The following is a 135,927-nucleotide window of genomic DNA, read 5'->3' as shown; positions in this document are numbered from 1 at the left end:
CCTCCTGGATAAGGCACCTCAGGAATGATGTTATCAGAAATTCTGTATCCACATTCTTTTCTTTTTTTTTTTTTTGTCATTTTGGTTTTGACTTGGATGGTGTTGGTATAGCTTTTGCCCAACTTTCCCCTGGTAGTTGTTGGATGCACTCAATTCTACAAATGTAATTTTATAAATTAGTTGCCCTCCTAATGGCCTCCTGGCTGTACATTCTTCCCGACCTTCATAATCCCTCAGCATCGTGAAAGCACAGAGGGACGTTGAGCAGAGCTCTGTGCTGGCGCCACCGCACTCTGTAGCCTGTAAGAGAGCAGCAAAGAGGAATGCGTTGCTCAGGTATAGACGGGGGTGGGTGCATAGAGACTTCCACTGTGGCACGGCCCTTCATGTCCAGGGTAGGCATGAAGCAATGGACTATTCCAGATTGTGCATAGGAAACCACACTGCACTCTTAGAGGGATTTTTGCTCTAAAGACAACTAATTCAAAATAAGGCGCTTTCTACCTGAAAGAACGGCATGAACTGAGAAAAGTTATATAGAGAAATCTCTGTGTACTACAGTCAGGTTGCACATATTCTGAGATTTATGTATTCTTATTTAGTTCAGTTCCTTATTTATTGACCACTTACTGTGTACAGTATTGTATTAGATTCTTTTAGGATTACAGTTGACCCTTGATCAATTTCGGGGGTTGGCACACTGACCATACACAGTAGAAAATCCAGGTATAACTCTGACTCCCCCAAACTTAACGACTAACAGCCTGCTGTTGACCAGCAACAGTTAACAACATGTATTTTGTACATTATATGTATTATATACTGTATTCTCACAATAAAGTAAGCTAGAGAAAAGGAAACGTTTGTAAGAAAATCATAAGGAAGAGAAGATACATCTATGGTACTGTTCTATATTTATCTATACAGTAAGTTTACACTGCCTGTTTACAAGATGAATCATCTGTCTGAAATGGAAGCAACCCCAGCTGCAGACCTGTCTCTGTTACATATCAAGCAAATCAAGTTTTTCTTGTAATGTCAAATGTCATGACTTTTCTGTGTTTCTTGGGAGCACTTCCAGCATCACTAGTGCCACTTCATATGGATCCCATGGTGTTACTCAAGGTTTACAGTATTGCACGAAACAGGACGAAAAATACATGCGAACAGGGAGAAGGCACCTTTTACTGTGATGCGCAATTCACCGGGGATGAACTGCTCATGCCGGGATGTTGAGTATCACAGAACGTTTTAAGTGGATACTCGCAACACCTGAGCTCATTGCAACAGCAACAGGAGGAGGCTATGAAATTATTACAGTAGTGTGGTATGCACTACGGTTAAATTTATGCAGTTACAATTTAATACTGCATCTTGATGGTTGTATACACTTCTCTCAACTGAGAATAGCACCATATATGATCTGTGTTTGTGTACATAAGTTTTACTAAATTTTAACTTTTGCAATAGTTTTGTTATATTTTATGGAAGTAAATAATAAAATAGACTAGGTATCTACATATATTTTATGCATTCATGACATACTTAACTCTTTCTATTTTTTTTATATTTCTAGCTACATGGTTTGTCTTGGAGTTTTTTCAAATTGTTGCAAAACTCCAAAACATTTTCTAACACATTTATTGAAAAAAATCTGTGTGTAACAGTTCAGATGTGCATTGTTCAATGATCAACTATATGTCTAAAAAGTGCAAATCAGTCTCTAACCTTCCCCAGCCTCTCTATGCTAAAGGAACTACGGGAAACTTTCGCACGCAAGATGTGTGGAGATTCTGCTGCTGCACTTGTAGCAGGCATAAGAACATTCAAATAGGCCGGGCGCGGTGGCTCATGCCTGTAATCCCAGCACTTTGGGAGGCCCAGGCAGGTGGATCACGAGGTCAGGAGTTCGAGACCAGCCCGGCCAGCATGGCGAAACCCCATCTCTACTAAAAATACAAAAAATTAGCCGGGCACGGTGGCATGCTCCTGTAGTCCCAGATACTGGGGAGGCTGAGGCAGGAGAATTGCTTGAACCCAGCAGGCGGAGGTTGCAGTGAGCTGAGATCGCGCCATTGCACCCCAGCCTGGGCAAGAGAGCAAGACTCTGTCTCAAAAAAAAAAAAAAAGAACATTCAAATAAGATTGAAGACAAATTGAATTTCCTCAGCTCTGCCCAGCATAAGGCCTGCAATCAAGATCCACTCAGGTCCTCTTATGAAGGAATAAACGTCTCTTCCAGCATGAAAATGGTAAATTCCTTGCAAGTATTTACAAAGAAAGTTATAAACACCAGGAAACGTCAACCTCACCAGGAGGTGAGGTAGAGTTCACCCTTCTGTTTCACCTGAAGTGGAAACTGCAGCCAAGTCACAACTTCCTAGGTGATGCACGTCCATGCAAGCTGGACTGTATTGCTGGCCTGACATTTGCACCTGCCAGCTCTTCGCCACCCCCTTTCCACCTTCCTCCAGCCCAGGCTCTGCTGCCTGGGAACTGCCATTCTAGGATAGCTTATTTCATCAACATGAACATCTCTGCATAGCCCTAAGAGGACAGTATCATTTCCAAATGGAAATAGCAAGAACTTAACTAATCCGCTAAGGACTCATATAAAGCATCCCTCTGTCGTGGTAAGAGTCCTCAGCAAGTTTATTTGTGCCCTCGATGCCAATGTGCAGATTGTTTTTACTGCTATTTTAGTGCATTAGGGCATATCAGCGAGGACACTTGTAGTAATTAACCTGGAGGTGGCTCTTCTTTCTTTAGTTGCCCTTTTCCACATGTTAGCCTTTGTTCGTCAGTCCCCGGGACCGTGCAATGAGGTGCTTATCAGCCCTCACGTCCCGTAAAGAGATAGCAGGCTATCTCTCAGTTAGCACAGTGGTTAAAATGTAATCCACTAGGGTACATTTTCTTTTCCTTTCTTTCTTTTTGGAAACAGAGGCTGGCTCTGTCACCCAGGCTAGAGTGCGGTGGTGCAAACACAGCTCACTATAGCCTTAACCTCCTGGATTCAAGCGATTCTCCCACCTCGGACTCCAGAGTAGCTGGGACCACAGGTGCACGCCACCACGCCCAGCTATTTTTTTTTTTTTTATTTTCTGTAGAGATGGGGTTTTGCTGTGTTACCCAGGCTGGTCTTGAACTCCTGGGCTCATGGGATCCTCCTATCTCAGTCTCCAGAGGTGCTGGGATTACAAATACGAGGCACTTTGCCTGGCACTGGGGGACACTTTCTAAGTGAGACCTAACTCATTTGGGGCTCAGTGAGGTGATATTTTCTTAATTGAGTTGTGCTTGAAAAAAATCTAGGTCTCTATTCATCTTTGAAAAAAAAATAATTTTCATTGGCTGTCTCCTCATCATTAAAAAGCATGGCTGTGTTACATGCTTAAGACAAATATTAGCAGAGAAGAAGACAGTCAGTCCCAGATAACTTAGCAGCCTGCACTGAGGCGGCACCAGGACTCCCCAGAGGAGAGACGAGGGTCCTTCTGCTCTGAGGTCCAGGCTCACCATGGACAAAACAGAGATGCACCAAATCATCCTTCCCATCTCTCACATTCATTGTTCTCTAAGCTCATTCAGAAAAAAAAAAATCTTGTCTCACAGTATGTCAGGGAGATAAGTCATGTAGAAAAACATTAAAATATTTTCAGGAAAGCAAATGAGTGCACAAAAAACCTGGTGAAATCTGAGCAAGGTCTGCAGACTAGTTTTTGATATTGTGCCAATGGCAACCTTCCAGTTGTAATCATGAACTATAGTTATGTAAGATACTGCCTGAGGGAGGCGGGGCCGTAGGCACAAGGACCTCTCAGTACTGTATTTGTAACTCGTTGTGTTTATACTTATTTCAAAACAAAAATTATATGTATATATTTATATGTATGTATACATGTTATGTTTGCATATACATGTGCCTATATTTGGATACATGTGTCTATTTTAGGAGGACCTATGATAATGTAACTGCTTTCATACTAGTTAACAGAATTCCCAAAGTTCAGGGAAAGTCTAAAGTTATAGAGTTCCTAACTCAGGGTGCAGAACTCAGACTTTGGCTTATTCTCGTGAGCTCTTGGGATGAGTGGGTGGGACAGAGAGGCTTCTGCACCACCATGCTCCCTCCCTGGCTGGAGACCAGATGGTTAAGGACTGATGGGTGCCAGAGAGCAGCAGCCCCCCATGTGGGTCCAGAACCCAGAGGCTGGAGTAGTTCATGCCTGCTCCTGCCTCCCAGGTATTCGAGGGAAACCCACCATCTCCACACACCAGCAAAACACCAGCAAAACAGAGGCCCCAAGTAATGACTTCTCCTTTCTCATCTCATCCTGCCACCTGACCAGCTCCTGGGCTCCTCAATCCAAAGTTGGGGAAGAGAGAAGGGAAGGTCAGTGGAAACCACTTTTGCTATAAACGCTCATCCTTCAGATGTTCTTTCAGTGGGTACAATGCTTAGTGCTGTGCTAGGTGCTGGGGAATCAAGAGTAAATAAGAGGCCATCTTTGCCCTCAGGGAGTCTTTGGTCTAATGGGGTTGGGGCAATGCAGGTCTGTAAACTGGAATTGTAAAAGTGAAGTGGCCCAGGTCCCATTTGTTGTAGTGGTGCACAGACAGACAGTCTTGAGAGGTGAGGAGACATTTCCCAGAGAAAGTGACATCCAAGTTGAGACTTAGAAGACAGCTGGAAGGATGAGAAAGGAGAATAATTCTGTGGAGTCCTAATTAGGCAAAAGGAATCAGGCTGGTGAAACTGAGGAAAAAAGAAAGAGAAAGCAGATAAGCCATAAGTTTGCCTTTCTTCATGGTCCAGGACCATAGCCCTCCTGCACAAATAACTCACAATCTTCCTGTGCCCAGCTATCACCAGGCCCTCAGCTGATAGAAAAATGCAGGTTATCCCACTGCAACCTTGGCGTTATCAGTACTGCACAAAGCCCTCTTCAGCATGCAGTACAAGCAACAGCCTATAAAACCCCCAGCAAGCCTTTGTCTCTTGGCATTCAGTTCCTCTCTTGCTGGCCTGCCTGTTGCTGCCTTGCAACATATTTTCATACTTTCTTTAATAAATCTTCCTTTATTTATCTACAACTGTCTTGGTAAATTCTTCTTACTGCCCATGGAATACTGGCCTCAGATGGTTGCTTCACCTGCTACACATTCTTTAAGCAGAAGAAATATATGTGCAGGGTCCCAGAGGCAGGAGGAGCAGGCAGATGAGAGGAATTTGGCTAACATGGGGAAATGGTCCAATTGTACAGGCTTCTCACTCTGTTTCAAGAAGTTTAGACTTCAGCCAAAGAAAGGCAGGGACTACTGTTACTGAAGGCTTTTAAAATCCAAGGGTGGCTTGATCCCTCTGATTGCAGCATAGTGAGGAGGTCATAGGAGGTGAGAGATGAGAGGGGGTGAAAGAAGGCAGTGGAGAAAGAGAAAAAAGAATGGATTGGGGGATGTTGAGAGAGTAGAATATTGAATGTGGGGAATGAAATCAAGGATGCTGCCTGAATTTCTGGCTTGGACATCTGGTGGATAGTGGATCATTCATTAAGAAGGAACACATAGGAAGGAATAAGATGAAATTGCCTGGGGACAATGTTATGTTTAGGAACTTGAGAAAACCCAAGTGGAAATTTCCAGAAGGGAGTTGAATATTCTGGTCTAGAACAGGAGTTGGCAAACTATAGCCCATGAAGCAGCCTTATTTTTATAAATCAAGTTTTATTGGAACGTGGCCACACCCATTCTTTTACTATTTTCTGTGGCTATATTTGCACTACCTTAGCAGAGTTGGGCAGACGTGACAGAGACAGTACAATGACCAGCAAGCTGATAAAATATTTGTTATTGTCGCTTTACAGAAAAAGTTTGCCAATTCCTGGTGTAGAGCCTAGGAAAGAGGTCTGAGTTGGAGATGTGGAATCAGCAGTTGTCAGCAGATAGGTGGGATTGAAGCAATGGGGGTGGACAAGCTTGCTCAGAGAGAGAAAAAGAAGCCCTAGGATAAAGCTCTCAACAGCACAAGGACCCAGAAGAAGAGAATTCTGTAGAGATGACAGAACAGTTAACCAGAGGGGAAAATTGACAGTGTGAGTCCAGAGAAGCCAGCGAAAGTGAAAATTGTAAAAAGGTGGGAGTGGTCATGGGTACCAAAGACTTGTGAGAAATCAAGTGAGATGTATCCTGTGTATGCCAGAAGGTAAGAGCAAATGAGGCCAACATAACCTTAATAACACCAATCTCAATGGCCCAGACTCCCAGCAAAGTCTACTCTGGCTACCGCTACCATTAAATATATGTCAAACTCAGTAAAATAGCAATTTTAATTAAACAAATTCCTGACCTATCTCTGTAATATTCCTTTCCCAACATTTTTGCCTGCGTATTCTTTGATTGCCTCTTCAATAATGTTGTAATATCATATTGTATGAGAGAATAGAATAATAAACTATTTTGGCTCTAGTATTTTATTATTGATAGATTTAAATTTTTCTTCTGGCTTCATAGCTCATGATCGATAACAGAAGATAAGTTTTCAGGATTCCTGGCGCACTTAGGAAAACCTTATCAAATTATTTTTATTTAGGAGCTGTAAAATTTGGAATAATTCCCAGACGGGATCAGCTAGACTCTTTTCTAGCTTTGTACATTTCTATTTTTCTTATTCAACCTTTATTTTAAGTTCAGGGATAAAAGTGCAGGGTTGTTACATAGGTAAACATGTGTCATGGGGGTTTGTTGTGCAGATTATTTCATCATCCAGGTATTAAACCTAGTACTCATTAGTTATTTTTCCTGATGCTCTCTCTCTTCCCATCCTCCAACCTCTGACAGGCCCCAGTGTGTGTTGCTCCCCTCGATGTGTCCATGTGTTCTGATCATTTAGCTCCCACTTATAAGTGAGAACATGCAATATTTTGGTTTTCTGTTCCTGTGTTAGTTTGCTAAGAATAATGGCCTCCAGCTCCATCCATGTTCCTGCAAATGCACATGTCATATGACACAATCGTGATGTAATCTATGGTCTTGCATATTTATGTTACACCACCAGGTAAGTCAGCACAAAGGTGGTTAAGACTATTCTGAAATCTGTTTTACATAGGGACAGCTAGCAATAACATATACAGAAATGACTCCATACCACATAAATAAATCCCATGGAACCCAAACTCAGTGACTCAACTCAATTCTTCTTTTGCTGGATCCTCAAAATGCCCACATCCACTCCACCACCACCCAACACGAGGGCAGAAAGAGATCAGAATTTTAGCCAATTACAGCTAAAATGTCTGCTTTTGACAAAAGCAAATGACCAAATGGATACATCGCCAGGGCCCCTCCAGAGCCTCAGAAAGGGCCTGTTGAAGTTGTCTTTTGCTATGGGATGAATCAAACCAAAACACAGTGGCTTAAAATAAAACGAATTATTTTATTTCTGAATTCTGAAGGTCTGCTGGCTTGGCCAGGTGATTCTCTTTCTTGTGGTCTCTTATGAGGTCAGTGGTGGCTAGGGCTGAAACCATCTCAAAGTCTTCCTCACTCACATCTCATGGGTGATCCCAGCTGTTGCTGGAACCTCATCTGGGACTATCGGCCAAAACACTCAGAGCTTCTCCATGTGTCTGGGCTTCCTAGAAGCCTGCAACTGGCTTCCAACAGAATCAGGCAGAAGTTATTTCTCCTTTACAGTCTAGCCTGGAAATACTCTAGCATCACCTGCGTGAGAGGCACAAGTCTCCCCAGATTCTAGGGAAGGACATATAGACCCCACCTTTCCATGGGAGGACTATTGGCCTCACCCTGTGAGAAGAGTACAGTGGCTGGAGTCTTGTGGCTGCCATCTTGGAAAATACAATCTGCCATGGGACTCATGCAAGGAAGGGGCCCTGTGCCTGAATGTTATTAGCTTCCCTGTGCATCGGTCTCTTTTTACGCATGTTCCAAATTCATCTCCTTCCAGAGCTTGCCAAAAGTATCCCGCTATAATCCTTCCCTCTCCCACGCTGACACAGGTCAAATCCTTGAACTCTGTTGCCCAAATAGCTTCAAGCACCTCTGCTTCCACTGAAGGTTGAGCCAGAGGTTATCTCCTCCCCCTCCACTAGTGGTGGCACGGACCCCCAATATCACCGTGTCTTTGTTAGGTAAAGGGACTTGTATATTTATGGCAGGTGGTACCTGGGGAATAAGCCCTGGCTGTCATTGCACGCAGAAAGTTAGGTTTCTGCTATTTTAGAGGATAGCCCCCCCCTTGTGTTCAGTCAGAGGTGTAACCACACACAGTTTTATGGGAATCAAAAGTGTTGCAACCTTTAATTGCCATAAACATGCAATCCTTCTTCCACAAAGTATGCTGAAAGATGTGCTTTTTGGTGCTGTGGTGGCAGGGTTAAAATGGAGTTTTGGCATTCGTCCCACTTTCTATCTCAAACAAGTAGTCCCTCCAACCTGACATCATGGTGTTGGGGGAGACCTCTAAGTGCTTGGCACAGCCAGCCATGTGGTACGGAGCCACTTCTGTGGCTGTACCACCATCTGACAGTAACCTCACCAGAGACCCCAAGGGAGAGAACTGCCTGGTCAAACCCAGCCAAACTCCTTTTTCCCTTAATGGAACATTGTCTCAGGAAGCCTGGTTGTTTCTAACAAATTGATCTTGGCCCAGAGCCATTGCAATTTGTACAAGACTTTATATCCCTGCACCTCAATAGTCATTAGAGTGCTGGTACCTCAGTACTTTTCTTCCAGGCAGACTGCTCTGGCCCACCAGGTGAATCAGGGTTGTGTTTAGATGGTTAGGAGACTCCTCCCAAGTTTAAAACAGTGTCCAAGCTCCAACTGTAAATCAACTGGGGAGACACCCCAACCCTAATCACCATCACTGTCAGAGCTCCAGTCCCCACTCTACCAAGATGTCCTTTTAGAAAGATAAGGACTAAAAAATGCTCACTGAGTTTGGTGATGAGAGTTAGTAGAGGGGTGGGAAGAGAAGTCACGCCATATGTCTCAGCCCATTTGTGCTGCTGTAACAAAGTGTCACAGTCCTTGATGGATTACCCAGATGACAGCCTGGGTAACCCACACAGGACAGAAATGTATCGCCTCACAGTTCTGAAGGCTTCAAAGCCCCCGATCAAGGTGCTTATTATTATTATTATTATTATTATTATTATTATTATTATTATTTTGAGACGGAGTCTTGCTCTGTCGCCCAGGCTGGAGTGCAGTGGCGCGATCTCTGCTTACTGCAAGCTCCACCTCCCAGGTTCACGCCATTCTCCTGCCTCAGCCTCCCGAGTAGCTGGGACTGCAGGCACCTGCCACCACACCCAGCTAATTTTTTGTATTTTTAGTAGAGACGGGGTTTCACCGCGTTAGCCAGGATGGTCTCAATCTCCTGACCTTGTGATCCACCCGCCTCGGCCTCCCAAAGTGCTGGGATTACAGGCGTGAGCCACCGCACCCGGCCAATTATTACAGTGTCCTCACATGGCAGAAGGCAGAGGGTAGGAGAGGATGAACATTGTGTCTTCACACAGCAGGACAGTGAAAGAGCCCGAACCCACTCCCACAAGCTCCCTTTAAAACAGCATTAATCAGCCTAAATTTCCAAAAGTCCCCATCTCCCAACACTGTTGCATGAGGGATTAAGTTTGCAACATATTGGGCCGAGGCATGGGCTCATGCCTGTAATCTTTGGGAGGCCAAAGCAGTGGATCCCTTGAGCTCAGGAATTTGAGACCAGCGCAGGCAACATGGGGAAACCCTGTCTCTACCAAAAATCAAAAATTAGCCAAGTGTGGTAGCACACACCTGTAGTCCCAGCTATTTGGGAGGCTGAGGTGGGAGGATCACCTGAGACCAGGAGGTCGAGGCTGCAGTGAGTCGAGATTGCACCACTGCAGTCCAGCCTGGGTGATAGAGTGAGACCCGGTCTCAAAAAAAAAAAAAAGAAAGTTTGTAAGACGTGATATTGAGGAATACATTCAGACCACAGCATCACAGCTGGAGAGTCAGTGGGAAACAAGATGGAAACAGCATATTAGGATAACTCTGAAGAAATGTGTCTGCGATGAAGCCAAGAGAGAAGGAGCTAGAGGCCCCAGGAGTGCTCACAGGAGAGCGGCCATAGGTGGCGAGAAGAGAGAAGAGGTTACCAAGGGTGAGTTCATGAGGAGAGCGGGGCTGTCACTCGAGGAAAGGTAGTCCCCGTGGGGAAAGGACAAAGGAGTTGGGCAGCGACAGGGGTCCGCTGTCTTCACAGCAGGAAACGGAAGGAGGTTCCCTCAGGGCTCTTTTACCTCCCGGAAGTACGAGGCGCCTCCATCTTCAGAGCAAGAAGGGTGCAAGGTGGGGCAGGAGACCTGAGGGAGTCAATGTTTTGCACAGAGTAAACGGGTGGGAACACAGGGCCCCTGCAGCCTCAAGAGGATCGGCTGTGGCCTGGTTTGCTCGTGTCGTCATCCGTCTTGGGCATCTTGTCCCCGGGGCCGGCCAGTTACTTGGCTTCCAGGCCCGTCATCCTGCGGGAAGCATCCCCAGCTTGGGGATGTTGGAGAGGCCCTGGCCCCACCTGGCTGGGGATGGAGTGTGTGAGCTGTCCTGGGCTGAACCTGGGTGTGGGGAAGAGAGGGGACTTAGAAAAGAGAGGGACAGTGAACTTGGTTTTGTGTGGCTGGCTGGAGTGACAATGACAAATGACTGTGTTTGAAATATTAAAATTTCCTTCTCTCATCAAGAATTCATTGTACCTGCCTGGCCCCTGAAGGTGACAGTTTGCAATCCCTGATGTTATGGGCTGAATGTTTGTGTCCCCCCAAAATTCATATGCTGAAGCCCTGATTCACGATGTGCTAGTATTTGGAGGCAGGGCCTTTGGAGGTGATGAGGGTTAGATCAGGTGATGAGGGTGTGGATGGGATTAGTGCCTGTATAGAAGAGGAAGACAGCAATCTACACACACACACCCACACACACACATACATACCCCGTTCCTTTCCCTCCTCGAGCAAGCTGAGGAGATGCCATGTCAGCATGTAGCAAGGAGTGGCGCTATCTAAAAGCAAGAAAAGAGATTTCATCAGACACTGCATTGGCCAACACCTTGATCTTGGACATCCAGCCTCCAAACACAAGAAATAAATGTCTGTGTCTAACACCCAACCCTACCACCTCACCTCCTGTGTGTGGTATTTTGTGATTTCAGCCCCAGCTGACTAAGGCACCTGGTTAAACCAGAATAAGCAGGTGAGGAGCACTGGGGAGGGGTGAGAGAGGAAACCATACTGGGCCAGATGACTGAGGAGACTGTTTTGCTAAATATTGTGCATTTTAACCCAAAGGCCATGGCAAGCCACTGAAGGCAGGGTGTGCCACAAACTTGGAGAGCCCTAAGCCCCTTGGAAAAGAAAAGAATACCATTTATGGAGAAAAGGAGGTCCCCCTTTTCAAAGGTCATTTGACCTTCACAAAAGCATTGGTCCTCTGGTTCTTAGTGTTAGAGCTCAGTAGGGGAAGGTGGTTCCCTGAATTTTTAAAAGCCCTCTTCTGAATCCAACAGTACATGAGTCCCTTAAGAGTGGCCAGAGAAGAAAGAATCCACTGGCCGGGCGCGGTGGCTCACGCCTGTAATCCCAGCACTTTGGGAGGCCAAGGCGGGCGGATCTTGAGGTCAGGAGATCAAGACCATCCTGGCTAACACAGTGAAACCCCGTCTCTACTAAAAATACAAAAAATTAGCTGGGCGTGGTGGCGGGCGCCTGTAGTCCCAGCTACTTGGGAGGCTGAGGCAAGAGAATGGCATGAACCCAGGAGGCGGAGCTTGCAGTGAGCAGAGATCGTGCCACTGCACTCCAGCCTGGGCGACAGAGCAAGACTCCGTCTCAAAAAAAAAAAAAGAGTTGGAAATGTTTGCCTCTGGAAAGAAGGAAACGCAGTAATTCTGTAAAAACAGAACTTTTTACTTTTTTTTTTTTTTTTTTTTGAGACAGAGCCTCCTTCTGTCACCCAGGCTGGAGTGCAGTGGTGCAATCTTGGCTCACTGCAACCTCTGCCTCTTGGGTTCAAGCAATTCCCGTGCCTCAGCCTCCCAAGTAGCTGGGATTACAGATATGGGCTACTATATCCAGCTAATTTTTTAAAATTTTTATTAGAGATGAAGTTTCACCATGTTGGCCAATCTGTTCTCAAGCTCCTGGATTCATATGATCCTCTTGCCTCGGCCTTCCAAATTGCCATGATTACAGGTGTGAGCCACCATCCCTGGACAGAACTTTTTGACTCTTTAAACTATGTGCATATATAAAGTTAATTTTAAAAAACTAACTAAAAGAATTTTAAAATGTTCCAAAACAGATTGGATGGGTAGACACTTCATCATGAGAGTAGTTGAGGGAGACTGGGTTAGAGATGAGGAAATTCCAGGGACTGGGGAAAAGTTAAAATGACAAAGTATTCACAATTGTTAACTGCAGGTTGTGGGAAAGTTGGTAAGTTGCTACAGTGTTTGTTCCCTCTGCAGGTTTGCATATATTTAACATTTCTTAAATTAGCATAATAATGAACCGTGTAATCAGCTGTAGAGTTGAGGGTGTGGAGCTCGCACAGGACAGCTGAGCTACTGGTTTAAAATAAATGACATTTAAAAAAATGGCTATTTGTAGAATTAACAGATATAAGACACCCTGATCAAGGGATGATAAGAAAGGCCTCCAGGGCTCTGTCTCAGCTCTCTTGGCAACACCTGGAGGACAGGGGCCTCTTCAAGGTCTCCCACTTTCAGGAGGTATTGATGAAGGATGTGGACAGATCTGAAGTTCTGGGCACTGTATGGTCTGAGAAGAGAAGCTCTGGGAATGCAGGAACTAAGTCCAGATGTAGGAGGGCTGTCATCCAGCAGAGGGGTAGGTGACAACTGGCCTAGCGAGTGACCCTTATCATGGCTACGTTTGTTGATCACTTTCTTTGTATGAGGTGCTGCTGTGATTGCATTAAATTTCCACTTACCTAAATCCAATGTTGTGCACTTGTGAATTTCTACTCTTGTAAGAAACACAACAGCGACAACCTCAAACCAGTAATCTAGTCAAAAGAGCAATTCCCAAGGCACGACATTCAGATTCATCAGCACTCACAGAGACTACAGTGATTGCTGATAATGCCAACTTAATACCTGGCCAACAGCATGGATCCTGACCTCCACTTTTCTTGTGTGTTTACAGAACCACAAAAAAGTGCAGTGTTTTCATTTTTGTTGCGTGTTTCACAGGTCTATATAATCCACTTTTAAAGTAAAAAACGGTCTTAGTGATGAACAATAAAAGTATAAATTCAATACACCATATACCTTTGTCATATGAATATATGTACACTTTTACATACCCTTGCATATGGATCATATGGATCAAATTACTAGATGAAATAGAATTTTAAAAAAATCAAATATTTTCTGGTTATCAAGCATATCAGCTACCTTTAAAATATTTTTATTGTATTTATATTAATTATTGAAGCTTAAACTTCAGAATAGTGGAGGATAAAAGTAAAATATAGCAAAAAGATTTCTCCTTAATTACTTCTTTAAATCAGAGAAAAGACATTTAAAGAGAAAATAGGAGTATCTTCCCCACTCCACATAACTTATGAAGTAAGCAGCTAATTGATCATATCATAAAGAGGCACCAAATAAAATCTGTGTGGCTCAAAATACTAGGAGCACTGCTTCTGTGAAATCAGTTAAAGTAAACGCCCATATTGGTCATCCATTGATACACATACTTATTTTCCTAAGTGAATTCTCCACAATTCTGAAAATCAGTGAAAAGATCATCTCATATTAGTTCCACACAAAACCAAGCATCGCATGTGACTGTCCATGTTTCAAGGCATACACATCCCGTTTCACCGGGATCAAAGTGCCCAGTGGGAAGCAACTTCTTGCCTTTTAAACCAGATTCAGTAAACAAAAATTACTTTGCGTAGCTGACACAGGGGCACTTCGATTGCATGAAAAAGTCAGTCTGTGGAAGGAAGCTTACAACGTCAAATTGACAAAGTGACAAAGTGCCAGCAGCCCTCGCTCACTCTCGGCGCCTCCTCGGCCTTGGCGTCCACTCTGGCCATGCTGGAGGAGCCCTTCAGCCCACCACTGCGCCGTGGGGGCCCCTCTCTGGGCTGGCCGAGGCCGAAGCCGGCTCCCTACGCTTGCGGGGAGGTGCGGAGGGAGAGGCGCGGGCGGGAGCCGGGGCTGCAGGCGGCGCTCGCGGGCCAGTGCGAGTTCCGGGTCTGCGCGGGCTCAGCGCGCCCCGCACTCGAAGCGGCCAGGAGGCGCCGCAGGCCCCGGGCAGTGAGGGGCTTAGCACCCGGGCCAGCAGCTGCGGAGGGTGCGCCGGTCGCCCAGCACTGCCGGCCCGCCCGCACCGCGCTCGAATTCTCGCTGGGCCTCAGCCGCCTCCCCGCGGGGCTAGGGCTCGGAACCTGAAGCCCGCCATGCCCGAGTCCCCCCTCCCCCCGCATCCCCTCCCCGTGCCCCGCCTCGTGCCGCTGTCGCATGTCCACTGCCGGAGGGCCTCGCACGGTCCGGAAGCATCAGTGTCCTCCCCGGAGGCCTGCGGCCCGCTGCGGCTCCCACCCTGGCGACCCTGGATTGCTCACCTCACTCTCAGCCTCACGCCCCACTTCTTCCACCCCAAATTTTGCGGCCTCAGAAGGACACGAACTATCTGCTGGCTGAAGTCGCTTGGGACAAAACCCGCCACAGACTTTTGGGAGCCGGGCACTCCCTCCCACGGGAAGCGAGGGCAAAATGTGGGGTCTGCTGCCCCCTGCCGGCCTGGCTGACGTTTGCTTCTGTTTCCACGCTGCCCAGCAATGTTCCAGGTGGAGCTTGTGGAAGGTAAGGCTGAGAATAAATGCTGTTTGCAAATTCCAGAAAAGAAAAAAAGAAAAAAAGTTGCTCTTCTCTTTAGCAATAGGTTTACCCCACCCAGCCAGAACTTCTGTAGGTTGTATTTAACTCTTAAGTGAGTCAGAGCTATTTCCTGCCGTCGCTGGCATTACCCTAGGCAGGGTAGTTTCAGGACAGTGTCTCTGAAAACTCCAGGCTCTTGGATGAAGCAACCTTTCCACATTATGTAGCATAATCTACCAGGTCTCCTATGATTTACCATTCATGCAAAAGGAGCAAGTTTCTGCAAAACAGGGCTTTCAAAGAGCCTTTTTCACGAGAAGAAAATGTTGGAAGAGCTGATTTGTAGCGTATTTGTTGTTTTTACAATCTAAAACTAATCGCATTAAAGGTAGTTATGGGTATGAAAAATAAATAATGAAAAGGATCAAAATAGGAAGGTTTCATTCAGTTTAACCCGGCCCATGCAGTGCACTTCAGGCCCTAGACTCTGGTTTGAACTCTGCGATTTCTATCATTCCTTGGCTTTGTTTGCTTCATTGCTTGGGCTTTCAGACTGATCAGAGTTCTGTGAATACAGTAGGTGTTCAATAAATCCTTAATCTGGGTACTACCATTGATGCCTGTGGCAGTGACTGCAGATTGGAGGGCTCCTGCAGCAACGAGGCATGGGGCTGGAGGGCCTGGCTCTGGCATCTAACCCTGCTCCATCTGCCACACTAGCTGTGTGACTCTGGGGGAAGTTATGAACCTCTGCTGAACTCTCTATGGGTAAAATGAGAGTGGCAGTAATAGCACCTCCCTCATAGGCTTGGAGTGAGGAGTAAATGAAATAACCTGTGTAAAGAACCCGGTATGGTGCCTTGTGTTGTGTAAACTACTCATTGGACAGGGGACTAGTATTCAGAACATATAGGAAACTCGAACATCTCAACAGCAAAAAACCAATCCAATTAAAAAATAAAGGGCAAATGATCTGAACAGACATTTCTTGAAAGAAGACATACAAATGGCCAACAAATGTCTGAAAATGTGCTCAACATCACTAATCAGGAAAATGCAAATCTGAACCACAACGAGCTATTATTGTCTCACCGCAGTTAGTATGGCTATCGTGAAAAAGACAAAAAATAAAAAATGCTGGTGAAGATGCAGAAAAAAAGGGAATTTTAAAAACAGTTGGTGGGAATTTAAACTAGTACAATTGCTCTGAAGAACAGTATGGAGGTTCCTCAAAAAAACTACAGATAGAAGTATCATATAATCCAGCAATCTCACTACTGGGCATTTATCCAAAGCAATGGAAATCATTATATCAAAGAAACCTCTGCAGCCCCAGGTTTACTGCAGCTCTGTTCACAATAACCAAGACTTCATTTTCTTTATCTATTCAACCTAGTTGTCTGACTACACATGAATGGATAAAGAAAATGTGGTATATACATACCATAAAATACTATTCAACCATTAAAAAAATGAGATCCTATCTTTTGCAGCAACATAAATGAAACTAAAGGAAGGTTTGTTATGTCAGCCAGGAACAGAAAGGTAAACAGTGAGTGTTCTCACTCAGTGTTACAGTAGGTAGCTAGTAAGGTATGAGCAGGGCAGAACAGTGCCTTCCCCTGCCACCGCCCCAAACACACACCTGGAGTGTTGTCAACCATTAGGTGATGGTCAGGCAGCTTTTAACTGTCTCTGTAAAGTAATGATTGGTCACAGCTGGCACCAGTGAAAAGCAGGCTCCCAATAGATAGAAAACACCTGAAACAGCTTCTGGATAAGATCTCAGGAGTTGGGCAAGTGGGGAGAAGGGATACAAGACCCCGGAAGCATGCCAACGTATAAAACCCAAGTCAAAAGGTCAAGGTGCACATTTGCCTTTCTTTTTTAAAATTTTTTTAAAAAAATTTTTATGCTTTAAGTTCTGGGATACATGTGCAGAACATGCAGATTTGTTACATAGGTATCCATGTGCCATGGTGGTTTGCTGCACCCATCAACTTGTCATCTACATTAGGTATTTCACCTAATACTATCCCTCCCCTAACTCCTCAACCCCTGACAGGCCCCAGTGTGTGATGTTCCCTTCCCCATGTCCATGTGTTCTCATTGTTCAACTCATGTTTATGAGTGAGAATATACAGTGTTTGTTTTTCTGTTCCCGTGTTAGTTGGCTGAGAATGATGGTTTACAGCTTCAGCCATGTCCCTGCAAAGGATGTGAACTCACCCTTTTTGTGACTGCATAGTGTTCCGTGGTGTATATGTGCCATGTTTTCTTTATCCAGTCTGTCATTTATGGGCATTTGAGTTGGTTCCAAGTATTTGCTATTGTGAACAGTGTCACAATAAACATACATGTGCATGTGTCATTATAGTAGAATGATTTATAATACTTTGGGTATATACCTAGTAATGGGATTGCTGAGTCAAATGGTATTTCTAGTTCTAGATCCTTGAGGAATTGCCACACTGTCTTCCACAGTGGTTGAACTAATGTATACTCCCACCAACAGTGTAAAAGCGTTCCTATTTCTCCACTTCCTCTTCAACATCTGTTGTTTCCTGACCTCCTAAGGATCACCATTCTAACTGGCGTGAGATGGTATCTCATTGTGATTTTCATTTGCATTTCTCTAATAACCAGTGATGATGGGCTTTTCTTCATATATGTATTGGCTGCATAAATGTCTTCTTTTGAGAAGTGTCTGTTCTTATCGCCCACTTTTTGATGGAGTTGTTTTTTTCTTGTAAATTTGTTTAAGTTCTTTGTAGATTCTGGATATTAGCCCTTTGTCAGATGAGTAGGTTGCAAAAATTTTCTCCCATTATGTAGGTTGCCTGTTCACTCTGATGATAGTTTCTTTTGCTGTGCAGAAGCTCTTTAGCTTAATTAGATCCCATTTGTCGATTTTGGCTTTTGTTGCTATTGCTTTTGGTGTTTTAGTCATGAAGTCTTCTCACATGCCTATGTCCTGAATCATATTGCCTAGGTTTTCTTCTAGGGTTTTTATGGTTTTAGGTTTTATATTTAAGTCTTTAATCCATCTTGAGTTAATTTTTGTATAAGGTGTAAGGAAGGGGTCCAGTTTCCGTTTTCTGCATATGGCTAGCTAGTTTTCCCAACACCATTTATTAAATAGGGAATCCTTTCTCCATTGCTTGTTTTTGGCAGGTTTGTCAAAGATCAGATGGTTGTAGATGTGTGGTGTTATTTCTGAGGGCTCTGTTCTATTTCATTGATCTATATATCTGTTTTGGTACCAGTACCATGCTGTTTTTGGTTACTGTAGCCTTGTAGTATAGTTTGAAGTTGGGTAGTATGATGCCTCCAGCTTTGTTTGTTTGTTTTTTTTTTTTGCTTAGGCTTGTCTTGGCTATATGGGATCTTTTTGGTTCCATATGAAATTCAAAGTAGTTTTTTTCTAATTATGTGAAGAAAATCAATGGTAGCTTGATGGGGTTAGCATTGAATCTATAAATTACTTTGGGGAGTATGGCCATTTTCATAATGATTCTTCCTGTCTATGAGCATGGAATTTTTTTCCATTTGTTTGTGTTCTCTCTTATTTCCTTGAGCAGTGGTTTGTAGTTCTTCTTGAAGAGGTCTTTAACATCCCTTTAAGTTGTATTCCTAGGTATTTTATTCTCTTTGTAGCAGTTGTGAATGGGAATTCACTCATGATTTAGCTCTTCGTCTATTATTGGTGTATAGGAATGCTTGTGATTTTTGCACATTGATTTTGTATCCTGAGACTTTGCTGAAGTTGCTTATCAGCTTAAGGAGATTTTGGGCTGAGATGATGGGGTTTTCTAAATATACAATCATGTCATCTGCAAACAGAGACAATTTGACTTCATCTTTTTCTATTTGATACCCTTTATTTCTTTCTCTTGCCTGATTGCCCTGGCCAGAATTTCCAATACTATGTTGAATAGGAGTGGTGAGAGAGGGCATCCTTGTCTTGTGCCAGTTTTCAAAGGGAATGCTTCCAGCTTTTGCCTATTCAGTATGATATTGGCTGTGGGTTTGTCATAAATAGCCCTTATTATTTTGAGGTACCTTCCATCAATACCTAGATTATTGAGAGTTTTTAGCATGAAGGGGTATTTAATTTTATTGAAGGCCTTTTCTACATCTATTGAGATAATCATGTGGTTTTTGTCATTGGTACTGTTTATGTGATGAATGACCCTTACTGATTTGTGTATGTTGAACCAGCCTTGCATCCTAGAGATGAAGCCGACTTGATCATGGTGGATAAGCTTTTTGATGTGCTACTGGATTCAGTTTGCCAATATTTTATTGCGGATTTTTGCATAGATGTTCATCAGGGATATTGGCCTGAAATTTTCTTTATGTTGTGTCTCTGCCAGGTTTTGGTATCAGAATGATGCTGGCCTCATAAAAGGAGTTAGGGAGGAGTCCCTCTTTTTCTATTGTTTGGAAGAATTTCAGGAGGAATGGTACCAGCTTCTCTTTGTACCTCCTGTATAATTCATCTGTGAATCCATCTGGTCCTGGACTTTTTTTGGTTACTATTAATTACTGCCTCAATTTCAGAACTTGTTATTCAAGTTCAGGGAATTCAACTTCTTCATGGTTTAGACTTGGGAGGGTGTATGTGTCTAGGAATTTATCTATTTCTTCTAGATTTTCTAGATTATTTGCATAGAGGTGTTTATAGTATTCCTTGATGGTAGTTTGTATTTCTGTAGGATCAGTGGTGATATCTCCTTTATCATTCTTTATTGTGTCTATTGGATTCTTTTCTTTTTTCTTTGTTAGTTTGGCTACCAGTCTGTCTATTTTGTTGATCTTTTCAAAAAAACAACTCCTGGATTCACTGATTTTTTTTCTTTTTTTTAATTATTATACTTTAGGTTTTAGGATACATGTGCACAATGTGCAGGTTTGTTATATATGTGTCCATGTGCCATGTTGTTTTTCTGCACCCATCAACTCGTCATTTAGCATTAGGTATATCTCCTAATGCTGTCCCTCCCCCCTCCCCCCACCCCACAACAGTCTCTGCAGTGTGATGTACCCCTTCCTGTGTCCATGAGTTTTCATTGTTCAATTCCCACCTATGAGTGAGAACATACGGTGTTTGGTTTTTTGTCCTTGCGATAGTTTACTGAGAATGATGTTTTCCAGTTTCATCCATGTCCCTACAAAGGACATGAACTCATCATTTTTTATGGCTGCATAGTATTCCATGGTGTATATGTGCCACATTTTCTTAATCTAGTCTATCGTTGTTGGACATTTGGGTTGGTTCCAACTCTTTGCTATTGTGAATAGTGCCGCAATAAACATACGTGTGCATGTGTCTTTATAGCAGCATGATTTATAGTCCTTTGGGTATATACCCAGTAATGGGATGGCTGAGTCAAATGGTATTTCTAGTTCTAGATCCCTGAGGAATCGCCACATTGACTTCCACAATGGTTGAACTAGTTTACAGTCCCACCAACAGTGTAAAAGTGTTCCTATTTCTCCACATCCTCTCCAGCACCTGTTGTTTCCTGACTTGTTAATGATGGCCATTCTAACTGGTGTGAGATGGTATCTCACTGTGGTTTTGATTTGCATTTCTCTGATGGCCAGTGATGATGAGCATTTTTTCATGTGTTTTTTGGCTGCATAAATGTCTTCTTCTGAGAAGTGTCTGTTCATGTCCTTCGCCCACTTTTTGATGGGGTTGTTTGTTTTTTTCTTGTAAATTTGTTGGAGTTCATTGTAGATTCTGGATATTAGCCCTTTGTCAGATGAGTAGGTTGCAAAAATTTTCTCTCATTGTGTAGGTTGCCTGTTCACTCTGATGGTAGTTTCTTTTGCTATGCAGAAGCTCTTTAGTTTAATTAGATCCCATTTGTCAATTTTGGCTTTTGTTGCCATTGCTTTTGGTGTTTTAGACATGAAGTCCTTGCCCACGCCTATGTCCTGAATGGTATTGCCTAGGTTTTCTTGTAGGATTTTAATGGTTTTAGGTCTAACATTTAAGTCTTTAATCCATCTTGAATTAATTTTTGTATAAGGTGTAAGGAAGGGATCCAGTTTCAGCTTTCTACATATGGCTAGCCAGTTTTCCCAGCACCATTTATTAAATAGGGAATCCTTTCCCCATTTCTTGTTTTTGTCAGCTTTGTCGAAGATCAGATAGTTGTAGATATGCGGCATCATTTCTGAGGGCTCTGTTCTGTTCCATTGATCTATGTCTCTGTTGTGGTACCAGTACCATGCTGTTTTGGTTACTGTAGCCTTGTAGTATAGTTTGAAGTCAGGTAGCATGATGCCTCCAGCTTTGTTCTTTTGGCTTAGGATTGACTTGGCGATGTGGGCTCTTTTTTGGTTCCATATGAACTTGAAAGTAGTTTTTTCCAATTCTGTGAAGAAAGTCATTGGTAGCTTGCTGGGGATGGCATTGAATCTGTAAATTACCTTGGGCAGTATGGCCATTTTCACGATATTGATTCTTCCAACCCATGAGCATGGAATGTTCTTCCATTTGTTTGTATCCTCTTTTATTTCATTGAGCAGTGGTTTGTAGTTCTCCTTGAAGAGGTCCTTCACATCCCTTGTAAGTTGGATTCCTAGGTATTTTATTCTCTTTGAAGCAATTGTGAATGGGAGTTCACTCATGATTTGGCTCTCTGTTTGTCTGTGATTGGTGTACAAGAATGCTTGTGATTTTTGTACATTGATTTTGTATCCTGAGACTTTGCTGAAGTTGCTAATCAGCTTAAGGAGATTTTGGGGTGAGACGACGGGGTTTTCTAGATATACAATCATGTCATCTGCAAACAGGGACAATTTGACTTCCTCTTTTCCTAATTGAATACCCTTTATTTCCTTCTCCTGCCTGATTGCCCTGGCCAGAACTTCCAGCACTATGTTGAATAGGAGTGGTGAGAGAGGGCATCCGGGTCTTGTGCCAGTTTTCAAAGGGAATGCTTCCAGTTTTTGCCCATTCAGTATGATATTGGCTGTGGGTTTGTCATAGATAGCTCTTATTATTTTGAGATACATCCCATGAATACCTAATTTATTGAGAGTTTTTAGCATGAAAGGTTGTTGAATTTTGTCAAAGGCCTTTTCTGCATCTATTGAGATAATCATGTGGTTTTTGTCTTTGGTTCTGTTTATATGCTGGATTACATTTATTGATTTGTGTATGTTGAACCAGCCTTGCATCCCAGAGATGAAGCCCACTTGATCATGGTGTATAAGCTTTTTGATGTGCTGCTGGATTCAGTTTGCCAGTATTTTATTGAGGATTTTTGCATCAATGTTCATCAAGGATATTGGTCTGAAATTCTCTTTTTTGGTTATGTCTCTGCCAGGCTTTGGTATCAGGACGATGCTGGCCTCATAAAATGTGTTAGGGAGGATTCCCTCTTTTTCTATCGATTGGAATAGTTTCAGAAGGAATGGTACCAGTTCCTCCTTGTACCTCTGGTGGAATTCGGCTGTGAATCCATCAGGTCCTGGACTCTTTTTGGTTGGTAAGCTATTGATTATTGCCACAATTTCAGAGCCTGTTATTGGTCTATTCAGAGATTCAACTTCTTCCTGCTTTAGTCTTGGGAGGGTGTATTTGTCGAGGAATTTATCCATTTCTTCTAGATTTTCTAGTTTATTTGCATAGAGGTGTTTGTAGTATTCTCTGATGGTAGATTGTATTTCTGTGGGATTGGTGGTGATACCCCCTTTTTCATTTTTTATTGCATCTATTTGATTCTTCTCTCTTTTCTTCTTTATTAGTCTTGCTAGCGGTCTATCAATTTTGTTGATCTTTTCAAAAAACCAGCTCCTGGATTCATTAATTTTTTGAAGGGTTTTTTGTGTCTCTATTTCCTTCAGTTCTGCTCTGATTTTAGTTATTTCTAGCCTTCTGCTAGCTTTTGAATGTGTTTGCTCTTGCTTTTCTGGTTGTTTTAATTGTGATGTTAGGGTGTCAATTTTGGATCTTTCCTGCTTTCTCTTGTGGGCATTTAGTGCTATAAATTTCCCTCTACACACTGCTTTGAATGTGTCCCAGAGATTCTGGTATGTTGTGTCTTTGTTCTCGTTGGTTTCAAAGAACATCTTTATTTCTGCCTTAATTTCATTATGTACCCAATAGTCATTCAGGAGCAGGTTGTTGAGTTTCCATGTAGTTGAGCGGTTTTGAGTGAGTTTCTTAATCCTGAGTTCTAGTTTGATTGCACTGTGGTCTGAGAGACAGTTTGTTATAATTTCTGTTCTTTTACATTTGCTGAGGAGAGCTTTACTTCCAACTATGTAGTCAATTTTGGAATAGGTGTGGTGTGGTGCTGAAAAAAGTGTATATTCTGTTGATTTGGGGTGGAGAGTTCTGTAGATGTCTATTAGGTCCACTTTGTGCAGAGCTGAGTTCAATTCCTGGATATCCTTGTTAACTTTATGTCTCGTTGATCTGTCTAATGTTGACAGTGGGGTGTTAAAATCTCCCATTATTATTGTGTGGGAGTTTAAGTCCCTTTGTAGGTCACTGAGGACTTGCTTTATGAATCTGGGTGCTCCTGTGTTGGGTGCATATATATTTAGGATAGTTAGCTCTTCTTGTTGAATTGATCCCTTTACCATTATGTAATGGCCTTCTTTGTCTCTTTTGATCTTTGTTGGTTTAAGGTCTATTTTATCAGAGACTAGGATTGCAACCCCTGCCTTTTTTTGTTTTCCATTTGCTTGATAGATCTTCCTCCATCCCTTTATTTTGAGCCTGTGTGTGTCTCTGCACGTGAGATAGGTTTCCCGAATACAGCACACTGATGGGTCCTGACTCAACATCATCATCACCATCGCCATCGCCACCACCATCATCATCATTACTACCACTACCACCATCACCATCACCACCACCACCATTCCACCACCATCACTAACATCATCACTCTCAACATCATCACCACCATCACCATCGCCACCACCACCATCATCATCATTACTACCACTACCACTACTGCCACCATCACCATCATCACCATTCCACCACCATCACCATTATCATCACTCTCAACATCATCGCCACCATCACCATCATCACCACCACCATCATTACTACCACTACAACCACCATCACCATCATTACTACCACTACCACCACCATCACCATCATTACTACCACTACCATCACCATCACCACCATTCCACCACCATCACCAATATCATCGCTCTCACCATCACCACCACCATCACCATCATCACCACCATCATCATTACTACCACTACCACTACTACCACCGTCACCATCACCGCCATTCCACCACCATTGCCATTATCATTACCACTACAACCATCATCACCACCACCATCATCACCATTATCACTACTACCACCATCACTGTTACCACTATCATCATAAATAAATGTCCCATAACCAGCATGTAACTGGACCTTGACCCCAGAGCCCACTCGCTGTGTCCTCGCTCCCACCCGCATCCACACATTTCTAACCACCATCCTGCACTGGCTCCCTGTCTCCTCTGGTCTCACCCACATGTCCACTGAGAAAGTGATTCTCAGAACACTAACTAGACCAGGAGGAGTCACACAACATAGCTCAGATCTGTTTATCAACTTTCTATATGTTGATGACATCAGATCAATGGGTGTTCTCAGCTTCTCAGAGGGAGGTCAAAATTCTCCCTCTGTCTCCTTCATGTTTGCAGACCTTTCTTGACTTGGATATTCCAAATGCAGAGTAGATGTTGAGGCCAAGGGGCTCTTCCGTGTCAGCCCCATCCGCAATCACTGGGCTGACCCTGTGGCCCTCTCCCCAGGGCCCAATCAGGGAGGGCTTCAATCCTCAAGGTCACCCGTGGCCCCTCTGCCCTCAGAGATGCCATCTCTACATTGGCCACTGGATGGCAGCACATACTCACAGGCTGCATCAATTTCCTGGCGACTAGTGGTGGGTTTACCTCCTTATCAGGATGTTTGCCTTGCTCTGAGAGCAGATCTGAGAGCAGTGATATCTAACTTAATTTTCAGCAAAATATGTTGAAAAGGGTGCTCCCTCACACATCTACACAGTCCAGGTCATGCACCCCCTGCCCGATGCTTGGTAGTCAGGAGGAGCTTCCTCCATGCAGCTCCTTCTTGCCTAGGGCTGAGCTGGGCTCTGGAGCCAGGCTCTGGGAAGAGCGTCTTCTACGCTGCTCATGTAAACTCCAGACTCAGTGTCAGTTTTCTGAACCTCAGACAGTGATCTAGGTGCAGTCCAATACTTCGGGGGAAGAAAGATAGAGTGCCTCAGCTTTTGCCTGTGTCATGCTCACAAAGCAAAATATTTTGAGAAATTCTAATCAAAGCTGGGCTTGCCAAATTGGAAAACGATTATTTGTGAGAGCACTGAGACATCCCTTGGCGTGTCCATCTGGAAAAACAGCATTCCCTCTGGAAATTGAGCAGATGTTCTGTTTCAATTTGGCAAAGGAAATAAAGCAGTTTTTCACAAAAGAAAAACTACAACTAGGAGAATTGTCCCTAGTTGTATTTCTTCTCCCTAATTGTCAAGGAAGTGTAAATCAGAAAATGAATCAGGACAATTTCCACCTACTATGTTAGCTAATCTTTTAAAAATTGAATACTCACAAGGGTGAGGCGAATTAATTGTTTCCAGTAACATTTTATACTGTCACACCCTTTTAGAAAATAATTTGGGAGTGTTACTGCGAGATAGAAATATGTCTGTATAATTATGGGAACTTAGACTTCAGAAAATAATAAGAAACAAGAATGAACTTTATGAACAAACATGTGGGAGATTGGAAGCAAGAGTGGGGCCGATGTGCACAGGGAGGAAGCATCTGGGCAGTGGCTCCGCAGACCCAGGCTCAAGTTGAGCTACACAACCTCCTTATGCCTCAGTTTCCTCAACTGTAGAACAGGAATGATAAAAGTGCCTGTTTCATAAGACTGTTGTGAGGATGAAGTGAGATACACCACATTAAGAGCTTGTGCCTGGAAAGGTTAATTCTTAGTAAATGATGACTATTCTTTTTTATTGCAATAAAATATACACAACATAGACTTACTATTTTAACTGTTTTGCAGGGTACCACTGAGTGGCATTCAGTACATTCACAATGGTGTGCAACCGTCACCATATTTTCAGAGCATTTTCCTCATCTCAAAAGGACACCTCATGCCCATTAAGCAGTCACTCCCCATTAAAATATTAATTATGAAGATTGTAGCGTTTTTAAAACTCATGATATACATTGATTGAAAAAATCAGTGTATAAATTGAGCATTATGATGTAAGTAGTAAAGAAGCATATAAAAAATCTGAAAAAGTATATAAAAAGAATAGCAATTGCAGGCCGGGCGCGGTGGCTCACGCTTGTAATCCCAGCACTTTGGGAGGCCGAGGTGGGCGGATCACAAGGTCAGGAGATCGAGACCACGGTGAAACCCCGTCTCTACTAAAAATACAAAAAAATTAGCCGGGCGTGGTGGCGGGCGCCTGTAGTCCCAGCTACTCGGAGAGGCTGAGGCAGGAGAATGGCGTGAACCTGGGAGGCGGAGCTTGCAGTGAGCCGAGATCGCGCCACTGCACTCCAGCCTGGGTGACAGAGCGAGACTCTGTCTCAAAAAAAAAAAAAAAAAAAAAAAAAAAAAAAAAAAAAAAAAAAAAAAAAGAATAGCAATTGCATTTCTCAGACTTTCTTTACATTGTAAAAATCATTTTCGTACTTTCAAAACAAAAGCAAAAAGTACACAAACAACAACCAACCGTAAAGCACCACGACAAAGCCCAGATTGTTAAATCCAGGTCTCAGGAACACAGAATCATATATGATGTTTACACTCTCCAGGGTCAGAGAGTCCAGTGGCATTGGGAGCTGCCTCATGTTCTGCAGCCTCACAGACGGACAGGAGGTCCAGCACCGCTGCTCTGTTCTTCTGGTTTTCCTCCTGAACATGTTTTGGGCGCAGCAACAATTTCTTTCATCTTTTTAAACACAGGTACCTTTGGGGCTGGCCTTCTCAAGGAAGCCTAGCTTCTTGTGATTGAGAATAAAGTGTGCAATCGCTATGAGTATCTGAATGGAAGAGTCAAATCCACCGAGCTCTGTGCTGGGCATTTGGCTGGAGGCATTGACAGTTGCAAGGTAAGAAAAGATCAAGAGACCAAAGTTAGTCTTGTGCTCTCCCTTCTCGGTCTCAGCCCCTTAGACTTGAGTCCCAAAGTGGCAAATTCTAGAAGGATTTGTCAACGTTAGACCCCAGTCTAAGTGTTGCTTAGAAACTCCCTAGATCTGTCCCTGAATGCGTATTCAGATAATCTAAGGGGATGTCTTGGAGCTTGAGTTCCAGATCGGTAGCAAGGGAGTTTTAAGTGCCGTAACTACCTCAGGCCACTCACCCTCCTGGGGTGTGCTGGTGGCCAGGGACTAAAGTGGTGACTTTTCCAGTAGGGAAGGAGGTAGAGGGTACAGGACAGAGACCAACTGCACACACTTTACAGAGATGCCCAGGCTAGCCCAGTCTAAAGGAAACACCAACATAGGAAGGGATGTGTAGAGGATTCACAAAAGATCTTTTTTACCCCCCGGAAAAACTAAGTGGTGTGGTTTTGCTGAATAGATTTTGCTAAGTACTTAAGCACTGCAGATGCTTGAGTAATATGCTCGTAAGTTCCTTTCTGATTTCAATTACTGGGAAAATGTACATATGGATAATAGATGGATACCATAATAAAAGGCTGGCAGCCTAACCCTCACGTGAATTTTTCCCTCCCTCTATTTACGGTGACAGTGGAGGGCCTCTGGTTTGCTTTGAGAAGGACAAATACATTTTACAAGGAATCACTTCTTGGGGTCTTGGCTGTGCACGCCCCAATAAGGCTGGTGTCTATGCTCGTGTTTCAAGGTTTGTTACTTGGATTGAGGGAGTGATGAGAAATAATTAATTGGACGGGAGACAGAGTGAAGCACTGACTCACCTAGAGGCTGGATGTGGGTAGGGATTTAGCGTGCTGGAAATAACTGACAGTAATCAAACAAAGACACTGTCCCCAGCTACCAGGGAAGCCAAACCTCGGCATTTTTTGTATTATTTTCTGACTGTTGGATTCTGTAATAAGGTGACATAGTTATGACATTTGTTAAAAATAAACCCTTTGAGTAAATTTTGGTTTTGGTCTTCAACATTTTCATGCTCTTTATTCATCCCACCAATTTTAAATGGGCAGACTGAGGAGGTTGTGCTGTTTTTGATAAGGAACAGTGCACAAAGGCCTGAGCAGGCTGCAAGGTCACAGAGGGCAGAGCCGAGAAGTCCTAGGAAGTTGTCCATGCATTTACCTCATCAGCTAACGAGGGCTTGACATGCATTTTTACTGTCTTTATTCCTATCACTGAGATGAATGTTTTCAAAGCTGCAACATGTATGGGGAGTCACGCGAACCGATTCTGTTACCGGGAATGAAATCTGTCACTGACTGCTTGACTTGAGCCCAGGGGACACGGAGCAGAGAGCCGTATATGATGGAGTGAACCAGTCCACGGACGTGTAACACAAGACCAGCTGAGAGTCTGAATGTTGTTCTGGGGCACATGTGAGTCTAGGATTGGTGCCAAGAGCATGTAAATGAACAACAAGCAAATACTGAAGGTGGACCACTTATTTCCCATTGCCAATTGCCTGCCCGGTTTTGAAACAGTCTGCAGTACACACGGTCACAGGAGAATGACCTGTGGGAGAGACACATGTTTAGAAGGAAGAGAAAGGACAAATGTACATTTTTATGGTTTAAAATTTTAATTGTTACCAAACAAAAATATCCACTCAAAATACAATTCAACAATGCAACAGTCATCTGACAGCAGAGAAATGCAGAGAAAAGCAAAACTGCAAGTGACTGTGAATAAAGGGTGAATGTAGTCTCAAATCCTCAAAGGGTTGTGTTTATTTCATCAACAAATAGATTATTCATATTCAATTCTGATGTGTTTTAAAGATTAAGATGCTCATTTTACAATTAGCGCACATGTGTATATTGTCACCTGTTCTTCTTACAAAAATGTTCTTCCTCATGGTTAATGTTTCCCTTTGGTACCAGTTTTGCCTGTTCACATGAAGTATTTCATTTTTAAAACTCAGCATAAAATATAGAGTGCATCTGAAAAGATATTGAATATAACATACAAAGCAGAACACACACGTTCCACATTTCAAAAGCCTCGATAACAAAAAAGAAAGATCAAATCCCTTATTAGTCTCTGTAAAGTCATTTATAAAGCTCCTACTGATCCTGTTAAGCATGGATATAATTGACCTTTCTTTTAAATTAAAATGTAAGCTTTTCCCCAAGACATGTCAAAGTGAATAGGAATTGTCCACGTTTTTCACTTTTGACCATGGGCACCATCGGAACTGAACTCACAAATATAAGAAAAATGTCCCTTCACTTTTAAAATCCTAAGACCCAGAAACCAGAATCCATGGGATTTGTTTAGTAAAGAAGGGAATCTGTGGCTTTAGGCGTCCACTAAAGGAGAGCCAAAAATGTCCCAAATAATCTCAGAACCACAGCATCATTTTGCAAATAACAGAGCCAAGTCCTCAGATTGCACAGCAGATTGGTTCTTATTGCTGGAACAGGGCCTAAACCGTGCCTGGAACCCCAGATGTTACAGAGGAGGTGGACGGGAGGGACTCCTGACCTGTTCACATTGCGAAGGTGTGCAGAAACCAAGGTGAGCAGAGGACATGAATGCTCACACCCTGTGGCCCAGGTGCCTGTGATTCAGCCTTCTCATTAACAGGATTCCCAAATCTCCATCCTCCATGCAATCTTCAGAATGGTCAGCTAGGGGCTTAGTTCCTTGACTGATCAGATTTGATGAACACATTTCTGTACAACTTTCTCAAATCCTTGGTCGGCACATCCCACATTCTTGATGGAGCTGTCATGAGAATCAGGTGGGGGGCTTCTCTTGTCTCTCTTTAGCCTAATGGGTCAGAGACCACAGGGAACACAAGAAAAACCCAGGAAGGGCTGTGCAGCACCTGACAGGTTCTTTGTTAAACTGGCTACATATTATGTGTTCCCAGAAACTTCAACAGCATTACAAATCCTAACTCATCCAACATTATATAAAAATACTCTGGATAGATTGAGGTCTTTATACAGTATTACAACAGCGCGGCATGATGTAGCTGAAATGCACACGTGCATCTCCGCAAGGCACAGCTTGCAAGGAGGATCAGCTCCTGGATAGCTCCTTCTTTCTGTCTTTGTCAGGGGCCTCAAAGGTGAGAGCTGGAAACTGGGGTTTTCTTATTCCTGCCACATTTACAGTAATGTGGACTGAAAAAACAAAGGAGAAAGTCTTTAGGAAAGATTATGGAACTAGTTAGAAGAGGGTGTTCTGTTATTATTTAATAGTATAGCTGGTTTTGATCAAATACATTCATGCGTAAACCCAACTCTAAGGTAACAACAATATCTGTCTCCAGGCTCATTTTTTATCTGTGTTCAGACCTTAGACAGGGGTGTTGAGGGAAGTCAGGGACCCTGAATGGAGGGATCAGCTGGAGGCACAGCAGAGGAACATAAATTGTGAAGATTTCATTTTGATATGGACATTTATCAGTTCCCAAAATTAATACTTTTATAATTTCTTATGCCTGTCTTCAATCTCTGAACATAAATTGTGAAGATTTTAATATGGACATTTATCAGTTCCCAAAATTAATACTTTTATAATTTCTTATGCTTCTCTTACTTTAATCTCTTAATCTTGTTACCTTTGTAAGCTGAGGATGTACGTCACCTCAGGACCACTACTGTGTTAACTGTACAAACTGATTATAAAACATGTGTGTTTGACCAATATGAAATCAGTGCACCTTGAAATAGAACAGAGTAACAGCGATTTTCAGGGAACAAGAGAAGACAACCATAAGGCCTGAATGCCTGTGGGGTCAGGCAGAATAGAGCCATATTTTTCTTCTTGCAGAGAGCCTATAAATGGACATGCAAGTAGGGAAGATATCGCTAAATTCTTTTCCTAGCAAGGAATAATAATAATTAAGACCCTGGGAAAGGAATGCGTTCCTGGGGGGAGGTCTATAAACGGCTGCTCTGGGAGAGTCTGCCTTATGCGGTTGAGATAAGGACTGAGATACGCCCTGGTCTCCTGCAGTACCCTCAGGCTTACTAGGATTGGGAAACCCCGCCCTGGTAAATTTGAGGTCAGACTGGTTCTCTGCTCTTAAACCCTGTTTTCTGTTGTTTAAGATGTTTATTAAGACAATACATGCACCACTGAACATATACCCTTTTCAGTCATTCTGCTTTTGCTCTTTGTCTTGTGATCTTTGTTTTTGCCCTTTGCCTTGTGATCTTTGTTCTCCTTTTTGCCCTTTGAAGCATGTGATCTTTGTACCTACTCCGTGTTCTTACACCCCCTCCCCTTTGAAACCCTTAATAAAAACTTGCTGGCTTTAAGGCTCAGGTGGGCATCACAGTCCTACTGATATGTGATGTTACCCACAGCGGCCCAGCTGTAAAATTCCTCTTTGTACTCTTTTTATTTCTCAGTTGGCCGACACTTATGGAAAATAGAAAGAACCTATGCTGAAATACTGGTGGCTGGTTCCTCCGATACAGGAGTTTGTTAGCATTATAGCATTTAAGTTCTTTATGAACTTCTACTGAATTAACATATATTTGGAAATGAGCTGTTAACATGAACAAAAACCAGCAGAAATGATAAAATAATCCAGTGTGATTTTTAAAAGGGAAATGCTAACAAGTTTTAGTAATTTAGCACTAAGTAATTTTTGTAGAGTAAATAATCATGGATCACAATCAATGTGCTTAATTTGTAGCACTGTAAACCATACTTCTACTAGATTTTTTTTCATGTATAGAGACTAGGTATAATAACCCAACTTTTCATTATGAAAAATTATAAACAGAAAAAAATTAGAATCTAGGTACCTTAAATTTTTGCTGGTATAATCCTGCATGTTTATATGTTTGTTGGGTATTGATTTTCCTTGCACACCATTTAGACAACCCCCTTCCACCCACATTCCCCAAGCTAAAAACAAACAAAAACAAAAACAGAAAAAACCTCTCCTAGCTGTTTATTTTTAATGTGACTGAAGTGGTAGAAGAGTCTTGATTTCAGAGGACTCCCTTTTCTTCCATTTTTTCCTGATGAGTTTGCAAATCTGACCCCTGATTGTTTTGGGGATAAAGAATGAAAGCATCACTCTCACTGTGTAAACAGACAGCAGTCAATGGTATAGAATCAAAGGGAAGAAAGCTGTTCCTCAGTATTTTTTATATATTAAAAATATTTAGAGCTCCATGTTCTTAATTCCTAGGTCATTATTAAGATTGCTTTTTAGTTGTTAAATTAGCTATTACATCATTTTTTAAAACTACACAAGCAACACAAGACTACGTGTTCTAATTTTTAAAGAAAATCAAACAGTACAGAAGTCCCTGGCAAGAAAGTGATGGTCCTCCCTTCCCTACCCCTCTTCCCAGCCCATTTGTGTCCGCAGAGGGCATATATTATTATTTTACATCTTGTACTATACATTCTCATATTCATATCTCCATCTTTTTAATGAAAAAATTTCAAACAATTAGAAAGAATTTGTGTAATGTGAATTTTCCTTGACATAACTCCTCACACTAATATTGGCTGGGTATTACTTTTACTTATACCCTATTTAAACACCCCCCTCCAAAACTCAATCTATCTTTATCTTCCTACTAATGTTTATTATCTATCTATCATCTATTATCTATTTATCTATCCACCTATCTATCCAGACATTACCTATCATCTATCTATCATCTATCTATCTATCTATCTATCTCTATCATCTATTATTTATCATTTATCTACTATCACTTATCTATGATTATCATCTATTGTATGTATCTATCTATCATCTATCTACCTATTATCTATCATCTACCTATTATCTATCATCTGTGTGTCATCTGTCTTCCTATCCAGCTGCAGAGAGAAACCACCTTTGGTTTTAGTTTTTTATAAATACTATAGCATGTTGTTCAGTGACATTTCACTTTGTAATCAGTCTTGAAAACCTGCCTATGCCATTCCATCTAGACAGACTTGATGCGTCCTCACTCTGTAGAGTAAGCCACACTGTTAATCCCCTGCTGCTGTACGTCCCAGCAATTTCCACTTTCCCATATCAGCAGTTCCTGCCTTTAGATCACTTCTGAGTCTTAGCACCTTACATGAAAATGCTTCTCTCTTCACAACCACATTAAAAAAAATAATGCATACTCTTATCTAGCTTTGGAGGGTTTTTTTTACGTTAACCTTTTGTATCTACTTTGAATTTTTTGCTTATGATATTAGATGAGGATTTATTCTTATTTTTTTCCCTGTGGATATTCAATTTTCTCAACATCATTCTTTCCCCAGTGGTTTTAAATGTTGCTTTTATTTAGGGTGCATTGAATTTTGTACAGTACCTGCCAAGTTTTTCTACATCATCCACTGTCTCTGGTAAGGCAATACCCTTGGTTTCAGGCAAAAGCATCACGAGGCCACCACAGATGGATGCTAGGATACCTATGGAATAGGTGAAAGGTGTTACCGCCCCAGGAAGACACAGCTGGGCCCTCTCCCATGGGCCTGGTCACTCTGAAGCCACCATGTTGCTCACTGGAGTAGCTCTCAACCGCAGCAACCTCTGCATCCCAGATCAATGCCCCAGCTCTCCCATACCACAGCTTCAGAGGTTCTTTCCCTTCCTCAAACCCTGAGTAGCACCACGGCCCCTGTATACCTGGCAGCCATGTATTCACTCACACATCTCACAGTGATTGATTTCCTTCTTAGGGTCCAACACCCAAGGCCTCCTCTCCTGCATCGCAGGGAAACAGAAGTGCTGAGGGGAATCCCCTCTGTGCCTGCTCACTGACACTGTCACTTACCTGCTCCTCTCCCTCCGATTCCTCCTGTCACCTTACAGTGGAAAACTTGTCCTGGTGTCTACTCCGGGACCAGCCTTCTCCTAGGCCTGTCTCTTTGGGCTCCTCACTGTAGGGATCAACCCTTCCTCCAGTATCTTCAACCTATTGGGAGAAGCTTTCAAACACATTCAGACCTTTCCTGTTTGACCAGCCTTCTCTCAATCTCACCTCATCCTTCCATTACCATCCTTTCTTTTTCTGCTCTTTAGAGCCAAACTTCTTGAAAAGCCACCCTCTCCTATTTTCTCCACTTCTTTGTAGCCTAGTGGTGTGCTAGTAACTGCCTAACAACTGGCTTTGGACAATCAAGCCCTGATTGGCAGCATCTGCCAATGTGCATGGTGTAAATGCTCCCACTGTGGGCCCTTCAGTCTACTGACACAACATCCCTGCCTGTGCCACTAGGAAGAGATGCAGGAGCCCCATCACTGGGGCTTCCACCATAAAGATGCAGCAGACACAATCTTGGGAACACAGGTAATACTGAAGATGTAGTAGCTGAATTAGAGACTGATGAGTGTTGGGTATTTATTGCCTCTGTTTCTCATATATTTCATATTCTTTACTTTTTGATGATATCTGTGCTTGATGACTAGCTTACAAAATTCTTGAAAATGTAGCTGATATGGTTTGGCTCTGTGTCTCCACCCAAATCTCATCTCGAATTGTAATCCCCACATGTTGAGGGAGGGACCTGGTGGGAGGTGACTGGATCGTGGGGGAAGTTCCCCCATGCTGTTCTCGTGATAGTGAGTGAGTTCCCATGAGATCTGATGGATTTATAAGTGGTAATTTTCCTTGCTCTTCTCTCACCTGCCACCATGTAGGACGTGCCTGCTTCCCCTTCCACCATGATTGTAAGTTTCCTGAGGCTTCCCCAGCCATGTGAAACTGTGAGTCAATTAAACCTCTTTTCTTTATAAATTACCCAGTCTTGGGCAGTTATTTATAGCAGTAGCAAATGAACTAATATGGTAGCAGTTGGCCCCGGTGAGTGGGAGGTGCCAGCACCAGTATAGCACCATGCTCCAGGTCCTGCCTCTGCCTGCCCTCCTCTGGACTCAGCCTATATACTCCCTGGCTCTGCTCGAGTCAGGTTCCTTCTGCCTCTTGCTGGCCACCAGATCCACGTGTACTACTTTCAGTCCTTAGGATGGACCTGGTCTTGTGCCCTCCTGCCTCGGGCTTCTCACTTGGTTTCCACTTCCTTGGCCACCTCCTCTCCTTCTGCCTAGGTCTGTCACTTTGCCACCCCTCAGGTCTCTGTCCTAGGCCTCTGCTTTCCTCTTGCGTTGTCCTGATTTTCTGGGGGGTCTAGGCCACTCCCTCAGCTTCAACCATTCTCTACTGCCAGGTGACTTCCAGCTCTTCATCCCGAGGCCACTCTTCCCTCCTGAGCTCAGCAGTCTTGAGCCTGCTGGTTTCTATTTCCACTTGAACTCTTCCAGGTGCCTCAAATTATGCACAGCTGACACAGAGCCCCATCACCCTGCAGACCCCCAGCCTTGCTGCTACAGTGCCTGTGCCACCTGCATTTCCCCAGGCACCTGGGCTTCTCAGCTCACCATGCCTTCTCCCTGTGCCCGTCAGTGATCCCATCTTGCCAAGCTGGTTTCTAAGATGTTTACTCAATCTGTCCACCCTCTCCATTCCCATTGCCATCACTTTATTAGAAGAAGCCACTGTGGTCTCCTGATTATGACATCCTTGAATTGTCAACCCCAACATGGTCCCTCCAAGCCACTTGCATATCTACCATCAGAAGGATGATGCTGGGGGGTCCTCCCAACCCACTTGCATATCTGTGTTTCTACAATGCAAGGCCAGCTCTGTCCACCTCAGGGTGAAACTGTCCAGTCACTTTCCACTGCTGAGTGTATAAAGAGCAAAGCCTTGGCATGTCCTTGAGGCCCTTCCAGATCCAGCCTCTGCCCTGCCCTGGCACTGCCTCTCTTCAGGCCCAGCTCACAACTGCACTCTATCCTCTAGCACCAGGTGCTTGAGGATGCAGCATCCTCTTGCTTTGAACTTTCCACTGCCTGGAGCACAGGCAGCCCCTCTCAGCCTAGACATTGCTTCCTTCCTCCCTGGCCTGCTCCCTTCCACTCAGGGGTCAAGGGTCCCTGTGACCCTTCTCATAGGAGCCTCTGCTTTCAGAGTCTCAGCATTTATCACATTCTGTTGTCACTGAGTTTTTAGAAATTCGGCTGTCTCCCCTCGCAGTCTCAGGCCCCGCCTGCCTGCCACTGGGCTGTGGGCTGCAGTCCTGAAGGTCATGTGTCCTGTCTCCTGGACTACTCTGTCTTTGCTGGACGGTGGCACTTTTTGCTTTTCCATGCTGACCACAGAATTAACACTCAGCTTGATGACCAAATCCCATACAATAATTTGAGGTGATCCTGTATTGAGGTCACTGGTATCAAGTGGTAGAAGCTGACTCTCTGTCCCTCACACTGTCAAAGGACTTTTGCATGAACCAGAAGGTCTATCCTCATGGGCTCAGTATTTTCATTCAAATTTCAACTGCTGAACAATAAATGAAAAACATTCTCTACCAGATGCAAGGAAGCAGAGGTAGAGAAAGGTTTGGGGGAGAAAGGGGCCAACCCATATCCTTTACTGCAGAGGAGGGCACAGGGGAAGTGTGTGAAACCCAGGCAGGACAGTTGGAGCAGCCCTGGAGAAGTGGGACACTGAATTCCCCAAGGTCTCTCCTAGACTGTGATTCTGTCCCTTCACAAGTCCTATGGAAGATGGAGGTAGGAGGAGGGGTGCGCTCGAGGGACCTGGAGGAGGTGATGGAATGTGTGCCCGGGGTACTGCATCCCCTACTCCCTCCGCATGGATTTTTAGCATCAAGCCAATGAAGATATGATATCAATAGAGAGAGAACACCAGAAATGCAGTTAGATATTAGGCTTATTTTTGTTATTTTTTATTATTTATTTATTTTAGAGATAGGTTCTTACTCTGTTGCCCAGGCTGGAGTGCAGTGGCGTGACCATAGCTCACTGCAGCCTTGATCCTCCTGCCTCAGCATCCTGAGTAGCTTGGACTACAGGCACCCATGGATCACCACGCCTAGCTAATTTCTTAATTTTCGTCGAGGCAGTCTTGCTATGTTGCCCAAGCTGGTCTTGAACTCCTAGGCCCAAGCAGTCCTCCCATTTTGGTCTTACAGGAGTGAGCCACTGCACCTGGCCCTCATTTTTAAACGTATTGAATATTTAATTTAGTCCCCTGAAAATTATTGGTTATGTTCTCCAATACCATAAGAGTTTCATAGCATTTAACTCAGAACCCAAAGAATGCTAATTGAACATTATTTATCACCACCCTTTAATATAAAGTAAATTAAAACCATTCATTATAACTGAATTGGCTCCTCAAAACTGAAATAGTTATTATAATAAGATGAAATGAATATCATAATTATCAATGAAATAGTTATTATAATAAGATAAATGACTATCATTATCATTATCATTATCAAACCTAATATTTATTATAGGTTTCTTTTAATACAAAGAATGTAGATGGAGGCTCTTAAGAACAGCAAATGAGTTCTTACCGAAGATGATCAGAGGTAGTTCTAGCCACACGGCTGCTAGCCGAAAGAGCAGAAACGGGGCTATGATTCCCCCAAAATCACACAGACCTGAACAGAGCGAAACTCCGAAGTTTCTGTTGAATGAAAAGTAATTTTAAGTGAAAACTATTTCAACAAGTGACTTCAAGATAATCAACATATTCAGACATATTAAAAAACCAAAGGAAGTGTGAAGATACTTTGCATTTTCTAACCTTGAAAACGACTACTCTTGTGAACTCTAAGCAAAACATTTCCATTCTGCACATTTCAGTGAGGCTAGTGAGGAAGTCTCCAGCGTGGGTGGAGGGCGCTATCCATCAACCCACTGCCCTGCCTGCTCTGGGTCACTTTGTGCCACTTTGGTTTCCTCATATGAGGGGGAAGTGTGCCCAGGGAATGCTTCCCCAGCAGAGGAGGTCGATTTGCACCAATCTGTGCACACTGTTTCATTTCGTCCTTCATAACCAGCTGCTCACCACTGCAATGCATGTAATGCAGTCAAAGAGAGGCCATAGTCTTGCAGCAGGTGATGCTGATGGATGCAGATGTAACCCACAGTCTAAGCAAGGGCACCTAGAGGTCTTCTGGTTCCAAGTCAAGTGCCTTTCCTCGAAACCGTAACAGTGTGTGAAGATATTAATATGAGAAATACTTCTATCACAAAATGCAGCAGGCAGCAATGCAGAAAGCAGTGATAACTGAAAGCATATCTTCTTTACTGGCTGGATCCAGCCCAGGCTAATATATCACTGAGCTAAGGAAACGATTTCATAGTTTTTAACTAAATCAACTTAAAACACTGGTCTACAGAGTTACTTAGGAGAAACTATAATGTTTGTTAGAATTACCGTAATGTTGTTGGGTACAATTCTGAATTTACCAAATAAACAATTTCAAAGGCCATGGTTATCCCTAGTCTTCCCAGGGTAGCCACTGTGGTCCTCAACCATGCTATTCCTGCAAACACAGAAAGTTCGAAAGGGAGGAGTTAGGGGTCTGATTTCATTAACATTTTACAGAACAACAAAAGGTATTTTCTTAGTGGCCCCCAGTCTGAAGTCTTTGCCAATTTTAAGCACAAATGATAGAACTTTCTAATAATGTAACCAAATTTCAACAACAATGAAACTAGATGATAGGTAATATTTTAGAGCGCTAGATGCCTTTCTGAGCAGGTTGGATTATAGGAAGTACAATTCAAGAACCGTTTGTTGAGCATGAGTAGCCACTACATTGGAACACTGTTCCAGGCAATGACCTCCTAGAGAGCTGGAGCACACTGGCGTTTTGTCCAGGAGGTAGTTTCCAGTCACACCTTTGAGCCACCACGTTCCCACAGCTGGTGCCCAGCTGTCCTTTCTGTGCATACCTTGCGGTGGTGACACAAGGAATAGCCATTCTCAGCACATCAGGGGAGCTCCTCACGTGAGCTGACCTTGGTTTCTAGAGTGGAGCAAGCTCTGAGGACCAGGATCTTTGGAAGGGGACATCTATTCTGTGTGTTACTACTAAGGCAATTGTCACTCATTGTCTTCTTCATCCCCCATTGTCCTACTTCCCTCAATAAACCATCCAGAAGGAGCCACATTCATCAATGCTAATTGGTTCATCCATTTTAAAATGAACTGTTTTAGGACTGCTTTGGTTATATGAAGAAATTTTCCTTTCCTCCCTACTAACCAGTGGGAAATGCCAAACATTCTATATTAAATATTTTATTTCTTTTATGTTTTAAGGGCAGAGGAGTTAACCATTTTTACTCTAAAAAGTCACTGCTCTAGCTTTCCTAGAAGTTGTGCAATTGATGTCATCCTTTCCTAGGGGATTTAGTATTGAGGACATATGTCTGCATGAACAAGACCATATCTACTCTCCAAAGCAAAACGAAGCAAGTCCAGTGTTCATGTGCCTTTCATTTTCCGTTTATACCCAACACATATGCTCATTTAGCACTAAATAGTCCTCCTGTTTTCTAAGGGAATTATTGAACCTTCCTGAATATATAATTTTTTAGTAGAAATAAATGAGGATGAAAGAAGAGAATCAAGCTCAGTAGACTTCCGTGTGTTCTCTCTAGAGAACAGCCAACTCAAAAAAAAAAAAAAAAAAAAAAAAAAGCTAAAATTCATTAAATAAAACAATTGCCCAGGAGCACAAGTGTAAGAAAAAGATGGCTCAAGAATCCAAGCCATTTCTGGGAGTCTGCAGTTTACATATTTTGACTGCAAACTGGCCAAAGACATCCTGGTGCACTTGATGTTTTTCCCACATGAGAACCCTTGTAGCTGTCACGTTAACGGTTACATCAGGCAGTGAGGAGGCCAGGGTTGCACTGATGTGCTGGGCCACTGTCTGCTCTGGAGCAGAAGGTTTGTCAACACGTGTTATTTAGGCTTTGCTTCTTTATGAAGGCCAAGAAAAGGGGGAGTGGAGACTAGGTAATGCATTCCACCCCATCTTTCAATGAGCATGTGGTACTGGGAGGGGAAAGTGGGAGCAGAGGTTCAGATTCCCTGGGTCCCAGCCCAGTGGGACCATCTCCTGCCACTCCCAGGCTGCAGTGAAGGCTGCCTGCTACCTAGGAAACAGCTTCACTATCCAGGTTGGGTTCCTCCATTGTAGGTTTCTTTTCACTAAATCAGGATTGCTCTAAAATTGAGTCCCACTGACAAATTCAAGGGCAATTTGGGTTTATAACTGAGGCAAGGTGTTTCATGGAAAAATCCAAACAAAAGCCAGAGACCAAATTAAAACACACACACACACTCCTACCATGATAAACATATGTGATTAACTCAGATAAATAGCCAGTCAATTCAGTAAAACATTCAGAAAACGCCAAGTTGCCCCATTTGTGGAGATGTGGTCTGTCCTGAACATTGACCTTAATCTGAAAGACTCCCAACTCTTTTCCAAGCAGTAGAGTCCAGTATCAAACTACATTGGAACAGAGATTTTGTTGAAATGTGTAACCAAAGAAAAGTTTCTAAGGCATTGCATGGTTCATTAACTAAAGAGTGAAAAGAAAACTATTAGGAAGTATGAATAAATATATACACACACAAAAATTCTTGATTCCAGTAATAAGCTAAATTCATTTTGAGGTGGCCATAGATGTCTTTTGGTAGCAATGACAAAAACCGCAGGGCAATTTAAAAATGAGTACTGAGACTAAAATTGTCTTCCACAGAGTCATATGAGAACAAAGAAAATGTTTTCTTCTGAATGTGGATTTGGTCAAGCTACTAGAGATTATTGGGAATAATACCTCAATTACTGAAGAAAGGATGCAGGACTTAAACAAAACTTTGTATGTTCTCTGAATGGATCATCTACTCTGAGTTCTGAAATAAAGTGTAGTGAGAAATTCTAGTAAAAATGTCTAAATTAAGATACATGAATTCACTTTTCAATTAAAGAAAAATAAAAGTGGAAGACAAGTTTTCCAGTTCAAGAAGATGACTTATCCAAACTGCTAGGTTTGTGGCCATCCTAAAGAAACTCAAATTAAAGATGGCAGACAGGTATGGATAAAGAAAGGTCTTTATTTTCCAGACATTAATGAGCGTTAAAAAAATTTGGGCTAGAAGCAGTGAGTCTGAGATGAGAATGCAGCCAGAAATACTATTTCTTCTTCCAGAATTCCATTCTTTAGACCATGAAAAGTTGGGTCGAGTGGAGGGAAAGCTGATTAAAGTGTTTGCTGTGAGACAATTTTAGAGCTGGTTTCTCCAAAAACTCATCTGTATTCTCCCCAGGGGCTGGCGACCTACTGCTGACGTCAGGAATGGCTGAGCAGAAAAGCCTTTCTCTTGCTAATTAACCAGTCGCTGGAATCAAATCCAATGGGTCTTTAAATTGGAAGGACTCAAGGGAGGATCCTCTGTTAATATTTGGAACTCAGTTTAGGGATTTGAAATGTATTCTTGCCAGTCAGTCATGACTGACATGACTATAAAAGCAGCCAAGTCTGCAGAAGGTAAAAATAAAATGTGTCTAGAATAAGAGCAATTCGTTTTCAGTCTTGCTGAGAACAATTCTAAAGCTTCAATCAGGAAATTATATCTATAAAATAAAACAGGTTAGACAAGGGAGAACAGTCTGTTCTTGGTGTTATATTTTCCAATACATGAAAGTATTCTCTACAAAATAGTTTTATGACTATCTGGCTAGTTACTTCTATCTTGATTTGGACACACAGCCTTGAATGCTTTCTGGGGTCATTCTGAATGCAACAGTCATTAAAGTTATCCCAATCAATCTAGGACCAGAGAAAATCTTCTAGAGTAAAGTATATATATATCATGAAATGAGGGGACACACTTAAGTCATGCATCTTTCTCTCTGCATTTCTAATTTCATATACAATGAATATTTCATTCATTCCTAGTCCACATATGATGAGAACAGAAGACTTCATCTCAGGGAGCTACAGTTTTATGTTATATTCAAAGTACCAAAGTAAAATAGAACAGTAAAGTCTCCAATGTTTGCGATTTTTCGCTCTTCTTAAATTATACAATTTTGAGGGCAGGAATTATGTCTATTTTGTGCACCTCTCCGTCCCCCTCCTAGTTCAGTGGCTGGCAATTAGTCAATAACAAATAGATATGTATTAAGAGATAGCTATTGTACAGATCGTCCAACTCTTAGAATATGTTAATTCCATGTAGTGGGTTGAACAGTGTCTCCCAAAATTCATGTCTACCTGGAACCTCAAGGCTGCCACATTTGGAAATAAGGTCTTTGCAGATGTAATTAGTCAAAGTGACACTGACACAAGCAGAGAAGAGAATGTCCTTTGAATATGGAGGCAGAGATAGGAGTGACGCCAAGGAGCTGCAGGGATTGCCAGAGAGAGGCATGAAGAGACCCTCCCCGAGAACCTCTGGACATAAGCACCCTTGGGTGCCTTGATTCTAGACTCCCAGCCTCCACACCCTTGAGAGCATAAATGTCTGTTTTTTCAAGCCGGTGAGTTTGTGGTACTTATTACAGCAGCCCTGGGAAGTGAATGCACTCAAGGAAAACAAGAGAAATGTAAATAGGTGGTTGCTGTTTATCATCAAACATTCCAACATGTCAGGGGACTTGTACATTATGTGTATATGTGTGTGTGTGTGTGTTCTGAATATTGGCATTCCTGTAATTTTATTCAAATAGGGGATACCTGATGTTTTAATAATTCATAAACCTTCATTTAATTAATAAACTCATCTGTAAATGTCTGACTATTCTGATTCCCACTATATTATCCATTTCTTGGCTGGTCCTCAGAGGATTCTCAAAGAAAGACAGCCTTTCTTGTGCAGACACAAAGGACGCCTGGAGAATCCAGCTTTCTCTGTAATCCCCACTTCGCCCCCTCTGGAAGAGGGAAAAGATGAACTTGCTCTACTTCACATATCCCCTGGGATGTGAAGCCCTCCTCTTCCCAGTCCCTGGTGTGCTCTAGGGTAAGGATCTTCTGGGTGCTGCTCACCACACGTCAGGAGACATGGCACCCTCTGCTTCCTTCTAGCCTGCACCCCATCTACCAGGCATGGAGCTCTGAAAAATTTAACTCTGCAACATCTCTGAAATGAAATGACTCTCTCTCATCTAGGTCTGACTGCCCCAATTGTAACTCCTGCTTTCAGCATCTCCCCCTGCTCATAGCCGTCTCTAAACTGTTGCAGTTATGCCAAGCTCACTCCTCCTCCACAAGCTCACAGGACCACCTGCAGGGCCGGTCATGCTGGTGACAGATCATTTCTCAGGCTCGTTGCCTGCATTCCAGTCACAGCAATGAACCCTCAGTTCCTGCATGCACAAAGGTGTTTCATACTTCTGGAAACTCTTCTCTAGTTTGGAAACATCCGTCCTCTCTCTCCCTGATATCTGGCACATTTGAGTCTTCATGCATGTTTAGTTCTCACTGCTGGGAAGCTTTTCTTGAATCTCCTTCTGGATTGATCACTCCTCCCCAATCTATTTTTTTATATTTCTAAATCTTGTAAATAATTTAATTAGTTTCTAAATCTTGCAAATAATTCATGACAATAAGAATCGTGACAGTATTAAAGTATCTGTATCCCTTAATAGATTGTGAATCATTTGAAGTCAAGAACTGCATTCTTCTTCTATGTTTAACCTCAGCATTTAGCATGGTGCCAGCAGCATGACAGAGGCTCAGGAAATAAGTTAAACAACATCAGAGATATCACAAAAGTAAGTCACATAAAGATGATTAACAGAAACCACATCACTATCAGCTAGATTGGGCACAATATCTATTTCATTCATAAATGATCCTAGCAATTGAGAGAAGAGAATCATCTACAGAACCTATCTCTTACTTCAAAATTTTTACGCTGATTAAGCAGAAAATGGAGTGACATCACGAAAGCTTGCCTGGTGCCAAGACTCTGATTCGACTGCACATTTCCTAAGAACAAATGGCTCCTTATACTTGATTGTGGATTTAGGTGTTTTCAAGTCCTTTGGCTGCCAAACAGATGTGGGGTAAGATTACCTTCTGGTAAGAATGCAGTGACAAGGCATGCCACCCCTGCCACTATATTGCTTGCCGCAAAGGGGAGGCGTCGTCCAAGGCGCTCAATGGTTAGTAAGATCAAGAGAGCTCCCGGCAGTTCCACCACGCCCGAGATGAAAAAGTCTATATAGAGGTTGCCTCCTATAATTCCCAGGCGCATGACAAGTCCTTGATACACCACTGCGCTTGTGAACCTGTAGCAACATTGAAAGACACCAGAGAACAAGTAAGAGATAACTTCAAGCTGATTTGAAGGAAGGGATGTGTTGTAAATTTAACGCAAGCTTTTAAATCCATCACAAGTCAAACTTACCAAGCAAACATAAGAATAAGTGTGCATTTCCTCATTTGGGGAGTTCTCACCAGATCTAAAAAGGATGGATTACTAACTTCCTCATCTGTAACAGTGATCTATATAAGAAAAGCAGATTTCAGTAGCAATAGACAGAAAAAAAAAAAAAAAAAAACACCTGCGTAGTATAGACTTGTCATTAACCAGAATCAAATGATCTTACTGAAGTGACTAGGGGCTTTCATAATATCTTAAAAGCTGACAATTAAAACACTTCTGCTCTGGCATTTAGAACACATCAAATTCTCAAAGATAGGACTGCTGCACTGAGAATCTGTTCTTAGGATAATTTCAGTACTTTATGTTAAACTGCTCTGTGTGTTCTAAAGTAGAATGCACATGCACATTTATTACACTGGGGGAAATGAGAATCAGGGTGGGTGAAGCAAGTGGGATCCAACCAGTTAAGGGTTTCTTTATAAACTAAATCCTCAAATCTGACTTTCACAAATAAAATATAGTAATGTTAAGAGCAAGCACCAAAGGTATTATTTTGCTTTTGTCCATTTATTGTAATCTAGCATCGTTTTGATCCAGAAAAATTCACCTCATCTCTAGCTGGCCATCCAAGAAGTTGGTCTTTTCAGTTCAATTCAACAAATACTGCTATTGGCCAACTACATACAAGACACTGAAAAAAGTGAAGCTGGAGAGGACACCCCCGATCCCCACACCCTGCCTCCAGTCTAACATGTGGACGCATCAGAGCATGATCCCCTGCAGTGACCACAGCTCCAGTTTCCTGTGCTTGTCAGTCTCTTACCTCTGCATGGAGGGCTCTCTGACCTCCTCAGTCCTGATTTTACCTCCGCTGGGAAGCCTTTCCCAGCCTCAGATAGAACTGATGGCTCCCAAATTCTGCCTCTACTCTCCGGACCTCTATCCTAGCGCCTGTACATAGCACTCCCCTGTGGGTCTGGAGCTCTTGGAAGGCAGGGAGTGCATTGTCACACCAAGCAAAGTGCCTGGTGTTCAACAACTGTTTGTGTAATGACTAAGTGCTGAAGCAAGAAGTCAAGTGCCCTGGTCGTATCTGCTCCTCAGTGTTGTCCTCGGTCTCTCTCCTCCTATTAAACAAAAATGCTGGCTACTAAGGACAAGACCCCTGCTGTCTATTTGTACAATTCCAAATTTGGCCCAGATTGAATGAAAATCTAGGCACATTTTCCCCAAAGCTTTGAGCCAAAGTCTCTCTACCAGTAATCACAGGAATTTGACTTAGAGCATATGCACACTGATAGTACCTTGTCAATCACAGATTCTAAACAGTAAATTCAATAGATCAACCAAAGCTTGATATATTATGCCTATCCTTGCTCCAAGGAAAGTCACACACACACAAAAGTAGACTGCAAAATGAATGCCTTTGGTCACTTTCTTTTCCAAAGTCTTCACAATGCTATATTTCTTCTATACCAAGACACATTGGTTTTCTACATTTTAATATCTCTTAATTGGAAGGTGTCCTATAACTGAGCTGATAAGAAAGAAATGTGTCCCAGTTTAAACAACATGGTTTCCTTTACTTAGTGGTACATAAAATGACTATGTGTCTTAAAATCAATAGTGTCTAGAGTCAACAAAACAATAGTTTCCATGACAATCGCTGTGGAAGACTGCTGATTGATTCCACCATCCATTCTTCCCTTCCCTCTCTTGAGAATACGTAGAATTTTAGTTGGGCATATGGCAGCCTAGTGAGAGTCATTTTTTCTATCCTCTTTTTCAACTGTGAGTTGCACTGTGATCAAGACCTCAGCAATGAGGTGGTTGCGGGGGTCATGTGTGTAAGTTCTAGGTCTCCGCATTTAAAAAGGTAATAACTTGCTGGAAAAAGATGCCGGTGAGCTTCAACCATACAACCTGTGTAGGCGATGGTGGAGATGCAAGATAAATGGAACTCATGGAGCAGAGCTGCCTCGCTAGAGCTGGGCTGCTCACCTCTGGGTGGGTGTGCTAGAGAGAAAGACACTTTTATCTTTTGCATCACTGTATTTTCGGGGCCTTGTTTCATTAGCAAGTTGACCTGGATCTTAACTAATATAATGTCTATTAAGATGACCCCTGAGCTAACCTTCTAAATTTGAAGACCCACATGAGGGATTTTTCTGTGTCTACCTTAAACTTTGCTGCTCAAAAAACAGGACAGGAATATCAAAAGTGAAAGATAACTTGATATATTACAAAAATATATTATGGTATAGTTTGTTGCCAAAATGTTTTCTATAATTCATTTCTATGTGTTAATACATTAAAATGGCTAGTGTTCATGGAGTGTGTGATATTGGATTCTGGACTAAGCACTTTATGTGGATTATTTTAAGTCTCATCAAAGCTCTATGAAGTTAGTACTTTTGTTAATCTTATTCTATAAATAAGGAAAACAAGGCTTAGGACTTTAAGGAGTGAATAGTAGACAGGTAAACCAGCCAGGAATTGAAACCAGGCAACTGATTGCTGAGCCCATGCTCCTGATCCCCACACGGCACTGCTGAATATATTTCATTCTGGAAACATTCTTGATAGTTAATGGTCACATCTAAATATTTTTAAAGAAAGACACTGTGCACTTGACCTAAAACTGAATCTTTAATTAAAACATTGTTCTATGAAAAAAATTTGACTAGCTAATTTAGATTTTAAAGATCTTTAAATTCAGGATTAAAACCACCCGTCCTGCGAGGACAATGTTTCTGCACGAAAGTATCACCACCAACTTGTTCCCATGAGTTTTTCCTTTTACTGAGGGCTTTTCCACAACTCAGACTTGGGGCTGCCGGGCAGTGTCAGTCTCAGACTCTTCTCTCTCCAGGGATTCCCTGACAGGGTCCCTTGTCTACATACCAACACCACTGTCCATTCAGCACACACAGGTGGCAATACTTTTTTCTTTGCTTTTCAAAAGAAATATTCACAGCAATTTATTACTAGCTCTCTTTTATTTCCTCTTCAGACTTCTGCTGAGAGCTATGACTTCTATCCACCAGCTATGAATCTGAACAAATTCACTCTCACTCAAGTTTCCAGTTCCAACATCCCAGAGTTGAAGGGAAATCCTACATCATGTATTTCAAGATCTCTGGTCAGTTCAGGTAGATAGTTTGACATTTTAAAAAAATTAAAAAAAATTTTTTTTGAGATAGGGCCTCTCTCTGTCACCTAGGCTGGAGTGTAGCGGTGTAATCATGACTCACTACAGCCTCAACCTCCCTGGCTCAAGCAATCCTCCCACCTCAGCCTCCTGAGTAGCTGGTACCACAGGTGCATGCCACAGCACCTGGCTTGTTATTATTATTATTAGTAGTAGCAGTAGTAGTAGTAGTAGTAGTAGTAGTAGAGACAGGGTCTTGCTGTGTTGCCCAGGCTGGTCTTGAACTCCTGGGCTTGAACAATCCTCCTGACTTGGCCTCCCAAAATGTTGGGATTACAGGCATTAGCCATCATGCCCAGCCTAATTTGACGTTTAAACACATTTGTAGATTTTTCAGTTGTTCATGATTCTTCACTGTCTTTAAGTGATAAAATAAAGGAGCATCTCTTGCTTTCATGTTAGCTCTGTAGATAATTGCCTTTCTCTGGCAGATCTCCAGTCACTCAGTGACCATAGAATTATGACATGTTAGATTTTGACAAGAAAATAAAGATCTTATGTATTAACCCAGAGGTTGGCGAACCTTTTCTGCAAAGAGCTATATATTAAATGTTTTTGGTTTTGTGAGCTCTAAGACCTCTGTTGGGACTACTTAACTTTACCATTGTAGTGTGGAAACAGTCATAGACAATACATAAATGGCTTCCAATAAAACTTTATTTACAAAAACAGGTTGCCTGCATGTCTGGCCTCCAAGCTGTAGTTTGCTGACCCCTGAATGAGAGGCTTAGTGCTGGAGCAACTTGTAGAGATACTACTATCATTCCTATTACAGAGAGAAAGAAGTTGAGGTGGAGGAAAGCTATGTACCTTACCCAAGGAGGACACACAGACATTAAGAAGATGAACCAGGAGGTTGATAGCAAAGTCTGTATTTTTAACCATTATGCTGTAATGTGTCTGCAGTATGTAGAACAAAATATTTATTTTTTTATAAGTATGCCGTATCATTTCATTAATTACTTTCTTTTCAGCTACAAATATTCTCTGAAAATTAAAAATTAAGCCTACATTGGGAGGCCAAGGCGGGCGGATCATGAGGTCAGGAGTTTGAGACCAGCCTGGCCAACATGGTGAAACCCCGTCTCTACTAAAAATACAAAAAATGCTGGGCTTGGTGGTGAGCATCTGTAATCCCAGCTACTTGGGAGGCTGAGGCAGGAGAATCGTTTGAACCTGGGAGTCAGAGTTGCAGTGAGCTGAGATTGTGCCATTGCATTCCGGCCTGGGTGTCAGGGGGAGACTCCGTCTCAAAAAAAAAAAAAAAAAAAAAAAAATTAAGCCTACATTATTTTCGTAACAAAAAAAAAGCTCACTTTTAAAGTCATGGACTTAAATTAGACACAGTGTACCCAAATGTTGACTTCCTTCTCTTTCCTAACAGAACTCCCACTACACTCTCCTGCACCATCAATTCATATGTCTATGGGAGTTGACTCTGCTTCTAGTTGTAGGGAGAGGCCTGATTAGTTTAGGGAAATCGTGTCCTCCATGTCAGTGACTGGGCACGTGACCCAATTTGAACCAATGAGAAATGGGCATACAACCCAATTCGGGCCAATGAGAAATGGACTTCTGGGAAAGTCCTTCATTGCTCTTAAGTCAGAAGTTCCTGAAGAAATCTCTTTTACTTCCTTCAAGGAATGAATGAGGAAACTGTGGGCTCAAATACATCTTAGCAGTCATCTTACACCGATAAGACAAGTCTTAAGATGAAGCTATCCTGTCAGCAGGATGGAGAGAGGGGAAGAAAATGATGGTTTAATGAGATTGTTGAGATCCTGGTCTGGCCAACCCTGAATGCTGCTGTTGCTAGAATTCCAGACACACGAGCCAGTGAATGTCCTTATTGTCCAAACCTATTTAAGTTGGTTTTCTGTTACTTGTTGCCAAAAGCAGAATTATCTGAAGAATCCAATCCAGAACAATGCTTTTGCTTTAATAACTGAATATTTTAGGCAATTTTTTTTAGCAAATAGTTAAAATAATTGCTTCTATACTCCAATCCACTCCATAAAAATAGCTGGTATAAGTATTAATTTCCAACTTTTAGGAGTTAAAACACAGTGGTAATGCGATCTCTGCTTTTCCAGACCACGAGTTTACTGCCTCATATATATCATCTACCAAAAAAAAAAAAATACGAGGTGTTGATAACGAATGAAGGGAGTCAGGATCATGAAACCAGTCTTCCCTGTCCAGTGAATGAAAGGATTAAGAGTACTTCCAAGCAAGTACATATTTTGCTACATTTAAGGACAAATCCAGCTGGTCTTTGATTTACTAACATCTCCACAGTGACGCAGATATTCTGAAAGATGACCCACTTTCTAGGCATCCAAAGGCCTTGAGAGACTTAAAACTGTATCTTGGATGGAATTCATCCAGGAAAATTTTGGCAACTCCTGTGCCGTGGCGGCCGCCACTATTATTCTTTTACAATAACTTCTAGCTCTATATCTGTGCTGATTTTCTGTTGCCAAAGGGTTACTAAATTTTGCCTGGTCTGAGTCAGACACACAAAAAAACAAAATGCTATACCAGGTTTAAAATTGTTTTTAAAAAATTGCTTTATTACCTCACATACCATTCACATGCACTTTATGATATTTACATGTAATTTATGTACAATAAACTTCAGCAATTCTAAGTGCACGCTTTGAAGACTTTTGACAAATATATAGTCTTATAACCACCACCACAACCGTGGTACAGACCCTTTCCATGATCCCCAAAAGTTTCCTTGTGTCTCAGTGAAGTCAGTCACCTCCCCCCACTCTGGGCTCTGGAAACCCAGATCTGCTTTGTGTCATGACAGTTTTGCTTTTTCTAGAATTTCATAGAAACAGAATCAACAATGTCTCACTTGGCGTCCCATTTTGTCATACCTTTTGTGCTGTCTAAATGGGGGATGCTGGTTTTGATTTGAAGCAAAGGGAGAAAAGGGTGATGTTCCGGGTAACACTATCTGTTCGGAGGCTTGTTGCCTAGTATCGACACTCTACTCATAGGAAAAGGTATCGCTCAAGGTTAAACTGCAGAGGTTAGTTTCCTTGTGTTTATTTAATGAGCTGAATTGCTATTTGCCCTATTCATCTCTTTGATTATCTTTTAATTCTGCCAAGACTGTGTTTTCCATCAACAATGATGTACTCCATATTAAAAGAACACTTTATTCGTCTTTCTTTGATTAATTCAGCTGTCTTTGCAATTCTTCCTGGTGAAACATTTCTTCAAGTTGACATCTTAATTTAAATTGCCAAAGAAGAGAAAGACATTATAAATAACCACCTGTTATAAATATGATGGTCAGAGTTCCCCATGTGGAGGACTGGTCTCAGGTCAAAAAAAAGACAGTCAGGGTCAGGCCAGACATGTGGTATTCTACTCAAAACATTTTTTTACTAGCATATTATTTAAACTCCTTGAGCCTTAGTTTTCTCATCAGTAGCAGGAGAATAATAATATTCAAATATATTATTTCAATATTATTATTAAATATTATTCATTTATCAAATCACACCTTATTAGTGTTTTGAAAATTCATGTAAATAACCCATCTATCTATATAGATACATAGATATGTGTACATATACACAGATACATACAAGTGTGTATATATATACATATATGCACCTATACACACACACACACACACCTGGCACACAATATGTCATAGTAACAGATGCTGTCAACATTAATCTTATGTTTTATAACATTTGAGAGTTACTTTACTTTCAGGTGATAATTCACCCAGCACTTTTTCCTTTAGTAATTAGTGGCTAATGCTGTGACATAAAGGGAGATGCTTTTAAAGGTCCTCAGATAAAGAGAATGGTTGCTCTGCCTTTTTTTTTAAGAAATGGATTTCTTTTTATGTTGAATTTTCTTAAGTATACCAGATGTATTTAATGTTGATTTGGAACTGTGGATCTACCAGGCTTAAGGCAGGGTAATTTTTCATGAATGTGCACACTGGCAAATACCACGTACGCAACCTTGCAACTCAAAGTATGACCCACAAGTCGGCAGCGTCGGTCTCTCCTGGGAGCCTGCTGAACAAGCCCTGCCCCAGATCTAGAGAGAGAATCTGCATTTTAACCACATCCCCAGGAGACTAGCATGAGAAGCACTAAGAGTGAAGGAACAGCAATCCCACCTCATCGGCTCACTCCCATTGTTTACTTCCACCTGGGGCTCTGGGTGCAGAAACGTGAGTCCTCCCAGGTTTAGGAGGGAGAAATACATTTACCAGCAGGGTTTACCATGGGCAGGGGGAAGGGGACGGTGTTAATAGCTGCTTGTCTAGCCTTGTGATTTCGTCTGGTTGTTCTCAATAGGAGACTTCTTCATCAGTTGCCATATTTCACAAGGAAAGGTGACACCGATAAGAAAAAAAACTTATTTGCTCTTGAGTATAATACTGTGATTTATTCGGTGAATGTGTCATCACTAGTTCCCTAAAGACTCTGCTCTCTAGAAACTTTTAATCTCTAAGAAGTTTGTGTGAATAAAATGTTATTTGAGGTCTTTGGGCTCACCGATTGGGGGAGCCAGAAACCACCTTCAAAAGTTAAAGTACCCATTGGTCTTACAGACAAGCATCAGGAACCAGAGGGCCTGGTGGGGCTGGGAGGAAGCTCGGCAGTGACAGCTGAGGTGCTCATGTCCTTCCATCCCACTGCCCAGTGGATAATGAGCTCAGTAGTCAGATGCGGACCAGCCCAGAATAGCCAGGAGTAAGCACGTCACATTACAGAGCTGTGGCCAGCTTCTGGGTGGAAATAGCACTACCTAGTACCCATAAAAGAGAATTTGCCAAATTACCTGTAGTACTTTGGCAATTTTTGAAAACCTCCTTATCCTTTAAAACAAGAGTAGATAAAATATTTACCATGCAAGAGCATATATGATGGAGAAATAGTTGTATTAAAATTATCACAAATGTTTGATGTTTTTTAAAGTAGTTAAAAATAAATCCCAGTCCTATGGACCAGTGCTGTCCAGTAAGAATATAATGTGAGCCACACAAGTACGTTTACATTTTCTAGTGGCCACATTAAAAAACATAAAGAGAAACGGGGAAATTAATTTATAAAACATTTCATTTAATCCAATATATCCAAAACATGATCATTTCAAGGTGTAACCAATATGAAATTATTCATGAGGCGTTCTATATGCTTTGCTTCCTATTAAATCTTTGAAATCCATTGTACAGTTTACTTGACAGCACATCTCAGTTCAGACTGGCCACATCTCAAGTGTTTGACTGCACATGAGGCTAGGAGCTACCGTGCTGCACCGAGCGAGTCTGGTCACCTGCAGCCCAGGTGGCTCTTTCATTGAGACACTGCATGGAGAAGATAGTTTATTCCATTAGTTTGGGTTGGCCTGAAAGAGTGCCCCAGTCCCCCACCTCCTAGATGACTGGGCATGCTGCCCAGAACAGCAAATGGGCCTCTATCTATGCAGTCCCAGGAGGGACCCAGAGGGCAGCCTCAGTATTGGCAAAGGTTAACGGATTGCAGCTGTGGGTCACATGTTGGAACATTTCTTCATTTCTTAAAAGCAAAGCTGAGAGTGTTTTATTTTTATTTTTTTGTTTGTGTGTGTGGGTGGGGGGGTGGGGAAGGGAGCCTGTTGACGTAAGAGGAGAAAGGAAAAAAGAAGAGAATGTACTCTCAGTTCTAAAACTCTGACTCTAAAGGCTCAGAAATTAAGGGAATATGCATCAAAACTTGCGTGGACTGAATCCAACATGTCATTGAAAGCTCCAGCAGCACCTATGCCAACAGTCATCACGGAAACAGAAAGGTTCTAAATATCACATTTTTGAAATGCCCAGTGCCTGAAACTATGGTAGCATGTATGGATACACAAAATTTTCAGTTCCATGAAGAGGCAAATTGAGTGTCTATAAGACACTGGTCAGCCAAAGTTGTTTTGAAGAGAGAGAAAAAGCAAGTTTGAGTGAATTCAAGCAAATCCTCTGCTTTATCACAGGTAAAAATCGAAACTACACACTCCTGCCCAGAACAATTCTTATCATCACTTCTTCTCAGTCTTCTGAATGCTTTGGGAATTATTTCAACAGGAACATGATCTTTAACATCATCATCAATAACATATGAGCTCATCAGACCACCTGTCCACTCGCCAGCTGAGGGAACTGTTCCAGCCGTTGGGTGTCGGCAGGATTCCAGGATCCCTGCAACCTTGTCCCACTAGATTCCTGGTAGGTGTCTCCTGCTGGGGCCTGGGCACATAAGGCCCTTCCTCCACTGTCTTGGGTTGGCAGTGCTTTCTGCACAGGTCAAGGACAGCCAGGGTGACATCAGCCCCAGTCACTGAGTGCTCAGGGCAAGGGTGACTGGGGCAAGTCCCGACTACATTCTCAAAGAGCCAGTAGCTGGGGCTTGATGCCGCCTATGTTCCTCCATCCCTTTTCTCAGGAAAATGGAGCCTTCCCTTGTTTGCTGCATTTTTCCTGCATGTTTTCTTGGCAAGCCGGCAGTGGGGGTCTCTGCCTTGCCCTCAACCTTCCCCATCAGCTCGGGTCACAAGCTTCTCCTCCATTGCTGCATGCTCAGGGTGCTTTGTCTTCATCCTGGCTCTGACCTGGTCCCTGCCTACTGGGAGAGTCCTGACTGCCCTTCGATTTCTTCTGTTTTCCATATGCTCCAGTGAAGGTACAAAGAATCTCACCAGTAACTAGAGATGTGCAAGTTAAAGCACTGAGGGGGCTGGAAAAATTAGGTAACTGGAGCATACTAAATCTAGATGTGGACAATAGGGACTCACAGGTCCCACTAGTGGGGTAGACACAGAAAGCAAGCTGGCGTTATTCAGGGTATGAAGCTTGCCTGCACACCAAGACCCAAGGGATCCGCTTCTAGGCCTTGAACTCCATGGAGAACCATACACAGGTCAGAAGAGGATATGTATGAAAACACCGAACACAATTATTGAAGGCAACCCAGGTGCCCATCATTAGGAAGATGGAGACCAGAGACACAGCAGGTGTGGCCTAATGAAAATCACACGACAGTTGGAAGCAATGCACTCACACATGAACAAGTTGGGTAGACATTTAAAACACATAGTTGAGTAAAAAAGTAAGAAATACAAGATCTGGAGTGGCACAATGCCATTTATATCACCTGAATACACACAGCACGCTCCACTTCATAAGAACACATTAATAGCAAACGTATAAATCAGACACATTAGAGTGGGAACCTACCGAGGGAAGAGTGGGGATAGAGGAGGAAGGGGAGGAGAAAATCAAGCAGGACATGAGACGAGTGTTGCACAGCCCAATGATGCCTGACCCATGCACAGAGTTCTAAGTAACCCAACTCTGCGCCCCTCAAAAAACAAGAACCAAAACCACAAGAACCAAAACTACTGTCATCTTGGAATTTCCTCCATTTTCAGTGCTTCCAAATTTGTCAAATAGCCAAATTTTGCCTTCCTTATGTAACTCAGAAAGCCTTTGGTTTCGTTTGAAAATGCTGAGACGTATTCCAGAGAAAGTCAGGTATAGCTGAAGAATTTGAAGATCAGTTTAGATGAACCTCAAAATAAAGATCACAATCATTTAATGAGTTTTGGAGTTTGTGGGTTGCTTACTTTTCTGGTTCTTGATTTGAAGAATATTTTCTGCATATGGTAACTCATTGTTCACTGGTAAGTCCTTTGTGCTGCTTAAGGCAGAACGTTTAGAGATAGATGAGATTCTCTTATGTACCAGCCATAAGCCAGTAGCACACACCATCTCTGGAATTCCAATCCTGAATGTTCTTGACAGTGAAGCATGTTATGTCTCATGGCTGGTCTCTGGGCCATGGTAATTAATCTGCATTAATATTATATTGTGTTCACTATTTATTCAAATTTGAACTGTCACTTGATTTATCATATTCCAACAAATATATAGACTAGTTTCCATAATTAATAGCTGTACTTACCCTACCTAGATTTCAGTGTGAACGTCTGTGTGTACATCAATCAAAATTAAAACACACTGTGGTGATTTCCAGACATATAAGACATGTCTTATATGCATGTTCTTCGACTTTGTGTTTAGTTGTATTGTGCATATCTATATGATGAAAGTAAGTATAGTTAAATAAATACCTGTTATTAGGAGGAAGAGATGGAAAACAGCCCAAAAAGAAAAAAGGAAAAAGGAAAGCAACTATAGAGGATTAGAGAAAATAGAAGGCATCTTGAATGCATCTGGGGAGACATTTTTGAAAGTGAACATTGCACAGACGTTATTTTAAAAATAGATGCCTTGAATACAGCGCCCAGTAACTATCTGCTGAATAAATGGAGGAACAAATGAAGATAAATGACTGCTGCATTGTGTATATCCATACACTTTCGTTTCTGGGACAACCTCATGTCAGTGACATTAAAATAGTTTTTCTAAACATGTGGTGATCCAATAAGAATTCTGTGATTCAGTTTTTAATGTGAAAAATTTTTCACTTCAATAACTTAATACTCAACTCGTTTAAATTTAGAAGTTGGCTATTTCTAGACAACAAAATGTACCAAGTTGTTTACAGAATTGTGGAAAGAAAGGGGATGGCAGCAAGCAACCCTACATGAAGTTGATACTATATTTCACTTAATTGACATCAAAAACCTGTCCCCTGCTAACTTGAGAGCAGCCTGTATCAATGCAGTGCATAAACTGTTATGAACTGCAGATGGAACACCTGAAATGTCTTTAGAAAAATGTGTCTAGATCAGATCTCAAAGAGACGTGTGTAAGCCTGGCGGAACACACATACTAATCAAAATATGTGTGTAAGTATTCAATCTCTATTTCACTCTGCGCCATAAAAATAATTGTGCTGAGTATTCCATAAGCCTTCCTCAGTCTTCCTAAAGATCTAAACTATTTGTGATGTGTTGGCTCTGAAATGTAAGCCGGAAAAGGCCAAGATTCATCTTTGAGAGATAGGCAATTGGGAACCTTGGTACTCAACCCATCCTAGTCACCTTTGAGAGACAGTAGGCAGTTGGGAGCCACAGCACTCAATCCACCCTACTTAACGTGTAGAATTTGTCCCTAAGGTCAGTGGAAGATAAAAATATAATGAACTCAAGTTATTTTATTGAATGAAAGAAATGAAGGGATCCTAGAAGTTGTTGTCATGAAGTTTATGTATGTCAAGACTCTCAGCAACAGGTAGAGACACGTTATTTGTGCTTACAGTGACTCATCCTTTTTGAGTATGAGGATGTCTGATTAATGTCAAAAAAATTTAAAGATTGCCCACATGACAGGAATTGTGCTCTTCACTTCTGTTCTTTGAGACCACATAATGACACAAATTTACTATGATTTAATAACACCTTTCAATTTATTATTGGGTATTAATTCTAACTGTATTTAATTTTATCTGAAGAAAGTACATTTTTTTTTATCCAAGATGTATTAATTCATTCAACAGACAAGGCTTGGTTGCTAATGGTTTGTGGACCTTTGCAATAACTCCATAGTCCCTAGGATCTGTGGCCCACTGGGACAGATTGTTTTGTCAACTCCGGGGCTGAGGTTACAGAGGCTAGGAGACAGGAATCTGTTAACAAGAATATCCAGGATTCCCCGTCTGCTTACCCTCCATGTTCATCACTAAAGAAGGTGACATATGTAGAAAGCTGAAACTGGATCCCTTCCTTACACGTTATACAAAAATGAATTCAAGATGGAATAAAGACTTAAATCTTAGACCTAAAACCATAAAAACCCTAGAAGAAAACCTAGGCAATACCATTCAGGACATAGGCATAGGCAAGGACTTCATGTCTAAAACACCAAAAGCAATGGCAACAAAAGCCAAAATTGACAAATGGGATCTAATTAAACTAAGGAGCTTCTGCACAGCAAAAGAAACCACCATCAGAGTGAATAGGCAACCTAAAGAATGGGAGAAAAGTTTTGCAATCTACTCATCTGACAAAGGGCTAATATCCAGAATCTACAAAGAACTCAAACAAATTTACAAGAAAAAAACAAACAACCCCATCTACAAGTGGGCAAATGATATGAACAGACACTTCTCAAAAGAAGACATTTATGCAGCCAACAGACACATGAAAAAATGCTCATCATCACTGGCCATCAGAGAAATGCAAATCAAAACCACAATGAGATACCATCTCACACCAGTTAGAATGGCCATCATTAAAAAGTCAGGAAACAACAGGTGCTGGAGAGGATGCAGAGAAATAGGAACACTTTCACACTGTTGGTGGGACTGTAAACTAGTTCAACCATTGTGGAAGACAGTGTGGCGATTCCTCAAGGATCTAGAACTAGAAATACCATTTGACCCAGCCATCCCATTACTGGGCATATACCCAAAGTATTATAAATCATACCGCTATAAAGGCACATGCACACGTATGTTTATTGCAGCACTATTCACAATAGCAAAGACTTGGAACCAACCCAAATGTCCAACAATGATAGACTGGATTAAGAAAATGTGGCACATATACACCATGGAATACTATGCAGCCGTAAAAAAGGATGAGTTCATGTCCTTTGTAGGGACATGGATGAAGCTGGAAACCATAATTCTCAGCAAACTATCACAAGAACAAAAAACCAAACACCATATGTTCTCACTCACGAGAACACTTGGACACAGGAAGGGGAACATCACACACCGGGGCCTGTTGTGGGGTGGGGGAAGGGGTGACGGAAAGCATTAGGAGATATACCTAATGTAAATGACGAGTTAATGGGTGCAGCACACCAACATGGCACATATAAACATATGTAACAAATCTGCATGTTGTGCACATGTACCCTAGAACTTAAAGTATAATAATAATAAAAAAAGAAGGTGACATAGTTTTGCTGTTACACAAAAGATTCCTGTAGCAGAAAAACATCCTTGGTTCTGGCTGTTTTCCCTAACATCATCTAAGTTCTTCTGCAAAGGATAAAAGGACTTCAGCAGCAATTGACACCTCCTTTATTCAGACACCTTACAAAGACTTTGTCTCAATCTGTTTGCCTTTCTGTATATGAAATTATATTTCCTTCCCTCAAATAACACCAAATTCAGAGAAAAAAGAAAACAGAGCAGGCCCATCTTATTTTTTCCAAACCAAGTAATCTAGCCATCTCTGCATTGCATGGGCCTCATGGTGTTTGTATGAGTGGGTGGGTCCCACCATCAGTCCCCACATGAAGAAGTGTTGCTATGCCAGCACAACCCAGGTGTTCATCCACCCATTTATGAGATGGATCTTAATTTTAATTCTTTCTAGGGAAAGCAGGATTGATTCCATGAAAATCCAGCACCTGATACCTTTTTTATCATCTTCCCGGATGGGACCTCAAGAGACTGAATGACAATGTGTTTTCTCACTTACTTACTTTTTAGTACAATTTCCTCCAGCTTCATCTACATCAAAGGGGCACATCTGTGTACGCCAACGTTCAATCTAGTGCTGGGGAATTTAAATGAATTTCATCTGCTCCTCGAGCCACATCTCTTTTCTTAGGATTATTTCATGAAGAAAGACAATTTTCCCGGTGGGTCAAAGGTCTGGCAAGCAGTACTGCCATGGCAACACAGCTCTGGGTTATGAAAACACCGGAACTCCTGCCAAGGTTGCTGGCTGCGCAGAGCTCTGGAAGTTGTACTCATTATTGTCTCCACGAAGGAGTGCGTTCACAGAGAGGAGTATTTTCTCATTTATCCACAGTTGAGAAGCACAATAATTTGGATTGCAGAAACTGGTTTTGCTGAAAACACAAGAATGGACCAAATGGCAAAGGAGCAAAATACATGAGGAAGCTGAGCCTCTTCCCTCACACTGATAGATGGAAGGATTCCAGAGAGGGTATCAGAAGGTCCTTCCCCAGCAGATGCTTGAAACAGAAAAAGGACAGACAAACTTGCTCCTGTTTTCTATTAGAGAGGGACACATAATTAAAATAATCAAATCAGATGCCTACACAACTCCTAAAAAAGAGAACAACCAATATTAACAGAATAAAACAAGCCTGTGTGGCCTGTGAGTTTTGCCTTGTGTTTTACTTTTGTTTGTGATACTGCCGGGGCTCAGGGTAGACAGGAAAGAAGTAAATGCTTCTCTGCCTACCAAGGGGTGCTGGAGTAGAAAGGTGAAGACTTTTGCTCCTAAAGAGCAAGGGGAAGCCCAGCCTTTGAGAAGGGAAAGGTGGAAGCCCATGCATTTAGATTCATAACTAATCACGGATAACTGAGCAGTTGCCAATGTCACTTTGCAAAGCTCGGAACTCCTGCGTCATAAGCCACATGGACCTGCCTGTGTGGTCTGCCAGGATCCTGGTAGCAGTGAGAGAAGAGTAAGTGAGAAAGGAAAGGGCTTTGGCTCTCCACCTAACCAAGCAATAGGACTTATTCCTCCACGTGGAGAGACTAGTTAGGGAAAAAAGGGCTTTGTGTTTTCCACGGGCTGGCCCTGCTGTCTGTGGCCTGGGGACTTCTCTGGGAAATGGGTTGGCAGCAGCCGTCTCTAGGAAGGGCAGGTCCAGCCATCAAGACAGCATCAGCATCTTGCTTTAAGGCCATGGATGTGTGGGGACAGGACAGAAACCTGCCTTCTGAGGATGAAGCAGGCAGGAATGAAGCAGGGCCAGAGCCACAGTAGAATGGGCAAGGGCTCAGGACCAGATGAAGAACCGGGGAAACACGAGGCTCTGAGGAGGAAGGGGTGCGGGAAGAAAGAGGAAGCCTGGCAGGCAACTAGACAGGCTCAGCAACCTGCCTGCAGTCCCGGGAACGGCTGGCAAGCAGATCCCAGGCCCATCCTCCAGCCAGGCGGGAATCCCATGTCTTCTCCTAGGCATCAGGGCCCATGGGATGGGCAGGGAGGACTTGTGATGCCTGCAAGTGTAGACCTCTGGAATCTTCCTCTGAGCATAACTGGGGAGATGAGGACTGACCCAGTCATGGAGGGACCAACTCTACCCAGTTTGCCTGAGACATTTTTTGGTGTTAGCTCTGAAACTCCCAACTCCCCAGCCCTGGGCAAACAAGGACAGTTGGCCACCCTGCTGGACACTGCCTGAGTCCCTCTGTCGTCCTGGGTTCTGTAAATACACTCACTCTTTAGTAATATGTCATCAGACACCAGAATTGATTGCAAGGACTAAACGCAGGAAGTTTATGGAACCATAATGCGGAATGCTTTCCTTTCCCAGTTCTGATGAATAGTTTTCAAGCCCTAACTTGTACAGCAGAGATAGTTAAGATTTTGATAAAGGCATGACCCAATTATTTATTTTCCCAGAGGAAATCTGGAAGATGAGTTTGAGTGAGTAGGGGGAAAAGCCCTGGCTCACCACGGTTCCTTGTGCAAAATGCTGCTCTCTGATGAGGCATCTCAGAAGTCTGCCTAGCCTGCTCCAAGGCTGCAATCTCATTCTTTAAAGCACCTTTAAATTGAATTTCCAATTCAATTAAAGCTGTAGGAGAACATCTTCCCCTCAATATCTTTCTGGGTTAAATGACAGCCCACTGACCTGAGCAATGCCAGGCTGAGTTTCCTTTTGGGGAAGGAAATGAGTGCTGGGCACCATGCTTGAGAAAGGAAGTTGGGGGTCTTGACATGCTGTGGATGGCACCGTTTACTGGTACAGTCTTTACGGCTATTTCATTGTAGCATGAACAGTTTTCTCATTTTATGCCATATAGTCTTGTTTTCAAAAAGTTAAAGACATGGAAAGTAAAGAAATCCATTTAAATACACACCATTTCTAGAACTCAGGCTATTTTTTAAAAATAGGAAGTGTTATTAAATTAATTATTGGCTACAAAGTTCCATTCTGTGTTGAGTATGTCCAGTGTCCTGACATATTTTTATGCATTCAAGCATATTCTAAGTTAAAGTGAGTGTGATGGCACACATACTACAGCTACCATTTTTATGAGTCATTTTAAAGATGAAGCCTTTGCTGGTAGAATTGGCACCATTCATCCTGTAAAGTGAGAGGAGGAAGACTTAGCCCTGTCAGGAGAAAACACTGAATGGGTTCCCAGTGACTTTCTCTCCAATAACTGTTTTTGAAACTTTCTTTGTTTTTGAGACTCACATCTTTCTCGTTCCAACACTGGACTGCCCTAGAGACCCCTCAGATACTCCCTGTGCCTAAACTATGATGTCTGGATCTTTTGAAATGAATTCCCCGAAGAGAGATTTCAAATCTGAAGTCTGAGATCACAACTAAACACAACAGTTAACAAAGACAGCACCCTAATTGAACTGAAATACCACCATCCCTGATGGGCTCCATGCAAGTTGGAATCATAGTGTGGTTCCTCTTTTGGAAGAACAAAAATTATGTTTATAAAAATCCCCCTTTGAAAGGAAATGTCAGAAACAGATATTCCCAAAGCTGGAAAGTCCCTTTCTGTAGCAATATTGGTTTTTGTGTGACTGCTCATTACATTATAGAAAAGATGGTAGCTATTAAGGTCTAGAAGTCTCCCTGACAACTAAGGTAATAAAAAAAAATCAGCAAGACACTTTCTAATGAGGTTTTAATCTTTTCTATTTTGGAAATATTTCGAACAATGGTATCATTTATATTGATGATGGGCCTAAAAGAATGCCTTTGGAATTGGAAAGCTCAAATTCCGTTCCTGATGTTACATAAACATACCACCAAAGGAACTGCCTTAAGTATGTTTATGTGTCAACATGTATTGATATAACATCTAATGTTTAATTTTAAAAGCAATATATTTGCTATAAACAATACATAAGTGTATCCAAAAAAGAAGGAAACTACAATCAAAGCTTATGGGTTTATTGAGCCAGTATAGGATAAAATATCACTAACAAATAAGGGCCTATTCAGTTCTGTAGTATCAGAGACTCCTTGTTAGCTAGAACTGTAGCCTACTATTCTCTATGAGTATATCCCATACAAAAACGGGAGGTATGGGCAGCTGGGGGCGGAGGAGAAGGATCTTTAGGATAAAGGCCTTTAAGATCCTGGGAGTCAAAAGGAAACCAAAACTGCTGCCACAGTTACTACCTGTGTAGCTGCATCATCCAGGTCAGTACAGTGACAGTGGCTGCTCACTCAGTGTTGACACAGTCGGCTATTATATTGGTCAAGGTTCTCTAGAGGGACAAAACTAATAGGATCTATGTATCTATGAAAGGGAGTTTATTAGGAGAACTGGCTCACACGGTCACAAGGTGAAGTCCCACGATAGGTTGTCTGCAAGCTGAGAAGGTAGGAAGCCACGAGTGGCTCAGTCTGAGTCCAAAAGCCTCAACAGTAGGGAAACCAACAGTGCAGCCTTCAGTATGTGGCCAAAGGCCTGAGAGCCCCTGGCAAACCACTCCTGTAAGTGCAAGAAGAACCTGGAGTCTGATGTCCAGGGGCAAGAAGCATCCAGCCCAGGAGAAAGATGAAAGCTGGAAGACTCAGCAAGACATCCTATCCCACCTTCTTCTGCCTGCTTTGTTCTAGCCACACTGGCAGCCAACCGGATGGTGCTTACCCACCTTGAGGGGAGGCTTCCTCTCCCAGTCCACTGACTCAAATGTTAATCTCCTCTGGCAACACCCTCCTAGACACGCCCAGAAACAATACTTTCCCAGCTATCCAGGCATCCTTCAATCCAGTCAAGTTGACATTTTACCATCAGAGCTATTGATAAATAATGCTGCATAAGAGCCATTGATCTTAGCAGCATAGAATAGTAAGCATTCATTTATCTCATGTGTTTGTGGGCTGGCTGGGGCCTGCTAGTGTAGGTTCGAGGAAGCTTTGCTAGGTCAGCTCCATTCTGAATGTCTCTCAGCCTCCTTTGGGGTCCATAGGTGAGCCTGGGAATTTTCTCTTCATGGTGATGGCTGAGGTGCAGAGATAAAGCCCAACCACACAAGCACATTTCAAGCTTCTATTGCATCACATCTAGCAACCTGCCATTGGCCAAAGCAGGTCTCATGGTCAACCCCAAAATCAAAGGGCAGGAAGTCCACTGCACCTATCATGAGGCCAAAGCAATATCATTGCCATGCCCAGCATTTATAGACCCAGGAAGTATTTTCATCCCTTGGAAATGAGGGAAAATGTGAATCTCTCCAAACAGTAATTTAATCTACCACAATCAGATACCTTCTGTGTCACCAAAAAATGTATTGAAGCCTACTCTGGCAATTGAACTAGTAATATGACCAATTTCATTAGTTAGCTTTGGCTGCAAGAATAGATACCCCCAAATCTCTCTAGTACATGCAGACACATTGAGCAGTAGTTTAATGGGGAAACAGCTTTTTCTTGGCCATGTCCCATACAGCAGCTGTAGGTCAGCTGCTGCAGCTTTGCTCCAGGCTGCAGCTCTCCTTCTGAGACCCACCCTGAAGGAACAGCACCGATTTGGGATCTGCTGTTCTTATGGCAGACAGAAGGAGCAAGAGGGCTGTCAGGAATTCATGATGTCTCTCAAAGGTTCTGCCCTGAATTGATACTCTGCCACTTCTGCTCCTTGGGCGCAATCAAGTCAGGTGTTCAAGCCTGACACTGGATGGGGAAATATATTGCCCACAGAGAGATACTGCTGTCAGTCATGTGGCAATGGGTGGGGATGGGATGTAAAATCCTCTTACAGAGAGGGAGTGAATAGTTGAGAGGATTAATACAATTTATCACAGATATTAGCAGTCCATGCTTACTTAGAAACAATCCCAGCTCTCCATTACTCACTAATAGACCAAGTCTACTACCACCAGAAGTGTGGGCACTCTGAAGTACTTGCTCATTCTTTTTTATTTTGACAAGCACATCCATTCAGCACCTGGGGCAATGGCCATATCCTCAGATAAGCATTGTTACTCCATCCATTATTCATGCTTGCACACAGTACTATTACTTGTCTATCATATGAGAATGAAAAGTTGAATTGAGTGGTTAGTGACCAGGTGTAAGGCAAGAAACAGGGCACTAAATTAGCAAGCAGGAATAATGTCAAACTAATACCAAAGAAAAATTTCACATTTACCGCACTGTAAAAGAACTGTGCATTATGAGCAAAACAGAGGGTGTGGCCAGAGCAGAAAGCAGTTCTCTTCCTTGATATGTTCTCTGGGGTCAGTGGATGATTGTGGATGCTCCTGAAGACATTGTGAGACACTGTCATGCTGTGGCTGTGCTTGTGCTGTCATTATTGTAGACTTACCCATAATTTGTTTTTTTTTTAAGTAAGCCTTAAAAATTATCACATGCAAATGCTGAAAGGCTGAGAACCACCAGACTAGGTGTCTAAGCGAATCCTCCTTCTGCATTGGGTAACTACCTACTGCTTAAAATTCTAGCCATCCACTGATTCTCTTTAATTTCTACCTAACCTCCTAGTTGCTCAAGCCACTTCGCTGTTTTGCATTGGTTTTTGATTTTGGGATTTTTCATTTTAGTGAATAACAGTTATACTGTTTGTATGTTCAGAGAGCCTGGACCCTGATCACCTGTATTTCTCCCTGCTAGTGCTAGCTATCTCTTCAACAAAGCCAGAGGCCAGCCAGAAACCTTGGCAAATGGAAGCCTAGGAACAAGTGAGACAGAGACAGAGTTTGCCTACCCATGAAATGAGTAACATCCGTGTGAACTGTAACTGAGATGATTTACAGGATAAACAACCCTCAAAATGCACCTGGTTCAATGTTGGATCAAATCTATCATACTATTTTCCTCTCATATTTTCCCTTCACTCACTAAAGCTCTGGGGATTGGTGTAATCTTAGTTTGTAGTGAATTTAGCTTATCTGTAATATGGAGCATCCTTGGGTAGATTTAAGCTAGGTCCTTAGCTTCTCCTAAATATACCTGATCCTCTGATGTCAGCAATGGAACAGGCTGGGGTTGGCAGGTGGTTCTTTTCACAAGAGAATAATGCTGACTTGCTGGGTCTCCTAGGGCTTCTTTGAATCCAACTACATTCTTTCAAACCCATTCTAACCTTCTCCACACCCTATAATGGGCACCCTGAGAATGAGGTGGGAATTGGAGAGGTCGTGAAGGATGAGATCATTTACACAGTGATAACTTCTTCCAAAAGTCAGAAGTTACTGAAGAGAGGTTCTGTGAAAAGTAAAAAGAGATTGCTGGGAACTTCAGTCATGTGTCTGAACATCCTGGAAACTGTATCCAGAGAGAGGGATGTGGGCTAATGTGAAAGTAACTGTGTAAACATACAGTTTCAAGGCGATCCTAACATAGACACGGACGGTATGTATTTGAATCACCAAAATACGGGTAATTTATACCGGTCATACTTGTCATTACACAAAACCTGTAATGGAATCCTGCTGTGATTTTTGGGGTTGGAGTTCAAATACAGTGCCTACCCTGCTGGCCAGTCCTTCTGTGTCATCACGAAGAGGTTTTCTGCTCAGGATGGTGCTTGTGGGGACATAAGGACCTTTGAGATGGAAAACTATGACGTGGCCCATAATGTGGCTGAATTCTGCTTTTAGCAAGGTGTTTTAAACTTAAATGTTAAATCCTTCTCTTGAAGATAACACTTTGCTTTTCTGCTTATGCTGTACAATTAAAAAGATTAAAGATGGGTAGGTTCGGTTTGAAGACATATGTTTCAAAAACCAAAGCTCCCTTGGAGAAATAGGTGATTCCATGTGTGAGACTGGAACTTACAAGATGAGACTGGAAAATCTCATCGTGCTAAAGATCAAGGAGGTATTCAGAAGCTACTAGAGGGTGGCAGACTCCGGATAAGCTGTGTCTGCCCAAAGATGGAGCAATTTGAGCATCCGAAAGGGTACTCACCAAAATAACTGCTAACATGGTTTGGCTGTGTCCCCACCCAAATCTCATCTTGAATTGTAATTCCCATAATCCCCATGTGTCATAGGAGGAACCCAGTGAGAGGTAATTGAATCATGGGGATGGTTACCCTCATGTTGTTCTCATGATAGTGAGTGAATTCTCATGAGATCTGATGGTTTTATAAGGGGCTTTTCCCCTTTGCTCGGCACTTCTCCTGTCTGCCGCCATATGAGGAAACACTTGTTTGCTTCCTTTTCTGCCATGATTGTAAGTTTCCTGAGGCCTCCCCAGCCCTGCAGAACTGTGAGTCAATTAAATCTCTTTCCTTTATAAATTACCCAGTCTTGCGCAGTTCTTTATAGCAATGTGAGAACAGACTAATGCAACTGCAAAGGATTGAAACATATAAACTATGTTTAAATAAACACACTCAACTCATTAATCACTTTGGGAGGATGTAGGGAGGCAATTTATTATTTGGAAAAGAAAAAATGATGCATATGTCTTATCTTTCCTATATGAGCTATATCTCAGGGTCACCAAGAGTTGATGGGAAAAATTGGTCTTTATTTAAGCACTGCAGCAATAAATGAAAAAGTAACGATAAGATGAGAATATTGTCATTTGGCAACCTCTGGTGAGTTAGTAAATCCAGGCAGTGATTATCAGTGGCAAGAAATGTTCCAGAAGAAGAGACAAGCAGCCACCAGGTATCTCTTAATGGAAATGTACTAAGCCACTTATGAAGTAGTCTTGCCAGAATATTAAACTTGAACTTGATTAAGCTCCAGATCTAACTACCAATTGACAGGGAATGTAAAAGACAGAGAAACGTGTTAAAGGATCCTATGGATAGATTCAACAAAATTTAGACTGTGGAAATTCTTCAGGAGAAAAACCCCAGGATTTTTTTTATTCCCAAAGTTGGAATGAAATGAAAAAGAGCAGGAACCTATGGATTAAATAAACCCAAAGAGATCAACAATTCACAATCCATAACTTCAGGAGAAGTCTAATGCACAAAGATGCTGTGAAACATTGTAGGACAATCAGGGAAGTGGAACACTGACTTGATATTAAGGAATTGTGGCTATTTTTCTTAGGACAATGACATTGATATTAGTTTTATATTTATATTTTACATACCACTGCCCCATCTTTGCTCCCACAAGAGGGATCAGTCCCCACAGGTGGATCAAAGGTGTGATTACTTGTATTGAATTTTAAGAACCACAGGAATAGTTCTTGCTCCTCCTTCGGCAGTGTCCTGATAGTGCACACATAGTTCCAGAGATATCTATGTGTTCCTACTTTAGAGGAAAATATTACAAGATGAAATGCTATGATGGCTGGATTGATTCCTACTCAGTTAATAGGGAAACTAGGCAGAGTATAGAAAAACTAAAATGGATCAGGAGTTGGTAACTGTTGGAGCTGAGGGATATGCATAGAGATTCATTAAACTATTTTTTGTATTTTTGAGTATGTTTGGAAATTTCCATATTAAAATTAAAATGACTTGGAAGCCACTGGATGCCACAGTTCATGATCTCTCATAAGCACAGCCATGTGGAACATTGAACTATTGCCTGTTGTCATGATCTCTACAGTGCTCATGAATAAAGCTGGGTCAGTAGGTCTGTGGGAGCAGTGCTAAACTGTACACTCATGGGATGTGTAACAGCAGCTGCTTCGGGGAATCAGACTCATCTCTCAGTGATACTCACTATCACACATGACATGCCTGGTTAATCCAACATTATATTTCACAAGTTACCAGCACACAGCTGTTTTTTCTATATTCCTTTCTATATCCCTTTCTAGATTCCTTTCTATATTCTTATCTTTCTATATTCCTTTCTATATTCTTATTTTTCTATATTCCTTTCTATATTCTTATTTTTCTATATTCCTTTCTAGATGCCTATTTTTCTAGAACACTTTATATATTCCTATTTTTATATATTCCTTTCTTTATTCCAATTTATTTTCTATAATCCTATTTTTCTATATTCCCTTCTATATTTTTTTCTATATTCTATATTCCTAAATATATTTCTATATTTAGACCTTTAAATCAAGATCTAAACCTTGATGTAGATCATATACATGCTTACCTCTGGACTATGTGTGCAATGTCTTCAGGATACTGCTGAGTAAAGAGCAGAGATTATTCACTGGATGATTAAAATTGAATACAAATTATCAGATCTTTGACCCGGCTATGAGGACTATAGACAATGGATGAGTGCAAGCTGGGAAACAGGGGTATATTATTTTTCCCTAAAACACACAGCTCAAATGTGCTCACTCAAAGAGTGACAAGGATGGACTTATCATAGTGGTTTGAAAAGATCATGCTTTATCTTTACCACACATTTTATGATCTGTAAACCTCAAGGTACATCATTAATGTACTCGCACCATTGCACCAGTGACAACTGTTCGGTTGAAACTTTGGAAGAGAGCCTACTGCTTGCCACTTAATATAAGAGAGAGGAAGAAGGCAGAAATCCAAATATACATGACCAAGCTTCAGGGGCTGGGGAGGGGAAAATACAACCAACAAAACCCAGTTCTTCTTTAGACAGAGTTTCACTCTTGTTGCTCAGGCTGGAGTGCAGTGGGGCAATCTCGTCTCATTGCAACCTCTGCCTCCTGGGTTCAAGTGATTCTCCTGCCTCAGCCTCCCAAGTAGCTGGAATTACAGGCGCTTGTCACCACACCCCGCTAATTTTTCTATTTTTTAGTAGAGACAGGGTTTCACCATGTTGACCAGACTGGTCTTGAACTCCTGACCTCAGGTGATCCACCCGCCTCGGCCTCCCAAAGTGCTGGGATTACAGGCGTGAGCCACCGCACGCAGCCCCAAAACCCAGTTCTTATCAGAACGTTCTTATCAGAAGGTTCCTGTGAAATAAACTGAATGCTATGAAAAAAACAATGTTGACAACCTAGTCTTAAATCAAGATTCATATCATCCAAAAATTCTTCTCCAACATTCCTTTTATAACAATCTTTCTGTTATTCTGTAGTCACTTAAGTCTTTGGAGCTAAAACATCATCATATTTTTCTTTATATGCTATTCTCTAATTATTTAAGAGTTGCTTTAAATATATGTTATATCCTCAAGTGCATATCAAATATTCCAAAGGGCAAAAGCTTTTAATTTTTGTCCCATTTCATTTTTTTAAAATCTTTTTTAGAGACAGCATCTTACTCTGTCTCCTAGGCTGGAGGGCAGTGGTGTGATCATGACTCACTGCAGTCTCAAACTGCTGGGCTCAAATGATCCTCCTGCTTCAGCCTCCTGAGTAGCTGAGACAACAGTTGTGTGCCACCATGCCCACCTAGTTTTTAAAACTTTCTATTTGTAGAGATGCGGTATTGCTATCTTGCCCAGGCTGGTCTAGAATTCTAGGCTTAAGCAATCCTCCCACCTCAGCCTCCCAAAGCAGTGGGATTATAGGAGTGAGCCATTACACCCGGCCCTCCCCCATTTCTTAGTACACTGACGAAGAGGCATCCAAAAAGCCTTCCTTGGAAGAAGGAAGGAACGGAGGAAGAAAAGAAGAAAGGGAGAAAGACCAGCATATGGGAGTTTAAAGACTGAAATATTACATTACTGCTCAAGCTCTGGTATGAATAAACAGATTTTTTCAGGGCCAAACTTAAAGCTTTAAATTAAAAGTCAAAAAAAGTTTTACAGTTTGTACAATCAAGATGAATGACTCAATATTATGGGGCTTACAGTAAGTAAAGTATAATAATTCAAGTAACTTGGTGCAATTATTAAAATATGCACTGAAATGATCAATTAACCTTGCCTATGATGCTAATAGAGCTTCATAATCATTTCTTCTTTAATATGTCCTATGATTTTTCCCAAGATTTTTTTTCAGTTAAGTCAAACTGAAAATGATTTCCCAGATGTTTGGTAGTGTGTGTCTGTGTATACATATATACATATATATATATATATATATGCATATTTTGTATATACATTTAAGAAGCAACATTAAGTACACAAGCGGCAACAAAATCAATTCACCTACTTTAGCAATATTTGTTACTCATACTAAAAGAAATTACCTCTGAGTAATTTGATGAGAGGTATTTCCCATTGCACTTCGCAATGCGTCTCAGGATCTGTAATGCTTTATCTCCTTTCTTCCGAGTAATCAGCCAACGGGGAGACTCGGGGACCACCCTGGCAAAGAAGGAGGCTGTTGTGAGTTATGTCTAGGAATTTCAAACTCTAAAATCTATTGCCTTGAGTTTTTCTATCAAAATGGATCTTGCAATTAGATATACATTTAGGAGTCAATAAGAGTTGATAATAGGTCCCTGAAACACAGATTATTTTTGCAAGGTTATAATGGATGGGTTAAAATGCCAGCTTGATAATTGGATCATTGCTCATCAAAATAATCAATATGACATTGCTCTTGCAAAACCAGGCTATCTTACAATATATTGATTCCATATATGAAAAGAATTGGGATTTAGTAAATATTAAGAAAAGCTTAGGAATCTGATTTATGTAAACTGACTTGCCCATATATTAAAATTAAATTAGAAGAATCATTAAAACATGTTCATTCCAATAAAAATCAAATGCTGGCTAGGCATGGTGGCTCACGCCTGTAATCCCAGCCTTTTGGGAGGCTGAGGCAGGTGGATCATTTTAGGTCAGGAGTTTGAGACCAGGTTGGCCAACATGGTAAGACTCTGTCTCTATTAAAAATACAAAAATTAGCTGGGTGTGGTGGTGCACGCCTATAATCCCAGCTACTTGGGAGGATGAGGCAGGAGAAGCACTTGAACCTGAGAGGCAGAGGTTGCAGTGAGCCGAGATCACGCCACTGCACTCCCGCCTGGGCAACAGAGTGAGACTCCATCTTAAAACAGACACAACAACAAAAATCAAATGCTTATCTGTTGCTTTTTGATAATGTAATTTTTTGATGCTCTTAACATCTCCGTATTCCTCAGAGAATTTCTGAGTAATATTCATTTGCTTTATAGAACACACAGAGAAACAAATAGACTTCATTGCATGTAATTTGCATGTTGAAATACTGGCAGATATGGTTTGTTGCCTTACAGTTTTCATGAAGCTATTTATTACAAAACAAAACATAATGCAGTACCCTACTTAGAATTTTGTGTTCTGGTATTTTATTAATTCATTTTTCTTCACAATTATTAATGAAATCATCAACAAATACTCTCTTTAAATCCTAAAATTCTCTAAAAATTCTCAAAGCATGTAGCCATTTTAGAGATGTTTGAAAATTTCCTTTATTGCTTTCATTTTCATGTCGGTTTGGAGTCTAATTTCTGCAGAATCAGTATAAATATGATGATAACCAAAACCACATTACCAGTAATAAAGGAGGAAGAGAAAGTTGGGCAGCGTGATGGCTAACTGGATTCCTTGCCAATTGGAGATGAAGTAGGCAATTCCAGGGAGAATTATGATTCCAAGGGTAAAGAACATTTGAATCACGATTCCCACAATCCTCCTTTGTTTCGAACCTACTATTTCTGTCACTAAAGGAAAACAAACACAAGAGGTCACAGAAACACAAGGTCAGCTCCAAAATAAACAAACAAATACAGAGATGTTACACCTGTTACATCCATCAGCATTGCTAGAACACACTAGCACTCAGATACGGAGGCTTCCACACTTGCAGAAAGGATGGAGGTGTCCTTCTTGATACTAAATGCTTTTCTCCCACTCTCACCTCTGCCACTTGTCACAGGCACTTGCCATGTTTCTCTTATGCACCCAGACCAGCACTCTTCTGGGTACAATAGGAAAATACGAAGAATATCTGTGTTGGTTTTAGGAAAGCTTCAGTGATGATTATTTTAAAAGGTAATTGTAATTATCAAAACATAAATATGTTAAGATGGCTACATTTTATCACTGTATCTCTAGAGATATGCACATTCTAATCTCGTTAGAAGATTCATTATAAGACTCTACAAAGACTTTTCGTTATCACAAGACAACTTCTATTAAATGATAATTCTCTCCACAGTGTTGTACTTTTCATTGACATGATATGCTCTAAAAATCACGTGGGAAATTTTATTGCTGAAATCTTTTCCTTTCCTGCCCCTTCCCACTAATTGGTTTCTTATATTCTGATTATCCTGGGATAAGCTACTTTATTGTTGCCCTCAGATCACAACTTTGAAGATTCACCTAGGCTAAGTCTCCTTAAAAATGCCTTGCCTTCCAACGTTACTCTTTCTGTTCCAGACAGCGACAACCAATCCCTCTAATCATCTTCTCTCCTTCTCCCACTCACAGAAAGATCTTCAAGGGTCTCCAAAATGCACACTGCTTGGAGATTGTATAGCAGTGACAGAGGAGAGTGGAAGTGCAAAGATCTGTAGCAATAATCTAAGATGAGAATTCACATTTTCCTCGTCAGAAATCCACCCCTACTCTTAAAGTAGGTGGCTGGTCCTGAGTTAGAAATGGAACCAAAAGGAGTAGCCAGGGCTTTCCCAAGGGATATGAGAAAAAAGTAAAGTGAACTTTTTCTTTCTTACATCACCAGAAGGTCAAACTTTCTGGCTATAGAAGATATCCAAGGGTCACAAATGAACTTCTCATTTTTAGAACATATTTCTCCCATAGTAAAAAGTTTCCCACTTGTACAGAAAGAGGAGAGTTGGCAACACAGGAAAGTAATCTCAAACTGTACCACATAACACAGTGCAGAGAAAATGCTTTAAAAATGCCTCAAGAAGCTACTGAGATTTTATAAAAATTAATTTCTTATGAAGCAAAGCTAGAAACCATATTATAACAGTATAGAAGTACTTAAAAGTAGTTTGCCCCAGTGTTTTATAATATTCTACATTTGGCTTCCAAAGTAAGGTGGTATTTTAGTTTCTAAAGCACTCAGAATCCTACCTCTGAGCTCTCCTACCTGCAGAAATAATTACTGTAGCTGCAGTGAAACCTCCTTTGTTAAAGGACACATGAGGAAGAGGAAGGTTGATGAACTAGCACTTGTTGGCCATCTGGCCCTAGTTTCCAAATAGAGAAGATGGTGTAAGAATGTCTTACCAATCACGTAGCAAGTCATCCATGTCCCCTTTCCAAACACACCTTGCAGGAAGCGGAAGATCACAAACACAGGGAAGTTTGGTGCAAAGGCCACCACAACCCCAGTGACGCCAACACCAAGGCAGGATAGCAAGTAAATGACGATCCTGCCATACCTTTTTGAGAAAGACAGGAAAAGAGCTCACCTTAAACATTTTCTTCAACACAATGGGAAAATATAAAATATTATAATATATCATACCATATCATATTATACTATATTATATTATATCGTTTTATTTTAAAGATGTTTTGTAGAGACAGGGTCTCATTATGTTGCCCAGGCTGGAATTACAAAATTTAAAGCACAGAATGCATCCTTTGTGATTGCAGTTTCTGAAAAGATGACCCTCCTTTGACACTATTGTTTCACATAGAGTCTCCCCGGTGGTACAGATGTGACACTTTCTAGCATTTTTTATGTGTCAAGTCATAAGGACAGAGAGGCAGAAAGAAGAAGCAATGGTGTGTTATGGCCAGAAGGCCTTGCCCTGAATCTCACCTTAACCATCTACCAGTCATAAGACCTTGGGCTAATTCCTAAGGTCTTCAAAACGAAGGTTTTGCTTGCTTGTTTTTGTTTATTCCCACCTTTTTCTAGAGGGAGGTTGTAGAGAGGATCAAATGAGATGTTAATGTGAAAGCGTTTTATAAACTACAAAGTTCACAGCCAATGTCAGTTGTTCTTAAATTTTGTATTTTATTTTCACCATTGGCATAAGTGTTATTAAATAGTTTAGGAAAAGGAACAAGGTATCATGAACAACATTCTGCGAGACTGGTGTTAATTGGTTCAGCATAGTGGTATCGAATTATTGTCTGGTAAATGCTTGCTATCAATGTCCATTAAGAGATTTGATTCTATGACATCTTTTCATAAAAATTTCCATAAAATATGTACATATAGCATCTTGCTTGAGTCAGCAGAGTAGAGATGGAAGTAGCCTTAGTTTATCTAAATTTTTTGAGTGGACTCTATGTCCCCTGCCCCTACACATGCACGGCATTCTCCTTGTTAACATTCCCCATGGGAGTGGTACACTTGCTGCAATTGACGAACCGACAGGGACACATCATAATCACCCAATGTCCACAGTTTACATTTGGGTTCACTCTTGATGTTGCAAATTCTATGTGTTTGACATGTGTATAATGACACGTATCCACCATTAAAGTATCTAACAGAATAGTTTATCTGCTCTAAAAATCCTCTGTGCCCTGCCTGTTCATCCCTCCCTCTCCCCACCCCCTAGCAACCACTGATCTTTTTTTTTACTGTCTCCATAGTTTTGCTTTTTCCAAAATGTCATATAGTTAAAATCTTATAGTATGTAGCCTTTCCAGATCAGCTTCTTCATTTAGTAATACGTACTTACGTTTCCTCTATGTATTTTCATGGCTTGATAGCTCATTTCTTTTCAGTATGGAATAGTATTTCATAGTCTGGATGTATCACAGTTTGTCCATTCACCTATGGAAGGGCATCTTGGTTGCTTCCAAGTTTTGGCAATTATGAAGAAAGCTGCTATAAACATGTATGTGTAGATTTTTGGGTGAACATGAGTTTTCAACTTTTTTGGGTTGGAATTGGAATACCAAGGAGTATAATTGCTGGATCATTTAGTAAAAGTATGTTTAATTTTGTAAGAATTACAAAAATGTGTAAGAATTTTGTCATCATCTAAAGTCACCGTTTTATTTTGCATTCTCACCAGCAATGAATGAGAATTCCTGTTGTTCCACATCCTAGTCAGCATTTGGTGCTGGCATTGTTCTGGATTTTGGCCATTCTAATTGGTATGTAGTGGTATCTCACTGCTGTTTTAATGGGCATTTCCCTGATGATACATGACATACAGCATCATTTCATATGCTTATTATCATCTGTATACTCTCTTTGTTGAGCTATCTGTTAAGGTCTTTGGCTTGCTTTTTAATTGGGTTGTTTGTTTTCTTATTGTTGTGTTTTAAGAGTTCTTTATATATTTTGGATAACAGTTCTTTATCAAATATTTGCCTTTTGTTAATGTTTTCTCCCAGTCTGTGGCTTGTCATTTCATTTGTTCTCTTAATAATGTCTCTCACAACACAGAAAATTTTAATTTTAATGAAGTCCAGCTTATCAAATCTTTTTTTCATGGATTATGCTTTTGGTGTTGTATCTAAAAGGTCTAGATTTTTTTCCTATCCCGTCCTCTAGGAGTTTTATAGTTTTGCATTTTACATTTAGGTCTGTGATCCATTTTTTTTAAGGGTGTAAGGTCTGTGTCTAGATTCATTTTTGTTTTTGCATGTGGTTGTCCAGTTGTTCCAGTACCTTTTGTTTTCTGCTTTGTCAAAGGTCAGTTGACTATATTTATGTGGGTCTATTTCTAGGCCCTCTATTTTATTCCATTGAACTATTGGTAGAGGTCTGTTCTTTCACAAATACCACGCTGTCGTGATTGTTGTCGCTTTGCAGTAAGTCTTGACATCAGGTAGTGTCAGTCCTCTGGCTTTGTTCTTCTCCTTCAATACTGTGTTGGCTATTCTGGGTCTTTTGTCTCTACATATAAACTTTAGAATTAGTTTGTCAATATCCACAAAATAACTCTGTAGGATTTTGATTAGTCTTGTATTGAATTTATACATCAAGTTGGGAAGAACTGACATCTTGACAACATTGAGTCTTCCTATCCATGAATGTTGAATATCTCTCCATTTATTTAGATCATCTCTAATTTCTTTCATTAGAGTTTTGCACTTTTCCTTACATAAATCTTGTACATATGTTGTTAGATTTATATCTAAGTGTTGTGTATTCTTGTGGTGCTAATGTAAATGGCATTATGTGTTTAAATTCAAATCCTAATTGTTTATTGTTGGTACATAGGAAAGTAGTTGACTTTTGTGTATTAGCCTTGTACCCTGCAACTTTACTATACTCACTTATTAGTTTCAGGAGTTTTTTGTTGTTGTTGTTGTTAATTCTTTTGATTTTCTACATAGACAATCATGACATCTGTGAATGAAGACAGTTTTTATTTCTTCCTTCCCAATCAGTATACATGTTATTTTCTTTACTTGTCTTATTTATTGTATTAGCGAGGGCTTCCAGCATGGCATTGAAAAGAAGTTATTAGAGATGACATATTTGCCTTATTTCTGATCTTAGTGAGAAAGCTTCTATACAGTTTATCGTCATTAAGTATGATGTTAACTGTAGTTTTTTTCATAGACATTCCTTATCAAGTTGAGGAAGTTCCCCTATATTTCTAGTTTACTGAGAGCTTTTTTCATATATAGATGTTGGACTTTGACAAATATTTTTTCTGTATCTATTGATATGATCATGTCATTTTTTCTTCCTTAGTTTGTCGATGTGATGGATGACATTAATTGACTTTAGAATGCGGAACCAGTTTTACATACTTGGGATACTACACACTTGGTATGCTACAGTATTTGGTTGTGGTGTATAATTTTTTTATACACTATTGGATTCTACTTGCAAATTTTTGTTGTGGATTTTTGCACTTATCTTCATGAGATATATTAGTCTGTAGTTTTCTTTTGTTGTAATGTCTGTCCAATTTAGGTATTAATGTAATGCTGGTCTCAGAATAAATTAGAAAGCAATCCCTCTACTTCTATCTTTGGAAAGAGCTTTTAGGGAATTGGTAGAGTTTCTTCCCTAAACGTTTGGCAAATTCACCTGTGAACCCATCTGGGCCTGGTGCTTCCTGTTTTGAAAAGTAATTAACTATTGATTCAATTTGTTTAATAGATATAGCCCTATTCAGATTGTCTATATAATCTTGGGTGAGTTTTGGCAGATTGTAATCTTTCAAGGAATTGGTCCATTTTATGTAGGTTATCAAATTTGTGAACACAGAGTGTTCATAGTATTTCTTTATTATCCTATTAATGTCCATGGGATCCGTCAAAATGTCCCCTCTTTTATTTCTAATATTAGTAATTTATGTCTTCAACCTCTCTCTGTCCTCTTTCTTTTTTCTTAGTCTGACTGGAGGCTTATTGATTTTTTTTTTATCTTTTCAAATAACCGGCTTTTGGCTTTATTTTCTCCATTGATTTCCTGTTTTTAATTTTATTGATTTCTGCTCCAATTTGTATTTTTTTTTCTTCTACTTGCCTTGGGTTTAATTTGCTCTTCTCCAGTTTCCTAAGGTGAAAGCTTAGATTATTGATTTTATATATTTCCTCTTTTCTAATATATGTATTCAATGCTATAAATTTCCCTTTAAACATTGTTTTCGTTGCATTCCAAAAGTCTTCAGTGTTCTCATTTTCATTTTGTTTAATATACTTTTTAATTACTCTTGAGATTTCTTCTTTGACCTATGTGTTACTAGAGATGTGTGTTGTTTCATCCCCAAGTATTTGGGGATTTTCCATCTATCCTTCTGTTATGAATTTCTAGTTTAATTCCACTATGTTCTAGGAGCAGACACTATAATTTTTATTTCTTCAAATTTGCTAATATACGTTTTATGGCCCAGAATGTGATTTATCTTGAATATTGCATGTGAATATTTCATGAGAACTTGAAAAAAAATGTTAAGTCTGCTGTTGTTAGATAAGGTTGTCTAAAGATGAAAATTATATACAGTTGATTGATGATGCTGTTGAGTTCAATTATATCTTTAAAGGTTTTTTACCTGTTGAATCTGACCATTTCCAACAAAGGGATGTTGAAGTCTCCAGTGAAATCGTGGATTAATCGATTTCTCATTCCAGTTTTATCACAGTTTTTGCCTCTTATAATTTTGTGCTTTGCTACTAGACATATAGATATTAAGGATTATTGGCTTCTTGGAGAATTGACCCCTTTATCATTATATAATGCCCATTTTTATCCTTGATAACTTTCCTTCCTCTGAAGTCTGCTCTGCTGATAATAGTATAGCTACTTCTGCTTTACTTTGATTACTGCTATCATGGTATAGTTTTCTCCATCCATTTACTATTAGTGTATATGTGTCTTTATATTGAAAGTGGATTTCTTGTAGACAACATATATGGTTGGGTCTTGTTTGTTGATCCACTGTGAAAATCTGTCTTTTAGTTGGTGCATTTAGACCATCTTACATTTAAAGTGAGTATTGACATGGTTGGATTAATGTCTACCATATTCGTTATCATCGTCTATTTGTTTCCCTTATTTTTTATTCTTATGTTTGTATTCCACACTTTTTCCCAGCTTTTGTGGTTTCATTGAACAGCAGTTTATAGGATTCCACATTTTCTTCATTTTTAGCATATCAGTCATGCTTTTTTTAAAAAAATCTTTTTTTAGTAGTTGCTTTAGAGTTTACAATATATATTTACAACTAATTCAAATCCACTTTCAAATAACACTGTATCATTTCATGAGTAGTATGAGTACCTTATAACAAAAAATACTCTATATATGCTTATGTATGCTTATATATATAAACATACACAACCAAACACATTGTTGCTATTATTATTTTGAATAAACTATTATCTGTTAGATCAAGTGAGAATACTCAACTGATCTAAGAGATAATAGTTTATTCACTTATTCCTCTCCAATGCCTTTCCTTTATGTAGATCTGGATTTCTAACCTAGATCATTTTCATTCTCTCTAAATAATTTCTTTTAATATTTATTACAAGGCATCAAATTCTCTCAATTTTTGTCTAACAAAGTCTTCATTTCTCCTTCACTTTTAAATGATAACTTTGCACAGTATAGAATTCTAGATTGGATTTTTTTTCTTGACACTTTAAGTATTCCACTTTCTTCTTGCTTACCTGGTTTCTGAAAAGAAGTAGGATGTAATTTTTATCATTGCTCTTTTACTATAGTAAGACATTATCCCCCCACTCTTCTTTCAGAATTTTTCCTTTGTCTTTGTCTTTCTGTAGTTTGACTATGATATAACTAGGTATACTTTTTTATGTTTATCTTGCTTGATTTTCTTTGAGTTTCCTGGATCTGTGGTGTCTGACATTAATTTTGAAAAATTCTCAGTCATTATTGTTTAAAATATTTTTTCTATTTCTCTCTCTCTTCTCCTTTTGGTATTCCTATTACACAAATATTATATCTTTTGTAATTGTCCCACAGTTATTGAACATTCTGTTCTGCTTTTTCATGTGGTTGTTATTGTGTGTGTGTGGGTTTTTTTTTTTTTTTTCAATTTTGGAGGTTTCTATTGGGATATCCTCAAGGCCAGAGATTCTTTCAGCTATGCCCAATCTCCTAATAAGCCCAGTAACAACATTTTTCATTTCTGTTACAGTGTTTTTGATCTCTAGCATTTCATTTGGTTTCTTTTTTTAGAATTCCCATCCCTCTACTTACATAGCCCATCTGTTCTTGCATGCTACTTTATGCATCAGACTTCTTGGCATAGTTGTTTTACATTCTTAGCCTGATCATTCCAACATCCCTGCCACATCTGAATTTAGTTCTGATGTTTGCTCTGTCTCTTCAACTGTGTGTGTGTGTGTGTGTGTGTGTGTGTGTGTGTGTGTGTGTGTGTTTTGGCTTTTAGTATGTCTTGTAATTTTTTCTTGATAGGTGGACATGGTGTACTGGGTAAACGGAACTGCTATAAATAGACCTTTAGTAATGTGGTGGTGAGGTGTTGGGGGAGGGAAGGCATTCTGTGGTTCTATGAGTAGTTCTCAGTCTTTTAGTGCACCTATGTCTCTAAACGGTGAACTTCACAAGTGCTTCTCTATCCCTCTCCTCTGAACTAGGGGAGAAAGGCTGGAGGGGGCTGGAGCTGGGTATTTCCCTTCTTCCAAGTTGAAAGCTAGAGGAGGCTAGAATTTGGTGTTTCTCTTTCTCCACTTGGAAGGCTAGAAGGGGCTGGAGTTAGTATTTCCCTTTCCCCAGATCAATGAGGCTCTCAGAAAACCCCAGAAGATTAGGCTCTGGTTAAACATCTTCTCCTGAGGGCAGACATTGTTAAGAACAATATTCTGGCATATTTCAAAATTGTTCCTTTTCCCCTCTGGCTGCTAGAGCATGAGGGATTTTCCTTAATATTTACCTTTAGAACCTTGTAGAGCTTCAGGTGGCAAAAAAAAAAAAAAAAAAAAGAATCACAAAAGCTTGGGCCCTCCTTTGAGTGAGTCCCTCTAGAGTTTTTAATCCTCCAGGCCATCCACACTGATCCTCCAGGAATTCATCAATTACAGTTCATGTTTATCTTCCCTGGCTCTCTCAAGGAGGTTTCTGCGCCTGTGTTATGATTGTCTGTATTCTCCTGCCTTTCTATTTAGTGGGGCTGGGGGTGCGGGGTGGTGCTGAAGGCAGCAGTTTACCTTGTAATCTCACTTCTCTTATGGATCTGAGAAGAATTATTGATTTTTCAGTTTGTTCAGCATTTTACTTGTTGTCAAGACTGAGTGGCAAATTCTAAGCTCCTTATATGCTGAACAGGAAACCAGAAGCCCCAATCTAGATTTTTAAATTCACTTTCCACCCTTCCTACACTGTACTCTCATTGACAAATGGCCTATTATTTCTTGTTCTTCCTTCACATATATAAATCATGGATATGGAGGAAGAGAAGAACATTCGTTCGTTCATTAGACATAGCACATTTCAGTCAAATCATCTCTTGTCCCCACGGATGCCCCCTCAAATGCAGGAGGCAGAGTTATTCATGGCTCTTCTTTTTCCCAGGTCTGGCCCCTCCCCCACAAGACAGCATGTCCTATATGAGGACAGATGCTCAATCACTTATGAGAATACAGGTAGGGGAAATTCCCCACTTTAGTAAAGTTAATTTAGTTTGGAGATATGGTTATTGACTGAGTAAGAGAAAAAAAAGCACAGATGAAGCAAAACCTAATATCTAAATTAGAAAGAGTAAAAACAAAAAATAAATAAATATTTAAACTGCACAGTTCCAAATTGTAGCCAGCAAAAAAAGAGTGGCATGTGGGGGAAATTAGGAAAGGAAAGATGAAGCTTGAAAGGGCTAGAAGTAGAACAGGAGAAAAGGACATCGATAAAAAGAAGAAAAAGGGGAAAGGGCATCACACATGAAAGGATCCAGCAGAAACTCACATGCAAAGGGCAGCTGTGGAGAGGGTGAGAGAGAAACATGAAAAAGAAAGAAAAAGTGACAGAAAATGAAACCCAAGGCTCTACCCATTTTGAAGCACTGGTCTGATTAAACTCAGATCTTCAATTGGCTACAGGATATGGGGCCTTTTGTTGTTCTATTAGCTAATTAATTGCGGTTTGCAGTTCTCTAAAAGGTACACTTAGTATCACCCACTGAATGGTACAGTCACAAGAACCCACCATGGGCTGGGCTGGATTAACCAGAACAATATTAGGCCAGATATGGCCATGAGTCAGAGATTGATAAACCAGAACAATATTAGGCCAGATACGGCCATGAGTCAGCGATTCCCAGTCTATACTCCTATTACTCCTGCTAAGGGGGATAGAGAGGAATATTAAATTACTGCAAGTATTTTCATAGTTAGAATTGGGATAAAAATAGAGTTAAACATGAATACAATAGCTAGTATCAATAATGTTAAGGAAGAAGAATATTTAAATAGAAAGCATGATGTCTTGAATATACACACTCACCATGCCTGCCATTGGGCAGTTGCATTTATGAATACAAAATAATAGAAAAAAACTCCTTTAATGATTTTTGGAAAAATGTTTTTTTTTTTTTCACAGAGTTTTACATTTGTAGAATAAAATACAAGGATTTCTTTAAAAAAAAATTAGGTGAAACAAATTTGGAATAGGCCGATCTTATGACTAAATTAATAAAACCACAATCAGTAAGCTGTTACTGAAGCACATCGAATTGATTGATTCTGTAGTATTCAGCACAACAGTGCATCAACCCAGTCATGATGTTCCTGCTTTGGAGGTCTGTGTTTCCATTCTGATGCTCTCAGACCTACTGGGAACAGCCTCAGACCTTTGTGAAGTTCAAGGAATAAGGAGATGAAGTTTGAGAAGAAAAGAATTAGTCAAACCAACCAAGTGTGGATGTCATGAATGATGGAATCAAGAATTGCTTGCGAATTTAGCAAAAATATTGTTTTAATAGTTAACATAAAACATTTTTCTCCCTGTATTAATGCATGGTATTATAGTGACATAAAATGGCTGTCACATTGGTACCTACCTGTCTGCTGCATAGCCTAAGGTGAATGCTCCAGTCAGGAAGCCGAGGTTCAGGATGGCTTGGCTGAGGTCCAGCATCCACGCATTGACACAGACAAGGTCAAACTGAGAAAACAAAGAAAACACACATGGAGACATGCCGAACGCAGATCTTCAAAACACCTTATCTTTTGTATAGATCAATGATCTGTAAACATTTTTGCTCATATACTCCTTAAATAAATTTTGAAAATGTATCACATGCGTATGTTTACATTAACACATAAATATTTTTGTCAGTTTAAATAACTGAAAAGGATGTAATTTTCAGTATACTATGTTGTTATAACATCTTTTTTGTTTGTTTGTTTGTTTTTTGAGATGGAGTCTCGCTCTGTCACCAGGCTGGAGTGTAGTGAGCGATCTCTGCTTACTGCAACCTCTGCCTCTCGGGTTCAAGCCATTCTCCTGCCTCAGCCTCCTGAGTAGCTGGGACTACAAGTGTGCGCCACCACACCCATCTAATTTTTGTATTTTTAGTAGAGATGGGGTTTCACCATGTTGGCCAGAATGGTCTCGATCTCTTGACCTCGTAATCTGCCCACCTCGACCTCCCAAAGTGCTGGGATTATAGGAGTGAGCCACCGCGCCTGGCCAACATCATTCTTTTAAGTGTATTGAATAGAACAGGGGTTCCCAACCACCGAGTCATGGACCTGTACCAGTTTGTGGCCTGTTAGGAACCGGGCCGCACAGAAGGGGGTGAGCAATAGTGGACCACGAGCATTACCGCTCAGAGCGGCATTACATTCTCATAGGAGCGTGAACTCTATTGTGAGCTGTGCGTGAAATCTTGGTCGCGCACTTCCTATGAGAATCTAACTAATGCCTGATGGTCTCAGGTAGAATAGTTTCATCCTGAAACCATCTCCCCCAACACCCCTGACTCCCTCCGTCCATGGAATAATTGTCTTCCACAAAACTGGTCCCTGGTGCCAAAAAGGAAGGGACGGCTGCAACAGAGTATGAATATTATATGCTATCAGGTGTCCAATTGCTATAAACAGACTGTTCTTTAACAGTCTGAAATTTGACATCAATTTTTTTCTCTTTGAGCTCTTATTTTCCTTTCCACAGACTTTTATTCTAATGTAATGTATTTTGTGTAGAAAATGTTTTATAGGTTGTCACCATACTTCTATGTACAATAAGTTACACATATAAATTGACATTTAATTTTTAAAATTTTCCTGTGGCAATAAGTCTCTAAATATTGGATTTTTTCTGCTTGGGTTATAATTACAATTACCTTTAGACCATAATTGATAAAAAATATAAGATGTAATAAATTTTAAGAAATAATTATTATGCAGAAGTAAAATTTTGTTGGAAATGTACGTCTCCATGGCCAGAAAAATGTTAAGCGAGTCTAAGTTTTTCTATTTAGGTCATGAAATCAGTGGATATATTATTTATTACTAGAACGAGTTAGGGCTCAAAATTAATTCTATTTCTGTTTTTCATTTTTATAAATTTATGGGCCAAGAAGATTTTTCCATATAAATAAATCAGTGGGAATGGAGTTTTGTTACAGAAATGTTACTCAATTCTTTAACCACCTTCTCAGCTATATGCCAAGATTCACAGTGATCTATCACCAAATTATTTTTACTTTTTTATTAGCCAGCATGTCATGTAAGTTCTCCTACAGTTCTGCTCTAAGGAAAAAAATGGAAACCATCAGACTTACAAAAAGTCGTTTAATGAAATCTTTAGTCATTTACATTTACTTATAGTTAGCCTTAACATTAAGAAAGTTACTTTCTTAATACTGGAACAATATGTCAAATTGTCCCATTGTTTGATGCCCTGAAGATTTTAAAACTTCAAGTCAATGCCTCAGAGTAAGATGAGAGAGAGGCATGATTAATTTTGCAAAGTGGGAAAAGTACAGTTTTGGGTAGGAACCTGCATCCTTAATAGGGACATGTTCTTCCACAAATTTGTTTTGGGAAACAGTACAAATGTAAGTTGAGGATCTGAAAACTGGCTCCCTTAAAATTATCCAGGCCGACAATTCCTGTGATCATCTTTGCAAATCTCCAAGTGGTATGCTTACCCCAGTTTCATGCTGCAGTCTAACCACTGCATTAGACTCTAGCATGAAGAGAAAATTAATGTGGTTGGAATATGAATTGTGAGGAGTCTCATAAATACATATTCATAAGTAAACTATCATATGTACTTATAAAGTCCAACTTCTTGCCTTGGTTTTACAGCTAATGACCTGTCACCTAAAATAGTTGGAAAAAACTTGGAGGCAATAGTAGTTGGCTTCTCACAGAGTTGCTGAGATGATCGGTCAAGATGTAAGAAGTAAAGAGATTTACGGATATGCATAATAGTTGTAATCACAGTCATTTTAAAGGATTTTTATTATCAATTTTGGTTTTTCAAGGTACAAAAATTTTATTTTGAGTAAACAACTTGATGATTATTTATCTGAAATAATTTCTCATTGGAATTAAGCAGGCAAACAATGTACCTAAAATAAAAGTACATAGAATTTCAGAAAGCAAACAGCGAAATCAAACCACCAGAGGAAATGCAACGTTTGTTTTGGAAAAGCATCAACCAGTGTCAAATATAAAAACCCAAACAGTAGAATTTGCTTCATCCATCTGTACTTCACACAGCTGAGTTAGCTAGCAGAGGGAAACAGTGGTGCTTTTCGTAGATGACATAGCAAGGCCTATCAAGAGCTTGCCTTTTAATACATGTATTCAGCTGCTTTTGAACTATGTGAATTAAAATACCCCCAAAATGTTCTTTAAACCCATAAAATATTCTTTAATATAATACTGATTATCTTCTTGACTGTCACATAAAAGAAATAGTCAAATAGGATTTGTCTTATATTCGATATTTAAATAAGAATCAATTTAAAATAAATACTTCAATGGTTAAAGTGCAGCGATAACACAACATTTTCTAAAGCTTTATGATAGGCATCTGGGCCAGATACTGCCTGCCTTTCTGTGTTTTCTGTACCTCAGGGGACTACATTTCTCAGATTCCTTTACTGGAAGGGTTCTGTGTAGGTTGCACCAGTAGGGAGCTAGCGCAAGATCAGAAGGTAGGAGGGAGGTAGTGGACATTCTGCTTCTGGCTGTGGCAGCAGCTCCAGCTACAATCCTGACAGTGGTGGCTGTGGGAGTCAGCCAGTGCCCCGTGTGCCTGGCCACATGGGGGCAAAGGGATACTGCCCCACAGATGCCAGCTTTGTAATGGCCACCCAACAGGGCAGGGACTGACCACCAAGACACTGCAGGAACTGTCCTTCCTGACCCCTGTCCTCTCCTTCAGCTCTTCCAAAACAGCTCAAATCCTAACCCTTTTATTAAATCCCTCTCTGGTTAAAATACCTAGCCTGGTTTCTGTTTTTGTGACTGGGATCTTGCCATCTTTCAAAAGTAGAAAATAAAGCAACAAACAAATTATGTGTTTCTAAAGAAATGCACACACATCCACACACGCTTGTGTTTCCTGTACAGGGAAAACTGCAGGCCCAAGGACTGAAGGGCTTGATGTTGACTCTTGCTCATAGAGTCAGGGGGCAGACCTCTGCCTCTAGGGGCTGACGCTTCCTAATTAGCTCTCAGCTTGCTGCCTGCCTGCTGATGCAACAGCTCTGGGCCTGTGATGTGTCTTTCGTGTTTAAAGAGAGGTTAGCGGGCATCAAAGCCATGAGCTTCACAGGCTAAGTACTTTTTTCTGATATAAAGTACTAAAAGCTTGTTGTAGTTCCTAGGGAGACCTAAAACCCACCTCTTGTTAATGGGAGATCATTGTGCATCACCAACAATTCACTTAGGTCACTTAAGACGCACATTTATGTCCTTCTCCTAAGCCAATCTATGTAGAACAACTGAGGCGTCTCCTATTTTTTTCAAAGTATACACATGCAAAAACATTAAGCAATTTTAAATGTTCACAAATCCACGTGTACCCATTCTGTTACTTATTAATCTTCAAAATCACTTTTACACAAAGAAAATAATGCCTTTTGGCATGAGCAGAAAGTCAGTCTGATAAAAGACTCAAACAACTGTTGGTGTAATGTAAGGACAACATTGCTTCATTTTGCAGAAAGCCTGAGAAACTGTAGCCAAATGAGAAACTTTTGAAGAGTTTCCAAGTGAAGGTTTTTCTTAGCTTTTGTTCTTTGTTAAAATCCAAACAGACATTATGTTAATTTCAGTTGTAATGATGAAATGCTGGGGCAAGTAATTATTAGATATATGCTAAAGTTGTCATTTCTAAATTATCCTTAAAACAAGAGCAACAAAACATCTCCCATTTACAAAGGTCAAAGGTAAGAAGTAAGGTAGAAAATAATGCAAGTATTCAAAAGGCTTGGAAACTCAGGAGAGGGGCCTCATTTGCCTCTCAGACCATAGGGAATGGACCCAGGTGACCATCAGCTGGATTTTTCCACTGGGTTCTAGGTTAGCCCTCTTGAACAAATTCTCACTTAAGAGATTCTAAGATTAGACGATATCGCAGTATTTTACTTTAGTTATGAGCCATCGGAAATAGCACTCATTTGCGGTGTGCATTGTTCTAGGAGAAAGGAAAGTCTCTGAAGTCAAATTACAATATCTATGTGCTTCTGTTTTAATTTTCTAGGGATGAGTTGTCAATGGAACCTTTCCTAATCAGCTCTTAGCTTGAAATCAGGAGTCATTAAACTCTTCATCAGTATTAATAATAATAATAATAATCACTGACAGTGTCAGGTGTGGTGTGCTCCTGGCTACATTTTGCACTGGCCAAAACAATGACATGTGGACCTCCATGGGCAACTTCCATTTTTAATCAACCACACAGTACCATAACAGAGCCTAATAATGACTAAAAATCATAGTAATCTTAAATAATAATTTGGTTTGGGTTTCCATGAGGAAAAAGGATGTCATTATTAATTCAGGTCACCATGAAAAAATTTTAACATGATCTGATGGCACTATTTGGGCACCTTCATTTAATGTCAAAAAGTTAACACTTCTTACACTGCAGGTATAAAAAGTAATTATCAGGTATGTTGGAGATCACTCCAATTTGGTTTGCTTGGCATTATGCCGACAAGTCTGGGAGGAATACCAGGGATGTGCACACCTTGTTTCTGCCCCTGGGAGGAACTTGTTATATAGTTTGGGAGCCAAGGTCAATTTATGTGAAGCAAATGTAGAGCAGCTGAGATCTAAACAGAATGGAATCGACTGAATGTAAGATAACTTCAGACAAAGAAATGGCCCGTGGAGGCAAGAGCAGCTGGAGACTTGAAGAAGGTGGGACCAGAGCAGGTCCCACAATGAGCTGGATTTAGACAGAAATCAAAGGAAAAAGAAGGGCACTGAAGACAAGATGAGGAGCAGGCACAGCCACAGAGACAGAAACGCGGGTGCCAACAAGGTTCTGCCTGGCACGTGGCTGGGAAGTACACTGTTTTAAGCTGGGCAGCTGCTTCTCCCCATCCCACCTTTGATGGGGAAGGGAGTGTGGGTCCAGGGCCAAGACAGGAAACCAGGGGATCTGCAATGATTGCCCAGAATGGGGTGATTTAGTTTAATGCAGAGGCATCATTATGAGATACAGACTCTTAGATCCACACTTGTCATAGAAGCTGTTCTCCAAGGTTCACCACTACAAGGCTTTACTGTAGGTTAGGCAGCTAAGCTTCGAAATAGGATGGAGAGATGTCTTTTAAATGCATCGCTTTTTGTCTAAACTTGTGAAATTGGGAGACATAAAAGTATTAAATCTGTTTGAGTAATAATTTCTGTCATTTATTAACTTCTGCCCTTGGTGACTCATCCTCAGGTTGTACAAGCTACATATGATATGTCAGCCCCTCTCTGTCCAGGCTGTTTTATTTCTTTGTAGTGAAGGCTTGCAGTTACGCATCTTAAAATGTTTACGATTTCTCTAAATAACTGAGACTGTCTAAAGACGAGAAGAAGATGAAAGGTTCTAAATATGTGCAGGGTTCTCTTGGCAAAGATGAGTCCTAGTTCTGGAGCCAGACAGCCTGGATGTCTTGACTTGGCTGCTCCCAGCTTTGTGTCCTCTGGCGATTTTCCAGCGTTGTTGACCCTTGTGTTCCTATCTGTAAGATGAAGAGCTGGAATGATGAGTCATTGGTATAATATACATAAAGTACTCAGCCCAGTGCCTGAGACATAGTAACCGTCCAATAAATGTTACCAATTGCATTATAATCAGTGATATAATACTGATGATAATAACATATATATATGTAATTACTTGAGGTAAACGAAAAAAATGCCTGAGCCCAACTCCAGTCCAATTAAATAGGATCTAGTCTAATATGCAGTTGATATAGAGGTTATCAACTATTTACCTGCTGGAAGATAGTTAATTTCAGCATATTTTATAGGATTAGCATCCCCCGCCGTCAACACCCTACATTTTATGTCTACCTGAAACCTCAGAATTTGACCTTTGGAAATAGTGTCTTTGCAGAAGTAATGAGTTAAGATGAAATCATGCTGCATCAGAGCGGGCCCTAGTCCAATGACAGGTATCCTTTGAAGAAGAGAAAACAGAGACACAGCCACATACCAGAAAAAGGCCATATGAAGCCAGAGACAGAGATTGGGGTGATGCATCTACCAGCCAAAGAGTGCCAAGGACTGGCAGCAGTGCTGGAGCCGGGAAAGAGGCATGGAACAGGCCCTCTCCTAGAGCGCAAGAGACAGCATGGTCCTGTGCACATCTTGACTTTGGACTTCTGGCCTCCAGAACCAGGAGCGAATGAATTTCTATTTTCTGAAACCACCCAGTTTCTGATATATTGTTTCATCAGCCCTAGGAAACGAATACTCCTATCAGTTGTGCATAAAACCAAGCATTACTAAAACAACAAGGAAGATAGCTCTCTCTTCTGCGTCCTCACTCCTTGGAATTCAGGGAAGAGCTTTGTGCTGGGTCCTGGTCCACACAGCTGCATCTCCCTGGTGGCTCACTCATCTCATTCCCCAGTTGCAGCCCCCTGGAGAGAGTGCACATCTTTTTCCCACCTCTCAGGTGTCAGCCTGGACCCTCAAGATACTGGCTTCCCAAGCAGAGAGGACCTGACAGCCTAGCTGTGATGGGACTGTCTCTCAGGACAGACTCTGACCAGTAAAAGATGGAACACAGGAGAAGAGGGAGCCCAACCCCCTCCATGGCTGCTCTGAGACACAGATGTTTCACTAGGCTTTGCAGAGCTCCCTGGGGAATGAGGCCAGTGCCTTGGCTGTGGAGTTGTGGCTGGCTTGGGGTTCCTCACTCTGAATTGCTCTCCCTCTTTCCTGCCACTCTTCCTTTCCCCCCCTCTTCCTTCCCTAGGACGGCAGCCCTTGATTAAGAATTAATATATAAGCTTTTGCCCCAGGCTCTGATTTTTAGGCCACTCAGGCTAAGGAGTGCTTAACAAGTGGATCAAAGCCATCTGCACAGGGCTAGTCTATTTTAAATTCATGCTTCCACATTTTGGAGGAGTCTGTTTAAAAAAGTATACATTATAAGTGGGGATTAATTAGTTCTAAGTTAATCAAAGGCACAAATACTTGGCACTCCTAGCTACTGTTTTTCATGAACTAAACATCTTGAGTCACCGCATTGATTTAATGCAATTCCATCCAAAAGGATGAGACCCACACAGAGTCCCACCCAAGGCCAACCACATTAGACTTCACTATACAGACTCTGCCCCATCCCTGCTGGAGCCAGTGCTGACCAGGTTCAACACAGTCTCCAAGTCTGTCAGCCCAACCAGCAGGTCCTGTCGCCTGGATGGGTTTTGTTGCTCTCAGCCCTGTAGCCATAAACCTGGCACTACCAGGGTTTCCCTTCCACAAAGACAGAACAGTGCTAAGCCAGGGCATGAGTTAAGAGCTGAAATTGCAGCCTTGCTCTGACCAGCTGGGTGTAGTATCATCAACACTGGGAGTACAAATGGTCAAGAAGGGACCAATCTCTGACCTGCTCTACCCATGGGCTAGGAGGAGAGACGTGTCACAGAGTCAAGTGGACATGCCATGGCTGCACATCAGGGCACAGTGACAGTTGCCTGACACTCCTTACTTGCTCCAGTGCAGTGGCAGGACTGAATTTTGGAGAATCACCCTCCCCACTGTGAACAAGAACAGAGCCCTGTCAATTAAGGTGCTTGGCCATCCTTTGCCGTGGCCTCCCACATGGCCACGTTGGATTATTCCAAGGACTGGCTGACAGAATTGATGTTTTCCTACTTGGTACTTGATAGACTCTCCATAAATATTTGTTCATTGATTGGCTCAGTCAGTTGGATATTCCAAGGAACTGGCACAAGACTGATATTAAATACAAGACAAACAAATGGCTCATGATTAAGGGCCAATTCTATGGAAAAATCAGGTCACACAACTTTTTAATCAAGTGAGATGATCAGCCTTCTATACGAGACATTTCATCATCATGTCACCTGACCATGAGTGTTCTGGAAAGATGACTAAATTGGATGCTCTAACCAGTGACTATCTAATACATTCACGTCTTTAGGAGCCCAAGAGGGGAGTCTTGCCCTTGGCTTCGCTCTTTGGTTGGGGTAACTGACAGCCAGTGGCCTGCAGCTCCAGTTGTCTGGATTCTTGCATTTCCTAACGCCGGTCTCCTACCTGCCCAAGCAGGCCATGACTTAGCAGCTGATGCACAATGCAGCTTTGGGGTAATCCTTTCTCTGTTCCTTTACTCTCTAATAAAGAACCACAATCAGGTAACATCTCTATTTTCATCATACTTATTCTTGTTGCAGATAATTGCTGTTAGCTTCTTAAGCTGATTCCTGTAAAGTTTATTTGTAAGAAAATAAAAATAGTGAATAAGGTGGTGTATAGAACAGTCCCAAAGGGAAAAATGACTAAATTCAGAAGCACAATATAGACAGGCAACTTAATGGGGACTGGACTCATAATAAGAGGCATTTCTATGAGCATTTTACAGAAATATTTTTTTTTTACCATAAAATAAGCAATTACAGTAGAGATTGAGAAACATGCAGCAACTTAGTAAATCATTATTTTCAAAAGGAGAGCTCATGACTTCACACAGTGTTCTTAAAGTGTGGTCCCTGGTCCAGCAGCAACAGCATCATCTGGGAACTTAGAAATGCAAATTCTTGGGATCTACCTTGGACACACTGACTCAAAATTTCTAGGGGTGGGTCCCAAAAATCTGTGTTTGAGTATAGTGCATCTGTTTTCTATTGCTATATAACAAATTACCACCAACTTAGTGAATTAGAATAACACATATTCATGATCACATGGTGCTGTAGGTCAGAAGGCTGGGGGAGGCTCAGCTGTTCTCCCTGTTAGTGTCTCCCACGCAAGGAGTCAGGGGCAGGCTCAACTCCATCTGGGCTCTGGGGAGGAATCTGCCTCCCAGCTCATCCGGGACATTCACAGAATCCCAGTCCTTGTGGTTGTGGGACTGAGACCCCCGTTTTCTTGCTGGTTGAGGCTGGGAGTACAGAAACAAGGTCATGCCCATAATAAAAGGAATTAGAATTCATTTCCAGATTATAATCCAGGTCATAGACATTACCTCCAGGACAAGGATGAAATGCACATGCTATTATGGGAAGATACTAGGAGAACTATTAACTGAGCACATTTCTGGATTTTTGTTTTTTGTTTTCTTTACTAGTTTTTACCTTGGAAAATACTGACAGCATTTCTGAAGATACGAGATCCAAAGTCTGATGAGGCTGGCAAACAGAGAGTCTAGGGCAGCATTTCCTAAGGTGACGCCTATTAACACTACTCCCCTGAGGCCTCCAAAAACGTGAGTGGAGACCATCATACATAAGTATAATGTCTAGGATAACCCTTCTGAATGCAGACCTTCTAATACATTGGCATTTTAAGGTTCTGACAAGTCCTGTAGCAAAGAAATCTTTTTGCCTAAGCTGAGATTGTGTCTACATGTATTTCCTTGGGAGCCCCTCTTGCTGTGGGGTATTGTAAATACTGCTCAGGCGTGTGGCAGTGATAACTGTAAAGCCAGAAGCAGGCTTTGGGAGAAAACTGGGGGTCAGACTCCTGCTCACTTACAGGCAGTGAGAAGAGTTTGTCTTTGGCCTCCTTCCCTCTGTCCGATGCTCCTCCCCTACCACTCTTTCTTCACTCATTTGCTTTCCTCTGCCAACCTGCAACCTACAGAAAGCAAAGTTGGGCTGGGCCTGTTTATGCATCTTCCCAGGTTTTCCTGGCTCCATATGCCCCTGGCCTTGGCAACTTGCTATGTGGGTGCTTGGGCAGTTGCCACCAAAGTCTGTGTCCTGACCTGTCAGCTGTCTGTCTTCCCGAGAGGTTAAGAGCTGGGCCTGGGCATGGCTGCCTTGATGCCATGTGCAGGAGGCACAGCAGCTCCAGTGCCCATCCCTGCTGGAGGAGGGTGGTACCCACCCCTGCTGGAGGAGGACCCCTCCTGCAGTGCTTGGAGCAGGGATCTGGCTGTCCTGGTGGCTGCATGACCATGAGATGGCCAGGCAGCCTGGGAAGTGTGCAGTGTGACCATCAAGATGAGAAACAGGAAAGAGCCAGAAGGTCCATTCCAGATGCATTACTCTCTCCATCCTCTCCACAGACTCTAGTCCCATGAGAGGCTCCAAAGCAACAGCAACAATGACACCATGCCTTGGGGTAAGTGCTGTGCATGCCTGCCGACCTCTGCCCTTCTTGGAGAGCAGGTGCCCTGGCTCCGCCAGCCCTTGGAAGACCTCTGTGCTGCTGGGTGATAGCAGCTGCTCTATGCATGGGATCTGGAGGGCTCTGTGGGGACCCCCATGTGTCCACCTTCCTGCCCACTCTGCCCCACTCCCCTTCCCTCACTCTGCCCACCTGGGCCTATACTTCCCCTTCCCACAGCAACCTAGCAGAAGCTTTGCTTCTCCATGTGTTTTCTGAGAAATCTGGGCTATGGAAAGATACAGGCAAACTTTATAAGATTTTCTCAAATGAGGACAAAAGACTTAAAGATAATCTCACTCAAAGAGATATCCTAAAAACCAAGAACTGCACTTGAAGAATGCAATTGGGGATAAAGCCATAAATACCCTGCAGTGCCACAACCTTTCCTCTTCGAATATTCCCTTCTATTTCCCCTTCCTTCACCTAACCATGGAGGGGAAAGGGCAGGCTTCAGAAAACAGAAAAGACAGGCGGAAAACAGAGAGTGAGATATACGGGTGGAAGTATAAGGAGCTGGAGGCAAAAGCAAAAGCCCCAAAGGCAGCAAGACCCCAAGAGGCTCCTTCATGTGCGCAGGTGCACGGGCCATGCCCTGCTCTGCAGAAGGTGCAGGTGGAAAAAGCCATACCATTGGCAGTCCACATTCATCTCCAGGGGCCTGGATTCAAACAGTTGAGAGACACTGCTATGCACAATAACAAAATAAGACATAAGAAATAACCTTGGCTTCCAATTCCTAAAGGTCACTGAGTCACAGATTTATGGATTCCTCTCTCTCCCCATTCCAATTGAAAGGACCCAACCAATACATTAACACAAATTCCAAGCCACAGATAGAAATTAGAGAATGGTCATGCCCACAGACTCAATACTTGGGGAAGTTTTGACCGAGAGCAGAGCAGGCAGGAGCCACGTCATCTGTCCCAGGCAAGAGAGCCTGCGAGGGAGGTAAGCAAGGATTTATGGCTCCCTTTTTCTGTTCCCCTTCACTAACAGCTCCTGCACTTGCTGGAAGGCAGAGGAAGGCTGCAGGGAGGATTCTGGGGTCCAGTTGTGCACGAGCCCATGGGCTCAGCTGCGCACAGTAGGGCCGAGGAAGCTTGGCCCTGGGTGCAGGTGTGTGTTGAGGGACTGGAGGCCACGGGGCAGACAGTACAGAGGTCAGAGGGGCTGAGCACCTGAAAGGAGGGCTTACCTCCTTCCCTAACTGTCTTGTTCAGCCCCATCAAACTCTCACAAGGAAGAGTGGCCAGAGCTCCTGAACCCTTGGGTATCTCCCCCTGAGCCCCGCCAACCAGAAAAAATACAGTAACTGGGAAGTGAAAGAATTGAACAAGGCACTGTGTCTCCCATGACAGAACGCAGGGCACTTGCTACCCCCAACAAACTCTGTCCATCTACAAATATGAGAAGATGCTGGCCAGGCAGGGCAGCAGGGCTCAGCATGATTCTTCAGAAGAGCGGAACTGGAGAAAATGATTCCATGCACAACAGTACACAAGAAACAAGAAGTAACTAAAAACCTGAATTCCTGCTTTCATTGAGACACAAGTCTATTGCATTGATAAAATGAGAGCAATTAATCTTGAAAAAGGAGCATCCTGCAAAAAGGAATCATTGGAGATGAAAATTATAACTGCTGAACTTAAGAACACTGGGAGGCAGGGAGCTGCACACCGGCAGCTGGAGGAGAGTGAGCAGGACCTGGAGCGCTGGTTTGATAAATGCACCAGGAACCTGAGAGCACAAGCCACAGAGGAGGAGCCTGTGAGACAAGAAGAGGAGCCCAGAGAAAGCCCATTGTGCGGAGCCTGCTTTCCCTGCATGGGAAAGAGGGGAGCAGAGACATGATGAGGCACACAGATAAAGTCTACTGTGTGGAGATGGCTTCCCCTGGGTGGGAAGGAGGGGAGCGGAGACACAGTGAGGCCAGCAGAGAAATTCTGAGGGTGGAAGGAAGGTGGGAGTCGAGCAGCAGGTCATGGAGGGAGCACTTAGATCCCCTTCCCACCCAGCCTCCCAGACCCCTGGGGCTGCTTGGGGGAACCGGAGATCTGGGGATCTGGATGCTCCTCTTAAAGCTTGCAGCACTATTCACAATAGCAAAGACTTGGAACCAACCCAAATGTCCAAAAACGATAGACTGGATTAAGAAAATGTGGCGCATATACACCATGGAATACTATGCAGCCATAAAAAATGATGAGTTCATGTCCTTTGTAGGGACATGGATGAAACTGGAAATCATCATTCTCAGTAAACTATCACAAGGACAAAAAACCAAACACCGCATGTTCTCACTCATAGGTGGGAATTGAACAATGAGAACACATGGACACAGGAAGGGGAACATCACACTCCGGGGACTGTTGTGGGGTGGGAGGAGGGGGGAGGGATAGCATTAGGAGATACACCTAATGCTAAATGACAAGTTAATGGGTGCAGCACACCAACATGGCACATGGGTACATATGTAACAAACCTGCACATTGTGCACATGTACCCTAAAACTTAAAGTACAATAAAAAAAAAAAAAAAGCTTGCACGATTCTCTTGTGTTCAGCCCCACTGGCTTCCCTGGCTTAGAAACACCTGAGTCTTTCCTGGTCTCTAAGGTGCGAGTTGCCCCTCCCTGAATGCTCCTGTCTCCCGCCTTCCTCACTCTTAGTGTGAGATTCCAGTTTCTCTGCTGAACTAAGTCAATTATTGTCTATATTTATTGATATGGACTGATATCCGCATTCTGAGTAAAAATTAAAATCAGATTATAAAACTGGGCATATGATTCCATTGGTATAAAACACCCTGAATTTATGTATATACAATCATTCTCAGGAGATGACCATAATCTGGGGATTCATTCTAGGACCCTCCTTGGATACAAAAATCCACAGATGTTTAAGTCCCTGATATAAAAGATATAGTATTTGAGCCAGGCGTGGTGACTCACTTTGGGAGGCCGAGGCGGGCAGATCACCCAAGGTCAGGAGTTTGAGATCAGCCTAGCCAACATGGGAAAACCACATCTCTACTAAAAATAAAAGAATTAGCTGGTCCTGGTTGTGTGCGCCTGTAATCCCAGCTATTCAGGAGGCTGAGGCAGGAGAATTGATTGAACACAGGAGGCAGATGTTGTAGTGAGCTGAGATGGCACCACTGCATTCCAGCCTGGGTGACAGAGCGAGACTCCATCCCCCCCACCAAAACTGATGTAGTATTTGCATATAACCTATGAATATCCTTCCATACACTTTAAATTATTTCTAGATTATTTATAATACCTAATATAACATAGCTATGTAAATAGTTGTTATATTGTATTGGTTTTTATTTATATTATTTTTATTGCTTTTTAAAACATATATTCTATCCATGGTTGGATAAATCTGTGGATGCAGACCCCATGGATAAGGAGGGCAGACTGGGCACTGAAATGTCAGAAGAGGACACCTATTAAACTGAGCTAAAGATCTGAGTGGTTGGGTGATTGGTGAGTTTGTTTTCACATTTGTGTTTTATCCATTTCTTTTTGTACTGAGTGTGTTTTATTTTTATGTAGTTTTAAAAATATATAAAACTATATTCATTTTGGAAAAAAAAATTCTATTTATAGAATGTGAAGTCACACATTAGGAGGGTGGGGAAGGAGTTTTCATTGAGGGAAATAAAGTGTAGTGAGCATAGCAAGAGGAAAGGGGGGAAGGGCCCCCGAGGGTCAGATTCAATATCTATCAGAGGCTGATTTGGGGTGCAGTGGAGTGGGGTGCTCTTTCTGACAATTACATTTGAAGTAGTTGTTAGTGGGAATTGGGATGAGTTGGAGTGGGGTGGGCAGACTGCCTTTAAAAGTCTTTCAAATGATATTTAGTTTCACTTGAAACTCAGGAAATAATTTAAAATGTGAAAACACTGAGGTTAACCAAGAACCTCTAAGTACAGTTAATTCTATAATGCCTAAGGAAAGTTCACTCGAACTGCTGACAAATCCAGTTGTGGTAAATGAATGTTCCTGGCATAGTGCAGCCCTAATTCACTGCCATTCCCTCATGTCCTGAAGCCTAATGCACAGGCAGAGCTTGGATTTTGTGTGCTGGACTCCTTGATAGTGTTTTTTGTGAGTTTTTTTTTTTCTTTCTATTCTTAAGATTGGGCCATTTTAAAAAATCTATTGTCAATTTCACTTATTCTTATTTCTGCCACCTCCAGTATGCTGTTGAGACTGTTTAGCAAGTTTGTTATTTCAATTATTGTACTTGTTCAGCTCTGGAATTTCCATTTTTTAATAATGTAATTTCTCTGTTGAGATTCCCTATCTACTCATTCATTAAGACAATTTTTCCTTTAATTCTTTTAATGCCCTTGGGTTGAGCATATCTACAATAGGTGCTTTGAAGTCTTTGACTACTAAATTCAACATGGAGGCCTATTTAAAGTCAGTTTTGGGTGACTGACAATTTCCATAATCCCCCAGCCCCTGGCATTATCACATTCCCGGTTTCCTTGCATGTCTTACTAGCTTGATATATCAAAGGACAGGGCCTAAAGCTAGTAGATAATAGTCACTGCAGCCCTTCTGAGTCCTGCTGTGCTCTCCTGGTGATCATTGGCTTATTGTTCTGGTAAGAAGTTAGCTGACCTGGACTCAAACTACAAGCTCTGCTCTCCTGTGATATGCAGCAACTGATAAATCCCTAAATTTTTCAGCTCCTGCAGTTGCTTTGTTTCAGGCTGGCCTACTGAAGTCTCCCTTATGTTTGCATAAGTTGGTGGTCAGCCAAGTGTTTGGAAAGAGTTTATATTCAGATTTTGGGGTTCATCCTGTCTGTGGTTCTCCCATTTCTAGGGAAACTTGCCCTCCTAATTTTCAGCTGGTGTGCCAGTTTTAGGCTCTGTTCTCTTACATCTTTAGCCAGCAGGGCCTCAGCTTCCTATCACCCAACCTGCACATGGATTCAGGAAATGTACTCAGTTAATAAGTGAATAAATGGATCTGCATTTTTATTTCTTTTTCTAAGACAAGTCATACTGGATGAAATTGGGAATCAGCATGCTTTGGCTCTTGTAATATAATACAATACCTACAAGATAATATTGCCTGCTTTCACATTTAAAAATTACAGGAAATGTGCTTTCAGACTACAAAATAATTCTAAAATAAATGATTTATTTTCTTAAGAAGACTAAATAATTCCTACCATTATACATATGTCCTTTAGAATTTTAAACTTAAAAATTTTTCTCCATTCCACTGGACTCACTGGAAATATAACTAAATGAAGTGTTATTGTCACCACATGTGATGCTGGAATCTCAGAGGTAGGATAGTTCTAGTACTCTCTTTGATTCCAACCCCAACACATCACCCTAAGTAGGTTTTCGGTTCCACTTTCCATTGGTAAAAAAATCATGGCTGAAAATAGACATCATAATAATCTCTTTGCTAATAAAAGGCCTCTATTATTCCTCTTCATAGTTGTAAAATAAATAATTTATGAAAATAAAATCAACGAGTTTACATTAAACCACTTCTTTCTTAGGCCTAATTGTGTGTCTCAATTTATGAGTTAAACCTTGAAGATATTGTAGTATAACTTTTAACTATTAGTGTTTAAACAATATATTCATATACCTTCCCTTTAGAACAGTGTTAATTAGAGTTGTGCACAGTGTCCAACTCACACTTTTCCCAGTATTCTCAGTTCCAGAGACAACGGTCAGCCTTGAATACTGGAGAGGAGTCAGCTTCTGTTGTACCTTACTCCATATCAGCCATAACTCCTATTTGAAGTTCAAGTTTCAGAATGCATGCTTCCAAAAATGTGTCTGCTGATATGCTTTTAAAAAGTGTTACATCAATGTACAGATAAAAGACCTTCAGGCACTGTCTTTATAAGATACTACTAAAGTAATAATCCACCATAGAATAAGAACAGCTCCTACATGTGGCATTAGGAAGGAATGTCTCTTTTTTGTTTTTTTTGCCTTGGAAATGAGATTATCCCTGCTTTGATTAAAACCTTCAGTAGCTCCCCACTTTTACAGAATAAAGTTTGGGCTTTTTGTATTTATTCCAAGGCCTTTCTCATTGTGTCCTGGCACATTTTTCAAATCCTATCACCTTCTCGGCTGCACTGGCATATTCACCAATATTTGAATTATGTTTACCTTTCTGAGCTTCCAGCTGTTCTCTATCAGAGCCTTCATAGATATCTGGTTCAGTTCACTCTAGAAGCTGAACACCTCAATTGTGACCACATATCTTGAATTTTCTGGAAAAGTCCCAGTGCCATTATATTTTTAATCTCTAAAATGAACTTGGCACTTCTCAGTCTATGTGTCCCTGTTTTTTGGTTCAGAAACTATGATTTACTACGTTATCATTCTATGTCAACAGATTAAAAAGCTGATAAAAAACAATTGTTAATAGATTATTGCACATAACTTAATTTTTTGAAAATTTAAATAACATAGTGGTTCTTTAGAAATTAGAAGAAAACAACAGAAATCATTATCATCACTTGCATTTCCACTCTGATGTGCACATTTTTCTAGACCTTTGTCTATGTATTTATGCATATGTATATGTTTTATAAAGTTATGTTCTATTAGTATTTTAGATGAGTCACATATGATTTGTGAGTCTGTGAATCTTTTATATCATCATCATAAAAGGTTGCATTTAGTACATGGTATATATGATCATAATTCTCAAACCAATCCTTTATTTTGGAAAAGAGATTACATGCCTTTATTTTTTATTATTGTTACAGAAACATATTGAAAACCTGTTTTCAAAAAAGGGATACTAAACCTATAAGAATTTTAAACTATAGTCAAGTCATAGCAAAAAAAATAAATGCACTGGGTACAAAAATTAAATAATAATTTCAGTTTATTATTCCAGTTGTTTTATAAACCTCACATTCCAACTTATTCTAAAACAAGTTTTTAAAATATTGTGTGACATGATTTGGTAATTTATGTAGATTACAGATTCTTTTGTGAAATGTCTAACAGACCTTCTAAAATAAATACACTTGAGTATATTCTATAAATATCCATTATTTTCTCCGCAAAGTTTTTAGCTTCAGTATGTGAAAAATATGACACAGGAGCTGTCTAGATAAGCCTCAATTTAATTATAGTGATTACAACTTCTTCGTATAATTGATTTTGTATACCTTATATGACAATAATCCTCTGAAATAATTAGGAGTTTTAAGGACTTTAGAAGAGTGTGATAAAGACATAAAAATGACTCAACATTTTTGAAAGAAGCCTGTCCAGATTCAATGATGGGAGAAATAAAATCGGGTGACATACTCAGCATATATATTTCAGATGTATTGATCTTCATATGACTTGTGAGCACAGGTAAGAAATGAAATACAAATAAAAAAACATGGCAAGAACAGAGCATGAGTCATAGCTCCTTGCTTTCTGATGACTCTAACTGCAATAATCCATGGTGGCTGGTTTGTATTTGGAATTACACAACAATTAGCCAAAAATGGGCCAAGTATTTAATAATGGTAAGTACTAAAAAGCAAAACTAAACACACAGGATAATAATAATGCAGAGTTTCATTGGCTTTTATGGTTCTTTGATTTGGAAAAAGGAAGGTACTAAATTAACCCATCAGGAAGAAAGAGACTTTGGGACTTCACTGTTGCAAAAAGTAGTTCTATCACATTTAGTTGGCATTTTGAAAAGAGTGTCAGAGGATATTCTTTTGCTACTAGAAATTTTCCTCAAATACAGAGAAAGTGATATTGGGCAGCTTTGTGCATTCTAAGACCCCATGTAAGGAGCAGGAGCAGTGCCACAGCCATCATGATGCAGAGAGGGTGTCAAGGGAGAGCAAAACAGATAGAGAAAAAGCATTAAAATACATTTTTTAAAAACCTTAGAATGAGTTTCACTATCCCTTTTGAGGAAAGGAAAAATAGGGACAACTCTCCCTCCTTGCCTTGATGTGAGGGCGTGATGCTGAGTTCTGTGTAACTGTTGGGGCTGCTTCCAGGACTTCTAGACTCCAATCTCTTTTGGCAATCTGCTGCCGTAAGATGTCAAGGATTGCCTGATCTACAGACAGTCCCCAACTTAGGATGGTTCAACTTGGCGATTTTTGACTTAATGATGGTGTGAAAGTGATATGCACTTAGTAGAAATGTACTTTGTTTTTTAATTTTGATCTTTTTCCAGGCTAGCCATATATGCTGGGAAGTGGCAGTGAGCCGCAACTCCCAGTGATGCAATCAGGAGGGTAAACAACTGATACTATATCCAATAAATTATATGAGCTATTTAACCCTTTATTACAAAATAGGCTTTGTGTTAGATGATTTTGCCCAACTGCAGGCTAGTGTAAGCATTCTGAGCAATTTAAAGTAGGCTGGGCTAAGCTATGATGTCTGGTAGATTAGGTATATTAAATGCATTTTTCAACTTATGATATTTTCAGTTTAACAATGGGTGTATCTGGATGTGATCCCATCATAAGTTGAGGAGCCTCTATATATTACTGTCCACCAGACATTCCATGAAAAGGAATTCTAAGGTGGAGGATAAGGGCCATCATATCTGATTAGATTTTAATTTCTGTCTTTCAACATTACGATAGCCCTTTTTCTCCAGTTGGAAAGCACAGTTGCCAAAGATTTTCAAAATCTCATCAGAACATGCAGTGACACATGTACCTTTTAAAGCTTGCCAAAGCCTACATTTTCTAATAAGAACACCCTCTTATGACATAGACAGCCAACCTGATGAAACACGAGCACTAGTGCCATTTGAAAATCCACCTTTCCAGAATATGAAAACTAGCCTACAGAATTTAAATATTTAGTATTTTCCCAGTTTAATGTGTATCTTTTTTAAACTTCTAAAAATCATTGACTTTTATATAAATATCAGAAAGCTATATTCTAATTTACTACCATATTTTTGAGCTCAACATATTATTCTGGAATCTTCACAGCCTCAGTTTTGTTCACACATCAAATTAGGGAACACAAATCAAACAGTCTTGAAGGCTGAGGCTTTCTTGTTCTGATATTTTCTGATTCTGTGAATGTTGAAGGAGTGTTAAATACAAACACCAGGTTACTCCTATCACTGACAGGATTACCATTAGATTAGGAGACAAGCATACAATGAAAAGGTTTACAGGAGGAACATAACACTAAATAAACCAATTTTAAAAAGCAAAAACTACTGTTAGAATGAGTGAACAAATTTCCACAGGTTAAAAACAGTGAACTGATTCAAACAAACAAAAATCTTTAAGCCAAACCTATGCTTTCTTGGCAGCCTCTGCAGAGGGCCCCTCTTCCTCTTGCGTCTTGCATCCACTTTTACTTTGTGTTTTGTTCTTTTGGTGGATTGTGTTTGAGAGCAAGAGTAAGTGAGACTTGACCACAGCATTATTTTCATAACATTTCCAATTGATTGGAATCAGGAAAAGAGACTTGAGAAATCTCTTAATAATCTTAGGAGAGTTTTGGCAAGGTTTTCTGGGCAAAGAGCTTCAAGGAAGTCCACTCTAGCCTTAAAACAATAGGATTATTGACTGAAGTCAACCTGGAGATGGAAGCTTTGCAAACATTTCCCTGTTTCTTTCTTTTTTTTTTTTGAAATAGAGTCTCACTCTGTCAGCTGGAGTGTGTTGGCATGATCTCAGCCCACTGCAACCTCCACCTTCTGGGTTCAAGCAATTCTCCTGCCTCAGCCTCCTGAGTAGCTGGGACTATAGGTGCATACCACCACACCCAGCTAATTTTTGTATTTTTAGTAGAGATGGGGTTTCACTATATTGGCCAGGCTGGTCTCGAACTCCTGACCTCAAGTGATCCACCTGCCTCAGCCTCCCAGAGTGCTGGAATTACAGGTGTGAGCCACCATGCCCAGCCACATTTCCCTGTTTCAACTGGAGAGTTTATAATTATTTGACCAAGCCTGCACATCAAACTTTGTTATCAAGCTCTGAAGAGCTCTGCCCGTGGAAAGATCTTGTTTCTAGTCTCCCTGCCCCCACACCAACAGCATCTTTCCCAAATTCTTTAGGATACCCAAAGCTGTCCCTGCCAGGTGTTGGATGTGATGGAGTGGGAGAACTGGCCTATCCCATGACTGGGATGCACGTTGATTCTGCCAGCTCCAGGGCAAAATTAACTTCTCACCCAGGATTGCCATTCTAATTTGTCATGGGACCTGAGGTCACATTAATAATAGTGCAAAGTCCCAAATTGATAATATTTGCTTCTTAATACATTTTATAAATAATTGTTTTCATTTGGTTACTTGGAGTTATTAAAACAAAAAATATATATACAGGGACTTCATGATGACCCAGCTTTAAGGCCTCACAGAGCTAAAAGCAGGTGCCTCTCTGGGCTGGCTCCCTGAACATACTTTAACAGAGCAAGTAGCATAGAGCAATGCAGCAGCCTTCAACAATTGAGCAATTTTTATTCTACACATCCAGGTGTTCAGGTGAATAAATACATAGGTAGATGCCTAATCACAAGTACCACAGCCTGCGTCAACTCTAAAATCTAGTGGCTAAAATTCACTTTAAAAAAAAATTTTAGTTTAGTTTAAGTTCTGGGATACATGTGCAGGTTTGTTACATAGGTATACATGTGCCAGGGTGGTTAGCTGCACCTATCAACCCGTCATCTAGATTTTAAGCCCCACAAGCATTAGCTCTTTGTCCTGATGTACTCCCTCCCCTCACCCCTCTCCACACCAGCCCCCCGTCCCCCCACCAACCAGGCCCCAGTGTGTGTTGTTCCTCTGCCTGAGTCCATGTGTTCTCATTGTTCAACTCCCACTTATGAGTCAGAACACGTGGTGTTTGGTTTTCTGTTCCTGTGTTAGTCTGCTGAGGATGATAGCATCATCCATATCCCTGCAAAGGACATGATCTCATTCCTTTTTATGGCTGCATAGTATTCTATGGTGTATATGTACCACATTTTACCACTGATGGGCATTTGGGTTGGTTCCATGTCTTTGCTATTGTAAAATTCACTTTTTTTGAGACTTCACATTACCTCTCTGTGGGCCAGGCTTTAGATTAGTTGCTCTACATCTCATTAAGTCCTCCCAACAATACTGTGAGGTAGATATGATTATTATCCTCATTCTACAGGTGAGAAACCCAAGGCTTAGAGGGTTTAAAAACCTAGTCAGAGGTTCCAAGCTAGTCAGTAGGTGGAAGCCTAAACTCAGACCTCTGACTCCTGGGTCTATACCTCTCAACCCCTGAGAACAGCCATGAACAAAGAAATGCGATTTTTTTTCAAACTGCTGAACTATGCGTTCTTAGGCTGGGCGCAGTGGCTCACGCCTGTAATCCCAGGACTTTGGGAGGCCGAGGCTGGCGGATCACAAGGTCAGGAGATCCAGACTATCCTGGCTAACATGGTGAAACCCCGTCTCTACTAAAAATACAAAAAAAAAATTAGCTGGGCGTGGTGGCGGGCGCCTGTAGTCCCAGCTGCTGGGGAGGCTGAGGCAGGAGAATGGTGTGAATCTGGGAGGCGGAGCTTGCAGTGAGCTGAGTTCAAGCCACTGCACTCCAGCCTGGGCCACAGAGCGAGACTTGTCTCAAAAAAAAAAAAAAAAAAATGCGTTCTTGATTTAAGCAGGCTCAAGAGATCATTCTTAAAACACTTGTACTTAGGTAAATATACAGTGCAGGAAATATGCAAGACTTTCCTTTAAGAATTAAAAAAAAACTTGTCACTGTTCTTTCAATAAATAAGACTTTATTCCTTTCTTAAGTGAACTACTTTCATCATATTTTTCCAATTGAATATTGTCCCACACTTGCTCTGCATAAGCACTTTCTGAAACTGGTATAAGGCAAAAAAAATGTTGGTATCTTACCAGTCTGGTTTTTCTTTACTTCTAAACACCACTCTGGCAGTTTATATTGCTTAGAACCCATTGCTTGGGGGTGGAGGGCAGGGGGGTGGGAAATGTGTAAGCTTTTGATCACAAGAGTTATGCATCTTGACCTTAAAATTGTGTTTGCTTTGCAAAGAAGAGAAGGTTCTGGAATAGAGTGTCTCCTTGGCAGTTTATATGTCTTTATCTTGGCTCAGACTTAGGCCAGACAACAAGCAAGCTGCCCACTGCTAAGACTGCATCTATTCTGTGAAAGCCTGTGGGGCATTTCAGAAAGGCAGGGGTCCTGGTTGTGTGCATGGAGGTGAAATCTGGCTTTTCATGATCCTGATTCCTTCCATTTCTTTCAGGAAAAAGAGGAGCAAAGGCATCAAATTTCCAGATCTGGCTTGCTACATTTCTGGAAAGATATGCTGCCACCAAGGTTTTGGGTGAGCATGTGGTCATTCCTGCCTTCCCAAGTTCACTTTCCCCATTAGGAAGGAAGTGGTTGTCATCCTTCTATGCGAGTCAGACAGCAGTCTGCACACGCTCTTGCTCTGTCTCTGTGGAGTGCACCTGGGCAGCAGAGATGCCCCAGCCTCTGGCACTGCACTTGCCTTACAAGTTGAAGGTGGAGATAAGACACACATTCATTTCTTTTAAAAACATCATGCTAAGTCCAGAGATTGGCACCCTTCCCAGGATAGGCCTGAACATCCTGCCCTCCCACTGGCAAGCCTTTCTTTTCTCTTTCTTGTGGCCATTCTTGATCCAGGTCTTCTCTAACTGGAAAGCCAGGTCCCCAGAGATGAGCCCTGTGGTGGGAGGTGGGAGTCATGGGAAATGCCCCCCATCACCAAAGCCAGGGGCCTCTCCACACACACTGAGTAATTTTGGGGGAGCCGGGATGATGTCTGTCTTATAAGACACTGCTACTTTAAAGTATTCAAGACCCTATATTTTCCACAACCTCGGTGAGGCATGAGCATACAAAGCACAGTGAAAAGACAGTTCATTCATTTATTCATTCATCCATTCAAAAGACTTTCACAGGTGGCAGGATGGCTGAATAGGAACAGCTCTGGTCTGCAGCTCCCAGCGAGATCGGTGCAGAAGGGGGGTGATTTCTGCATTTCCAACTGAGGCACCAGCTCTTCTCATTGGGACTAGTTAGACAGTGGGTGCAGCCCACAGAGGGCGAGCTGAAGCAGGGTGGGGCATCGCCTCACCCAGGAAGTGCAAGGGGTCGAGGAACTCCCTCCCCTAGCCAAAAGAAGCCTTGAGAAACCATCCTGTGAGGAACTATGCATTCTGGCCTGGATACTATGCTTTTCCCATGGTCTTCACAACATGCAGACCAGGAGATTCCCTTGGGTGCCTATACCACCAGGACCCTGGGTTTCAAGCACAAAACTGGGCAACCATTTCAGCAGACACTGAGCAAGCTGCAGGAGTTTTTTTCATACACAAGTGATGCTTCAAATTCCAGCAAAACAACTGTTCTCTCCCCTGGAAAGGGGGCTAAAGCCAGGGAGCCAAGTGGTTTAGCTCAGTGAATCCCACCCCCATGGAGCCCAGCAAACTAAGATCCACTGGCTCGAAAATCTTGCTGCCAGCACAGCAGTCTGAAGTCGACCTGGGACGCTCGAGCTTGGTGGGGGAGGGGCATCCATCATTACTGAGGCTTGAGTAGGTGGTTTTCCCCCTCACCATGTAAACAAAGTCTCTGGAATGTTTGAATTGGACAGAGCCCATCAAAGCTTGGTAAAGCCACTGCAGCCAGACTGCCTCTCTAGATTCCTCCTCTCTGGGCAGGGCATCTCTGAAAGAAAGGCAGCAGCCCCAGTCAGGGGCTTATAGATAAAACTCCCAACTCCCTGGGAGAGAGCACCTGGGGGAAGGGGCAGCTGTGGGCACATCTTCAGTAGACTTAAACATTCCTGCCTGCCAGCTCTGAAGATAGCAGCAGATCTCCCAGCCCAGTGCTCAAGCTCTGCTAAGGGACAGACTGCCTCTTCAAGTGATTCCCTAACCCCCACGCCTCCTGACTGGGAGACACCTCCCAGCAAGGGTCGACAAACACCTCATGCAAAAGAGCTCTGGCTCACATCTGGTGGGTGCCCCTCTGGGATGAAGCTTCCAGAGGAAGAAACAGGCAGAAATCTTTGCTGTTCTGCAGCCTCCACTGGTGATACCCAGGCAAACAAGGTCTAGAGTGGACCTCCAGCAAACTCCAGCAGACTTGCAGCACAAGGGCCTGACTGTTAGAAGGAAAACTAACAAACATAAAGGAATAGCATCAACATCAACAAAAAGGACATCCACACAGAAACCCCATCTGAAGGTCACCAGTATCAAAGACCAAAGATAGAGAAATCCACGAAGATGAGGAAAAACCAGTGCAAAAAGGCTGAAAATTCCAAAAACCAGGAAACCTCTTCTCCACCAAGGGATCACAAGTCCTTGCCAGCAAGGGAACAAAACTAGATGGAGAATTAGAATTACTTTGATGAATTGACAGAAGTAGGCTTCAGAAGGTGAGTAATAACAAACTCCTCTGAGCTAAAGGAGCATGTTCTAACCCAATGCAAGGAATCTAAGAACCTTGAAAAAAGGTTATATGAATTGCTAACTAGAATAACCAGTTTAGAGAAGAACATAAATGACCTGATGGAGCTGAAAAACACAGCACGAGAACTTCATGAAGCATACACAAGTATCAACAGCCAAATCAATCAAGCAGAAGAAAAGATATCAGAGATTGAATACCAACTTAATGAAATAAATCATGAAGACAAGATCAGAGAAAAAAAAGCATGAAAATGAACAAACAAAGCCTCCAAGAAATATGGGACTATGTGAAAAGACCAAACCTATGTTTGATTGGTGTACCTGAAAGTGACGGGAAGAATCGATCCAAGTTGGAAAACACTCTTCAGGATATTATCCAGGAGAACTTGCCCAACCCAGGACAATAGGCCAACTTTCAAATTCAGGAAATTCAGAATACCACAAAGAAACTCCTTGAGAAGAGCAACCCCAAAACACATAATCACCAGATTCACCAAGGTTGAAATGAAGGAAAAAGTGTGAAGGGCAGCCAGAGAGAAGGGTCAGGTTACCCACAAAGGGAAGTCCATCACACCAACAGTGGATCTCTCTGTAGAAACCCTACAATCCAGAAGAGAGTGGGGGCCAATATTCGACATTCTGAATGACAATAATTTTCATCCCAGAGTTTCATGTCCAGCCAAACTAAGCTTCATAAGTGAAGGAGAAATAAAATCCTTTACAGACAAGCAAATGCTGAGAGATGTTTGTCACCATCAGGCCTGCCTTACAAGAGCTCCTGAAGGAAGCACCAAATATGGAAAGGAAAAATGGTACCAGCCACTGCAAATATATACCAAATTGTAAAGGCCATTGGCACTATGAAGAAACTGCATCAACTAATGGGCAAAATAACCAGCTAGCATCATAATGACAGGATCAAATTCACACATAACAATATTAACCTTAAATGTAAATGGGCTAAATGCCCCAATTAAAAGACACAGACTGGCAAATTAGATAAAGAGTCAAGACCCATTGGTGTGCTGTATTCAGGAGACACATCTCATGTGCAAAGACAAACATGGGCCCAAAATAAAGGGATGGAGGAATATTTAACAACCAAACGGAAAGCAAAGAAAAAAGCAGGGATTGCAATCCTAGTCTCTGATATAATAAACTTTAAACCAACAAAGATCAAAAAAGACAAGGAAGGGCATTACATAATGGTAAAGGATCAATGCAACAAAAAGAGCTAACTATCCTAAGCATATATGCACACAATACAAGAGTACCCAGATTCATAAAGCAAGTTCTTAGAGACTTACAAAGAGACTTAGACTCCCACACAGTAACAGTGGGAGACTTTACACTGTCATCCCACTTTCAAACAAATTTAAACAAATTTACAAGAAAAACACAACCCCATCAAAAAGTGGGCAAAGGATAAGAACAGACACTTTTCAAAAGAAGACATTTATCTGGCCAACAAACATATGAAAAAAAGCTCGTCATCACTGGTCATTAGAGAAATGCAAATCAAAACCACAATGAGATACCATATCAAGCCAGTTAGAATGGCAATCATTAAAAAGTCAGGAAACAACAGATGCTGGAGAGGATGTGGAGAAACAGGAACGCATTTACACTGTTGGTGGGATTGTCTTCCAACATTGTGGAAGACAGTGTAGCCATTCCTCAAGGATCTAAAACCAGAAATACCACTTGACCCAGCAATCTCACTACTGGGTACATACCCAAAGGATTATAAATCACTCTACTAGAAACACACATGCACATGTATGTTTATTGTGGCACTATTCACAATGGCAAAGGCTTAGGAACCAACCCAAAAGTCCATCAATGATAGACTGGATAAAGAAAACGTGGCACACATACACCATGGAATACTATGCAGCCATAAAAAAGGATGAGTTCATGTCCTTTGCAGGGACACGGATGAAGCTGGAAACCATCATTCTCAGCAAACTAACACGGGAACAGAAAACAAAACACCTCATGTTCTCACTCATAAGTGGGAGCTGAACAATGAGAACACATGGACATAGGGAGGGGAACATCACACACCAGGGCCTGTCAGGGGGTAGGGCACTAGGGGAGGGCACTAGGGTAGGGCACCTATGTAACAGACCTGCACGTTCTGCACATGTATCCCAGAACTTAAAATATAATAATTAAAAAATAAAAAGACTTTCACAGCCTGCTCCTGGGTGGGAGGCATGTTGTTGTGCACTGAGTGCTACAGAGACTGGGGTCTGGTTTGCTAGAAGCTTCCAGGTGAGCCCCAGTGATGTGATACATGAAATAGAATACAAAAGATGATCTGTGTAAACCCACGAGAGAAACACAGAATGCGATAAAAGCAGAGAGGAGGGAGATGAGGTAAGCTGGGAGGTCTGTCTCAGGAAAGGATTCTAGGCAGCATTTGAGCCAGGCCTTGAATAATTGATTGTATTTGGACACAAGAAATGAGGCAGAAGCGAAGATTACAAGTCAGCAAAGAAATGAGAGGAAGCCTAGGACAGGATTACAATATTAGAAAATCAGACTTAAAGACTTAATGATAAGGGGCAACTTAATAGCTCTGCACAGTTTACAAAGCATTTTACTATCTATTATTTTATCTCATTCATGCAAAATATGAACTTAAGTCTCAAGACTCTTATTATATTTTATTTTTAGGAAGCCTGGACTGAAGGAACAAATGTGAAAATAGTTTAAGCTTTGCAAAATCCTACATGAAGTACTATGCTACTCTTTATTACTAATGATTACAAAGTATTATAATAGAGAGTATAGTATAACTAAATCCAATGTACTTATTGTTTTATTAATGCCACATTCCCCTGGCCCAGCTTGAATAATAATAACATAAGAGCATTAACAATGCTTGGTTTTAACACTGGATTTCATGACTCTGTGATTACTTTTTAGAAAGATGGAGATACAATGAAGAGACATTCACATGGATACCCACATATGCAGGGAAAGTGCCCACACATGTTTGGACTGCAGACAAACTACAAGAGTGGATGTCCCTAAGGAGGGAGACTGGGACTTCTGGCCTATCCAAAGATGGCATGACTCCCCCACACATGCTGTTTCAGAACTTTGCCCCACCTTCATCATGAAATGGCATCTAATTCCCTTTCCCTTGAATCCAGGAAGGGCTTGTGACTCTCCTGGAACTGACAGAATACAGCAGAAATGAGGCAGTGTGACTTCTGAGGCTAGGTCCTGAAAGGCAATGCAGCTTCTGCCTTGTGAGCTATTATAGAACACACCTGTGGGGCTCTGAACCACTTTGTGAGAAGTCTGCGGCCGCCATGCTAGGAGGAAGCCCAAGCTACACAGAGGCATCATGTGCAGTTGTTGCAGCTCACTGAGGGCCCAACTGACATCTGTACTGACTGCCAGATCAGTGAATGAAGACACTCTGACGGCTCCTGCCCTGGCCATCCGGTCATCCCAACCTCTAAGGCTTCCTATCTGAAGCTGCACTTTGTGGAGCAGAAACAAACACTCTTATGGTGCCTGTTCAGGATTCATGACTCTCATAATCTGTGAGTAAAAAAAATGGTTGTTTTAAATCACTAAGTTTTGGGATAATTTGTCACACAACAATAGTAAGTAGAATTTCAACTTGACCTATAATGGCTTATTTCTCTGCAAAAAAAATCTAAAGAAAATATGACAAAATCCTAACATTTTTTCATTTGGGGAGGTGGGTACATATGTTATATTTGTTAGACTTTTCTTTGAAAGCTTTCTTACTTTTAATTTGATCTAACATGAAATACAAATTGTTGAAACTTCCAGTAAATTTACAAGTGCTAATGTTAAAAAATAATTCTAAAAGACCCACAAATAAAGATATTTACATTTTACTTTGTATATTTCAGGATTAAAAAATGGAGATGAAAACACAGAACTATAAAGTGGGCAATAAAGATCACAAGCAGGCATCACTGGAATTGCTATAGTAATGGTTCTACACAGCAACAAATTCTGATATTGTTTCCCATGACTTATAAATGAGCTAAACATTTTCATAATAGTCTGGAATGCTACAGCAGCATTATTTGCATGATAGCCATTTTGGAATAACTATGGATTTTGGCCTGATAATAACAGGCATCCAGGAATAATTTGTGAATACACTATGTCAGGCTTTGGTTGTTTACAGATGGAGCATTACTGAAAAAATAAAGAACAATGGCAAAATGCAATCATTGATATGAAAATCCCCTGAAAGTATTTATTGTTCAAGTAGGCACTTGGTAATTATGGCATTAGAGATAATGAAATACATGATAGTTGACCTAAAATTACTTCAACATTTCACTAAATAGAATGCTTTCTACAGACCAGCTCCAGATTTCAGATTCATGGCTCCTGGAAGTATGGGTGAATCAGAAGCCTGAAGCATGGCCAGTTGTGTCCATCTGTTAAATGTGTTTGGCTTCATCAGAGCTTGGACAGAATATGCAAGCAGTGAAAGAAGAGATGTACCGGGGAGCACGAAATGAGCAGAACGGTGAAATATGAACTGGTGACTATGGCAGCTACTGTGCCAGCCACAGGGGTCCCTACAGAGTAGGAATCCTATTCCTGCCTTTCGCACAGCTGACGCTTTGGTGTGATACACAAGACCGGGGTGAGGAGGTGAGTGAACGGCAACCTCAAGGTCATCGGAGACCCTGGGAAGCACAGATTCTGTGGTGTGGGGGGATGATGGAGACCACACTAGGTTGAGGAGTGAGTGGAAAGTGAGAATGTGGAGATGATGAATGTGCCTGTGACAGGGAATTACAGGTGCTCAGCTGCAGAGGAACACAGGGATAAGGGACACTGCTCTAAATAGCAGGTGAACTTAAGCAGGTTTAAGTGTGGACGAGCAAAGAACACCAGTGAAGGAGAGACTGAAGACAGGCATCAAGGGTATGGTGGGCAGGTGGAAATCACCTGAGAAGCCAGGAGGGGTGGGGACCAGAGCACAGGTGGAAAATAAGCTTTCAACAGGGGGCAGTATTATAGCTCTTCTGCTGTGGGGTTAGAAGGAAGCTATGGGAGCAGAGACAGAGAAGTTGATTGTCCTGGTGCAGGACATTGAAGAAGTGTATTATTCCAAGTTTTCTATTTTCTCAGGGAAGCGGAGAGTGAGTGGTTTGCTAAGAGTAGGGTGAGAGGGTATGAGTGGGGAGGGGCAGGTTGGAAGTTGGCAGAGAACGGAGTCTGGAGAGCCAGAGTGGACATCAGGACACTCAATACAACTGTCAGGCAATATCAGGATACAGGGAACTAGAGAGGACAGAGCAGCATGTGCTGGGAGTGGTGTCTCCAGCAGTGCTCTCAGCCCAGGCAAGCCAGTGGGAAGGGCAGCAGGGCCACTGGAAGATATGGGCTGAAGAACTGGACCAGGGACCTAGGCTGGATGGAGGAGGAAGTGGAGTTAGACTCAACAGAGAGGGTGCAGGGACATTATGGGTGAAAGTAGCTGAGTGGCATGAGGCTGGCACCGACTACAGAGGTACAGGGGAGGGACCTGGGCCTCTTGTTCATGGCAGTGTCCCAGCACCCATAGCAGTGCCCCATCATCCACGATGTGCCTGGATGCCCTGACCACTCTGTACTACCTCTCAAATGAGCAAATTAGTGCATTTCAGGCATGGCCCAAGGCAGGGCTTCCAGGATGACAGGAACACCACTTGGAGACAGCAGAGGAAACACTGAGCAGCAGCATGGCCTGTCAGGGCAGAGGAAGTTTCAGTTAACTTCAAAATCTGCACATGGAGGTGCTATCAATGCCTGATGGGGGTATGTGCTGTTTTTATAGGACTTGCAACTTGCAATACAGGTATGCAAGTTGCAGTGGAGGGGGAAATGCTTCAGTGAAAGAAACCACATGATATGGTTTGGCTGTGTCCACCCAAATCTCATCTTGAATTCTAGTTCCCATACTCCCCATGTGTTATGGGGGGAACTTGGCAGAAGGTAATTGAATCATGGGGGCAGTTACCTCCATGTTGCTGTTCTCATAATAGTGAATGAGTTCTCACGAGATCTGATGGTTTTCTAAGGAGCTTTTCTCCCTTCTGCTTAGCATTTCTTGCTGCCGCCATGTGATGAAGGACATGTTTGATTCCTCTTCCACCATGATTGTAAGTTTCCTGAGGCCTCCCTAGCCCTGCAGAAATGTGAGTTTCCCTTATATATTACCCAGTATTGGTTATATCTTTATTAGCAGCATAACAATGGACTAATATAGTAAATGGTACTCCAGAGAATGGGGTGCTGCTACAAGGATATCCAAAAATCTGGAAGCAACTTTGGAACTAGGTAACAAGCAGAGATTGAAACAGTTTGGAGGGCTCAGAAAAAGACAGGAAAATGTGAAAAAGTTTGGAACTTCCTAGAGACTTGGGGGCTCAGAAGACAGGAAGATGTGGGAAAGTTTGGAAGTTCCTAGAGACCTGTTGAATTACTTTGACCAAAATGCTGATAGTGGACAATGAAATCCAGGCTGAGGTGGTCTCAGCCTTAAGCCTTGGCAGCTTTCACGTGGTGTTGGTCCTGTGGGTTGGCAGAGGACAAGAACTGAGGTTCGGGAACGTCCACCTAGATTTCAAAGGATGTATGGAAACACATGGGTGTCCAGGCAGATGTGTATTGTGGGGCACAGCCCTCATGGAGAACCTCTGCTAGGGCAGTGCGGAAGGGAAATGTGGGATCAGAGCCCTCACACAGAGTCCCTACTAGGGTACTTCCTAGTGGAGCTGTGATAAGAAGGCCACTGTCCTCCAGAACCCAGAATGGTAGATCCACTGACAGCTTGCACCGTGTGCCTAGAAATGCCACACACTCAATGCCAGCCATGAAGGCAGCTGGGAGGGGGGCTGTACCCTGCACAGCCACAAGGGCAGAGCTGTCCAAGGCTGTGGGAGCCCATCTCTTGCATCAGTGTGACCTGGATGTGGCTTGTAGCACCTTTATTTTGGGCAATTTTTCCCATTTGGAATGGCTATATTTACCCAATGCCTGTGTCCCCATTGTATCTAGGAAGTAACTAAATTACTTTTGGTTTTACAGGCTCATAGGTTGAAGGGACTTGCCTTGTCTCAGATGAGACTTTGGACTTGGACTTTTTAGTTAATGCTGGAATAAATTAAGAATTTGGGGGACTGTTGGGAAGGGATGATTGTGCTTTGAGATGGGAGGACATGAGATTTGGGAGGGGACAGGAGTGGAATGATATGGTTTGGCTGTGTTCCCACCCAAATCCCATCTTGAATTGTAGTTCTCATAATCCCCATGTGTCATGGGGGGACCTAGTGGGAGGTAATTGAGTCACAGGGGTGGTTACCCCATGCTGCTGTTCTCATGATAGTGAGTGAGCTCTCATGGAATCACATGGTTTTCTAAAGGGCTTTTCCCCCTTTTGTTCAGCACTTCTCCTTGCTTGCCACCACGTGAAGAAGGAAGTGTTTGCCTCCCCTTCCACCATGATTGTAAGTTTCCTGAGGCCTCCCCAACCATTCTGTACTGTGAGTCAATTAAACCTCTTTCCTTTATAAATTACCCAGTCTCAGGCATGTCTTTATCAGCAGCATGAGAACAGAGTAATACACCATGTCAGTGAGTAGTAGCTGAATTTTAAAGGACTGAACTTCTGATGACTTTCTTTGAAGAAAGCCACATTTTTCATTCAAGTGTAAGGTTAGCCATCATCATCACAATGAAAAAAATCACTAGCTAATACAAGCCTCCTTCTAGACCAGTGGTCCTCAAAGTGTGGTCCCAAGACCTGTGACAACAGCAACATCTGGGAACTGCAAGTGTTAGAAATGCACATTTTCAGGCCCTACCCCAGACCTAGTGGATCAGAAACTCCAGTGAGGCCCAGCAGTCTGGTTCCACAAGCCCTCCAGGTGATTCTGAGATCTAAAATCTAAGAGTCCTCAAGTCAGGTGGATTGGGACAGGACATTGGTTTAGGGTGAGGCAGACCTTGCAGGGAAACAATTTTTCATGATGTCTTAACTTGGGTGAGTCAAAAACTGCTCCCAGCCTCAATTCCATCCTTCAAAATAGGGGAAAATAATGACTTACCTCATGAGGCTATTTCTGATGCTGAAGACAGTTTAACATTTAAAACACCTGGAATGTATTTAGCTATTATGTCTTGTGACTAGAAATTTTCAGTAATCAAAATAACCCCAAAGAATACATTATCTCACACAGATTTAAAAAACTTAATAGTTCATGAATCAAGTAAGTGTATTTTGCTACATAGTAAAAAAATTATTGATTTTGCTATGTAAATACACTTACTATGTAAGTGTATTTTTTTACATAGTAAAAAAATCATTATATTGATATAAAACAATATAAACTCAATAAGGTAAAAGATAATGTGTACACTTTAACAGAGCATAGCTATTAAAAGCTGTAAGTCAGATTACAACCTAAATGAAGCCATTACCTTTTCAATTATTCATATGGAGGAAGGTAATTGTAGGTTTCGTATACCATTTTAGCCTGATTTATCATCTGATCCTGCTCTGAGCGATGGAGTCCTTTTGTTACAACAGTTTCCTAACTGGGGAGTCCCCCCTGGTGCCAGAGGCTTGATTCTTCTCTAAACAGCCCCCTCTTTTCAAAGAGTCTTTTCCTTCACGTGGACAAGGTAAATTTGTAACTAGGTAACAATTTTGCTTAAGAGATCATCAATAGGTACTTTTACTAACCATAGGTTTTGACAGCCTCCCTCTATTGTGCCTTACTGAGAAACAATTTGGTGCCTGTTCCTTTACTGAAAACCCAATCCAATTTGTATAGTTTAATTTCTGCATCTTTGACTTGTTCCTCAGAAATTCCGTCAAGTTGAACAACATGACTGCCGTTATTGTCAACGCTGCACCCATCTACTCATCTGTGTTAAATGTGGTGCCACCATGAAGGCTGCTTCACACCTCCTGGCTCTGCATTTGGCAAAATAATATCTGAATTAGTTAAGAAGAAAGTGTAAGCAGGAGTAACTAAAAGCTCTCGCCTTTAGGGCCCCTATGCAACAACAACCCATCTACCACATGGAGTGTACAAATATAGTTGAAATCATACAGTTTGCACAAATGCATAACCCGGCCTTCTTCTTCCTTAATATGTCATCAACATTTCTGTGTTATTTTATAAGCATGGTTTCCTCATCCCTGTAGTAACTATTTCAAATGGCTACACCACATTTATTTAACCATATTCCCCCTCTATTACACACGCAAATAATTCACAGCTTTTCATTATTATACATTTTATGAATCATTTTTCTACTTGCGGGTCATTTAGGGTGACCAATTGTCCCAGTTTGTCTGGGACTCTCCTGATTTTAACACTGAAAGTTCGTATCCCAGGAAACCCCTTCACTCCCAGCAAGTGGGGACAGCTGGTCAGCCTGAGAGAGCCCCAGATACAAGTAGAAGAAAGTGAGGCCGGCATGCTGAACAGTCATCAAGGAAAAAAACCCACAGACAAAGGCGGGTTTGAAGGCAGCCCCTGTGCTGGGGGCAGGGACATGTCTAAGTAAGGTTTATGGGGCTGCCCCTTCAGGCGGACAAAAGATGGTGGCAGGGGATGCAAGACATGCAGGCGCTTGGAAACAGAGAAGCAGCATTCTGCGGAGTGTGGCCTGGGAGGATTAGGGACAGGGTCTGTGCTCTGTCCTGTGGGGAGTGGGCAAGGATGGCGGTGGCTTACTAGGACTCACCCCAGGCCACAGGAAAACCCCAACCCGGCCCCATCCAGCGTTCACAGCCAGCTGCAGGTGGATCTGAGCTGGGCACACGTCTGCCAGGGGTGACAACCGGAGCCTGAGGCTTCACCCAGGAGGGCCCCGCTCTTGTGACCAGGCTGTCTAGACCTGGGAGAAGCTCTAGCCCCCAAAGAGGGGCACGGGGCCTGGAGTCAGAGCTTCCTGCCTCACAGCTGTGCCGGTCACGTGGGACTCATGAGGCCTTCACGATGGGATCTTCCTAGACAAGGGGTCACGACAGAAGCGAGACTAGGCCGGGCAGGGGCCGGCTGCGACCTCTGCTCCGCTTCCAGGTCACTACCCTCACCTGGAACTCCCACCTGCTCTTCCAGCCCTTGCTTATCCCAGCTCCTGCTGGCCACATCGCCCCCTTCCAGCCTCTTCTCGGACCTTCCACCCGGCTTAGGCCAACACCCTCTCTTTCTGCCCCTCGGCAACACTGTGCGCATTGGGGCGCGATGCCCTTCGTCAGTCTGAAATAGCTGCCTGCGTCCCCGGGAGCCCAGCCCAGCCCAGCCTCAGCGGGCTCCGGGGCTGCCTGCGCTCAGAGCCATCTCCGTCGGCCCAAAGGAGACCCTGGCAGGAACGAAGGATCCGTGGGTCCCTGGATGGGACGTTCTCGTGCACCCTCCTGGCTCCCTGGCCCCGGCCCAGCCCTGTTGGAGCTCTGAGCGCGCCGCTGCCGGCACCACCTCGAGCTCGGGCCTCCTGCCGCACCGCTCCCAGGCGCAGGCTTCCGCGCTGGTGCCGCCTGGGTCCCCTCTGGCGCCGGAGCGTGAGCCAGAAGGCTCATGCCGTGGACACAGTCTTCCTCCTCTCCCGCTCCGCACCGTCTGGCCCGCCCCCACCCGCTGGGGCCCGGACTCTGGACATCCCGCGGTGTCCCTCAGTCCCCTCCCTGTGGCTGCTCCCTGGAGAGTCTAATGCATGAAACAGCTCCCACGCCCTCGCTTCAGCCTCTGCTTCCCTGGAAACTCACATGGAGACACCACCATACTAAAGACCAAAAAGACAACGGTAAAGGGTGAAGGAAAAAGGAAAGCGGTGAGAGGCCAGAGCGTTTGGTTTCAGGCAGGCCTGCGCCTACCCATAAAACTGCCAGAGCAGAGTCCCGCAGAGGGTTTTGGACACATCTGCTACCTTCTCTTCCTAACCAGGAAGCTGAAGTGCTCCTTGAAGACAGAAGCAATCCCTGAAATTCTGAACCTGAGAACACAGAATAGCATCCTACAAACTGTGGATTACCCAAAAGAAAATCTGGGGAATGCAACTACTAAATTTGGTGATGGAATTATTGGATTAATACCAGGCTTTTCAGATGGAAACTCAGAGGCATCTTCCCTGTGACGTGTTCTGAGGGCGCAGCATCCCTGGGTGACCCCTGAAATCTGTGCATTGTTCATCTCCGTTTTGCAGCCAGGTGACACCCACAGGTAAACAGCTCCTGGGAAGGCTTGGGTTAACTGTCCTAAGGGGATCAAAATATCTGCAGTATTAGCACACTTAGGATGTATTTAGCCTGCAAGGTACCAGTAACATGCCACAGGTTACTTTAAATGATGTTTCATTGTAATCTCAAGTTACAACACAGAAACTGACCTAGTATTAGAAGGGGAAAGCTCCCCAGACACACGCATTTCTTCATATGCTTAGTGGCCTTTTGGAGAAGTTTCTTCTCATGAAAACTACCTATATCCTTTGTTGATTCCTCTGCAAGACTTGCTATCTTTTACTTGTTGATTTACAGAACTTCTTTTTCTATTCTAGAGATGTCAGTTAATTACTTGTTGGTTGAGACATTGCAATTTCTTTTCCAAGTCTCCTATCCTGCAGGTCCAGATTCTGGACAAGTTGTCTAATCTTTCTGTACCTTCCTGTCCTCCTCTAAAAAATATCTACAAAAATGGCACATGCCTCATGAAGTGGGTAGGTATTAAGTGAGTTGAACACATGTCAAGTGTCTACAGCAGTGTTGAGCACACAGTGAACATTATTGAAGCCTTTGTTATGCATCGTATAACTCCCATAATGACCCTTATTAGAGTAGTATGGCTCTACTCAGTATCATTGTCATCATTCAATTAACTCTGCTGATGGTATCTGTCATGAGACAGAAATCTGATATAATCTAGATAATCCATTTTTGGCTTATACTTTTCTTTAAAAAGTCTTTCCCTAACCTTGTCAGGTTTCTCTGTATGTTCCTTTGTTAATATCACCTTTTACTTTGACATTTAAGTCTTCAATTCACCTTGAGTCCACCTTTGTATGTGGGGATAGGTGGATTGATTATTCTCCATATCTGATGAGTCATTACTTTTCTCAACACCAGTTAGCCAACAATCCATCCTCTCCCCATGGAGTTATGGGGCCATCCTTACTGTATATGATGTTCCCCTGGGTGGAGTCAGTCTCCAAGTGCTCTGATCTGTCCATTGGTCCACTTGTCTGTTCTTGTTCCAATACCATGCTGTTCTGATTATTTTGGCTTGGAATTTCACTTTAATTTCTGGTAGAGGAAGCCCTCCTCTTACTCCCTACCCCTTCTTTTAGAATGATTTACCTGCTTCTGGGCCTTTATTCTTCCATATAAATGTTAGAATAGCTCCCTTTGCCTCTTCTTTCCTTTAACTGATGACAAATAGGAACATGGATCCCAGCTCCATGATCACTCTATATCTTGTCACCAAGTCAATAATAGATTAAGGTAAAAAGACTATATTTGTCGGGGGGGGGGAGTTAATAAATACAAATCATACACCAGCATTAACTTAAATGCTTCTGCAAAGGGATATAGAGTGTGGACCTTCCTGAGACTGGTTTAGGAAAGGTAGCCTTGAAATGCACTTTCTTGGATAATGTTTTCTGGGTCAGGACAGTACTTCAATCTGACTAATGCTGGACTTTGAAGCTTTTCTAGTAGTTGTTGTTTGTTTATGTTCTTAAGGGAAAGAGGTTTAATAAAGAGAGACTGAGAAAATGAAAAGGGAGATCAATATAGAGTAATTCAAATAATTTGTAGCTTGTATGTATCTTTTTTTTTTAAGATGGAGTCTTGTTCTTATTGCCCAGGCTGGAGTGCAATGGCGTGATTTCGGCTCACTGCAACCTCCACCTCCTGGGTTCAAGCAATTCTCCTGCCTCAGCCTCCCGAGTAGCTGGGATTACAGGAGCCTGCCACCACAGCTGGCTAATTTTCATATTTTTAGTAGAGATGGGGTTTCACCATGTTGTCCAGGCTGGTCTCGAACTCCTGACCTCAGGTGATCCACCCATCTCGGCCCCCCAAAGTGCTGGGATTACAGGCATGAGCCACTGCGCCCGGCCGCTTGTATGTATCTTTTATGCTTTGACAGGTTTTACAGTTTAAAAAAGGAAAAATCATTTAAGTGAAATGTCTATGAAAGTTTAGTAAGGAAAAATAATTTTATAGCATGCTATCAAATAAGAATTGAAAACTATTATAAAAAGAATACTATGATTATAGATACTTGAAAAGTATATGAAATATGTTTTTACTATTCTTCTAATAGTTGTAATAAGATAATGAGTTAAAGGTCATGCTGTACCAATGTGAAATCCAAAAAAGGAGTAATAATCTTTCTTGGACTCTCTTTACCAATGTTATTACAGTTCTTTACAGAAAATCTTCACATATAAAAAAAAAATCACTGTTCAAACATAGACTATGTATAGGTCAACAGCTTCCATTGTAAATGCTTCTTGAACAAGGTTGAGTTTCAACCTTATCACCAATTTTCTGTTGTTTTTATCTCCTGGTTTTGTGATATATCAAATCCATAAGGCTAGATTTAATTACACCTTTCTATTGCTTCATAAAATAGCCTGTTTTATGTAGACCATTAATTAAACTGCAGGGTCTCCTTCTGACCAAAAAATCCAGATGCTAAGATGTCTTTTTTGATATTTCCCTTTTTGCTGAACACCATAAGCTCTCTTTCCCTAATTTTAAATTTAGTATGATTATTAAATGTACTATGTTTTCTGGTAATTAAGGAAGAAAACAAGTTTCTAAGCAGGAAATGAATATTGATAACTGTAAGAATAAATGGAGTATATTACAACATGGCTTTTTGTCCCTATTGGCTATTAAACTACTTTCGTAAATTAAGTTTCAGTGTCTATTCAATGTTATGAGAATTGGAATGCTCAACATATAAAGCACTTTAGCCCAAATTTACCTCAACCCTAACCTGAAGCTCAACATTCATAATTACTGCCCCACCATAACTGCTGTGTCTTCATTTCATAGATTTGTATTTGGGTTGGGGGAGTATTTTGTTTGAGGTCAGATTCTCACAGCAACATGAGCAAACTATGATCTGATGTTTTCATTGCCTATAGGACCATTGCAACTGCCCACCAACAACATAAGGCAAATTTGTCTTACTGACCCAACTAGAATACAGGCATGAGCCAGATGGGTGCCTTTCTAACACAGCACCTTTGGGGCACCTTTTGTTGTTCATATTTATTGAAGGATTTCCAGGCTCATGAGAAAACATGGGATGGAGTTCAAGCCCTGCAGCCCCACAGCTGAGTCTTCAGCCCTCACTGAGCTCTGGTCTAGTCCTGTCCTGGGATTTCCTAGTTTTAGGAAAGTCCAGGGCTCTCTCCCAGCATCCCTCTGCTCAGATTGCAATTGGAAAGAAGTGTGGGGTTCTGAGTGAGTCTACATCCAGCATCCTCAGACTAGACCAGGCAAGGGGAGGACTTGAGCACCACAGTTAGTGATAAAGAGCAAGTAGGAGGGAACTGGCATGTGCCCAGGACCTTCCACATGCTCAGCAGTTCCTGCATGTTTCTCATTTGTCCCCAGAGCCACCTGGATGGGGGGATTGTTCACTCTATTTCACAACTGAATCCATGGGCTCTTGAGAAATCTTACCAAATCAGGTAGCTCCGACCTCTACCCTGGGCTTTTCCCTGGTTTTCATTACTAAGCTCCAGTTTATACCAGCTCCAGAGGGTGGACCCCGGCCATGTCCTTAGTATTAGAATCTTGGTGCCCTGCCTAAAGCACACTTCCCTCAGCCCTAGGGGCTTGCCATCTGCCCGAATTTCCAGGCCCAAGCTGCCTCTCTGAGTCAACTTCCTCAGTATCTGTTGTCAGCATGTATGATCATCACCAGCTACTTACATATCTCAGACGACAGGACAAGCACTTTGAATGCCTTATTTACATGAGTCTCCCCACTAAAACCAGGGAAATCTCAGGACTGGGCTAGTCCAGAGCTCAGAAACCCTCAAATTCAGCCATTTGCTTACATCCACAAAACTAGGAAGTCTATGTTCTCAGCCACCTATTTGCCTTAGCAATACACTACACTAAACCAGTTCGGATCTAAAATTTGAAATTTTTTTCAGAAAACCTTGCAACAATAAATTGTTATTGTCTAATGATCTCTGGAGTTGATAAATAGAAAGACAATTTTATTTGGTTTTATAATGTATTCAACTTGGTTGGATTTAAAATAAAAATTATTGTGTATGCTCTATTAGATACAGACTGGATAGGGAATTGTAGCAATCTTACAAGGATGCTAGGGGCTGACAAAAGATGTGATAAATTTGTCACACAATTTCCCACTAACTGCCACACAGGAAGATCAAGAACCTCTGTGGAAAAGGTTCCTGGAACACTTTCTTACACTCTAATAACTTGGACATTTATTTATTTGATTTCTTTAAAGTTGATGCCAAATTAATCTGAATTAGTTTCAATCTAATTTTCTCCTCTACCCTGGGTAGTTAACGTTTTTAACTATCCAGGTGACTTCTCTATGCGTATTTTCTTTAAAATACTCATTTGTGAACATTTAAAGGGCATTCATTTCTCAACAGATATTTTCAGTGCATTGCTTTTTAAAACATCATCAATATTAAATGTGCAGGCTGTTTTCACCACAGCCACTTAATCCCCATAAATGTGCTACAAAGTTTTTAGTATAGGAGCTCCTGGCACCTTGTCCCTTCGGTTTCTGTCTCAGAAGCATCAGCTTACGGCGTCCCTCCCCACTAGCCTGGAAACACACATGTTGTCTTTCATTTTGTGCTGTCGGTTGCCCAAAGCTTCCCATTGGCAGAAGTGTCATGAAATCAGAGCCATCCTGTGCGTATGCTGGGCAGACGCAGCTACTGGGAAAGGCTTCTGAGATGCTTTTCCATGTTGGGACCAGTGGTCTCTGTTAACATGGAAAGCCAAAGACTTGCTTATCACTTGATTATCTCCACTGCTGGTGCCCTATAGCAATCCTATGAGAGAGGTCACCTGCCCTCCCAGGACTGAGTTTGAAAGCAGAATAGGTGCCTTTGTTTCTCAGATCCAGGCTTGTGCCTACCCTTGCTTCATCCAGTGGTTTCCACTATGCTCACAGCCAAGGACAAGTCCCCTCCTTGGACTCTACAGGGCACTAGGATCTAGAGCAGATGTTAAGGAAGGTGGGATGGATGCCTGCCCCAGAATTGTTTAAATCACATTTACTTATTCACCTTCTTCTAAGCCCCTAAACTTCACCCCTCACTAATTTTCTCTATTGTCACACAAGTACCAGCCGCAGAGTTATTTTGCTTTATTACCAACACAAAGAGAAGTAAGAGCATGGTAACCCTTAAAAAGCTGTTACTGATCTCATCCAGATGAAACAGTATTAGCCATCATTTGACAAGCTCAACAGTCATTTATCATTTTAAAAAGCTACACCAAAGACCATTAAAACTTTGATTTTTCCTCACAGACTATAATAAATGTCCTTTCTTGGTTATGATTTAAGAGGGGGTGGGGAAAAAACTGAGGCAGAATGTTGGAAAGGTTTTATTTTGTTTTGGAAGGTAGGTGGTGTTTGCTCCCCACTCCATAGCCATGAAGGGGACAGTGCTGCATCCTGGGAGCTGCTCAGCCCAGGCCACTCAGTGCTCCTCGCTGCACCGGGCCTTGCACCTGTGCCCAGCTGCCCTGGAGCAGGCTCGGTTGATGACACAGACTACTGTGTGGTGCCAGGACAGCTGGGAAAAGTCTCTTCTGCACAGTGGACGTCAGCACATTAAAATTATGGCCTCAAAGAGCCAGCAGTTCTATTCCTTCCTGTTCCTTTCATGTTCCAGGTCACATCCCCTACATTAGAATTCTGTGGACATAGACCCCATGAGTAGATAGGAGTCGAGTGAAGTGGAGGCCTGTTTTCCCCCTGCTACAGAGGTCTGTGGGGGGCCATGGCCACCGATGATTGTTTACCCTGTGACTGATCACACCTCATGGATGCAAGGCGGAGGATGATGCAAGGCGGAGGATGAGGCAAGGAATCGGCATTAGGGGTCAACAGGAAGCAACACCATCGGTAGAGGGCATGGGTTAATCTCTGAAAGCCAATCCCAGGGTTAGCCTAGCCATGGTCATAAAAAGCATTACATGTTCCAAGGAATCCCTTTCTCATTCATTCATTAATTTAATCACAAATATTTGCCAAACACTGCGTTAGGTTAGGAGGGCAGAGCGCCAGCCCTCCAGCACCCCAGAGTCTGATGAGGCAGTGAGCACAAGGTAAGTAGAGCGAAGGCAGCTTGACAGAGAAAGGAAGCCAAGCCCAGCCCTGGGTGGAGGTGGCAGTGGGGAAGGTGTGTCTGGAATAGGTGTGTGTAAAGGTACAAAATGGAACAGCCTCATGAGGAAAGACAGGTTTCTGTTTTTTTTTTTCTTCTTTTTTTTGAGACAGAGTCTTGCTCTGTCACCCAGGCTGAAGTGTAATGGCGCAATCTTGGCTCACTTCAAGCTCCGCCTCCTGGGTTCATGCCATTCTCCTGCCTCAGTCTCCCCAGTAGCTGGGACTACAGGTGCCCGCCACCACGCCCAGCTAATTGTTTTTGTATTTTTAGTAGAGACGGGGTTTCACCGTGTTAGCCAGGATAGTCTCGATCTCCTGACCTCGTGATCCACCCGCCTCAGCCTCCCAAAGTGCTGGGATTACAGGCATGAGCCACCATGCCTGGTCAAGGAAAGACAGGTGTTTTGAGGAAAGGAAAGCAAACAGCACACACGAGCCCAAGGGGAGGACAGCTGTGGCACGTGTCCCAGGGTGACCCCCTGGAGAGTGGGAACCCCAGGTGACCAGAGAGGGAAAAGCCTCTATAGGCAGAGACATGGGGTGGAGGCACGGAGACCTTGTGTACCAGACCCAGGGGAGGATGCTCTTAGAGGCACCAGCCTCCATACCATTTTATCAGGTGCCCGCAGCCTTGTGACCTGTGCCCTACCAGGAAGCACACTAAATGCTGTATGAGTCAGAGCAGCCTAACAGGAAGAGCTGCAACAAGCAATCTCCCAAGCCTCATTTGTATTACACAATAAAGCTTATTTCTTATTTGCAATCCCATATTCCTGTGCAGATGAATTGGTGTGGAGGGGAGGTGTGGGGCTCTTGCCCTCCTTGCATGCTTCCAGGAACCCATATCCTTCCATGTAAGAGCTCCACCATCCTCTGGGGACTGCAGGAGAAAAGTCGCTCTGGCTCCAGGCCTAGCAGTTCCACATTCACTTCCCCAACATCGTTGACCAGGACTCAGACACGTCACCTCTCTAGCTTCAAGGGAAGCTGGGAAATATGACCTACCTGTGGGGTCCAGTAGGAAAGTATTGGTATTCTCAGCCTCTAGAGCAAATTAGTGTCTGAGATATTTTATTTTATTTTTTAGAGACAGGGTCTTCCTCTGTCACCCAGGCTGGAGTACAGTGGCACAGTTCAACCTCCTGGGTTCAACCTCCCAAGTAGATAGGACTACAGGCATGCATCACCACACTTGGCCAATTTTTAAAAATTTTAAAAATATTTTTGTATAGATGGAGTCTCACTATGCTGCCTAGGCTGGCCTCAAACTCCTGGGATTACAGACATGAACCACCACACCTGGCCAAGGGTTTGACTATATATATTTAAGGCACATTTATCAGTGATTTATTATGCTAGACCAGGGATCAGCAAACTTACAGCTCCAGGGTCAAATCTGGCCCATAGCCTGTTTCTTCCCTCCCTCCCGACTCCCACCTGGCTTAAGGGTCTTTATGTGTTCATAGGAACCAACTGTTGTGAGCGCCATCTATGACCAGGCAGAATGGCAGGCACTTTGAATGCATATGTCAAGCCAATTGCTAAGGCAGGCATTCTTGCACCCATCCTAGTGCTGAGGAAACTGAGGCTCAGGCAGATGCTCAGTTGACTTGTCCTTCAAGTTAATAAATAGAGGAGCTGGGATTTAGGACAAGATTTATCTGACACCAAAGGACATGTGTATTCTTTCCACTCTACTAAGATGCCAATGCCAAAAATAATCTGTGGGTCCAAAAGTACTGATGTCTCTGCAACATCTGTTGGAGTCCGCTACCTTTGCCCAAAGCTGCTTTCTGAGGTTTACCAAGATTCCCAGAAAGTGTGATTCAGCTGTGGGCTTCCCCCCTCCCCAATTAATTCTAGGATTTTATTATCAGTTGCCCATCCCTGGAGAGCTCAAAGCTTTCTGAAAATAAACAGCAGCATTTCATCTGATAAGATGTGGGAGACCTCAGGATACAAAATCAATGTACAAAAATCACAAGCATTCTTGTACACCAATCACAGACAAACAGAGAGCCAAATCATGAGTGAACTCCCATTCACAATTGCTTCAAAGAGAATAAAATACCTAGGAATCCAACTTACAAGGGATGTGAAGGACCTCTTCAAGGAGAACTACAAACCACTGCTCAATGAAATAAAAGAGGATACAAACAAATGGAAGAACATTCCATGCTCATAGGTTGGAAGAATCAATATCGTGAAAATGGCCATACTGCCCAAGGTAATTTATAGATTCAATGCCATCCCCATCAAGCTACCAATGACTTTCTTCACAGAATTGGAAAAAACTACTTTAAAGTTCATATGGAACCAAAAAAGAGCCCGCATCGCCAAGTCAATCCTAAGCCAAAAGAACAAAGCTGGAGGCATCACGCTACCTGACTTCAAACTATACTACAAGACTACAGTAACCAAAACAGCATGGTACTGGTACCACAACAGAGACATAGATCAATGGAACAGAACAGAGCCCTCAGAAATGATGCCGCATTATCTACAACTATCTGATCTTTGACAAACCTGACAAAAACAAGAAATGGGGAAAAGATTCCCTATTTAATAAATGGTGCTGGGCAAACTGGCTAGCCATATGTAGAAAGCTGAAACTGGATCCCTTCCTTACACCTTATACAAAAATTAATTCAAGATGGATTAAAGACTTAAATGTTAGACCTAAAACCATTAAAATCCTACAAGAAAACCTAGGCAATACCATTCAGGACATAGGCGTGGGCAAGGACTTCATGTCTAAAACACCAAAAGCAATGGCAACAAAAGCCAAAATTGACAAATGGGGTCTCATTAAACTAAAGAGCTTCTGCACAGCAAAAGAAACTACCATCAGAGTGAACAGGCAACCTACACAGTGGGAGAAAATTTTTGCAACCTACTCATCTGACAAAGGGCTAATATCCAGAATCTACAATGAACTCAAACAAATTTACAAGAAAAAAAAAAACAACCCCATCAAAAAGTGGGCGAAGGACATGAACAGACACTTCTCAAAAGAAGACATTTATGCAGCCAAAAAACACATGAAAAAATGCTCATCATCACTGGCCATCAGATAAATGCAAATCAAAACCACAATGAGATACCATCTCACACCAGTTAGAATGGCCATCATTAAAAAGTCAGGAAACAACAGGTGCTGGAGAGGATGTGGAGAAATAGGAACACTTTTACACTGTTGGTGGGACTGTAAACTAGTTCAACCGTTGTGGAAGTCAGTGTGGCGATTCCTCAGGGATCTAGAACTAGAAATACCATTTGACCCAGCCATCCCATTACTGGGTATATACCCAAAGGACTATAAATCATGCTGCTATAAAGACACATGCACATGTATGTTTATTGTGGCACTATTCACAATAGCAAAGAGTTGGAACCAACCCAAATGTCCAACAACGATAGACCGGATTAAGAAAATGTGGCACATATACACCATGGAATACTGCACAGCCATAAAAAATAATGAGTTCATGTCCTTTGTAGGGACATGGATGAAACTGGAAAACATCATTCTCAGTAAACTATCGCAAGGACAAAAAACCAAACACCGCATGTTCTCACTCATAGGTGGGAATTGAAAAATGAGAACTCATGGACACAGGAAGGGGAACATCACACTCCGGGGACTGTTGTGGGGTGGGGGGAGGGGGGAGGGACAGCATTAGGAGATATACCTAATGCTAAATGACGAGTTAATGGGTGCAGCAAAACAACATGGCACATGGATACATATGTAACAAACCTGCACATTGTGCATATGTACCCTAAAACCTAAAGTATAATAATAAAAATTAAAAAAAAAAAGATTTGGGAGACCTGTCTGAGGATAAAGGGATAATGGTCCCCTCCGAGAGTCTCCAGGGTGTGCTTGGTGGAACTGGCACTTCTCCCTCAGTCATTATATTCTCGTCATGCTCCTCATTAAGAAACACCCAGCTCGTCTCTCTGTGTGGTCCATGGATCATCTGAAAGGGCCCTAGATGTTTGTGAAAAAGGAAAATTCCTGAACTCCAACCCTCATCTTTTGATTCCAAACCCTGTGTGTGCAACCTGAGAATGCACACCAACCACTGCTCCTGAGGGCACAAAATAAATGGGTGCAGAGAAAATAATGAAGATGAGAGGGTGCGAGAATGGAACATCTTTTCCTTCATATTTTTGTCTTGGACTCCTCCTTGTACTCTGAGGTTGAGGTTAAGGTCAATGTACTTTCTGCCCTGGTTCACTCCTCTGTCCCATCAGAGGGTGGTACCCTTTATCACACCCACAGCCACTGTCATCGCATTATCTCTGCAATTTTCCCTGCCAAGCTTCATGCTGCTTGGAGAAAGACTTGTATATCTTTGTATCCCCAGCCTAGCCCAGTGCCTAGAATATAATAAATGCTAAATAAACTTCAGCCGAACTGATGTTGATAATCCAAAATATCAGCTGCCAGAGAGGAGCAAGAGATACTCTTGCATATTCTCATAATGAAGATCCTTATTGTAAATATTTTCCTTGTTCTGAGGCCCAGAAAGCATTGCTACATGAATCTGTTTGGCCATTCTGCTGCCTAGACCAAGAATCAGACATCTAGTGGAGTGGCTGTTCACTCATTAGAGTCCTGCTTTCACTCCATTAAAAATAAACTATTAGGCCGGGTGCAGTGGCTCACGCCTGTAATCCCAGCACTTTCGGAGGCCTAGGCAAGCAGATCGCCTGAGGTCAGCCTGGCCAATATGCTGAAACCCTGTCTCTACTAAAAATACAGAAATTAGCCAGGCATGGTGGTGGGTGCCTGTAATCCCAGCTACTCAGGAGGCTGAGGCAAGAGAATTGCTTGAACTCTGGAGGCAAGGTTGCAGTGAGCTGAGATTGCGCCACTGCACTCCAGCCTGGGCGACACAGCAGGACTTTGTCAAAAAACAAAACAAAACAAAACAAAACAAAAAAACCTATTACACTATTAAAATACTTTTGTCATCAGCAGAAAGGACTAGTTACTCTGAGAGACAAGGGTCAACATAAAATAAAATTTTTGTTGAATTGTTGATGTTTCAGAAAGTATGGGAAAGACACACTCTTCTAATAAAAACAAACAATGGATTCAGTTTTTATAGATTCAGCCAGGTAATCTGGAAGGGAAAAAGTGATTCCAAGTCAAAATGATCTGGAAAGGAAAAGCAAATGTGATTCAGTCTATTTTTAAAGGTGTTCTGAAGCCCTGCTCTGAGTGATAGCCTAGGGAGAAGCTCTTTTTTTTCATCCATGGCATATTAGCAAGCATTGAAAAATCCTAACATCAATCTTGAAGACACTCTCTGGGCAGTGAATTGAAATATTTGGGACAGGGGGTTAGACTCGCTTCTCTGTATTACATCGTATTTTATTCTGCCCAGTATCTGACAACAAGATAAGGTCGAGATTCAGACATTAGAAAAGTCTCCACTGAGGAAGTTCAATGTAGCTGATAAATCCACTGCCTTGCCTTGAGCAGGAGACACAAATGGGGAGCCGGCCATAAAGGGATGTGCAATTGGCATTGATTTCTGACTTAGTGTCTTAGAACTGTCTCAAGTTGTAAGATGCGAAGGGGGTGTATGACATTTAAATACCATTTTGCAACTTTCACATCAGGAGGCTAGAGAACCATTCCCACCAAATGAAAGCACAGCCTTCCCATCTGCCAGTCTGGCTGATTGTGGATCCTGACACCATAAAATGAAACAAAGTAGCCCATTGGAGGACCATAATAGTAAGAAAATAAATACGAAGTTTCAGCAAGGTTTCTGCAGGTTATAAAGCCTGAGAGATCTGAGTACCATGTTTCATTGACTTGTTTGAAGGATTTTGAACACTTTATGGAGGAAAGTGGACTGACTTACAATCAAGGCCCCCGGATTTGAATCCAATTTGGCTACATAAATGGCATGGGACCCTGGAAGGTCCTCAGGTCTCTCTTCTATAAAGCCAGGACAATGATACCCCTCCCACCATAGTGCAAGGATGAAGTATTATAGCTATATGGAGGCATTCTGGAGTCTGGTCATCCCGTCCACTTTGTAAACTCTCCCAATTCACCCCTTTGCTTGATTTATATCTCAGGCTTCAAGTTTATAAAAATACACTGGATACATAATGTTAGCTGAGGATGGAACTACAGTTCCTTTCATCAGACAGAATTTGAAAGAAAAAAATTAGTTGAACCAAAGACAGCAAAATATTAGCTATGCAGAATTCAGAGAGTGGCTGACTTGTTATGGATAGTTGAACTTTATGAATAGATGGAGGTTTTCCTCTTAAGAATCCAAACATGAAAAACAAACCAAAAGAAGCACAAAAGTATTTGGACTTTAAAAAAGAGGCCGGGCGCGGTGGCTCACACCTGTAATCCCAGCACTTTGGGAGGCCGAGGCGGGCGGATCACAAGTTCAGGAGATCGAGACCATCCTGGCTAACACGGTGAAACCCTGTCTTTACTAAAAATACAAAAAATTAGCCAGGCATGGTGGCAGTCGCCTGTAGTCCCAGCTACTCGGGAGGCTGAGCCAGGAGAATGGCATGAACCTGGGAGGTGGAGCTTGCAGTAAGCCGAGATCACGCCACTGCACTCCAGCCTGGGCGACAGAGCGAGACTCCGTCTCAAAACAAAACAAAACAAAACAAAACAAAACAAAACAAAACAACAAAAAACAAACAACAAAAAAACGAATCTCTCCAATATATTTCAAAAACTTGTTTGGGGCTTTAAGGGGTACATTCCTAATATCATTCTACTTTCTTAAAGACTTTTTAATCATTGTTCTGGGCACACCAAACAGTAACCAGGTGGTGACCCTGATGGCATTTGGAGCATTGTAACGGGCTGAATCCAATGGCTAATTTTACAGATGAAAAAAAACAAGCCCAGAGAGGGCGAGTAACTCACCCAAGCCATACAGCCAGCTGGAGACCGAGCCAGCCCCTGACCCTCCATCATTCCACACCGCATTTTAGGAGCCACTAATCTTCATAAAATCACCTTATTGTAACCCCAGAATGCTAGTAACCCTGCAACCCCAGAGTGCTTCCGAAGTATCTGTTGGAGCATTAAATTACAGATTTTTATGTCTGTCTTCTTTGATGCCCATGGATCATGCTCACTCGTGCAAACCTCGCTTGAGCACTTGTTGAGGCTCGTTTTATTCTTCATCTTTAAATGTCTTCAAAAATCAGCTGTCTGCCCTCCATGTGGGTCTTCTGGTTCACTTGGAAAGTAAGCACTAGGCTGAGTGGAGTGGAACGAGCCACCTAACAGATGCGACTCACAGAGATAATGCCCTCTCTCACCCAAGTCCATGCCCTGTCCTTTCAACTGTGAAATCTCTAACAAGACCATCACCAATTATAAAGCAGTCCCCAGCCTTACCATGGATTAAGTAGAAATTAAAGATCCCAAACACACATATGTATTGCCTGGCTGTCCTGCCAGGGGGTTTTATCCTGAGATCACTCAGCATAGAGCCACTCAGTGTGCGAACACATCTGCATATGGCATTATAGAAACACCCTGAACACACATACACATTGCCTGGCTGTCCTGCCAGGCGGTTTTATCCCTGGAGCACTTAGCATAGAGTCACCCAGTGTGCTAACACACCCATATATGGCATTATAGAAACACCCTGAACACACATTGCCTGGCTGTCCTGCCAGGGGGGTTTATCCCTGGAGCACTTAGCATAGAGCCACCCAGTGTGCGAACACACCAGCACATGGCGTTATAGAAAGATCCCAAACACATACACACATCGCCTGGCTGTCCTGCCAGGGGTTTTATCCCTGGAGCACTTAGCATAGAGCCATCCACTGTGCGAACACACCAGCACATGGCGTTATAAAACATGCACAACTGCAACCACCGACCCTCCCAACTGCAGCGAGATAAGCTCACCAGACCAACAGCAATAGCGGCAGAAAGGGCGCTCCTACCTCCTAATCCAGTGTTTACCCCACTATTCAAGTAGGTGATTTTTAAAGGTTTATCACACAAAAAAGACAAACCTTTTTTTCCTAATGTACCTGATCACATTCAATCATTTTTTTAAAATTAACTTAAGCTGTGATTGTAGACAAAGCTCAACAAAACTGCTCATCCCTGCAACCCATGCTCAGTTGAGGCCATTTCTGAGTTCTGATTATTACAAAGTGACTCTGCTCTGTATCTGGACCTCACAGAGAGGCAATCTTCCATTTCAGCAAGGATGCAGAAACAGATTACTGAGGCCAGGGGTGAAGGAAGCTCCCCTAACTTCCAAATGCACTGACTGCCCAAAATGTGGGGATCGCCCCCGCACACCCTCCGGCAGCAGCCTGTAAATGGGTTGGGTATTTGCGTTGGAAGGCTGTGGCCCTCCCGCTATGTTCCTGAAATTTATTACCAGAAAAAAGACTAAAATTTATCCAATACTTCAGTTTTCCCAACTTCTCTCAGATGTTGCTCTTTGCCCCAAAGCAATTTTACCAAAACCATTCCCCGGGAAAGCCTCGACCTTTGTCCCCTTGCATTTTGGGTAACCACTTGGGCAACTGGAAAAAAGCTGCCGCTGCCTTCAAATGTTGGTTCGCCCTTTCCTTTGCCCCTGAAGACCACAAGCGAATCCGGAACTGCCAACGTCGCTCGCCCCAGAGACTGAAGTTCCCTATCGCGCACCTAACCATAATTTCCAAAGACGGCGCCCGCACATCTCAAAGATAAGGAACGCGGTGCTGGGTCTTTGATCCTGAGCAGGCGTGTGCCCGGGGTTTACAACTCGGCTTCGATGAAAGTTTTTGTTCACACCCGAAACCAAAGTATCTGTGCATTAACTCACTGGCTCAGGCAAATAACGAAAGGCTTTTCCCAGCATTTACGACGCGGCACTTCCAAGGGTGCGCTGAATCCTGTCTGTGCCCAGAAGTAGCCGACCGGTTCCCGTCTCCGCCGACCTCCCCTGGCGGCCAGCGTCTCACACGCGGCGTGTCCGCCTGGGAGCCAGCATCGTCCTCTCCCGCCGGCTTCCAAAGGGCCGGGCCGCCCTTACCTCGCTGACGATGGTGGAGTGGGCCTGGGCGTAGCGCCAGCCGCCGCGGCACGGCACAAGGGGCGCCGAACGGTTGGGGAAGGCGGCGAGCGGGTCCGCGCAGCTGAGAGCGCTAGTGGCGGAGGCGCTGTCGTTGGCCGCCTCCAGGAGGTAGCGCTGGCAGCGGCCGCGGCGCTCGGGGGGCTCTGGGCCGCGGGAGGCGGGCGCCGTGCGGTTCCACTCCTCCTCCGGGCTCCAGCCGCAGCGCTCGGCCAGCGCCGCGGCACTTGGCCCGCGGCACCAGTAGTGGTCGGGCTGCGTGCCCAGGAAGACCACGCCGACGAAGAGGAAGGCGAAGGTGACGCCCGTCAGGCACAGCAGCAGGAACACGCGCCTCTGGAAGCGCCCGAACTCGCCCGCCCGCTGCAGCGCCTCGTCGAAGGAGGGCATGGTGCGCCCGCCGCCCGCCGCCCGCAGCCCCGGCCTCTGAGTGACCCGCGGACCCAGGCGGCGGCCTCTCTTTACTCCGCCGCCTCCCCCGCGCCACCCGCCTCACTCGCCCTGGCGCGGTGCCGGCCGCAGCCGCTCCTCCTGCCCCCCGCGGCCCCCGCCTCTCTTCCCTGGGCGCCCGCAGCAGCCCCGGGCCACAGGTCGCGGGAGGGACGGCCGCGAGCCGGGCGCACCCGGCCGGGGTGGGCGCGCGGTGGGGCCCGGGCGGCGTGGCCTGACTACGCGCCAGGGACCCGGCCCGGGACCGCGAGTGACGGGCGCAGCCTCCGGCCTGGCGCGGAGCTCGTTTTGGTCCCTGCCAGCAGCCTGCTCTGCAGTCAGGCCCAGGTCGGGCTCCAGAAGAAGAAAGTTCCAGGGTCACCCGACCACTCCCGGAACTTCTGGGACCCGATCTCTTAGCGGTCCGGAGTGCAGCCCGGGGACTAAGGACGCGCGCGCCCCGGGTCCGGTGCCTGTACCCGGGAGAGGCCCCTCCAGCCCTTGGCCCTTGCGCGTGCAGAGGCCTCCTGCGCCCATGTGGGGCAGGGCAGGGCAGGGCTGCTCGTTCCCAGCACAGCGCTGGCCATCGCCCTCGACCCATCGAGGGCCACAACTTGGGATTTGATCACCCAACTTTCCCCAGAGGGCAGCCGGGCAACCCACACAGGCGAAGGGGCTTGCTCAGCGTCCAGGAGGTTTGGTGTGAGAAGGGATCGCCTCAAGGCCAGGCCTGATACAGACCTCCTTCCGCCAGGGCCTTCCCGCCCACCTTCGGTCTGAACGCCAGGGAAGGTGTTGGTGGTTGGTTTGAATCCTGGTTTTTCCGCTTACTTATTGCTCCTGCCGATTCAGCAGAGCGCGATCAGAACTTCCCGCCCAGGCTGCCCAGGCTGCTGGGTCCATGCTAGGATGCCTTCCCTGGGCTGGGTCGCGGTCCCCCCACGCCCCCACGTTATCGGCCCACGTTCTGCCTTTAGCTCACTTTTCTCCAAGGCCCTGGGAGGACTTGCGGTTCCTCCTCCGGAACAAGGAGTTTGAAGCCAGGCTGCTTGGA

The 135,927-nt window shown here is 42.3% G+C and overlaps 1 protein-coding gene and 1 long non-coding RNA gene across 2 annotated transcripts; one reads left to right on the top strand and one right to left on the bottom strand.

Moving 5' to 3' along the window:
- Nucleotides 1–26,763: 26,763 nt before the first annotated feature.
- On the top strand, nt 26,764–93,403 carry LOC134733555 (uncharacterized). The gene is made up of 3 exons (XR_010117129.1): nt 26,764–27,057; nt 92,402–92,539; nt 93,344–93,403. It is a non-coding gene; the product is annotated as an uncharacterized lncRNA (long non-coding RNA).
- On the bottom strand, nt 28,694–134,876 carry SLC22A3 (solute carrier family 22 member 3). Its single transcript, XM_055268913.2, has 11 exons — nt 134,406–134,876; nt 82,671–82,774; nt 73,483–73,637; nt 71,774–71,942; nt 70,479–70,596; nt 44,370–44,467; nt 44,036–44,250; nt 38,370–38,478; nt 37,501–37,613; nt 33,426–33,525; nt 28,694–30,260 (listed from the first exon to the last, which is right to left on the bottom strand). The coding sequence occupies exons 1-11, from the start codon at nt 134,832–134,834 to the stop codon at nt 30,200–30,202; spliced, it is 1,671 nt and encodes a 556-aa protein (XP_055124888.1). The 5' UTR covers nt 134,835–134,876; the 3' UTR covers nt 28,694–30,199.
- Between the last annotated feature and the right edge of the window lie 1,051 nt (nt 134,877–135,927).

The sequence above is a fragment of the Symphalangus syndactylus genome, chromosome 2, assembly GCF_028878055.3.
Source record: "Symphalangus syndactylus isolate Jambi chromosome 2, NHGRI_mSymSyn1-v2.1_pri, whole genome shotgun sequence".
Classification (NCBI taxonomy): Eukaryota; Metazoa; Chordata; class Mammalia; order Primates; family Hylobatidae; genus Symphalangus; species Symphalangus syndactylus.
Note: the sequence above shows the minus strand (reverse complement) of the source record. Positions and strands in the feature narration are given on the sequence as shown.

What these genes read in the sequence shown, in the direction of transcription:
- SLC22A3 (XM_055268913.2), bottom strand. Translation starts at nt 134,834, where the DNA reads ATGCCCTCCTTCGACGAGGCGCTGCAGCGGGCGGGCGAGTTCGGGCGC. An exon ending in ACTCCACCATCGTCAGCGAG is followed by an intron (nt 82,775 to 134,405) that starts GTAAGGGCGGCC and finishes TTGTTTTCTCAG; the next exon opens with TTTGACCTTGTCTGTGTCAA. An exon ending in GATGTAGAAAAACTTGGCAG is followed by an intron (nt 30,261 to 33,425) that starts GTACTGTACAAA and finishes TTGTTTTTTCAG; the next exon opens with TCCACATTACTGTAAATGTG.